The 141,921-nt window shown below is 39.0% G+C and overlaps 9 protein-coding genes and 1 long non-coding RNA gene across 37 annotated transcripts in view; 4 read left to right on the forward strand and 6 right to left on the reverse strand.

The window, feature by feature from the left end:
* Nucleotides 1–10,405: 10,405 nt before the first annotated feature.
* LOC103151159 (KAT8 regulatory NSL complex subunit 1) lies at nt 10,406–53,307 on the forward strand. 4 transcript variants are annotated; one of them, XM_007571059.2, is made up of 16 exons: nt 10,406–10,421; nt 13,489–13,558; nt 20,909–22,379; nt 37,616–37,757; nt 39,068–39,151; nt 41,628–41,737; nt 42,771–42,906; nt 44,364–44,529; nt 44,881–45,036; nt 45,752–45,970; nt 46,066–46,220; nt 47,863–47,987; nt 48,077–48,134; nt 49,025–49,137; nt 49,211–49,463; nt 50,195–53,307. In XM_007571059.2, exons 3-16 carry the CDS (start codon nt 20,977–20,979, stop codon nt 50,399–50,401), a joined length of 3,327 nt encoding a protein of 1,108 aa, XP_007571121.1. In that variant the 5' UTR covers nt 10,406–10,421; nt 13,489–13,558; nt 20,909–20,976; the 3' UTR covers nt 50,402–53,307. The 4 variants fall into 4 exon arrangements, with proteins under 4 accessions (XP_007571121.1, XP_007571113.1, XP_016536628.1 ...); XM_007571051.2 differs by lacking the exons at nt 10,406–10,421; nt 13,489–13,558 and adding an exon at nt 17,973–18,450; XM_016681142.1 differs by lacking the exons at nt 10,406–10,421; nt 13,489–13,558 and adding an exon at nt 17,973–18,450 and having other exon boundaries at nt 47,866–47,987.
* Nucleotides 26,301–29,685, reverse strand: LOC107838541 (uncharacterized). The gene is made up of 2 exons (XR_001664625.1): nt 27,245–29,685; nt 26,301–27,204 (listed from the first exon to the last, which is right to left on the reverse strand). It is a non-coding gene; the product is annotated as an uncharacterized LOC107838541 (long non-coding RNA).
* On the reverse strand, nt 52,695–86,432 carry mapta (microtubule-associated protein tau a). Of its 20 annotated transcripts, XM_016681157.1 has the most exons (17): nt 85,308–86,432; nt 74,189–74,324; nt 70,669–70,761; nt 68,780–68,800; nt 65,520–65,548; nt 64,834–64,977; nt 64,480–64,546; nt 64,351–64,389; nt 63,870–64,114; nt 61,897–61,989; nt 60,538–60,630; nt 60,187–60,279; nt 59,563–59,655; nt 58,024–58,105; nt 57,754–57,860; nt 56,813–56,963; nt 55,086–55,175 (listed from the first exon to the last, which is right to left on the reverse strand). In XM_016681157.1, the coding sequence occupies exons 2-17, from the start codon at nt 74,304–74,306 to the stop codon at nt 55,171–55,173; spliced, it is 1,473 nt and encodes a 490-aa protein (XP_016536643.1). In that variant the 5' UTR covers nt 74,307–74,324; nt 85,308–86,432; the 3' UTR covers nt 55,086–55,170. The 20 variants fall into 20 exon arrangements, with proteins under 20 accessions (XP_007571032.1, XP_007571024.1, XP_016536635.1 ...); XM_007570970.2 differs by lacking the exon at nt 56,813–56,963 and having other exon boundaries at nt 52,695–55,175; nt 68,780–68,797; nt 85,308–86,413; XM_007570962.2 differs by lacking the exon at nt 56,813–56,963 and having other exon boundaries at nt 52,695–55,175; nt 85,308–86,413.
* A 1,371-nt stretch (nt 86,433–87,803) lies between these two features.
* lrrc59 (leucine rich repeat containing 59) lies at nt 87,804–94,853 on the forward strand. 2 transcript variants are annotated; one of them, XM_007570941.2, is made up of 8 exons: nt 87,804–88,021; nt 88,137–88,243; nt 91,474–91,533; nt 92,114–92,272; nt 92,394–92,498; nt 92,904–92,976; nt 93,319–93,510; nt 93,608–94,853. In XM_007570941.2, the coding sequence occupies exons 1-8, from the start codon at nt 87,853–87,855 to the stop codon at nt 93,886–93,888; spliced, it is 1,146 nt and encodes a 381-aa protein (XP_007571003.1). In that variant the 5' UTR covers nt 87,804–87,852; the 3' UTR covers nt 93,889–94,853. The 2 variants fall into 2 exon arrangements, with proteins under 2 accessions (XP_007571003.1, XP_007571011.1); XM_007570949.2 differs by having other exon boundaries at nt 87,805–88,009.
* On the reverse strand, nt 94,018–96,871 carry nat9 (N-acetyltransferase 9). 2 transcript variants are annotated; one of them, XM_016681252.1, is made up of 7 exons: nt 96,677–96,871; nt 96,157–96,266; nt 95,922–96,062; nt 95,773–95,832; nt 95,333–95,427; nt 95,117–95,267; nt 94,018–94,304 (listed from the first exon to the last, which is right to left on the reverse strand). In XM_016681252.1, exons 1-6 carry the CDS (start codon nt 96,751–96,753, stop codon nt 95,118–95,120), a joined length of 633 nt encoding a protein of 210 aa, XP_016536738.1. In that variant the 5' UTR covers nt 96,754–96,871; the 3' UTR covers nt 94,018–94,304; nt 95,117. The 2 variants fall into 2 exon arrangements, with proteins under 2 accessions (XP_016536738.1, XP_007570990.1); XM_007570928.2 differs by having other exon boundaries at nt 94,969–95,267; nt 96,677–96,869.
* A 1,038-nt stretch (nt 96,872–97,909) lies between these two features.
* On the reverse strand, nt 97,910–101,565 carry syt15 (synaptotagmin XV). Its single transcript, XM_016661547.1, has 8 exons — nt 101,559–101,565; nt 101,281–101,494; nt 101,020–101,177; nt 100,322–100,614; nt 99,175–99,342; nt 98,985–99,093; nt 98,726–98,908; nt 97,910–98,099 (listed from the first exon to the last, which is right to left on the reverse strand). The coding sequence occupies exons 1-8, from the start codon at nt 101,563–101,565 to the stop codon at nt 97,960–97,962; spliced, it is 1,272 nt and encodes a 423-aa protein (XP_016517033.1). The 3' UTR covers nt 97,910–97,959.
* Nucleotides 101,403–106,965, forward strand: LOC103153051 (uncharacterized). Its single transcript, XM_007573835.2, has 2 exons — nt 101,403–103,062; nt 104,153–106,965. The coding sequence occupies exon 2, from the start codon at nt 104,168–104,170 to the stop codon at nt 106,112–106,114; it is 1,947 nt and encodes a 648-aa protein (XP_007573897.1). The 5' UTR covers nt 101,403–103,062; nt 104,153–104,167; the 3' UTR covers nt 106,115–106,965.
* Nucleotides 106,966–108,245: 1,280 nt separating this feature from the next.
* On the forward strand, nt 108,246–111,751 carry LOC103151173 (elastase-1). The gene is made up of 6 exons (XM_007571071.2): nt 108,246–108,629; nt 108,726–108,835; nt 109,795–109,889; nt 110,006–110,286; nt 111,160–111,323; nt 111,400–111,751. The coding sequence occupies exons 1-6, from the start codon at nt 108,494–108,496 to the stop codon at nt 111,577–111,579; spliced, it is 966 nt and encodes a 321-aa protein (XP_007571133.1). The 5' UTR covers nt 108,246–108,493; the 3' UTR covers nt 111,580–111,751.
* A 6-nt stretch (nt 111,752–111,757) lies between these two features.
* timm23a (translocase of inner mitochondrial membrane 23 homolog a (yeast)) lies at nt 111,758–115,725 on the reverse strand. Of its 2 annotated transcripts, none has more exons than XM_007571094.2 (8): nt 115,055–115,725; nt 114,833–114,975; nt 114,659–114,717; nt 114,479–114,572; nt 114,210–114,294; nt 113,711–113,769; nt 113,475–113,585; nt 111,758–112,429 (listed from the first exon to the last, which is right to left on the reverse strand). In XM_007571094.2, exons 2-8 carry the CDS (start codon nt 114,939–114,941, stop codon nt 112,311–112,313), a joined length of 636 nt encoding a protein of 211 aa, XP_007571156.1. In that variant the 5' UTR covers nt 114,942–114,975; nt 115,055–115,725; the 3' UTR covers nt 111,758–112,310. The 2 variants fall into 2 exon arrangements, with proteins under 2 accessions (XP_007571156.1, XP_007571147.1); XM_007571085.2 differs by having other exon boundaries at nt 114,833–114,982; nt 115,055–115,724.
* A 6,976-nt stretch (nt 115,726–122,701) lies between these two features.
* qki2 (QKI, KH domain containing, RNA binding 2) overlaps nt 122,702–141,921 on the reverse strand; it is a 21,773-nt gene continuing 2,553 nt past the window's right edge. Inside the window, exons 2-9 of one of the 3 annotated variants that reach the window (XM_016681257.1) lie at nt 138,854–139,002; nt 136,324–136,440; nt 131,953–132,096; nt 128,391–128,478; nt 127,894–128,178; nt 126,788–126,811; nt 126,017–126,094; nt 122,702–123,363 (exon numbers count right to left, since the gene is read on the reverse strand). In XM_016681257.1, the coding sequence (XP_016536743.1) occupies nt 123,341–123,363; nt 126,017–126,094; nt 126,788–126,811; nt 127,894–128,178; nt 128,391–128,478; nt 131,953–132,096; nt 136,324–136,440; nt 138,854–139,002 (908 nt within the window). In that variant the 3' untranslated portion in view covers nt 122,702–123,340. Of the gene's footprint in view, nt 123,364–125,330; nt 126,812–127,893; nt 128,179–128,390; nt 128,479–131,952; nt 132,097–136,323; nt 136,441–138,853; nt 139,003–141,921 lie in introns of those variants that run through there. The other 2 variants (XM_007571123.2, XM_016681266.1) reach the window with 2 other exon arrangements.

The raw sequence follows: 141,921 nt of genomic DNA on the forward strand, positions 1-141,921 counted from the left end.
GCAATGGGGGAAACAATTGTTTGTTTGATCTGCTGGTTTTATAATTTGGCTCACTGCCAAACAAATGGAGTTATTTGTTGTTATGTTGGTTGGCTTTTAATTTGGAAAGAGAGAATATCCACCCAGACATTGTGGGGATTGAAAACACATCTGACCTAATAGGTTCAGGTACCTTTGCTGCCAGTCTTAGCTGTAAGACATTTTAAATAGCTGGCCAACATGATCAGATACATCTCTTGAAGTATTTTTCACCAAATCCTCCTCTTGACGACTCAAAGCTTCGACTCCCCTCAAAGGTTTTCTGCAGAACTGAAGTGTGGAGACTATAGCTATAGGCCTCAAAATGCTTCTTTCTTAGTCACTGCTTTGTTGCCATGATAGTATCTTTTCAGTAATTTGCCATGCTCGAATGCCCACCCGTGACTCATCTTCATTGTTCTGGCTGATAGAGAAAAGTTACTCCTCCAAGATGCTGCGGTACAATTCATTGACTCCAGTGTGTCAATGTTAATTCTGACTGCACATTTAAACTGACTTAGAAATGGTCTTTTACCTAAAATCTATTAAAAATTTTAGTCATCTGTTGTTGTTTTTTTAATCATCTAAATTTCCTGTGACTTTAACTTACAAAAATATGAAATCATAGCACAAATACTGAACTTATATCTGATGGGGTTTTATTTCCCTAAAATATTTTAGTCCTGTTTTTATTAATTGATGAAAATATCAGTCATGTTTGTTGTAGGAAAAAAGGCAGCTGACAAAATATTTTTTGTCGTAGTCTTAGTTGACAAAAGTAACTTTGCAGTGCATTGAAAATGTCCTGTACTCTTACCAAAAAAAGCACCCTAAAGCATAATTTTTACAGCTTAAGTTAAAGTCTTATCTGACAACAGAACTTGCACATAATAAGCCCTTGTTGAGTCATTTTATGCCTCTCAAATTTTCAGATGATTGCATTTTCTTTCTGGAATATTTTCTTTCTTTTCTCGTCACATTACAATAAAGAGAATTACAAAATTTGAGTCCAGAAACCTATTGCAAGACAATTGTTTCTTCCATTGTGTGCGTTATTGATACATATGGGGAAATAGGCTGGTGAAAGACATAAAAAGTCTATTTTCTTTCACGTTCAGAAGTTTGAAATGACCAGGATTAAGCAACATGATTTGTGTTATTATTTATTGTTATTTATTTGAAATTGTGTTATTTTCATGCTTGGGGAAAAAAAATGTTGAGATAATAAACTGTGTCGGATCCAACTGAATGAGAAAATGTCGCTCAGATTTTTATTTATTTATTTCTCTTTCCGAGACGCAAAAGAAAAACACCAAACCGTGCTCAGGTTAACTCTCCCGTTTTGTCCCGTTTGTCTCCTTGGAAAAAAGCAAACAAGACGAACACTTTCAGTGTGTGGCTGTCTCCAGCTATGTGTGTGTCTGACTCTCTGAGGAGGAACATCGGCTTTTAGATAAGATCTTTCCGCCCAACTGCACAGTCACTATTTTTTTTTTCCCATAACCAAGAACAAGAGATGCTGCAACAGGGTCAGAGGAAAAAAACAAAAAAAATAAAACAAAAGGGAGGGGGGGGAAGGATTGGTGAGAAAAAAAATTGAATATGACAGTGTTCATGACTGTTTTCTATGGGATTTCAGGCTTGTGGCATTGTATAATGCTTAATTGGATGTGAACTTCCATGTGAACATTTTAGGAGAACAACAGGGTTAGTCACTGCTGATTGCAGCTTCAGGGCAGGCTGTTACTCTCTACTTACACATCTGTGTTTACCGTCAGGGTTTTCCACCATTGGGAGCTCATCAGCTTTACATTTTTTTTCCAGTCAGGATCATTTGGTTCCTCATCTTATTAGTGGTTTTGATGATTGCATAAAGACTGTTTATGAAGAGCACAGCATGATTTATTTTGTTTGTTTGTTTGTTTGTTTCTGTGATGAAGATGCTTTGTACCATTCATTTGTACAAACTCGTTCTTTAAAAATCACAGCTGTAACCTCATTTTTGTCTTTGTCACAAAAGACTGAAGCAGCCTCCTTGTTGTGAGGATGTTTGTCTGTGTATCTTGTGGTCAGAAATTACCCCCGGACAGAAATTAAGGATCATCAGTCTAAACTGATGATCTGCGAGAGTAAACTAAAACTAATTTAGTTATAATACAGCAGTACAGATTATGTGAGGGTAGTAAAAATACACCTAAATCTGTAAATAAATCATTAGTCCCTATGATGGAGCTCCAGACAACGAGGATAAAATGTTTACAGCCGCTCGAGATCAAGGATCAGAAGGAGACTGCATGAATCAGTCAAAAAATCTGAACTGTGACCTGGAAGCAAAGGAATGAAAAAAACTTCAACTCACAATCGAAGCTCTGAGCCGACCTGATAGGGATAACTATTACCGAGCAGAGAGGGGTGAAAATGTAGATCCATGAAAATTCTTTCTCATATGTACAGAGCAAAGACTTTATCATAACCAAACAAGGTATTTAAATTCGTACCTCTTTGAATGGATGTATGATTTATACCTTTTTTTTCCCCAAAGAAGACAGCCTTGATCTTTTACAGTGAGCTACAATTCTCCAGGATTTTCAGAGTTTTACTTTGGACAGCATGTAAATTGTTCCATTTTATGCAGTCACAGCTACATGACGGCTGCAGAATCTTTTCAGACATGTTTGGGATGTATGTATTATTGTGTGTGTGCACATGTGCAAGTGTGTGTGTGTGTTTAGGTATATATGAATAGAGGTGTGCACATTGGGTAAATATTTACTTTACAGATTTGTTTTGTGTACATTTAGCTAAAGTAGATGAACTGATTGATATAAATTTATTTTACAAGGTTTTTTTTGTATATGTTCAAATGTGTGTGCATGTGTATGCATGTATGTATGTACAATATGTTTTTATAGATGTGTGCTTGTGTTAATGTGGATATGCTCAACGCAATGGTTGTGACATGTCTGGGATGAATCCATAAATGAATGAATGAAGTGAGTGTAACTCTGTGCAAGTGGCTTCTCAAACAATTCAGTTTATTTCTGAATACTTCAGGGGAAAGATTATCTGCAGACTGATGCATCATCACTGCAGAAGCTGGAAGCACAGAATCTGCGGATGACGAGGCCTGTCTAAATGTTCTAAATGGTTCATATCAAATGTTACGCCGTTTAATATTGAAATTCATGGGATACGAGGTTTCTTTGGAAAGCCGTTGAGCTCCTGAGTGTGCAAATGCAACATTAAGGCAAGCTTTTGTTATCTTTACATAAGGAAATATGAAGAATTAAACCAAACGCTAGATCCGAATAAGATTCTGTGGAGAGACTTGTTGTTCCCAGATGCTCTCTACAATCTGAGTGAGTGTGAGATATTTTGCGAAGATGAATGGATAAACAATTCGGTCTCTTGATGTGTAAAGCCAGTAGAGGCAAACCGCAAAAGACCTGCAGACGTAATTGTGTGTAAAGGTAATTCAACATGGCATTCACCCAGAGGTGCTGATATGTGGAATAGCATGACATGACTTTCTTTGATCCTCATCTGTAAGAGAATTTGAAAACCATTTATCGCCATGGCAGCTGTTTTCAGGGCAGATTAGCACAGAAGCCCAACCATCCAAACATTGTGCTCCATAGAGTAAGTTTAATGCTAAACAACTTAATGTCTGTAAACACTGGGCCATATGGGAGTTAGACGGGTATTGTCTCATCACAGAATCTATTGTTTACTCCCCTCCTGTGCTGTGCTGACACATCAACTCACAGAGAGTTATTCTCCCACGACAAATTTAATATTAACAAGAAAATGCTTGTAACATGATTCCACATGTTCCTGTTGGCAGCACTTGTATCAGTTACCAGAGATTTCCCCCAATGAATGAGCTGAAATAAAAAAAACAACGATTGAAACAAATATAGTATTTTTAATTGATTGATTAAAAGTTGCAAATAAAAAATAAAAAATCTGAACAGCATTGCATGCCCTTTGGATTCAGCCCTTTCTATTCTGACACCGTGAATTAAAAGTGCAGAAAATATGTCTTACTGTTCTCTAAAGGAATTTTATAGAGTATTCAAATAATTTCAAAATAATTTATCACAAAAGTAATCTGTTGATAGTTGAATTTTAGAAAGTAGCTTCTCTCTCACACTTAGGATACCCTGAGAAAAACAATTTATGTGCGAGCCTTTTGTTTCATTTTTATTATTCCACACCTGGTGGAAGTTAGGGAGGCTTTGGAGATGCCAGGAGGTACCACAGGAAGATAAGAATGGAACTCACCCCTTGGTTCAAGGTTCGGTCTTTGTCAACATCATAACTGAAGATATACAAAGCTGCTGATGTGATTCAGAATGTTTTTTGTATTTTCTCTTAAGCCCCATATCTAAAGCAACCTCCAATTAAGTTGCAGAATAGAAACATGAAGGAAGGCAGTGATTGTATTGAACACCAAACAGAGAAAATTGGTTATTTTATTTGCTTGCACAAATAATTACAAAGTAAATGTAATCAAAACAAAACTAATTTCAGTTTTTGAAAACTGGACACGTGCAACTTTCTTGTACCAGTTAAGCTGTCCTCTGGTCATAATGTGTGTCATATCTCTGCACTACGAGCCTGATCTGAATCACATTGAAATGCATCCAAGCTGGCAAAGAGTAGCACCATAGTCATGCTTTGTAAAAACCTGACTTGAGGGTTCATTGTTACATAACTGTGAAAATTGTTTGGATTTTAATTATCTGATTTTGACTGTTTATCATTTTTTAAAAGCAGGTTTGTATTATAGTATTGAGGCCCGACATTGGCCTATAAGTGAAAATAAATATAAATAAAACAAAAAATATATATACATATCAGGCATTATATGTGTAGTTTTTAAAAACGTTTTTTTTTTTCAAAGGAAATAATTTTATAACATAATTGTAACATAATTTTATTATGTAAAGCTCCTTGAAATGCCTTGCTGCTGAAATGTGCTATACAAATAAAATTTGATTGATGATTGAATAAAACACTGTGGAAAGACATAATTCAGACAAAACGAAGCTCAGATGTGTAGTTAAAGGAACACTAGATGGCGCAAAAGCAACTGGACCTCATAAAGGACGCTTTCCGGTCAATCTTCACTCAGAGGTTTATTTTTAACCAGAAAAAGGATTGCTTTAAATCATTCATGCTCAGCTTTTAAAACAACACTTCAAACAAAAAAGCTATGCCCTTTATGATATTTTTATTTTGGTTTATGAAGACATAAATAATAAGTTCTAGTTTATTTTCATGCAACAGCTGCTGTATTTCTTCTGTGTCTAGTGCACAGATATATTAATTCACTGGAGAAGTAAGGTGGTGTACTACAGGTGTAGTGGTGTAGTTGGCTATAATGATTTCAGACTGTGGAAAAAAAATAAAACCAGTAAATTTTTGAATAGACCACAAACATTCCTGTAATGATTTAAGATATTTCTGTGGAAAAAAAAAATCAAAAATGTTATGTTGTTGGAAAGACTATAATAAGATGTCAGCCTAAAAAAGAAGCATTTCTGTGGATGTCAAGTGGTACTATCACTGTGTAATTTAATCTAATTGAAGATCATCAAGCTAGCTTTTAAATCTGTGATATGCCAGTAAAAATCAGTAAAATCAGAAAGTGAGTAAAATAATACCATACCATACCAACTTTATTTATAAAGCACTTTAAAACAACCACAGTTGATACAAAGTGCTGTACAATTTAAGAACACAACATAATTGTACATCAGCCTTTGAATATTTGAATCCTATAACTTCACTTGTTACATCACCAGACCATCTCATAAAATAATACATTTTAACATTAAATAACTAAAACTAAATATGACTGCTTGATTCTGTAAAATTTACCCGGGTTTCATTGTAAAACATATGAAATTCATTGAAAATATTCTATTGGTTTGCTTAGCTTTAATTAAGTCGGTGTCATGTCATTTTGGATATTGATAAGAACATAAATCTATTTGTAGAACTCTGTTAAAGATCAAATATCAGGTAGTCTGAAAAGACGTCTTAATCAATGGCAACATATCCATATCAGAAAGTAACATTTCTATAAGTATAATAAACTCAATCTGACCAACAGATGGCAACACATTTTGTTAGCCCAGGGAGTTCAGCATATTCATTGACAGATGCGACCTCTCCATGAACACATGAGAAAACTGCAGCAGCAGCAACAAAAGAACAAAGCAGATGTTCACATGTCTTCATGAATCCACAGAGCAATGCTATAATGTCAAGTCATGTAAGGATTTATTTAAACAGCACAGTTGTGCAAAGTAACACAATGTGCTTTTCATCAAGAACAAAACACTAAAAGCAAATGCAAAAACACAAAAACTAACAAGATTACTAAAGCTGTTGACAGTTTTATGAGATTGGTTTAGGTTAAATGACTCAAAGTGAAGCAGGTACAGGTACTGAGCGACTAAACAGTGAGTCGTTAACGGATCTTAAGTTCTCTTTAATGTTAATTATTTTAATGTTATATAAGGAAGCAAATTATATAGATAAAAAAGTCTGATGGAATAATCAGACTTTTATTTATAGAGAGCTGGTAAATCCAACAAATGGAGAAAATAACTTTACTGTTGTAAATATTTTTTATTTACAGTTTTAGTTTTAGAGAACAAGAGCTGTGTGGCACGTGTTATTTCTTTAATGCGTGGATGAAATTTGACTTTCTCCGCTTCCACTCGACATGACATAAAGTCTCTCTTCTTCTCTTGAATAGAGCTTTAATTCCAGAGTTGAGCCAGGAGTTGTTTTTGGAGAAACGCCGTATCTTATCTAGGGCCACAGTGTTGTTCACACAGAAGTTGTCAGTGATGCAGTCAGTGATGCTGTCAATGTCCTCCCCATGAGGAGGTTAGAGTTTCCCCAAACAGTCGAGCAGAAATAGTCCTCTTTACTCTATCTAGTGTTTATTAATTGCAACTACAACTATGTGCTTCGTTTCTCTGAGTTTGAATCTTGACTTCCTACAAATGAGTTCCTTCTGTCTCCTCAAACCATCTCTCTGCTGTTCACTGATGATCAACACCAACATGTTTTAACATACATACAAAGAAAGGACCATCAATGACATGAATAATTTGTTCGATATGCTGTTTTAAAAAAGGGGGCATGAAGCTTTTTCAGGATAAAAAATAAATCACTGTCCTTCCTTAAAACATGTGTGCTGTCTTTGCTCCATCTAGTGTTCATTAATTGCAACTACAACTATGTGCTTCGTTTCTCTGAGTTTGAATCTTGACTTCCTACAAAGAAGTTCCTAAAATGGGGATTTTATTTCTTTTGAAAAAAAATAATTTTGATAAAAATACAGACTAATAATGATGCTTGTTGTGTGTATACCCATGTACTAGTCTCTGTAGGGAAAGTTTTCCCTATTCATCACTTTCTGTTTGATGATTCAGGTGAGCTCTTGCATATACAGCCTTGTCTCATGTCACCAATCGCATCTCACTGAGATCAAGATCTGGACATTGGCTTGGGCCAGGACTTCTCAGCCAGTTCTTGTTAGATTTGTATGCACATTTCTGATTTCAAAATCATTCCCAACAGAACAATGAGATGATTCCCACTCTGAAGAAATTCCTTAACAAGAGCCCAAACTCAGGGAGACAAAGGATGATTAAGGAGTGTACAAGCAACTATATGTCAAGATTCAAGACAGCAAGGAGAAGAGCAGGACGAAACTGGAGAAGAAGCTACAGCAGGACAATATTAGAGATACATAATCGGGGATGAAGAATATCACAAGTTTCAAGTACAAGGAGGCCCAGACACATAGATTTTTGGACAGAGCCAATAAACTGAATAAACATTTTTCAGCAGGTTTGGATGAGAAACAAGCTCAGAATCCTTCTCTCCTGTCCACAGCAATGCAGACCTCCCATGCTCCTTTGACAGATAGGTTTACACCTTAATCTTTCACTGCAGTCATGGATCCTGCTGCTCTTCCAAATATGTCTTAGTAGATTTGGAGCCAGGGAGTTAAAAAAATAATGTCAAGACATATCACAAAAACATATGACGCTTATTAAACTCCACTGGTAGTTTAATTAGAACTGTGTGCTGTGGCCCAGATTAGACATCATTGAGCATTCAACAGCAAAGACTTCAGACGGTTCTGCTGTTAAATAAATTTGAAGTGAACCTCATACTCACTGCAAAGCAGATCTGTGATGCTGTGGGCTGGTTTCCATTTCAAATACCTGAGGAACCTTGTCTTAAAAGTGTGACGTTTTAAACTCTTGGTTCACTCCACAACTCACTTCAGAGCTGTGGAGTGAACTAAATTGAAAATAGCATGACAGAAGATCCATAACTCCGGATGAGAGATCCATCTAGATATGAAATTGCCTAAAAGAGATTTTAGGCAGTTACTGTTTGAAATTTCAAAAATTTTCAATCATATTTTTAATATATAGTGTAAATTAATGAGATGCCGGGGGAAGGGCTTTCTCTGGCATCTTGTTTCTCATTTCTGCCTTGAGGACTACAAATGGCTCTGAAGCAAGAAGTGGTTCTTAGTAACTTTGCCTAAAAATGATAAAGAATTTAGTGAATGTTTATAATATAAAGACAGTAAACAGGCTAGTTTTCAAATTTTTTTTTTACTAAAGGTTTTTATGGAGAATATGCATAGTACTTCAACAACAGAACTGACAATAATAATATAATTATTTTTAGTGAAAGAATGTTTTTTATCATTTGTTTGGAAATCATATGCATTATTGGTGTATGGTACTTAAAAGCTAAATGTTCCATTGAACAAAAATGTTTTTTCTTCCTTTTATAAAGACTTTGTATTTTATTTATTCATTTATTTTAAATGTATATGCAGGATGGTGGTTCTTTAACAAGCTAATTATAAAATAAAAACAAATTTCTAGAAGTAGATATTTCTGAACATAACAATTTTGTGTAAAAGGACCTTTGATTTGCAGAGGTTTCTGACCCTGGTAGAGAACAACATAGAAAAACCCCCTCCCCCACATGTTGCTTTACATTGACATTTAGCTGGCTGACTGAAAAGTACACCTTTCTCTTGATAAGAATGATAAATTTTACTGTATGGAAATATTCCTGCTTCACTAAAATCATGGAATGTCATGATGTGGTTACTGAAGGTGTATCAAATTTAAAATAAAAATTATTTTAACAAAAAATTGTTGATGTCTATTCGCATAGGCAATAACAGATGCACTGTGTTTTCAGTAAAAATATTTTAAACATATATATTTTGATTTTACATTTTTGTGCACACAAGGCAATATAATGAACCTGTGGTATTTTTACTGGAGGTCGTCTACTGTAAGAATTTCATTCCAGCCCATGGGTATCAAACTTGTTACATGCTGAAGGAGAAGTTTTGTTCAATAACTGTGATTTAGCCAGAAACAATAATCTCTTGATATGGGACCCTTCCTCACTTCTCCACTCAATAAGTAGTCTATAAAGTGTCAGATTATGGATCACACACACAGGATCACGCTTGGGTAATTTGAGTATTGTTGGTATATGATGTGAATCTTCTGCAAGTCAAAAACATGTTGAATGTTGTTTTGCTGATATGTTAGTTACAAAAATTCTTGTGAATACTCAAAGTGGATAAGTGAAGTGGAGCTGCATGTCAGCTATTTACATTCTCTGTGAAAATAAGTGAAATGATCATAACTTTAACGCCAGTGCTAAATTGTGGTGATAATGCATCACAGAAACACTAATCTGTATTTATGTTCATCCTATGTCACTTAGCTTTACATATGCATCACTAGCATTTGTTTGAACGGCACTCTGGTCAATAATTCGGCCGCTTTTATGTCTCCTGGCCTGCTTTTAGGGGGACAGATTACTCGACCAGTCAAATCTCACCCCAGCAGTGAGACAATGTGCTAAGCCTTCAGGTAAATGTTCTGAACAAACTCACACGCTGCTGTCGGCTTCGCCTGTTTTAATGTGAAAGGCGCAATGAAAAATAGACGGCACACTGCAGCGCCAAACCTAGGAAACAAAGCATTAAAATAGCAGCTTGTTTATCTGAGTGAAAACACATCAGGCTGGACAGAGAGCAGCTAGCATGCCTACGCTGTAAACAACACTCTTGCTACGCCGAAACGAAAGCAGGTTTTTATGAATGAAGGGGAAGTTGTGAGACTAAAGTGAACATTTTTAAATAAAAACAATATTTTTTGAAGATGAAGTTTCATGTTATGAACTTTCGTACACATTTCCGCTGTACGGGTATTTGCTAAAACTGACATCTGCGGCAGCCAATAGAAAGCCTGGATTTGAAGATGTGGCCAATGGCGATGCTGGGGGCGGATACAATCGGTGGTTTGTAACAGGACAAGCAGGTAAGTAAGATTTTGTCTTGTTATTTTCTTAAAAAATGAGTAACAGTCTATTTGTCAAGAATGACCCTTACTTTGGTTAAACCACTGGTTCTTCTGTTTGAGAAGGCTTCATTTCTATGTACTTTTTTCCTGCCGTATGTACAAATGAAACGGTGTTCATTGAGGAGTCTGTGAGATCGGGAAGCAAACAGCTAACGAATACTAGCATGTTAGCTTTCTAACGTTAGCTTCTGATAAAGTAATGTTAATGTGCCTTTTATAAAATAAAGAAACAGTTATAATTCAATTATTTACTCGCTGTTGTATTAATGTGCCTTTTATTTGATTTACTGTTCAACTCCACCTCAGTGGTGACCATATTCAACATTTAAAAAGTTTTTTTTCATCTTAAAATTTGCAACGGTAACGTTAATGTAGTTAGCCCGTTAGCTTTAGCTTGGCAGCTGGACGCGACAGACTCATCGATTCCACCACAGTCAAAAACTAAACTTTTATGAGATATTCTGTGTGTCTGAAGCCTCAAACCGAGGTGAGTAAAGGTTTCAAAACCACAACAACTTATTTAACTAATTAATATGTTCAGTTTTCAGCAAGGTTTATTTCAGCTGTTGAAATGAATGAATTAAAGCGGAAAGCTGCGGAATTATCGAGGCTAGTCATTAAGTTTCACTCGTGTAGTAAATTTAAAACAATAAAATGGTATCTAAGATGCGTCAGTAAGTACATAAAAACTCATCCAAAACCCATAATAAGTTGAATATATTTAAATTACCACAAGTAAAATAAATATATAATCAAGCTATTCTATTAAACTTTCTGAAGAGTCGTATGTCAAACATAAAATCATGTTTATAGTTTACTGGTATGTTGGTAAATCTGGGGTAATTTATGTCTTTCCAGCTAGTTAAATTTTGCGAAGCAATTGCCTAGCTTATTTTTTTGTAATTTAAATTGGCAATGAAAATTTTATGAGGGATTTTTATGTGGGTTTTATTTTGTCTTTTTAGTGGAAAAATGTCTATTAATTGACTTAGAATAGTCTCTTTATTCACCCAAACGGTCATGCTAATTACTACTACTATTATATGCTTATCATTATTAACAGCTGCAAAAATTTGTTGGCCTTAAATTAAAAATACATTCAGCTTGTGTAATTTTTCAAGTGCATTCTAAAATTAGGATATAATTTATTTCCTATTTTAATTTGAAAATCAGACCACTCATAAAATAATCAACAATACGCTAACATGAGTACTTTAAAATGTTCAATGAAAGGCTATTTAGTTGATATAAAAAAACGTGCTGAAGCTCATCTAAATCAAACCAAAAATTCAACAATAACTATAAAATATGTTAACATGGATGAAAAATAGGTAGGGAGTGATATTCTAGTTATTCTAGTCAGAAGTTCTTGAATCTACAACCCACAAATAAAAAATATTTTTTGAGGTGACATTGCAGCTAGAGGTAATCACCAACCAAGAGATTGGAACAAAAACAAACTTGTTGGTCGTAATATACATACTAAAAGACCGTATTATCAAGTTAATGTACTTAGATTCAAATTAAACATTCATCGTAAAACTGTGAAATATTTCTAAAATGTTTTTTTTGCATATTGGTCCAAAATTTAGGACAGTGTCCTTTAATACATTTTTTGCTGTTGCAATGATTGTGATAAATATTTAATTCTTTGACTTTTAATTGTCTAATTTTAATTAAGCTTAAAGGCCAGATCAGTTGTTTTTGATCTGTTGGTTGATGAAAACTTCAACAGCCCAATCAAGTTGTTGAAATTAGTAGGTTAATTTTAAAAAGTCTACTAATCTTGAGGACCAAATATTTGACATTGTGCCCAGATATTTGGCTTACAGAAATCCAACTTTGTGGGCATTTACTTTATCAGCTGGGATTTTTTGTAATTTCATCCTGTAATAAATTGCTCAAAAACAGAATTTAAGTAAAAGTTATTGTTTTTAACAATTATATTTTATCTTTTTGATGTTATAGTTAAAACATACTATATTGAGTTTCTCTTCAAAATATGAAAAATATGCACAACAACTTGATGGCTTGTGACAAGCTTTACAATCAAAATTGTGGGAGACACGGTGTTCTTTTCAGTAAGTACTGTAATGTGAATGGGCAAAACTTACTGACATCTTGTGGCCAACTTATAAAGTGCAGCTATTACAAACCTGTCTCACATATTACTCTGGAGGAAATTATATCTACATTACACTGGACCTTTGTTCTGTAATAATTAGTAGTGATATTCATCTCGTACAATTACACCAGTAGCTGTTTTTTTGGATAAGGTTCAATCATTTAGCTTTAGCTGCTCTTAAGTGACTAAATGACTAAGCTACCATCACCACAGCTTTTTTTTCCCCCTCCAATGTGCCTTTAGTGGAGGTAAAGTGAAAGTTCTCATTAATGGAACTGATCATTCCATGGTGCGGCTTAATTGCTAATAGTCATTGCAATAGTGAACATTGATTCCCAACATTGTGACGCTCTGTAGAAAATTATTTTCAGTATCGTGATTGTGTATATTTACCATAAATGTTTATTTTTATTATTAGTAGTAGTATTGGTAGAAATAGTTTTTTCATAAATTCATCAATCTTACAAAAATATTCAGATTATTTTGTTTTGTTGTATATTTGTCAGGGAGTGATTGCAGTGGCTCATTGTTTATTTTTGTAACACTTGATTGGGCTGTTGTCAAATTAACTGTCTTTAAGACTCTATTTTTGTGTCATTCAAAAATTGTTCACTTTAACTGTTTATAAAAAAGTTTACAAACTTGCTTTTGATTTTTGGAGTAAAACTACTACCTACAATTTATATGATTTGAAAAAAATATGAATTAAAAAAAAAGATAGTAACTTGTCTTTGTGGCCAAACCACTCAACCCTTTGGTATAACAATAAAGACCTTGAATCATAATATTTTTTTATTCAGTTGAACTGCTTTGTCCTGAAAATGTGTAAATATTAGTTGTTGCTTCATGCTTAACATCTGTATTTATTTCTAATATCTATTTGTTCATTTTATGTTTTAGGTGTAAACTAGTAACTGGATTTATGGTTCGTTGGATTACTACCTGGATTATATCAACAATGGAGTCGAAGGTAATCCTAAACTATTATTACATGTTGCTGTTTATTCTGGTTTGTGTTTCACTGAGACTATTAGGGATGTTATGTCATGGCCGTCAGTCAGTAATGCTCTGCGGATACTGTGAATGAAATGAACGTCCTCTTGGTAGCTTCAGAGCTTATCTCAAAGAAATGGCTTCTGGGGATGGAGCCACATCAGAATGTGTTGGTTCTGGGTATCTCTGTGGAAGTATTTCAGACGACTGAGACGGGAACAATATCTCAGGAAGTGTAGGCAACGCCTTGGAATCCATGAGGGGTCATCAAAGGAGCGTTTAAATCCACCATCTTTGCACGCACTGTTTTTGTAAACCCAAAACTAGGCATGAAGATCGAAGATATTGTTATATTTCTTGGTTAAAACCTACATAGAAGAGAACTGGCTCTAGAGACTGATAGTTTTAGTTCTTGCCCTGTTGGAGTCGAGGAGCTTTCCTTTGATTTTCAGATCTTTTTTTTGTGTATAAACCACTTGGTTTAAACATTAAGAATACATGAGATGTCCCAGATTAATCTTGTGCAACATGTTTTGCCTTGGATAACCTCCTCTGTGCACAGGAAGTCTTAAACAACTGTTTATTTAAAACGACCAAAGATAAACACAAGCAGCTTGTGCAGAAGTCTCCACAGCATGAGACAATTCAAATGAGCCAGGGACTTTAACATGTGTTAAAACTGGAAACCTTATCTCATTTGCAACAAATGTAATATTGATAATGTCTTACTATAGCTTACACGCATTGCATGGGTAGTATTAGTACATATATAAAAAAATAATCAGTCTCATTTAATAAAATATTATATTCATCAGACTAATTTCTATCACAATCTGTTTGCAGGCTTATTTCTCCTCCTCCCCATATCTTGAAAACTTTATGAAAGGAAAGAGAGAGTTATAGTATGATTTTTTAAAATTTTTTATTTCTTTTCACCGTTAATATTGACCATCCAAACATCTCAACGCGATACTCTGGGAATCTTTCTGTTGTTGTTTTTTTCCGTATGTGGACTGTTTGGTGACACGAATGTAGTCTTAGTGTTTTTTTTTTTATTTTTTATTTTGTTTTCAACATTCCAGCCTAGAGTAATGACGTGTTCATTTCTGTGTATGTTTCAGTATGTCCTAGGTCAGATTTTGTGTGTTTCTTCATACTACATTTGTTTATCTTAAAAACAAGATTAGGATTCACTCCCATAAAAATATTCAGCATAACTGTCCATTTGTTTTCAAATATTGTTTTCCTTTAGCAGGAGCTAAAACAACAAACAGTGGAAGCCGTGTTTTTGAAGTTGAGGTTAGCAATTACCTTTTTGAGTCTAAATGACTCCAAGTCTAAAACCAAATTGCTTGTGCAGACTTGATTTGAAAAAGCCAGCCTCAGTAAAGCTGGCAAAAACAGAAGTGATGGGGTGGTGAAACGTCCGCCCGCTAAGGATGAACTGTTGCCTGGTTGGTATAAAACATTGCCGCGGTAGTTGGCACAATTTTGTACGTGGTATGAGTCGGGCATGAAATGACCAAAACTGCAAAGACATGGTGAAGAGGAGAAATGACCAGCAGCTGCAAGATCAGTTTATTTGTGGAGGAATACTTTGAATTCAAGTACCCAGATGCATATAATTAACGCATGATGTGCTAGGTTTAATGCTCCATAGTGTCTGTACGACACTGCAGTTCAGCCACAACAAATCTGTTCAACCGTCTGAAATTTAAACACGGAGGGATCCATCAGTGACTAATACAGGAAGTGACTGGAATTTCCTGAAAACATTTAGTAAAAATTCAAATTCAGGTTAGTTATTGAATAGCTACTCAATATGCTGTTTTTTTTTTGTTTTTTTTTAATGAACTGATAGTCTCTTTTACATGATCATAATTTAAATATTTACGAAAGTAACTGTGTTGTTTATTGGCTATTTCTGATAGGCTGTCGAAGATATAGTTTGTTTGACAGTCTTTGTACGCTGAAAAACAAACATGTCACCCATATTTTGCCCATGATTTGGTAACAAAATCCAAATTTACATTAACTTTGTTGAATATATTTTAAGAGTAACTTTTGAAAATATTCTTTTGAGTTATTTTTTGTATACTGCTAGTGTGCACACCATTTATTTTGCATCACTGTTTAGAGAAATGCATTATAGAACAGAGTGGATGCCCACACATTTTTTTAATATATGTAATGTTATAGTTATTCTAGGTGTCGTCAGCCATTATGAATAAAATCGGAAAACAAATTTGTGTTTAAACACACTTAAAATATTGCTAAAACATTAAGAACAGAAACAAATAAATTAACTAAACAGTTTGGTGGCAGTGTTATGTAACAATAAATCAAATAATTTAAAATGTTGCCAATTCTAATGTCTACATTTATTAATTTAGATGGATGATTAAGATTTTCTTTTAAAATTTGTTCGGAGGATATGGTCAGCTGATGTCTTTTTTCATAATTCAACTCTTTGTAACTTCATTTCGATGAAACAGAGACATATTTTTGTAATGGCCAGTCATAAAGGGTCCAAGACAAACATTGAATTCTTTCAGGTTGAAATAAGTCCCATTTCTTTTTTTATTATTATTTATTTTTGCGTTATTTACCTGGGGAAAAAAAACTCCTTGGGATCTAATGTCGCTTTTTCAATAATGGTTGGCAAAATGGCATTACTATGAGGCACACTATTTATTAACTTTATCATATTTTATGTTTTACTCTGCATTACTCTTCTAACCGCCCAGCAAGAAGATCCTGGTTAAACACTGCAGAGACTAGGCACTAGCATTCACCCCACCACAAACATTAAGTGAGTATAGCGTATAGATATGCTCACTATACGCTGAGTATAGTGAGTACATCTCACTATACTCAGCGTATAGTGAGAATGTATACTTATATAAAAGCATATATTCATTTATATCAGTATAAATGAATATATACTTATTCATTTAGCTGTTTGTGTTTTAAATGCAGCAGTAGTGTTTACAGATATCTAAAAAGGCCTCTACATAAGTAACCACCTTATACAAAAAGTGAAACATGGGCATTTTGAAACAGAAGCTGTTTAGAGAAGTCCAGTGTTGTCTTGGCTCCCCTCTTACTTGGAAGAGAGTTATCTTTTTCTGGGGAGTTTCCTATAACTCTGAGTTATCTGTTGAAGGTTAGATATTAACTAGTCATAACGTCTCAACAGAACCTCGCCCCAAATAACCAAACTATCGCTTTAAAGATAATACTTGGCTTTAATGTTAAATAATTGAAAAGGAAACAGTTTTGGATGGTGCTGCTTTAAAATGAATTAGTTTTAATGTTATTACCAGAGTACAATGCACTTAATCTGTAAGCACAATTACCATTATTAACATACAATGAACTCTACAAATAACTAATTTCAGCCAGCAGGATTTTAAAAGCTGAAATGTTAAAGCAGCTACCAACACATTAAACAGAAAATATGAAAAAATGTATTATATATGTGTAGGCAAAACACATACATAGTACCCATTTAAATTCTTTATTTAAATATGTCAAAAGCCCATATGTAAGAAATATTCATGTTTGGGTTTAATACACATTGTTACAGGTAAATAAACAAAATACACAAAAGCTTTAGTATTTAATTTGAAATATGTTTTTTTTTTCTTGCGTCCTTTTTAATCTGGCACAATTTATTGCACAGGTTTTTCACAGGGAATTAGCAGATATGAAGCAGTTAAATTTGACAATGAAATGTGATTGATACTGTAATTACAGGGTTAATTCAAATCATTAGTCCAGGTGCAGTGGCTTTTATGTCAGAGCTGTTTGGTCCTGCTTGGTGCTGTTTCCTAGACACCATGTGGTGTTTTATTACACTGAAGGGAAAGAGCTCCTTCATGTGGCCACAGGCTACACCTCCACAGAAGGCTGCTGTAGTGGTGGGCGATTCAGATCCTGTTCAAAGTGACATGAGAAACGCGCAGCCTGAGCTTTAAAGGGAACCAGAGCCTTTACTATGGCAGTTTAACAGAAATAAGGATATATGATTGATTATTGAAGAGTATTAACTGCTTTGGTTTAAATTATGAATGAACAAGGTCATTTAACAAGAATAATCCCGTTTGTGTGAATGTTTTGTGGACAGAAGCTGAATATGCTTCAAACTGTTGTTCCGAGAGCATGCGGGATACACGTTAAGCAGAGACAGCGATATTTCCAGTTTAACCAGCAGCACCATCACAGCAGAATAATAAGTGTGAAAGTGACACTGCGCTGTGTTTTTGGGAAGACAATGCCCTCCTGTGGTATCTTCTTTGAGCTTTTCTGTCGGTTCTTATCTGCCTTTTACTCTAGTGGTGAGAATGAGTAGTGTCTCCCGCCTACAGCAGCGCACGCACACAAATACACGCGCGCGCAGAGCTCTTCTATGTTTGTCAGACTCAATCCGACGGAGAGGAGCTAGCCGCCATTTTCTAAGCGTCTCTCCCTAAAACGAGAGAAAAAGCCTCGCGTCAAACCGCCACCTGGATTACCTCTCTCTCGTCGGGAATCTGTTTTTTCGCTTCAGGATTGCCGTGGAATCGCCTACATTTGAAGTAATCGGGGATAGGACGGACTATTTCGCGGCCTAGGGTTATAATATTCGCTGTGGCGGCGAGGCGAGCTGTAGCTCGGTGATTCGCCCATTGCTGAATCCGGAACGAAGCCGAAAGGCTCCGATAAGCGGGCCCCTTTCCGCACCCTGGCTGTGTATTTTTGGAATAATTAATGGCAGAGTGATCGACAAAAGCCCCGTGTGTTGTATTGGTACTCTTGGTTTTTTTCCACCCAAACTGCAGGGGACTGTTGCCGAAATTCCCTCGGATAGTGCAACCTCGTCACGTGGTAGGTTCCTCCTTTTTCTTTGTTAGCGAGCTAACCAGACTGCCTGGGTCTACTCCCAACTTCTCTGCTTTTCAGAGACCAGCTTTAACTACACGCACCGCCCGATTCCCTTCCAGCTTCTGTACGAAAGTAAGGCCATGGACTGGCGCTGTAAATACAAAATAAAGCTACTTGTGTTTATTTCTATAGTCTGATTACAATGCAGACCGTGTCTCCACTGTGCAATCGGTCGTAAAACGTTGTTTAAAACATTTATCAGACACAAAGATGTCTGGTTACAAGGGTCATGTTAGTAGCTTAAATGCAACAGAAGCTTGTTTTATTTTAACTGTGTTTAGCGACGCTCTTATTAAACATTTCAACTCTACGCGTAATTTACTCTAAACTATTATCGCAAGTGCGCGCAGGTTACGCAGGCACTTTATATGTTTACTTGACTAACGAGGTTTACGTAAAACTCCGAAGTTGGTCTCTACCTCCACCAGAAAATAAAAATAGTTAAGTATTAAAGCGACATAACAGTGTGGTCAGGGCATGTGTCGTTTCACTGCAGCTGGCTTGAGAGAGAGACACGCCAGCTTGCCAGCAGGTTGTTTCTTGCATCAGCAGCTTTCTTGGGCTAACGTTAACCAGCAGTGGAGCGCATTAATTTCCACGCAGTTTACAGAGTGACCAAATATTTATCTGTCTTTTCTTGCGTTTGCGTGATCGTTTTTCTGTCTTCCTTTTTTTTGTCTGACACCTCCTCATGATACGAAGTGATCATGCGCTGCCTTTCCGCCTAAACTAATTGAAATTTAATGCAATGAAATGGTGCACACTTGGCGCTGAGGCGCAAAGCTGCCTTTTACGTGCACAAATGCTCTTGTAAACACCAGGAAGACATTTTGATGATTACGTTATGGTTGGCTAACGTTGGATGTGGACGTTTTTTTGTCGCATCTCGCCACACGTTTTTACATAAAAACAACACGGGGAGTTATAGTTGCATCTTTGACCATTTAAATTTCCCACCGTGTTCCCCGGACTCATTTGGCGTGTTTGGAGCCGAATGGGTGTTTTTAGATGGATGAATTGCATTGCATAATCTGCTTCGGAAACACCAACATGGCGTAGTGCGCGCCGACTAGAAACTGCGGTGAAATACTGAACCCCCATTCATCTGAGCATGCAGACGATGATGCGCGGAGATGCAGCTCTTATCTTTTACAATGTGAAGGCAGTCTGTTTGAAAGTTTCCCATGAATAAGCATGCAGCTGGCATGAAAGATATGTTAATCATTCAAACAATGCTCTGTGTCATTAACATTCTCCTAGCAATGCTGCATTTTTTAAAAAAGCATTTTTGCTTTTAATATTAGAGAAAGTGAGATTTAAACATTGAGTTAAGATGAAATGACAGAGCAACCCTGGCATGATGACATCATTTGCTCTGAGATAATGCTGGGCCTAAATCCACCTACTTACATGGCCTGCAAGGAACCCTGCTGTATGCAGACTTGCCAGGGCACATGTAGGGCAGTGGGGTTTGGGCAGTTTGCATTGGTTTCTCCTGTTTCTTTCCTTGCCAGGATTTTTTCTTTTTTTTTTTTCTCTTTTTTCCCACAACCTTATAAGTAAATGACATTGAGGGCTTGTTTACACGTGCATGCTTGTAGTGGAAATTATTTAGTGGCCTTAGCTCAGGTGACTTCTGTTATTCCAAACCTTCCTTTACATCTTATTTGCCCAAGGTCAGTGCGTAACGTTTTCCATTTATTTTTGTTTGAAGTTGGCCCTCTTTAGAATATATATATTTTTTGTTTTTATCAAAATTATTATTTGGTACAAATTATGTGAATAACTTGGAGAATTTATTGAAAGAGAATCTACCTTTTACTTCAGATATTTTGTTTTGACCATGTTTGCTTCACATTGCGTTGGAAAGAAGTAACATTCTTAATTTTTACAATTTAAGTGAAAGTAACCATGTTGGGCTCAGTAGTTTTATTACTTTTACTTTGATTATTGGTCCCATTTAAACAAAACAAAAAAAACAATAAAAAACTTTCTACTTTCTGATTGGGTGTTGGTTAGTAATTTTCCAGTCACAGTGTAGTCCTACCGAACCAGTTGTGCAAGTGTTTTATTTATGTTGTATATAGGTTCAGCTGTGTTCATATTGTTTCACAGTTCTGAAATTAGTATGGAATACATTAGTGTGAATTTGCAAATTTTGTGAATTTGCTTTTTAACTACTTAAAATCTTATTTGTCTTTCCTTTTTGTAATAGAAATTTTTAGCTTCCTTCACATATATTTTGAACTGATTATTGTAGCTGGTGACACTGAAATCAAAATTAAACAAGATGTTCTTGTTGTTTTTAACCTTCCATCCCCGTTTATCGTGTTTTTTTATTTTTTTTTTTATTTGGTATTTCTTTTGTTCTTGTCTTATTCTTCCTCCATGTCGTCTCCAGGCTGTCCTCAGGTGGGGCAGTAAGCGGGTGGAGTGGAGCAGGCCGAGGTGCCCGTCCCTCTGCACTGCATGGCTGCGATGGCGCCCGCTCTCACCGACGCCCCAGCCGAAGCTCACCACATCCGCTTCAAACTGGCTGCCCCATCCTCGAGTCTCTCACCGGCCAGTGCAGAGAACAACAGTAACGCCAACAACATCCTCATCCACAGCAGCGGCCCCGGCAAGTGCAAGGTCGCCTCCGAAGAGTGCCCTCTCGACTTCTGCGGCGGCAACCAGGAACCGCAGGAGCAGCAGCCCCAACCAGACTCCGTGTCCCAGGCCTCGGCCTTGGGCAAACTCCAGCCACTGGTGACTTCTTATTTATGCTCAGATGTGACATCTGTCCCCGCAAATAAGGAGTCAATCAAGCTGCAAGGAGTCCTCATCAAACAGTCTGTGCTGAAAAGCCACAGAATTCTGCCTAGTTCTCTGCTGAACGGTGGGGGAGAGTTCCTCCTGAGGAGGCAGGCAATTGAACTCTCTGGTGGTCAGCTTAAAAGCCTCATGAGTGGCAGCACCAACGGGAGTGGCCAGCCCATGGCACCTGTCAACGGCCTGGCCAAGAAGCTGGCCAGCATGTCAGGCTCAGGCTGCATGGTGGCGGTGAATGGTGACAAGCCTTCCGCCACCACAGACTCTCAGCCCCAGAACCTGCCGTTGGACTCGGAGACCTTCACTGCTACCATATCGGGCCACATCCCGGTGAAAGAAGCCCTCAGACAGAAGCATTCCTCCGGTGCTCCTCAGAACACAGACGGAAATAATGTGGAACCACCAGTGCTTCATTCTGCTGCCCTGTCCTCTCTTAACCATGACAACCCGAACTCAACGGAACAGGTTAATTCAAACGAAGCCGATTTGCAGACGCGTACTGGTCTGCCACCGGGTTCCGACGGGGAGAGGCCAGGCAGCAGCCAACAGGGATCCCCACAATGCACAGCCACACCAGAGCCGCCTCTGCCCTGCAGTTCATCCTCGGACAGCCTCGACGCTCACGTCAGGGAGCGCACGGCCCTCAACAGCAAGCGGCAGGCCGAAATCGAAAGCCGCCTGCAGCGCCTGCGCAAACGTCTTCAGGTGGTGCAGGCCAAGCAGGTAGAGCGGCACGTCCAGCAGCAACTAGGCGGCTTCTTGGACTCGGCTCTTAGCAGGCTACGAGCCGGGAGCCGCAAGTCGGAGGCGGCGCCGCATTCGGCCGCGTGGAGGACCGGGCGGCACTATTCGTCGAACAGCAGGGACGGCCTGGGCCGGTTCCTGAAGAGCGGTGCTGTGCCCTTGGAGCTGGAGAGGCTGTATCTGAGCGGCTCAGCCAACCTGCATTCAGCAGAAAGCGCCTTTGACTCTGATGTAACTGAAAGCAGCTCTGGTGGGGACTCTGACCTGGAAGAGGAGGAGCTGTCCAGAGTGGACATTGAGCAGCGACATGTCAAAATGTAAGTGCAGTGACCTCACACACTTTTTAATTTTTTTTAAATAGCAAAACCTCCTGCACTGCACATGATAAAGTCCAGAACTTACAGAAATATTTGAAGCCTTCATTTTTTTTTTTTTTATTTTTTTTTTAAATGTCTCAATTTTAACATTTTTCAGTCATTTAAAAGTTTTCAGTAACATCTCCCATTACTCATACCTGTCATGGTACTTGGAGCTGCTCAACTGTCAACAGAAAGTCCCTCCATTTCCAAACCTGCAATATGCTACTCCAGCATAGCAGGTGCTAATGGCAATTATAACTGCCTGCCTCAGTTGTGCTCTGGTCAAACTCCAGGGAGGGGTATAGATACAGTTCACCCATGCAGCATGTGTAACCATGTGGGTGGGATCCTGTAGAGAACACACAAGCTTGACTGGACTTAGGGGGGAAAAGAGCTTCCTTGTCATACGATTCTGCCTCCTGAAAAGACCCAGGCTGAAACTGAACGTTCTGTTTATCTTTAGAGCTAATAACTGAGCACCAATAGAACCAGTCTTTTAAATGTTTTTATTTTATTTTATTTATTTATTAAAATCTTGAGATAACTTCAAGGCAGGGGGTCATAGGTTCAAAGGTGTGGTTTTTGTTTTTTGCATGCTTCCTGTTGTAATGTCAGGTCTGTGTCAGCAGGGGCATGGAAATGTGTTGGATGGGAAGTTCACATCAGAGTGCACATCCATGTGTCATTGGAATCAAGAGAGGGAGTGGGCAGTATAGCAGGTGGTTTGGCAGTGTTAATGGAGTTACTGGCCTGAGTGGGATTGGGTAGATTATTAACAAAGTAGCTCTTTATTATCCCCGCTGTGTTGACTTTAAACCTTTGACCTAAATATCATATCCGAACAGGAAGTGCTTATGTGCCTAAACATGTAAGCAATGCAGAGAGGCTTCTGAGTCTTACACTTGATCATAATTTAAAAGATGAAATAAGAGGAAATAAAACTGGAGTAAATCATTTTGACAAATTTCAATATGGGTGGTGTTAGGGGAGAGATTTGTGTTCATTATAGATTTAATGCTGTAAATGTGTCTAACAAATGGGACTCTTTGCGTGACAAGTCACAACATGTTGCTCAGGACTTGACTAGAAAAAATCTAGCTTTGAAGCAGTTTTAAACCCTCTTTTAGCAAGTGTCATGAATTTGAATTACAAAAACTGAATTTAAGATCTGATTATGTATTTTGAAAATATGAAAAATGCTCAAGTATCTGACAAAGTTTATACTTTTTTAATTCAGTGATGTAAGTTTCTAAAAATGCATCTCGAAACGGGGAAAAAAAAAAACAACAAGGAGTTGTTTATTATTATTATTATTAAAGGTTTAATTAAAAAGTCAGTTTTGCAAGTCATTCCAATTCTGTTCTCCTACAGTGACCTTATATAGTTAGCTTTATTAATTTGGTTTTGTTATGATCTAAAAGTGGAAGTCATTACACTGTTTGTCTTCTATTCTTGTCCTGGATAGATTTACATAAGATTTTCCCCACAGAGGTTATCAATACGTATGTAAAGTTGTTGTTAAATAGCAATCAAATTTCTCCCCCTTTGGGAATTGGATTATTAAATGTGTGATTAGGACAGACCAAAGATGATGAACAATTGATGCTTCTATTTGATGTTACATTTTATTTGTGAAGATTGGCGACCAGAGTTGAGAACAGACGCATAGTTAATTGTAACATATTTTAAAAAAAGTAGTTATAACTGATTAATTGATCTAAAGTTACTTGCTAGGAGAAGCTTGGCTTTTAAGTTATTTTTAACACTTGTGTTGTCTTATGGTATGTTTTTTTTTTATTGCTCTCCTAGTAAAACATTTCTCATTACAGCAACCAGGTGGTAATAAAAGCATTGCATTATTTGCCAATCACCATGAAGCTGCAAAAGAACAATCTAACTTTTGCCAAAGGCTTTCAAATTAAAACTTACATCCTCCTGGGGAACAGATCATCAAAGTAAAGGAATTCTACAGCAGTAACATGTTCTGCGTTATCCCTCTTTTATGAAAAGTATTTCAGTGCAAACTGTAATTTATTTCCTTGAAAATAACTTCTTTTTCTGTTCAGTTTTTCAGTGGTCGTTTTTTTTTTTTTTTTAGAAAATGTCAGCTTTCAACAGATGTCATTTTGAGGCACATACTGATCAAATTCATTTACAGAACTATATAGACAAGTCAATATGATCGCATAGGCAGATTTAGATTTAATTACATATGTTTCATTTTCAATTACACATGTTTCAAGTCAGTCTTAGTTATCTGTACAATTTTAACTATACAAGTTTATAAATCTAAGGAGATCCTGGAATTGGCATCGTGCCATTGAATAAGCAGCTTACCCTCCTACTGAGAGTTGATTTTAAAAAAGTAAATTTTTATACTTCAGTTGGAAAAATGTTAATGGATCAACAGACAAGGCTATATGTCCATTAATACTGGTTGGTCTTTTACCATCCAGTATTAGCATTATTCATGTACTCATGCACATATTCAGTGGCTTGAAAGCTGAAAAGCTTGGGAATCAGTTGTAGCATCTCGCTCTTTATATACGTATATGCTGCTATTAAAAGTTTAGCCCCAGTGAGACAAATGCAGTTTTTAGAAAAGTCCAAAAAGAAGATGACTATTTCCCTAGCATACTTTCTAAACAAACTTATGAGAAGGAATATTACTAGTATGAAGGTTGTAGGTTTTTGTTGCTGTCTATAAATGTGACCACTCGCACTATGTCTTTTTTCATATTTATTGAAGTGGATCTTTTCCTTGTTGCTTCTATTTGCTCAGGAGTTTATTTCTCATCGCAGCGAGCATGTCATGGTTTCTTCCTGCTTTTTTTTTAACCATAATAACTTTCTAGTGTCCACCTTTTTATAACAGCTTTACTGTCGAGCAGCGAAAGCTTCCTGAAACTTGGTCTCCATTAACATGCAGTGACTCAGTTTTCCACTGATTCTGTTCCAAGAATTAGACGTTGGAGCAGTGAAGAGCTCTGCAGTTAGATGCAACGTTTGGCTATGGTTATCTGTATTGCAGTAGATCATGTGTGCTTGTGTAAGACGCTCTTTTGTTTGGGGAGGAAGTAAAATCGGTTATTAATCAGTGACTGGATGCTGATTCTGTTTTTTTTTGTTGTTTTTTTTAACTGTATTGTAATCAGCTACTTCCCCAAGTACTGTTAAACCCAGTCAGTTTTTCCGACCTAAAGATAATCTAAAGCTGCTCACGACTAGTTAAAACTTGCTCTTTGAGAGTATGGGAGTGTCACCGGTTGTTGGTATCTGTTATATAATACAACCTGCGCTTTAATAAAAACAAAGACAAATGAAATGTACTGAGTTTCTTAACGGAACTGAGCTTTATGTATGATGTAAACATTTGACATTTTCATTTGACATGGAAGATGTGAAGGTTTGAGTTTTATCGAGTGAAGTGAAAACTAAAGTTGATGTCCCTTCCTGGAGGTAGTGATTCAACAGGTTGGAAACTGGTTCTCGGCGCTGTTCAGCCATGACTCTTTGTTAACATATTTGTCTTCTAGGAAGTGAGGCGTTTGCTTTTCTGAGACTATTGTACCACATTTTTCTCATCTAACATTTGGTCTCTGTTAACAATTACCGGCTTAAAGGGGCTACACCACTAACTACTAACATTTTTATGTTTTCAAGCTGCAGCCTCCTAATTCTTTTAATGCCATTTGGGTTGACAGCCGTGTGGTAATGTAACCTGCTTGCTTGCTTGGCCGTGTTGCTTCCAAGTAATCCTGTTGGCCATGCTTTCTCTATAGATGTGCTTTCCCATATCTCAGGATTGGTGTTCACCCAACATCTGTTGCAAACTTAAGTTGCAAGCTTTTTTTCTTTTTCTCTCTCTCTCTCTCTTCTGATTGGTGTTTGTTGTAAATGAGAGATCCATAATGGGCCTGAACCAGTTGGTGGGTGCTGCTACTTTCAGAAATTTATGTTAATGGCATTCTTTGCTGGAACCGTAGAATAAGTTGTCCTCATTAGATTAAGCATGTTACAAGGAGCACGGTGCGTTCTGTGTTCAGAAACGAGTGGGCACAGTTTCTTGTTTCTGAGGCAACAAAAAAATGCTCATCAGGAAATATCAGATCTTACGTAATGGCTTATGGAACAATAAAAATATCAGAATTCCTGTAATCTGATCATTAAAAAACAAGAGTCCTCTCTTCAGTATTTAAAAACCCCCAGATGATCTGACGATCCGGCCAATGTGCTGCTTGTATGATCTGCAGGGTAATTGGGGCTACAGCGTGCCTTTCATGCTTATGGCTCAGCATTACTCTGCAGTCTGAGTCACTTAGCGGTGTTGTTCCTTCCCTTCATCGCTGCTGTCCATGTATGTATGCAGTCGAGCGCCTTTATAGGTTTTTGTTCCACTTGACACATCTGGATGTGTTTAGCTCGACCCAAGTTCCCCAACACAAACCCACAGGCGTTACATAACCCCTCTCTTTTATGTAATGACTGCTGCAGCTCTCCGGCTGAATTTGCCCTCTCTCGTTTTTCCTGCCCCACACCCTGTCCTGCTGGTTGGCCTCATCCGTAATCCCGGTTCCCGAACGGTTTCCTCCTCAAGATGACTTGAAGCAGCTGTCCTGTGAAAGTCCAGATGGAAATCCTGACATATCCATCTTGACCTGGAAAAAGACAATTTCCAGTCTTGTTAATGTTTCAGTTGAGATAATTTTTCAGCTGTGTAAACAAGTCTAAAATTAGTGACTGTGGAATAAAGAGAATAAGCTGATTTGTATTCATTTAGTTCCTCTTAATGAATACAATTGTAATAACCAATTAGTTATTACAATTTGGTAATAACTAAATTGTAAATATGCTTGCCCTGGTAACACGTTTTGTTGCACGATAAATTAGCCCAGAAATTATTGCGATAAACGATAATATTGTTTTGAGACAATTTTCAAGTAGTGTATTGATAATGGCATAATAACTGAAGTTTGCCTTATCAAAGCCTAATGAACCTCAATTTTCTACAGAACACTCCACACTGGTCCAGGAAGACATTTTCAGTTTCCAAAATAAAACACAAGTAAAAACAAAAAAGAAAAAAAAAAAAACTTTGTGTATAACCTTTGATGTGAGTTTATTTTTATTTTTTTTTTGTAAAGTTGGACCGAGCAGAGATTTTGTGGCAGATATTCAAGTGCTGATTTTGTAAAGCTTCCAACTGCTGGTGCTGATTTTAGCCTCTGATTTTTAAGATCTATAAATAACAGTAAATTACATTTTCACCAAGTGAGAGGCCAGTCAGCTAAGACTTCATTATTTCAAAACCAAGACAAAATGATTACAGTTGACCTTTGATACCAACTTAAGGATTTTGCATGAGCGTTTAGAACCATTAGTGGATTAAACTTTACTGACTTTCTGTGTCTTTCTTATTGAGTTAGCAGACCTCTGCCATAACTTTGAGATTTCCAAAAGGCTGCCAACATTTCCTCATCCAGTTTGTTCTGTTCTAGACTGAAGCGGAGTAAAAACTATGCAGCTTTTTCATACTACATTCTTATTGTCTTTTGAAGTCTGTATTGTAGCAGCCAACTTTTGCCTCCAAGAAAATAGTTTCCTTTCTTGTAGCTTCTTGCATATTTTATGCTTCCTCTGACATCATTTTTAAACAACCCACTGATATTTCAACACCGAAGATTGTTGGTGCCATGGCAACCTGGAGGAGTTTAAGCATAATGTATTCAACAATATGTTTTGGTTTTTTTTATCTTCCTTTGGCGTCAGAAATGTGCCACAACTTTTACATTTTCTGTAACCCTATTTTCTTCCAAGAGTCTGAAAGAAAACATCTCAGGCCTTCAGCTTAGTGTTTGCAAAGTTGAGATAAAAATGTAACCTCCTCGTTGCAAGCCTTGGCAAATGCATCAAACTCCTGTTAGATTGTCATGGAGCCAAAAGCAAAGCCTGCAGAAGTGACCTTCACAGTTGGTAGCACTTAAACCTTTAACAATGTGTTTGCGTCAAGCTGCAGTGAGACCCTCAAATTGCTGGTTTCTATCAGTTGTCTGACGTGTTTCTTTGTACTAACAGAAGTCACTTCATGTAAAGTTAGTTTTATTATGGTGTTTCGAAATAGTTGACCAACACTTGAAATCACTGCAACAGAGAAATGAGGTAAGAGGTCAAGGCAGAAGGTGCGTCTGCTGGTTGGGGAGCTTCACAAAAAAAAAAAAAAAAAAAAAGACTTTAAAGCTCCACTAGAAGAATGGCGATTGTGCTCAGTGCTATTAGATGTGAGCAGAGCAGTAAACAATTTATTTTGAGGGCACCAAAAACAGCTGTTGTGGTCAGCGTTCCTGCAGTGTGTAATTTCATTCAGGGAGCATTATTCTGCAGGGACGTGGTTGTGTTGTAGAGATTTTTTTTTAATCTGTTGAGGAAAAACAAAGCTTTTGCTAATTTGTAAGACTCTGATGAAAGAGATTATTCAAATAAAAAATGTGGCCAAAAACTCTTTTGACACAAGACGTTGGAGTTCAGTGGTCACAAGGAGAGCCGAGGAGCAGTAATATGAAAACATGCGACTGGTACGCACTTTTGTTCTCCTCAGGGAAGCATTGATGACAGTGAATTTTTACTCATAAAAGACGGCAAGGTTATAAGAGTGCCAGCTTGTTCCCCACCACCCAGCTGGACTGCTGGGACATGAAGTGAGTGAAGAAGGAGGCTTGTACACAAAGTCACAGCTAACGGGAGGAACCCTCTGACTCACATTTAACAGATGAGGGCTGAACATGTCAAGTGTAATTTAGGCAAACTACAAAAGGTAGAACTGTAAATGCAAGCTGCCCTTGAACTCAAATTTTAAAAACGTTTGTGACGTATGGTAGCTCCAATCTGTGAGGAGCAAAACCTTTCATGGTTATCACTGGATAGCTACATATTTAATCCATCTATATATGCAGCTGTGAAAACACTAGTAGATGAATTATACTGATGTATCTTATGTTTTCAAAGCACATGAATACCTGAGACTGATCCAGATCTTTTCTCATGGAGAGATTTTTGTTGTTATACTAATCTGAGTATCTGAGTAATCAATAAGAGTTTCAGTCTGACGTTTGAATTTACTCGCAACACAAGGCTGGAAAATTCCTTCACCCAGCTTAGACGTTTGAAGTAGGGCTGCAGCTAATTATTAAGCTGACAATCAGTTATCCTATCAATTATTCTGACAACTAGTTGGATTAAAAAAATTGACGCATTCCGTAAATTTTTAATTTTACTGCGCAAGTTTATTTTATACTATTGTAATATTAGAAATACATTAAGATACAAATTCCTGTATTTCTTTTTATAAATAAGAAATGGGGATGTCACAATCAGTTTTTTTTTTTTTTGCCTCTGTCATTTTATTTTGAGTATCGGCTGATGGCGTCCTAATCCGATATTTCAAAAATATTGTGGGGGAAAAAAAATAAATAAAAATAAACTTTAACTGTAATCTAGAGCGGGATCACTGGCAGTTTTTCACATTTGTGTTTCCATTCCATTATTGAAACAAAATGGGTCTCTCTGCTCTACTGCAGTCACAGTGACTGACTGCAAGTGCTCTCTGCAGCGTAACTGCAGTTCTGTTGGTGTTTTCTCACTTTATCTCCAAAGTATCCAATAAAACAGAGACTGTTGATAGATTTGTCACTAGTCACTTTTTTGATAAAAAGTTGCTGGAGGGTCTGGAAAGTTGCTAAACACAGTGACGTCGTCACTAAGTTGGGAAAAATGCTCCCACTCCAAGCTGCTGATGTGCTCTGCTTTACGGCAGCCACTGCTGCAAAGTGCTGAGATTGTGTTGTTTCGAGATGGTCTGACTCTGTACCACCTCATAACTGTAGATAGTGCTATTCTCGTTTTGTTTAGAGTAAATGCAAATGTTTATTTGATCCCTGACCGGGATGTGACGTCTGATTCTGATCCAGTGTGAAACTATGTGACCAGGCTGAATTTCAGGTCACATGGTCGGATCAGGACATCCGTAATTGTTGATGCCTAAAATTAAATAATATATTTTTCCTTTAGTGTACACTTGATCATTTGTAGCAAAGGATACATCCTCATCTAAAAAAAAAATACTTCTGACATACAAAATCTGAAAAGTGAAGTCCTTTCTGCTTGACTTGACATCAACACAGTTCAGGGCTAATCATTTTTTTTTTTTTACCATGAACTGATTAATAATTGGATATCACAAAGTGTTAGAGATTTTTTTTGTTTATTTATTTTAATGCCGCTTAAGTAAGGAGTTGTGGGCAGAACATATTTACAAAGGGCTTTTTTCTTTTTTTCTACCTTAATATACAATAACCTTAAAGCCAATGTAGTTTTTGTTTTACTATAAGTGTGTTGTTTTTTTCACCAATTGACTTTGTTTTATTCTGTATATTGTTTGAATCTGTACACTCAACAATTAACAATCGATTCCTAAATTAGTTCGCAATTATTTCAATAATCAAGTCATCACTGTTGATCAGAATAAGCGTTTCAACTCTACAATGAAGTAGTTAAAATAGCAGTGAGAGACTGAAGGCTTTTCAAGTCCAAATATATCAGGTTGCAGGCAAACTTAACTGATGACCTTCATGTAAATGTCCCACTTGAAAATTCAGCTTTGCATTTATAACGAAGCCTAAATAAATGCCAACTGTCTCATGATGCATGACAAGGCATGGGGCAGTATGTGATTCTGTATTGACACAAAGCAAATTTACTTTTTACACATAACCAAAGCATTAATAATTCCATTATTCCTGTTGCTGTAAAAAAAAAAAAAAGCTGCATATTTTGGCCATTTTGCTTTTTATAAATCAACACTGGAGGTACAGAAAGCTGATATTACTGGTTTAATTAGACTGTTTGATAGGGCAGCCAACCTGTAGTCGGTTGCTTATCAGATTTACTCCTCTTTGCTTGCAAAGTGTTGTTTTAAAACAGTGTTGCCTTCAAAATAGTGTTGGGTGGCACTCTGTTAGTCACCACAAATGACTGTTCGGTTTTTCTTGACTATAACTTTTTCCATAAAAGCCACATTTATTTGTCTTAATCTGCCTTACGCTGTCAGAGAACTTCAGTTCTTTCTCTAGTTCTAAAAACTCTTGCCTTTAAAAACCATTGCACGCCATGATCTCTGAATCTTGCCAATAACTTTACTTGTACATACTTTGAAGGAATGCCAAAATACAGTGATCTGTCTCTATCCTACTTTATCTGACATCAGAAAGTTTTTTTTTTTTTTTTTACACTTACAAAGCTTTAATGTGGGAATACTTTGAAACTTCATTCTTTGGGTATACATTTTGAACCTCTCAGTTATTTTGTTTTTAATTCAACAATTAATGAAACCACTTATACTACTTCACACATGCAACAACATGTAATGTTTGCAACATGTTGTTTTAGATAATGTTGCTCTGAATTTTGGCTTGTAAAGACTTGTCAGTTGATGCAACACTTTCCTTGCATAGCAACATACCATCATTTGTTTTTGTTTTTTTTTCTCTGTCAAAATGCAAAAACCTTAAATACAGGTACATCTACAAAAACGTAATATTGTACAAGAAAAGGTAAATATTTTTTTCCTACTCATTTCAGAAAGTTAAACTCATAGATTTATTACACATAAAGTGGAATATTTCAAAATTCGTTTTTTCATTTTGATTGTCTTGCTGACCATGGAAACCCAGCATTCAAAGTCTCCAAAAAAAAAAAAAATAGAATATTGTTTAAAAAAAAAAAAGGTAAATATCGGTGCCACACCCAAATATTTAGGGATTCATGAGCCTCTAAATGATTTTTATCTGGGTTGGTGATCACACAATCATGGGGAAAACTGCTGACTTGACAGATATCCAGAAAACTGTCATTGACACCTTCCGCAAGCCATGCTAAAGAAGCTGGTTTATGGCGCTAAGTCCAAGCATATTCATCGGAAGTTGATTGGAAGGAAAAACTGTGGTAAGAAAATGTGCAACAGCAATAACCACATCCTTGAGAGGATTGTCTGGCTAAATCCATTCAGGCTGAGGTCTGAATGGAAAGAGCCATTACGCACAGGTGAAGCCTTCACCTGGGACACAAATGTTGCCTCGTATCAAGTCACTCCTAAATCAGAGACTGCACTGTTGCTTTGTGGTTGAAGGTCATATTTTCATTTGGAAATCAAGGTCCATGAATCTGGAAGAAAACTGGAGGTGCAGAATCCTACATTTCCACGGTCTATGATTGGTTTTATTCTATGTACTGTGAATCTGAGTTTTGCTTTCTGAAATGAGCAAAACTTATTTCAGAAACGGCAGCTGTAGAGACTGCCATCAGTGCTTTGTGTGCTGGAGCTGGGGGAGGAGAGCACATCCCGTTTAGAGTGGTGGTAGGGGTGTTGAGCAATCCCTCCTCTTCCTCATTCTTCTCTGCGCCTCTGATGATTGAGGTGATTGGATGTGTGATGTCCTACAAGTGTTCATATTTCAAAACATTTTGAAATTCAGACTTTTTGAGATGTCCTTGTGTTTTTATGTATTCTGTGTATATTTGCTCTGTTTTGTGGTTATAGAGTGAAAATCGATCAGGGAAATGGCTTCAGGCCTAATGCATAAAGAAGTAATTCATGTATGGGAAAACTGAAACTTTACATCTGGAAACTTCTCCTGGATTGATGATTTGTGGATTATCAGTGATGTTTCTGTGAGCTGCTGTCACTCAGGAGACCTGCTGGGTTTTGGCTCAGATTTGGGCCACGTTTTTCAGGATCAGTATAGCGTACTGGTTCCCAGTGACGGACCACATGTGCGCTGCATCCAGAGAAGCGCCACGCTGCAGAATGTGCTGACAGCCAGGAAACGGCAGCTGTAGAGACTGCCATCGGTGCTTTGTGTGCTGGAGCTGGGGGAGGAGAACACATCCCATTTAGAGTGGTGGTAGGGGTGTTGAGCAATCCCTCCTCTTCCTCATTCTTCTCTGCGCCTCTGATGATTGAGGTAATTGGATGTGTGATGTCCTACAAGTGTTCATATTTGACCACATTCAAATCCAGACTCTGCTCCTTCCACTTTCATCCGTTTAACTCAGAGACGACTAATCACTCAGGTCTACTACTGTACTAAGACTCGAGGCCTTTTCACCAGCAGCTTTGTATTTTTGTCTTTTTGGGAAATAAATTATTCAACAACAGTTGAATTTCCAGGTGGAGGTGATAGAGCTGTAAACAACTGTGTACATCAGCTGGCAGGATATGCAGTAAAATGTATTTGAAATTGATGTGCTTTGAACTGAAAATTTAGTACAACGTTCAGTCACCTTCCTAAGGCTGTAGAGGGCTTGTGGTCTGATTTGTGAGTTAAAATGTAAAAGCAAAAATCAAAACTAAAAATATTTGTCTGACATTCATATTTCACTTCTAGACCATTTGCCTGGTCAGTGTGTGTGTGCGTGTGTGCGTGCGTGTGTGTGTGTGTGTGTGTAAAAGAACAAAGACAATACAAATGACTCATAAGTTTGCCAAAAGATATGAAGCCTGAACAGAAGCAATAAAACTGTCCATCCATACATGGTTATCTACTGAAATAGGTTTAGAATCTCACTGATCTAAACGCTATTTTTTCCAGGTAATTTCCCCTAAAACTTAGAAAGTCTATCTTACAAAGACGATTTCTTTTAGCATTAATTTAATTCAGTGGTGTTTCCAGTTAAGTTTTTCTTTGACAAACATTATGTACAGGATTGTCAAAATGATTAAATTATTGTCTGGCACGTTTGAGTTTCTGTGTTTAACCATGGCCTCCTACTTAAATTAGTGATAAAATAGGACCTTTTATTCAAAGCATTGTGTAGATTCTCATTAATTGCACCTTGACAGTAACAGGTTGGCCTTAATCCTCCTGGGCCTAAATTTAATAGGCTGTCCCTTGAGACTTTGGTCCATATTTGACATGATGGCTTATCACAGTTGTTGAAGGTTTGTCAGCTGCACAATGATGTGAATCTCCTGTTCCATCACGTCTCTAAGGTGCTCTATCTGTATGAGATCTGGTGACTGTGGAAGCCATTGTAGAACACTGAACTCATTGTAGTGTTCAAGAAACCAGTCCATGCCACTAAACATTGCTAACAAGGATGTTGCAGTTGAACTGTAGACTCATCGTACCAGGCAACGTTTCTTCCAATCTGTTGTCAGATTATGGTAAACCCGTGTGAACCTTAGCCCTGGCGTTCCTGTTCTTTTGTTGTAGCTAGTCTGCTTCAAAGTTTGCCTGCAGCCTTATAAGTCGCTGTTTCCACATGCATTTGTTGTAATGAGTAGATGTTTCAACTACTGTTGCCCATCTGCCAGATGAAAGGAGTGAGAAAACAAGAAGAAGCATTTTCAAAGAAAAAATGCTAAGTAAGTTCAATCCTTTACCTCCTTATCACCTCAACTCATGCTGAGTCTGTTACCATTTGGCTAGATGTTTCTTTTTTAACTTCTTAGCAGCTGGTCATTTTTAATGGACAAGTGGGATGTAGTTGAGGGTCTGCTTACATGTAAGTTTGTGGTTAGTCTGCTAATGAGCTTTCACAGCTGATTTTAAAAAAAAATAAATGTTTGGTCTTAGTCTAGGCTTGGTTTTGGCAGGTTTGACTAAAACTCTGCTAAATGCATTAAGTTGCTACCATACAATTTGATGGGTTTCTATTTGTGTTCACAAGTAAGTGTACCTTATGTAGTGGCCAGTAAGTGTTCTGGTATATTTGTATTGGCTATATAAACATGTTATGCAAAATGTAGAAAGACCTATACAAGGTTTCCCCCAGAAAACCTGCTAAGCCTGGTGGTTGGAGCGCTCGGGCAGTGATTCACCCAGCAGTCCATTGTGTTTTTGAGTTAAAAATGTTTAAAGTTAACAGGAAATTTGAAAATATCACTTGAAAATGATGTGTTGTTGAAAGATTAGAAGATTAATATCTGAACACCAAGTATAAAGTCTTAAAAAATGCAAACAGTTTTTAAAACTTAAATAAATAAGCAATGCTTAGCCTGGCAGGGACACAAGTAAAGTCTGGTGGCCCGCCAGGCTTATAATACACTGGGAAAAACCCAGTGTATTAATAACTATTACCCGATGACCAAGTGTGTTTGCAACCAAAGCTTTTTAACTAAACCCTGACCTTGTAGTAAAAAAATCTGTTTATCATTCCAAGCAGATTTGCTACCTCAGTTTATATTCAAATTCTTCATCTCTATATTCCTCATTATAAAATTACATTTTGCTGTCAATGTTAGACATTTGCCACTTTAGATTAAGAATGAGCAATGTCCTTTCACTACTTTGTCATTTTTCATCCTCACCAGTAACAGTACCAAGTACCAAGTTGTTTCCCAAATCACTTCAGTGCTTCTCAGGTCGGATACAGAAATCTCAATTAGCTATTTAGCTTTAAATGACATTTCCTGCCTTGGATTGTGATGGTTTCATGTGGTGGCCCTGGCTTTCACCAAATACAAACACACTCACCTATTTTAAGGTTAAACGATGAAAACTTTGATCATGGTGATTAAATCAAACTAAATTTCAAGTATTTTAACGTTCAACAATATCATAAATAATCCTGCTTTAATCAGCGGTTGCCAGGGATTTGTTTTTTCCCCCCAACGTATGAAATAAATCATGTCTTTGACCCTCTGACTGTTGATGACAACCCTGGTTTCTTTATAGGCAGGTCAATGCTGCTTTCTGTTCTCTCTTCAGAAGTTTAAGCTCACATTATTCTGTTTCAGTATGAATTTCTGTGATCATTTTCCAGTCCTCCCCCCCTCAGGGACTTTGCACCTGGCTCATTCTCCTTCTGTTGCCTCAGATGTCCACCCAGCTCTCACTGAATCACACCATAAAGCCAGCAGCTCCACAAACCCGAACACACTTCAGCCTATCGGTTTTGCTTTGGAAAAAGGCTCCATGATGACTTATGTATGTTAATAAACCACCTTTAATAGTGCACCTATCTGACGCGCCGTGTGGTTGCCTAGGATTGTCGCAGTGTCTGTCACCCTGTAGTTTGTGAAAGGAGAGCATGACTGTTTACCTCAGCAGAACAGGATTAAGTCTGTAGAAGAGCAAAAGGAAGTGGTGCTAGCAGGAAATACTGCAGCTGAATTGTTAGCTGTTCTCCTTGATGCTGTGTTGCAGTGAAACGAGTCATAGATGGGCAAATGTTGCAGTTGGAAAAGAAGGGAGGAATTAAGTGGTTCTTGATTAAACTGATTGGTGGCTGGCATCTGCTTTTAGGGGACAGAAACTGTCTCTGATCAGCTTCTCAATAAGGCAGGATCCCTGCTTGGATTATTGGTTATCCCAGTGTATGCTCCTCTGTTTCCTGACCCAGCCCCACCCCCTCCAGCACTCTGTGGCCTGTAGATTGCTTTTAAAGCCCGTCTGTTCCTCTGCAGACTGCCAGAGCTTCCCAGCCCCCGTTGTCCCCATTTTCCACCCCTCTTCTTTTGCCTCTCTGCTCTCGGCGGTGCATGCTCTCTGTAGATTCTAACCGGGTCCTTGTTGAAGACTTAAACAGAGATGAGCTCTGAAGAAAGAGAATGCACAGGGGTACGAGGTCTATCTTTGTCTGCCATCTGAGTCATTATTTTCATTGTTCAGCTAGTGTCACTGTGGCCTACATTTTGGAAGAACAGCTCCCCTTGTGGTTGCTGCCTTTTGGTGCAGCAGCAGACATTTTCCTCTCATGTCTGCCTTTGAAATGCCCATTCTGTGTGTCATACTGGTAAAATGGAGTACCCAGCTATGAGCTTTGCACACTGTTTACAATGGAAGATAACAGTGTTACAGAAACCGCCTTTCTTTGTTGTTTTTCTTCATCTATAAAGCAGTTGTAATGTTTTTGTTTTTGGCTTCAGTGCTCGTCCAGGCTCCCTGCAGCTGTCATTAGTGGGTGTTATCTGTAATGCTGATTCACTGACCTCTGCAGTCTGATGGGGGAAATGCTGCTTTAATGATCAGTGTGTATTACTAGTACTTTAAAAACAATGATCCTATCTGCCTCTTAACTACTGGAACCTGTTAATAAATCCACAGGTGTGAAAAATGACTTTAGGAAGTGTGAATTTTGTGTATTTGTGTCCCATGAAGTGGCTCAGCTGTAAACATTCCCCCTCTCTCCCCCTACAGATGGAAGCGGGCAGAGAGCCGCTACACCGTGGAGAGAGCTGGTATCATCAGCCACTGGAACTGGCTTCAGGCCCACATCTCGGACCTGGAATACCGCATCCGACAGCAGACAGACATCTACAGACAAATCCGCGCCAGCAAGGTTGGTTACTGCCATTTCCTTCCTAATCGTCTCTGCATGGCGCTGCTGGATAATTGGAAGAGGACTTTCATGTTTTTACAGAAAGTAAAACCGGCCTAAAGGGGGAAATTCAGATGCAACAGTAGCGTTGTGTATATAGGTTCACACTAAACAATAAATAAAAAAAAAAACAAGATTAGTAATGATAATAGTAACAATAATATCCAACTCATGATCCAAGAGATTTGCAGCTGAGAACACAGTGTTTCCAGCTGTAGTTTGTGGCTGTATAGTTAAATGTGTATTTCCCAGGTAAGTATTTGTAAGAGAAAACTGAGCTAGAATGATCTGGGTTGCATTTGTACATTTTTAAGCTAGTACTTCAGTCGTAAATATTTTTTATTTTTTTATTTTGGCATCTTGATCAGTAAACGCATACTAAGCACTATCGGCTAACATCAACAGAAATGCTCTTGGATGTTTAACCTATTGCTGAGGAAAGATGACTTGGCTATTTTTAGTATCGGTGAGGTATTAAAAGTTAGATTTGATTAAACAAGAAGCTAGACTTTTAGCAGGTAACAGAAAGCCTGATTGAATGTAACAGATTTGCTCTGCTTTATACTTTGGAGCTTTAACCTGCATCCACTGTGGATCATGTGCGATGTGAAAATGTTTGGGAATCTTGAGCGAGGGCAGGCTGTCCGCTTTCTATGGAATTTACATGGAGTCTGCTGTTTTTGGTGTTCACAAATGTTGATGACAAATGCAAAATGCTGAGCATATTTTGGTCTTTCTTAGACCCCTGTATTGTAGGGCTACATGATATTAGAAAATCATGCACTAGAGGAATAATTAAATATTTTAATGATAAATCTCCATTTGCATCACACATCAATTTCTCAAATCTTAGACGCTTTTAACTCTTGCTGTGTGTTTTTATCTCTGAGCTTAAGCATTATCATGTTAGGTTTGACTCCATCTTTTGACACTTTGAATATAATTTTCTACAAATAAAATGTCATTAAGTTCTTTGATATTAATATTGCATATAGTGATATGACTAAATTTGCCTTGAATATGATGAAATTTGGTTTGCATGGCAGTAGTATTTTGAGTCTGTTGTTCGGAGTCTCACTGTTCTCACCAGACACAGGTGAAGCTGCCGACTATTCTTGTCAGGAGTGACTTGAAGCACCTTAACAGTAAAGAACAGGGAGGAAATTGGAAGTGTATTTTAGCATGTATACTTTTATTGTGATATTTAACAGGAATATCCTAATGGGTATACTTTTTGTGGTTAAAGTTGAACACATCTGTTTGATCCATAGGGTTCTGTAGAGTTGGGAGGGCTTGCCCCCAGCGCTGTGCTCACAGCTGGCACCGAAGTGAAGACGGAGGCTGTAAATGCTCAGGTAACTAACAGGTTTTAGTGTTTATACTGCCGACCTTCTATCAGAGCAAAATCCTTTCCTACCAGTTCAAGGATTTGTGTTAAAATGGCAAACGTGTCTCTTTATTTTTCCTGGTTTTGCACGACTTTGTTACAAATGGCACATGAGGATTCACGACTTGATTGAAGAAGAAATTGGCTTCCGGTTGTTTCATTTAAGCTAACCCAGTATCGCCAGAAAATCATCTTTATTTAATATTTGTTCATTCAAAACAACCACAGTTTATCACTACGCATTTTCCTAATTTTAAAATAAACCAGAATTTTTATTATTTTTATTATGGATAAACAAAAATTATTTGGCTAACAATTTAGAGTGCATCATGTTATGTAGTATCATGTCTTAAAATTATATCTGGATACAGCACTCAGCAAAGCCTTGCCTTTGTTGGTTCACTTCCACAATATGTTTGCCATTACAGTGAATTTTGTCAAATTCAGCATTTGAGTCGACTTTTTCTGTTTGGTGTTTGGTTGAAATCATTGGGGCAACTGTGGTAGGAGTTTTTCCTGTCACTGATGCGTTGCCAGTTCAAATCCCTGCTCCGTCTGTCGTTGTCTTTTAGCAAAACTCTTCACCCACTTTGCCTGCTGCTATGGTTACTATGTAGCTCATCTCCAGCTGTGTGTGTGTGTGTGAATGACTGAATGTAGTGTAAAGGGCTTTTATCTAGTCTCTACACTAGATAAAGCTCTATACAAGTACAGGCCACTTCTGTCCTATCATTGTCATGAGAAATGAATTTCAGAAGTATTCATTCTCTGAGGTTGAGCTTACAGGTGCATTTCAATGCACTACAATGTTATTGAAATATGAGAAGACTTAAAAAAGGATTTTTAGCATAGATGTGAGCTGAAATGTGTCTGTACTGCACAGAATGCACACCCAGTACACCTTATGCATAAATAACTGCATCAGTGCAGTGTGGCATAGAGGTAATCAGCTTGAGGCTCTGCTGAGGTGTTGAGGAAGGCCAGGTTGCTCTAACGGCAGCATTCAGCTCATCTCTTTTAATTTATCTGGTGTTGCTCATTTTCATCTCTGCAATACTCCATAGATTGTCTTGGTTTAGATCCAGTCTTGGTACCTTTGGTAGGGTGGACAGGTGATGTCCTGATGGAAGAACTTTTTGTTATCTTTATAATTATTATTATTACAGCCAGTAGTGGTGATATGTAATGTTCCAATGTAGTGTAGATGTAATTATCCAAAATAAAATGATTGTTTAGATGTATCTTATAATAAAACTAATAACTTTTAGATTGAAATTTAATATGCACCTGCGATCTTCTAAGGTTCCTCTGAGAGGAGCTGCAGGCAAAGTGACTCATGTAGCATTCAGCAATAATCATAAAGTGCTGTCAATAAACCTTTGAACTCTGACCGTTATTGTTTTTGATTAAAACTGAAAGTCTTTCTTAAGGCCGACTGTGTTATCACAGATAGCTTCTCTTAAAACCCCATTCTAGTTTAATTAGGCTGTTTTGTTTTGCCTGGTGTTTTTTTAAATAATTTTTTTCATTTGGTGTGTCTTCCAATCTGTTTTATCTCGCCGAAACCCCAGCGAAGTTGTAAATCAGTTTAAACCAAGGTGCTTAAACTTAAAAAGTGTGCTAAATGTTAGGACTAATCAGATCAGATCTGCATCCTGCAGCTGTTGAGAATGTTTGTTTTACTGACGAGCTCGGTCATAATGCAAACTAGCTTTTTAAATATTTGAGTTGAGCAGCACCTCGTTCTGTGTTTTATTTTAGTATGTAAACCTAAGACTTCCTGCTGACTCCTCTCCACAAGTTTTTTTTTCCCCTGATGGTGAGAAACAATGAACCTGTTTGTTTCTCTAAATCAAAGAAAACATGGGAAGGAAATAAGCGTCTGAAGGAAAGGATTTTTCTTTCCCTTAGCTTCCAACCAATAAACTCAATTTAAAAAAAAAAAAAAAAAAGCTCTTTCAGCATTCTTACACAAGCAATTTTTGTCAATTTGTCTCAAAATGTGCTTCTCTTTGCCTCGACTGGAATTGTTTGAAAGAATGTGGCCCTGAAGTAGTGTGTGTGTGTGTGTGTGTGTTCCCATTCTCTCGGTTTAAAGTAGAGAACAGTTTGTTTTTCTTATTCTTGGTGCAGTTTCTCATTTTAAGCTCCCAACTGCATGCTTTTGGTGTCATTGTGAAGACATTTCTCATTTGAAAGACCATTAAAAGCTTGTGAGGCAGAGCAAGCCGCAAATTCTGATGGAGAGCAGATTTTTTAGCTTTGGGAGATTCCAGCCCTTTTAACAAATCTGTCTGAATAATTCAGGACGGGGATGGTTCGGTTCATCTGTTATGTCGTTTCCTTAAATATCCCGGCCCGGCTGGGCGCTGCGGGGTCAGGCTGTTCCAGTTAACGCGCCGAGGTGTAGTCACAACTGGTTTCTGTCTTATCTGTCGACGCAGGATGTTGGTGCAGAACGGCTGGACAACACGAGCCCCGCCCACGTCACCGGCACAGAGCAGGGCCCGTGGAAAGGTCAGAACGGGCAGCCAGTGAACGGCGTCCTCAGCAGGTACAGCTAATCATTACCTTCATGTTGAGATTTCTGAGAAATGGAAGAGCGGGTTGTCCGCAGTAATGGATGTGTAATTATCAGATGCTGATGTTACCGAGAGCCGCAGTGATTAGACTCTGAATCCGTTCATCAGCAGGAAGGTCTCGGGGCTTGTTTTACAGGCCACATCTTGACTTGTCATGACTAAAGAGCAGCGCTGTAATTAATAAAGAAAACGGCTGCTTTCATTTGGATGAGCTGATTAAACGGGGCTTCAGGCTGACGGTTCGGTCATTACAACACGGACCTGGAACCGAGGTGTTTAAAAATGCTCCTTTAAAATGTCTACTTTGAGGAAAACAAACATTATTCATAACTGCTTTCAACTGTTATATCATGAGGGAGTGGCACATAATAAGGCACATAAACAATAAAGTGGTGGAAGACTAAAATAGGTCAATTTTCACTCAATTTTCTTTGATAAATGAGGAGATTATGAAATGAAAACCAAAGGTTAGAGAAATGTGGTTTGATTCATAAAGTGGGATATTTTTTTGTAATGGTGCAAATTACTCTGATTCAAAGCTCAGTTTAAAAATTGGCAGCTCTTTTTTTTTTCTCCTCTGTCTTGGCATTAACGGCCTGCATGGTCGAAGTACCGACAGTCGGCTCTCATTGTTTCAGTAGCATGACAAAAATTGTGCGATTTTGTTCTCAGCCCGACGTCGTCCGCCTGTTCTTGTCACCATGGCGAACACTTTCCTGGGTGTTTTTTTGATTATGCAGAACAAAGCTCCAACGACTCAACCTCCAGAAGCTTGTTATAGGCCAGTTAAATCAAAATCTGTCAACCAAATCTTAAAACAAAACTAGAGATCAGTTCCAGTCAGGAAATTTCTAAGCTATTTTTATCCTAGTTGGAATGTTAACTGGATGTTGACTGGACCAGATGTAACTTCATGGCCAGATGTTGCGTTAAAGCAGAAAAAGTTTTAATAAAACCATGGTGTAGGCATTTCCGATGACCCGTCTCCCTTCTTTGTTGCGGCAGGATGGCGGACAGCGCAGACGGCAAGCTCCAGCCAGCCTACGACAGCACGTGTGTGGCGGCGCGTACGCGGCCGCTCATTGGCTGCCGGCGGCGGCGGCTCATTCAGCCGAACACGGTGACGAACCTCAATGGCAAAGTGAGTCGGTCTACCCGTCCCAGCCCTGTTTGATTTGTTGCTGTCGAACTTTAATGCAGGATAATTTTGATCCGTCATTTTTTTATTCAATATGTTTGCTTTAAAAACTCAGAGAATCGGCTTTTGTTGGCTAAAATCTTCTAGTATTTGATGCTCATTCAGCAGCAGTGAATGCACCATTGTTCTCAGAGCGTCTTGTGTTGTTCCACTGCACTTTGATGAGTGCCTTCTGGCCTGTAACCTAATAACTGAGTAAACAAGAAATGACTGACTTGTGTATGGAAAACTCTGCATTGTGAATCGAACAACAAAAGAGGGCGATCGCTCTCTCAGGTTTTAATTGAGAAGCGAGTTAATTGTGAACCTTTGTCACTGATTTAATGAGTTTAGTTTGTAAATGCATCTTTTTATACGGTTTTAAAGGTTGCAGGTTTTCTGCAGGGACTTTACAAAGTGAAACATAATCATGTCAAGTTCAATTACAGACGTATTGAAATTACAATATGTCTGTAATTTCAACCTTAGGTTTTTATTATGTTTAGGTACGTCTTAAATTTGTACATTTGTTCAGCATTTGATCAATTTGTAATTATTCAAATAATACAATGGCCAAATGTCAGGAGGATCTTACAATTGCACTTTTAAGTGTTTTCCTGAAAGTTTTCAGATCAATTCATGCATCAGCTTGTTTTCTTAATACGTTGGAAACATTCATTAGTTCAGTTGTTGCTAATGAATTAAAGTGTTACGTTGTGACAAAAGTCAAAATCTCATGAACCAGAGAAGCGATTATTGTCGAAAATTAATCTCTAGATATTTAACTTCACTGGGAAACTCGTTTGTAAAACTGACTTCATGTCTTAAAATTGCGTGTTTAGACAAACGACCCATGTTTTACTTGCGTCATCTTGTACCAGCGTCTTCGTTATGGGCAAATTTAATTTTAACAAGACTTGACTCAATAACAGTGATTTTCAGATGGTCATCAGTAACTGTAACCAAGCTTTTACTGTATGGGGTAAGAATGCAACAAAGCGAGTTGGCTACGATGTAAAACGTCTCCAGTGACTTGGCTCAGGAGGAAAACACAAATTGAAGTTGATGGTTCCATTAAATTAGTGAAAGCTATCATTTAAACATTGCCAGAGCTAAAAAATACCAACTTAACAACTTAACTTTTATCCTGACTGATTTTATTAATTTAAGCTACAAGCCTATTTTTGTCGTTCTTGCAGTTTAAAAAAAGATTGTGTTGAAAAGTTAGTTTGTAATGTTACAATGAAGTTACAGAAACTTGCAGGAATCCAGATTTTTAAAAAAAATCACCTTTCTATGCCTTTCTATGTTGCCAGGACAAAAATCAAATTAGCTGCTCTGACTGCATATATGATGTGTATGATGAATTGTGTGTATGAATAAAGCGGTCTTTAGCTAGCCCCTGTGTTGTTGCCTGGCAGACCCCGAGGAGCAGCTGTACGCAGTGTAGCTGCAGGGTGAACCCCAGCTGTGTGATGTGTGGTGGCTGGCCCACCCCCAGAGAGGAACCCCAGTACGAGCTTCCCACCCTGGAGCGCCTGTCAAGGCTGGATCTTGGCGTCCACCCTATCCTCTCCTTCCCTGACGGTCAGTGCAGCGCTGAAGTTTATGCAGTCATTTCCTACTTTACATCTTGGAGAGGAAGGCAGGCAGGGAGTGGCCGTAAAGAGGCAGACAGGCAGGAAATTCTTAGACAACATTTTCAGCTTTCTTTTTTTTTTTCTCCTCTCGTGAAATAGCTGAGTAACCAAGTAGTTACTACTGGAGCAAATCATGGGCTATTTATGAATAATTAAAGTTTTGTGATGGTTTGAGAACATATTTTTTCTCCTGTGGATAAAATATGACTCCTCCTATCGTGTGGGAGATGAATACGAGGAATCTTGCTGATAAAATAAAATCATCCCGGTTTGACCTCCTTCATTCGATCTTCCCCAGATGTTTCTGTGGGCCTTCATCTGCAGCAGGTGATGAAGAGCCAGTGGCAGTCGAAGTCGCTGGAGAGGAGCAAACCCCTGAAGAAGCTGTCGCTTAAACACAAGCTCTCCTCATCCAAAGAGAAGCACAAGTTCACCAGCTCCCTCATGGCAGTCAGTGAGTAGTACCAGGGTTTCCAATAAACCTGAATTAGTTTTTTTTTTTTTTTTTTTACCTTAATTTATAGCCAGGTCCTTTATGTTTAGACATTACACCATACACTAAATATTCTTTAAAATAACACTGTTGTTACTAGATGACATTATCTGATTTTCATTAAAATAACACTGTTATTAGATGACATTATCTGATTTTCATGACAAATGTAGATATTTAGGAGTCTCAGTATTTCCTGCAGGATGTTGATTCGTTTCTAACAATATAAATGATTTGATACACTAAAGTGTTGCTGATGATGTTACAGTTCAGGGAAGTTTGAATAAGTGATATGTTAATATTAGTATAGTTGCTCTCTTTTTTTAATGACTGTATGTCATAAAATCTCATCGGTTTTGTGTTGTAAATCCTTGATCTGCGAGGGAAAAAACCTCAAATATGAGTCTCAACAAAAAAAAAAATTAAACTTGTTCACATGTTGGATAATTTTAAAGCCCGTTTCTACAGTAACTTTATTTCTTAGAAAAAGCTTTCTAAGAAATGCTACCCAGGACATGATGTTACTCAGAACTGTTTGCTTCATACATTTCTGCTAACTGTTAGGGGGAAATGCTGCTTTCCCTACAACAGGACCAACAGGAAGTAGACCCAACAAATCAGGACTTTAAATACTTTAAAGTTTTTAAGATGCCCGTTTTCGTGGTTGGTGTCGCAGGACTGAGCCACTGTAAGAATCGCATTGACAAGCAGAGGACAGTTGATGGCAGCATGGGCAGTAACAGCAGCAGCAGCGCCATACTGACCATGCCCAGACTCGACAGCCAGGGTGGGTGCAAAACCGAGCGACTGCACACCCTCTCCACTCCGTTAGGACCCTACGACAAGAACTACAGCCGCAAGAGATTAAGAGAGCACTCGCTGGACAGGGCTGACAGTGAGTTCCCCCCCCCACCCCGACACACACGTCAATACAAACCAAAGGTTAAAACACCTCTCCATCTCCTACATCCGTGCGTCTTTTCCCCATAGCTTCCCCGAAGCTTTTCTTGGACACAAGCAGTCCCTGCACAACACTGGCCAACATGCACCCGTCGCTCCACAGCCCGCTGACGCGCCAGCTGTCCACGTCGTCAGATACGTCCACGCAGCTGGGCGCCGGCAGCCAGAGCGTCCCCAGCACACCGGTAAACACACACCTGAAGGAAAAGTTGATTAAAACGGTGGTTTGAAACAATATATCTAATAAGTCAAATAAACAAGAAAAAAAAAACTAGTAGCTGCAAAATTCATCTCTTTTTAATAATGAGTGCTAAATATACACCAATATTGATCATTTAGTTTCAGGACATGTAATGATAATCGGCGTACTGTGTACCACTCACAGTACGCTCCTAACCACACATTTATCTGTTTTAATTTTATTTGACTCGTTTGAAATTAACTTTGAACATGTTTTTTAAGGCCTGTACTTGGGTGAGTTTTTTTTTTTTTTTTTTCTGTGATACTTCAAGTTAAAGGATAAAAACACGACATAAATTCATGCTTCAAATTAGAAAGAAATGCATCAGTTTGAATGGTGTGACACTGCCATACTTTGCACTGAAAATATCACCCAATATTAAAAAGGTCATAGAGTTTTGGAAGCATTGTCATATCAGGACTGAGAAATATATAGATTTATTGAAGCCATCGCCTTTTAACCGTTTACAGCAGTGGACATCACAGGACTTCCTAAAGTCATGCAGTCATAACATATTTTCTATGCATTTTTTTTTATTTTGCAGATGACAAATAGGATCATAGAAATGAGGCAAAGAACCTTAATTTTGTTCAGATTCTGTCACTTATTCCACCAAAGGACATGGTGACATTTATAACTATTATGTTAAGAAATAAATTTTTATGAAAGTTGTCTACTGAATCATTAAGGAGTAAATCCACTTCAAAAGGCTCAGTGTAAAAACATGCAAATGAGGCTTAGTCTTGAATGTACAAGGTATTGAACAAACAGGAAGCAAACTTTGGTATAAATCTTTACCACCTCTATAGTTGACTAAAAGTTCTGCCCTCTGGTACTTGAACATGTGCTAGAGACAATAGTTTAACAAATTAAAAAAAACAACCTAATTATAGTTTCATAAACCAAATGTCTGTTTTGAATGTTTTGTAAATGTTTTTGTTCTTAGACTCGGTTAGTTTCAGAATCGCCCAAACATGTACTATTTATATCTGTTTTTGTCAACACTCAGCGCAGCTGTCCTGTTTTTAAGTCTGAATGTCGGAGGGATCTTGACCTTTCTTCAATTCTGCAGTAAAAGCCTAAAAATGTAGTTTCAGGATGCTGCAGATCAAGTGGTTCACCCCTGATTTAAAAGCTTCAGGCTGGATGGGGCGCAGCTTTACTGTAAATGTTTCAAACTGTACACAGATCACGAACGCGTAGAGACCGCCTGAAAGTTTCTGATAAAAGCAACCTGAGTTGAGACTGAGACTCAAACTGAAACTGCTTGTGGTTTTCACTTTTTTCTGGTGGTGGAGCGCAAGAAGAAAAACGTAAACATCCAGTTGATTTGGCTATAGGAGCCAAGCTGTTTCTAGTTTAACCTCAACACATTTTTTTTTTTTTCCTAATACATCTTTTTAAGTTTCTGTCTAAAGTTTTTACCACAATAATCGAAGTGTTCAGAGCTCCTTAAAAAAAAAATCACATTAAACATAATTAATGCCCCTTGAAGGCTTGAAATCAAACCAACTGACAGTTTAAAAATGTTCACTTTGTGTCAAGAACAACGCTGCTACATTTGTCGATGTTTTCCCATCTTTCAGCAGCAGCCAATCAAGAGGAGGCGTGGTGAGAGTTCCTTCGACATCAACAACATAGTGATCCCCATGTCTGTGGCGGCCACCACCCGGGTGGAGAAGCTGCAATATAAAGAGATCCTCACTCCGAGGTAACCGGCTCCTGCTGTCACTTCTGACTCTGCTTATCCTCACCAGCTGCCAGGTTTTCTGTGCTCAACATATCTCGTTGTTCCGCTAGTTGGCGATCGGTGGACATTTTCTCTCAGCCGATAACAGCAGAGGAGAACGAGCGAGAGGTAGGCACTCCTGCTCAGTTTTACGGTTCTCAGTTTGGTTGTAATCATTTAAATCTGAAGTTTATGGGAGAAAGTCTTTGTATTAAACTGAGCAAACAGTGACACCTGGTGGTCAAATATTTAACCGACTTGGATGAGATGAATGTTTCTAATAACCTTTAATAGCCTTTTTTTTCTCCAGGGATTTAAAATGTTTCTAGTTAATCACAGAAATATAAATCCAGGAAAAGTGCCAGCATTTTTTTTTTCTTCTTGTATTTAGAACAGATATAATTGAATTGAGAAAAACAATAAGGAGCCAATTTAACAGCAGATCTAATTTTCAGCAAAGTTTACCAACATCTTAATTTTAAAAAAATGGAATGTATTAACCAGCCTGCGATAAACTGTTCATCAGGAGAGACAAACATCTGCTTTTAGTCATAAATGATTCCTGAAGTGTTTTGAATTTATGTGTTAGTGCTTTAATTTAGGTTGAGTCATGATTTCTGACATTTCCTAATAAAATATTCTTCATTCCTGAGTTGGAGACAAAAGCATTGTTCTTTGTTTCCTTCAAGAGAACTGTAAAAGGATGAGCACAATCACTGCAGTTGTGTGATTCATTTCTGATAATCATATTCAAAGGACAATAAAACAGGGTTTCATTTTACATTTCATTTAAATCACAGAGAACATCTGAGAATCAGCCTCCTCACATATCCTCACAATCTGTCAAGTTCAAGTATCTGTTCCAAAAAAAATCATATTTCATATGAAAGTGAAATCACTTTTACAGATGTATAAAAAAAATACAAGCTACCACTGTAATAAAGAGCTAATCTAAAAAATGTGGAGGGCAGCTTTCTGAAGACGTAGCGGCGTTTTTATTGGCTGCTGTTGGCCTGCAGGTGGAGGACCTGACGGACGCCGCCTTCATCCAGCTCCACCAGCCCTATGAGGACCAGGAGCGCTCCCGCTGGACCTGGATGGCTCTGGCTCCGGCTAAACGCAGGGGCAGCAGGTGAGTCGGTCCCCCCGCCACCCGAAGCTTTCTCGTGTCCGAGTCACGTGACGCCAACACTCGTGTCTCTCAGGTCATACAAATCTGTGGATGGACGGACCACGCCTCTGCTGTGTGGGACCAACCCGCCCACCCCTCAGCCCGCATCGCCGGACCCCGGCCACTGCCCCTCGCTGCACGACTACAGCCACGTGCCGTCGCCCATGAGCCCCCCCAGCCCCGACGCCTCGTCCAACCCCCAGACTCCCTGTTCCCGCGACTCCCACCGGCTGCTGTCCAATGAGGACACTCGGTGCTCCACGCCCGACTTTACCTTTGAGGAACGGGTAAGACAAAAAAAAAAAAAAAAGAGGCTCAGCAAATTTACATCCATGTTTTTGTTTTGCTCATCAGAGTTAATTATAGTTAATATAATGAGATAGATGAACATAGCATTGATATTAAAACTAAATACTCTTTGCTAGACACATCATCACTATATGGTAGGGCAGCTATTCCATAGAACCAGGTCTATCCAGAGACTTTTACTGAAAAGTCGACTTTGCTGCACCCAGATCAGCTTTTATCCAATTAATTAAACTTGTCTAAATTCTGCAAGCGTTTTAAAAGAAAGTGACCCAAATCCTGCTCTGACACAGACAATAAATTTGTTCATTCGAGCCAAAAAGTTTTGGAAACCTGCTGCCGTCATTTTAATACAGCAAATGTCCGTTACTCTACAACAGTGGCATCTTAGTCATCCCATCCCTACAATAAAAAAAAACCAAACAATTGGACTACTTTATTTGCTTGATTTTTACCATCTTGTCTCTCGTGATAAAACAGAAAAAGGGACACCCTTGCTCTAAAGTCTGCGTGTCAGGAAAGTGTTTTAAAATTACAAAACGCCATGCTTGTGTTTTATTTAAATAAGGCACACCCTGCAAGTATATCTGAAAGAGCGACATGCTTGTACTATCTTACCAATTTACCCTAGTCTGACTGATTGACCCAAGTTTAATCAGCATTAGTAAAAACAATTCTGGTGCCATCGTTGACTTCTGTTTATATTTTCCAGACCGTAGCGCCGTGGGAACGCCGCAACTTCCCCCTGCCAGAAGACCCGGCCCCAGAGCCCGAAAGCGACCAACCAATCAGGCCGAGGGCCCGCAGCATCTCAGGGTGCCGATCGTCCGCCTACGGGCGTCTGGACTCGGACGACTCGGAGCTGCCTTGCGACGACGACGACGGCGGCCCCAAGCTCAGGGCCTCGTCCCACCGATGAGTGGCAGACAGGCGGAGGCGCCCCCTTCACTTCCCCCGCCCCACACGGCTCCTCTCTGGCATTAACAAGCAGAACCTCAAAGCTGAATAAGATGTTAAATGGGTTCCTGTTGTTTGATATTCAAACATCAGTCTGATACTTTCACAGTTTTTAGTGAACATTATGGAGATAGAAGCCTTTCCCTTCACTTGTTTTTGTCACAGGGAAAAAAAACGATAAATGTAAAAAACAAAAAAAAGTATAAAACAACACATTACAAAAAGTGAGTTCTGTAGTAGGCTAAACAATGTACATGGGGGCTTAGTGGTGTTCATGTCGCGTGTACACTTGTAGCGCACTATGTAGCGACTCCTCAACATATGGCCAAAGGGTGTTTTCTATTGACTAGTTTGCTTGTAAATCCCCATGTACATTTTTAGTGGAGTGACAAATATCAAAACAAAAAAAACAAAACAACAAAAAAAAAAACAACTCCCTACTTCCTTCCTCTTGCTCCTCATCCACATAAACAGGTACATTTAAGATGTGGTTCCCTCCTCCCCCACTAGAGGTCGCCTGAAATCACCAGAGCACTTCTCGTACTGCCAAGTCTAGTTCTGCTGGTTTGCTTTCTTTGTTTGTTTTTTTTTCCCATTCCTGATATGTTTTGTTGATCTCGTTCTGTCTGTTTCAGTGTAACACATTAATTTGTTTTTATTTGAAGAGTAAAATCATTCCTACAGTCTCTTCGGAGAGCTCCCGTCTCGCTGCACAGGTTCCCACCGCCGGTTCTGTTTTAGAAAAAAAAAAGAAAAAAGGAAGAAAAAAAAAAAAGGGTGACGGCACAGACCCGGGAGCTGCTTTCTATTTTTATGTTCAGGTTTGAGCAATTGCCCGGCAGAAAGTTGCCTGCATGCTAAAATAAAAACAAACTAAAAAAGATGTTAGTCTTATCACACCAGTAATCCTAAAAGCTAATCTCACTCCTTTGCAAACAGTTGTGGCTGTAAATGAAATTGTGGCGACATAAACACGATAACCTCTGTGCTTTTTTTTTTTTCTTCCCCCTTTATGGTTTCTGTTTCAGCTTAAACAAGATTTTAAACATTTAAAATGTAGCAGCTCTCAATTAGAAGCCACCCGAGCTCAGGTCTTTCTGGACAGTAATTTAATGACACTTTTCCTCAGAATGATCAGTTCAAAGCCAGATTTTGTTTTTTTCCACTTTCACATCCTTGTAATTATGCTCTCACCTCATCCCTCCTCCACTTTACGTAACCAATTGCTATGCAAAAAAAGAAAAAAAAATCTATGGTTGTTTTCATTTTCCGCCTCCTTTGTACACAACCGTTCTGTTTTTCTTTTTTTTTTTCTTTTTTTTGTAGTTAAGATGTCAATGTACCTGTTCGATTGTTGCAGCAGTTATAACCTAATCAAAAAGCAGAATTGTTTTCTTTCTTGTAAATAGTACCATTAAAACATTTATGTTTAACTTGGCACCGTTGTTCCCGTCTTGGTCATTCATTCGAGGTTCATTCAGACGCGAGTGTGACTTTGCAGCGTTTATTTCAAATACACATATACAGCAACAAGAATCATCATAAACCAGTTACTGATCAATGCACAATAATGAGAACAATCACATTTCCACGTCTGTACAGCGTTAGAAGTAACCAAAAACAAAACAAAAGGTGAGTGTTGTTACTGCAGGAACCTCTTCACGGCACGCTGGGGGATCAGGTCTCATCCCCTCCACCTCGTTTCTGACTGATCTCTGGAGACGGAACGTGGTCTACTGCAACTAAAGACGTCAGCATGCAGATAATGTTGCAAGCACACCTTGGAGTTCTACGCGTCTGCTGAGTTTTGACCCTTGTTATTCGCACGCCCTTCCAAAAAAGTCCGGAGCAGATACAAATGGGGTACACCAGGAGACCAATCTGTGAAAGGGAGGCAACAAGCAGACGGCTGTCTCTTACATTAAAAGCATGCAAGAATGTTTCATTAGTGCCAAAATGGATCACGGGAGAATTGGGGAGTCTAAAAGGATGTTTTCCTGGCAGAAAATAACAGCAGCTGAAGAACTGAGCCTTGGCATCAAACTATTCTGTGGCGTCATAAACCCTTAAATGTATCTTTGGAGCTTAAATATACCCACATTTTTCCATCTTATGAATTGGAGGTCTTTGTGATCACTGGTGATGCAATTCTAGCAGACCAATTGGAACATTTGACAAAACTAACATTTAATTTGATGAATCAAAACCAAAAGTTAAGCATTTTATCTCCAAAATTGGCCCTTTGTTTTTTTTTGTTTTTTTTTTAGGGAATTAAAAACAAAATGTTCTTCCTAGTTAACCACTACCAGCTTAGTCTTGAGTTTAAATTTCAGAAACCTTATAGGTGTTTAAATAACATTGGGAATGTGAATCATTTTGAGGATTTACGTCCATTTAAATGTATAAAATCAGCCGTTTTAAGGTTTAATGTGCTTGAAGTGTGTGTATGTGAATCTAAAAGGATGCAGACGATGTGCGTTTCCTGGTTAGTGGCGACGTGCAGAGGTATTGATAAAGTGCCTGAAGAGGTGAACTTGTTGCTTTACAGTTTGTTTTTGCTTACCTTAATGATGCAGTGCACACACAAACCCCTTCATCCACCCATCTACTTGGCAACAACAGATTATTTTTCCAATTTCATTTCATAAGAGTTTGAAATAATACCTTAAATTACTTCCAGTAAAGCCTTTATGGGCTCCTTATTACGTTGAGCTTTTTTAAATTAGTAATTATCCTTGTTCTGATTATTTTGGTGCTTACTGTGGTTTAAATACTGCACACAATAAAGTCCCTCCCTTTAATCCTGTATTAAGGTTTTCTTCCCATAAATCAAGCTGTAGCACACGTACAATAGGAGCAGTAAAAAAAGAAGAAAAAGAGAAACACTGACAGTAGCAGGCACAATACAAATGTCCGTTCATATCAAATACATGTCATATATGCACAGAATACGATTATAAAACTGGCCCAACGCGAACCAAACTTCCTAGCCATTCTTTTTTTTTTCTTCTTTTTTTTTTTTAAGTCCAGCAAACTTTCCAGTCGCCTTTGTTGAAGATGGTGTGCCAGGAATAAAACCACTGAGGATATTTTGTGTTGACAATATGAGACGCAGAAAGGTTGTTGTCACCCGCAGTTCGCTCAGTTAAAATATTCATTTTAACTGTCTGCTCGATGTAACATTTGGGTCAATATGGTAAGATTACGTGTTCAGTATTTATGGCAAGCCAAATTATCATAAAGTAGGCAGGATATTTCTTCTATGTCCCAAAATATCACATAGTTCACTGCCATACAATTCCAGCTACCTTTTCAAAATACGGAAGAGGCTTACGGACAAAAAACTAAACTTGTTTTTGTCAAACTTTTTAGAAAGTAGTAGTCAGTCTCTGAGATTAAAGACAGAATTCTGACTTTTCCCCCCGCTATTCTAAAATTAAAGTTTGCAATGCTCTTTTGTATAAAAAGAGTTTCGGATTTCTCCATTTATTTGACACCTTGTGTTTTCAAAACTCAAAATGGCTGCTGCAAAGACAAAAGATAGTAATAGCTGCAGTGATAAACTGTTTATCTGCACTCCCAAAGTCATCAAGTCTGCAAACATCGTAAAAACGCCAAATGCACAAAATGTAATTACACTTAAGGCCTCGAGCCATCAATTTATTTACTGTAATGTCGCGTTGTGAAGGAGTATAGACAAGCTGAGGAATCCTTTTGACTGGTGAACTGAGGTATGGGTGTCACATGTCTGGATGAACGTCTAAGTTCAGACAGTGGGTGAACTTAGTTTTTCCTTTTAGCTTCAAAGCTCAGGCAGCGTCTCCCTTTGCTCCTCAGTAGTCTTATTTTTGCCACACCACCGACCACGGTCACCTACTGTAGCTGGAGGCGCAGCACATGTCGGGACACAAAGCAAAGAAAGCAGAGAGGTCTGCAAGACATTTTTCTGTCTAGACAAGAAATTTGCTACTTTTTCTTTTGACATTTTTTCCTCCCAAACCTTCATCAGAGCCCGTCACTGTTCCTTTATATCAAACTGGAGCTAAAGAGTTGGATTTGCCCTCCTCTCTCAAGGCTCATGTTCTGTGTATCTAAAAAAAAAAAAAAATTAGTGAACACCCATCGAAGGGAAACTGGTAAAGGTTCACAGTCTGTGACAGGAAACCAAGTAATTTTTTTTCATCAGGACGCGTTGGGATGAAACAATTCGCTCGGATTCGCTGGGGAAATTTTGCTCAGCTGGATGCTTTAACTCCTAAATATTTACTACAAAAGGTTTAAGTATTTTTGCAAGAAGACCACAGAGAGAAATCAATACAGTTTGGCCTACCTGCTATTCAGATCTTTTTCTTTTTTTGTTCTTCACTAAAAAGAAACGCCTCAGTAAATTTAAGAGGTTAGTGGAGGACAAACAGTGATGGGTATCTTTAAAAAAAAAGTCCAGTGAAAGTAATGAGGAAGGCATTATACAACTCCTCTACGTGGTGGTGTGGTGCAGGTGGAGCAGGAAGCGGGAGCGGGGGCGGGACGGGGCACGTTCACAAGCCCTGCTTGGCCAGCGAGGCGGACACCTGGTCGGCCAGCGTGGAGAGCTGCGGGGAGTCGGTCATGTTGATGCTGCCGGAGGACGACACGGTGCTGAGCTGCTGGGGCGAGTCTTCCAGGGAGATGATCTCAGCGCCGTGGTCGGTGCGTGCCTTGGCCGTCTCACGGAAGCTCAGCTTGTGGCTCTCAATCTGCAACCGGCAGGAAAGGTCAGATTCATGACCCCCCGCCCTCCCACTGCTGAGGCAATTAGACTCTGAGAAGGTTTCAGATCACTGGAAGAGATCTGAGCGACTTCAGTGTGTTTTATATGAATAGACCAACACAAAGCAGTGTCTGAAATGAAACTCCTGACGTTTTTACGGCTGTGGGAATGAATGGGGCTAAAATACAGTAAAAACCGAGAAGAAAACCGGTTTGAAGAGCTTCATCGACCCTAAACATCCAACCAGGGTAACTCAAATCAAAGCATGTTAATATGTGTTAGAATGTCCTAGTCAAAGTCTAGAGCAGTGGTCTGCAACCTGTGGTTCTGGAGCCGCAAGTGGCTCTTTGGGTGTTCCACAGTGACTCATTAAAACTCTGACTAAAAATGAAGTAATGTTTTTAAATAAACAAATGCATGTTTTAGTTGCATTCAAACTGGAAGTATCAGTTACATTATTTAAATCTAGTTTTCTTGTCACAAGCTTGGAAACGATATGCTTTTATTTAGCTACGTCGACACCTGATGGAAGAAAATCTACCCATCCTCTTTTTGCAAAGGTTTTCAGATTTTTATTTGTTTTAAAATCTAAAAATAGAAATTACAACAATTTGCTACAGTAAATATTTATCAAAAATGAAAGTTTTCTTTTTTTCCCCCCCAAATATTAATTTAAACTTTAAATTTTAAAGTTTAAATGAATTGAACTTTAAATGAACTTATTTTGCATCTATAAATAAGTTTTGTTTGGCCAGACTGAAGACAGAAATGTCTCTTTGTATTGTTAAAGGTTGCAGACACCTGGTTTAGAGCTAAATAAAAATTGTGAATCTGTAGCAAGACTTGAAAACTGATGTTCACAGAGGTTCTGTGTCCAGTCTGACTCAGCTTAGGCTATTTTGGAAAGAGTAAGTAAACATGCAGAGCTGGTGGACCGCAGAAGACTGGAAACTAAGACAAAGGTGGGTTTTTCAAAGTATCAACTTAGTTTGGAAACAATGAATTATTTTCCTTCCACTTCTTCAGGTATGTGCCACTTTGTGTTGGTTCAGAAGATTAAATCCCAATAAAATACACTGAAGTTTGTGACTGTAGCAAGACAACCACAATACAAGGGGAGAGGGGGATAAATAATTTTTAACGTAATAATTATTACATTTTTTTTATTGAAAAATATGTTATTGTAAATTTACAAATTTCATTTTCAGAGTAAAGAAGGCCTGAAGAAGTGCGACAAGCTACAGCACTCCCTCTGCTGGACAACATGCACAAGTGCAGTCATCCCTCAAAAATTTGGACCTTATTTTTCCATGATAATAATTAAATAAATGTTTTTTTTTTCCTTTTCATTTAACTTAATTTTATGACTTATGTCATGTTTTCACATGTTGTAGTCCTAAATATTGTTCAACACTTTTTACATTTCTTGTTTTAACAACCTGGGAAGCATGTTGCTTTGCATGTGAAAGAATCTCTGGAAACATTTTTAACAACATAAAACCCTAAACTACAAAGTGCATTTACATCGACGCGGCGTGTCGACGACGTTGAAACCCAAACAGCTCGGGTTTCAGAAGAAACTCGTTTTCTCTGTGAAATCCTGCAGCTCGCGCACATACTTACGCGAGTCCTCAATCTTTATGAGAGGGTTCGTCAGGATGGGTGTGGTAGGTGCTGAAGGGACAGTCTGAGGTGACTGAGGGGGGGTGACAACAGGGGAGGGGATGGACATGCTGTCTGAGACACTCCCCTCCGCGTCCTTGCCCTTCTCCCGCTACACAGAAGGAGCCCCGGCGGGGAGGAATGACAACGCATGCAACAAAAACAAATGGGATGGTTTCAACAGAAACAATAAGAAGAAAAAGAAAAACAACACAATATTTGACCAATAATAATGCAAATAATGAGAACTTTGTTATGAAATTATATTTTAAAAAATGGAGGAAATACAATGAAAGAAGCTCTAATGGGGTGGAGGAGGGAAGTGGTGATGAGAAACAGATGTGCTGTCGATACGCTGCAGAAATCTGCTGGTTGGGTTTAAACCCATTAGAGGTTTCAATAAAGAAAGGGACTGAATACAACCAGAACCAGAACTTTATCTCCTTTTCAGTAATCTCCTCTTCATAGCTGATTTAAAAAAATAAAAAATTAAAAAACAGCTTTGCCAACATTCTACTAATCTATCCAAATGTATGTTATATTCTAGTCTGTATCTTCACCAATCAATAAATGTTGCTTAACTAATGGAAAATCTGTCATATTATTTAAAAAGGCAGAAAGGTAATACTAAATGTTATTTTTTTTAATCTATTTTAATGCACTGTAGTTTTGCTTTACACCATAGTTGTTGTTATCTTTTTAACTCTAATTTATGCTCACCTGAGAGACAAAACCCAGGGCAAAATTAGAAATCAATAATAAAGCAAAAGTTCGAACCACCAGCTGAAAAGTTGGCTCTGGGCCGTTTTACACACTAAACATGTTTTTGTTTTTTCTTAAATCTTGAAGAAGGAAGAGACACGCAGAGATCTTCAACTGCAGGAAGGATGAGACATTTCTACCTTCCTCTGTCCACCTCCGGGGACGTGACCGATGTTGTCCAGGGAGCCGACTTTGGACTGAACTTTAAACTCTAGCTTCTCGGTTTTGATCTCCACATTGCCACCACCTTAAAAGAAACCCAGTACAGTTAATGAATTACAGAAGTTCAACAGCAGACCTCACCAAACTGAAAGTAAAAAAAAAATCAAAGAAAAAGAAAATCCCCAAAACACCCATTCAAAGCAAGTCTTTCTGGAAATAATGAGCATTTTTCACTTTTAAACATTTACCTGGCTTGTGATGAATGTTGTCTTTCGATCCACATTTTGATGTAACGTTGCTCAAGTCAATCTTTTTGTGCACGATTTGAACCTACAGAAGAAACAAAACAGAGAGCAGAAGAACAGATTTAACCAAAACTGAAACATCACGTCACTTCAAACTGTAGCATTTTATGGGTCTGTTAGTTTGTTTCCAAGAAGGTAAAAACTGGTCAATAAAACAGTATATCAGAGAGCAGACTACTATTAAATCCAGTGTTAGTACTGAACTAAAAAAATGGCCAAGGTTAAAATGCATGTATCATCAGATTTCAGAGGCTGAAAACTGAAATATTTATAAAACACAAAGTAATTTTTCCACGGTTTTCAAAGCAGATAAGTATAACAGGAAGAGCTATGAAGTATAAATAATTTAAACATCAGCCTTTTACGCTATAATGTCCACCAAAACTGTCTCCTTTGGAAACATGTTTTGCTCCAAAACTATCGGAACATTTACAAACTTAGATTTGAGGGAAAGAACAAACTGTGTCAGTGGAAAGACGACGTTTACAGATTAGGTTTAATCAATAAATATGTTTTTTTTTCTCCCCTCAATATTCATATTATGATCTCACATCTGAACTGCAGACTTTGCAGATTGTTTCTTTGTCTTCAGTATTTACCCAAATGAACCAGCCTCCCTCTTGGGCAACTTTCAGCTGCACTATTGACTTTCTGATTCACTCTTTTTTTTTTTTACTTTAAAAATCTATCTAATACCACAAGAAGCTCTGTTTAAGTTTTTTTTTCTTTTTTACATATTCTTTTTTTTTCAGTCATGGAAATGACTACAAGTCATTGTAAAAACGATGATACATGGCCTTAATGTTTATGCTTAATTTAAACTCTGCGTTCACGTTGCACTTTTGTCATTTGAAGATAAAAGCCACGGTCCTCATCTGTGCATCACAGCGCCGGCCTGAAGTGACCTCATCTTACGGTCGATTGTGCGGCAACACAAAGCGCTCAGTCTTTCCTCCGTGAGGTCGAGGACAACAGGCTAAGCTTGGAGAGGAGAGTGAGGACAGAGGCTCTTTGTAGCTCCTGCTGCACAATTAGTTCATTTCATTCATATGTTTCCAACTCAATTTTAGTAAAAAAAAAAAGTTTGGAGGAAGAACCACCCAGGACACACTGGATTCACGCATGCAGGTTAAGGCCCCAGTTTGGATGGTTGGTCGCAGTCAAACGGACACATTCAACAGTTATCGAGCTTATGTTACACCATGAGCATTTTATTCACCAAACTGGTCTGCAAAACCGACAAAAATCACTTCGTAGCAACTGATTACAAGAGGAGGCATGGAGGAGGGAAGGTCTGCAGGGTAAAATGCTCATGACTGCTCATAAGTTCCGGGATCAAACTGTTATTTGCAGGAGTTAAGAGGTCAAAGTGGCAGGAGTGTCGAGGTCAGAACGGGTTGGACACAGACTGGAGGTTTCGTGCAATCCTTCTTCTTCTTCTTCGGGATGCATTTAGCACACCTGCAGCCGTGTTTTACTCACATTGCCACCGCCGGGTACATGTTTTATATTGTCTTTGGAGCCACAGCGGGACTGCACGCTGCTTAAGTCCAGCTTCTTATCAAGAATTTGCACCTGGATAGTTTTTTTTGTTTTTTTTTTTGTGGAGGGAAAAACATAATGTTATCTTGCAGAAAGAGAAATGACACTGAGGAGAGTTTCTGAGGAGAAAACTGTGGAGTTCAGGGGAGTTCAGGCTAATCCAGTTGACTAAGAAAATCATATCTAAAGGGCTTACAGCTATAAACGGTTAAATGACATGTGTTGGTGTTGGTGTTAGTTTGGCATTGGAGCCAAAGTTATCTTTTTAAAGATTTCAGAGGCTTTCAATTCACTAAGGAAAAAAAATAAAAAAATTTGTCAAACATCTGATGTTTTCAGGGAATGACCATAATGATACTGTTTTGAAGATACATTTTATCCTTTGAAAAAAATCATTCTGGTAAAACAAAGATATTAGAATTTTTTATTTTTTTTTAAAGTGAATAAAAATGCTGGTTAGTCACAGAGTTCCCTGTTTGTGTCCTGACTGGATCACTGAGAGGATTTGTTGGATCGATTTGTTGGAGAACTGCTGAGGACGGTGTTGGGTTCATCCCTACTCACGTTGCCTCCACCGGGAGCATGTTTTATATTGTCTTTGGAGCCACACTTAGACTGGACAGTACTAAAGTCCAACTTCTGATCAAGTATTTTAACCTGGAAAAGTGCAGAAGTGAGGGGAAGAGGCTGTTATTGTCAGAATCACTGAAAGTAGCTGCCTTGTATTTATTTCAAAATAATAATAATAATAATAATAATAAAAAACGACTCGACGTGATTGGTTTTGACACAGTAACGTCTCTGAAGTGTAAATACAGATAGACAGAATTTCAAAAGGAGCCACACGTGTGGCTGCAACACATCCTGAAACTCTTTACAGAAGCCAGAGATATAAAAGTGAAATGGTTTTCCTACCCTTCCTCCTCCAGGCTTGTGCTTTAAGTTGTCTTTAGAACCACAGCGAGCTTGGACGTTGGATAAGTCCAGCTTCTTATCGAGGATTTGGACCTGAAGAAGAACAACAAAGGGCAGGTAAGAGGATCTGCAGAGGAAGAATAGCTGAAGAGGAAGAGGAATCATTTTGAATTAGGAATAATTGGACTCCTTGTATTACAGCTGCCATTCATAGCTTTGCATTTTTGTTTTACTTACTCAAGTTGCCTTAGGAACTGTGTAACATTGTTATGGCAACTCGTGAAGGCGATTTGTTGCACTAGTCCAGGGGTCCCCAAACTTTTTCCTGCGAGGGCCACATAACTTTTCCCTTTTCTGGTTGGGGGCCGGTCTTAGTTTTTCGAGAAAGAAACCTTAGAAAACTTTTGTTGACGGGGGGGGCTGGATTACTGGCGACGACATATTCGCGTTTGTAGATAGATTTTTACCCAGAATGCAAATGGAAAAAAACCGTGAGCGAAACGGTGACTGGTACTGACTAGTATATATTCCATTGAGGGAAACTAAGTTTCATATCTGCTCAAGAGCCCCCCTGGTGGTTGAAGAAAAATCCACATATATATGAAAAAAAACACTGAATGCTCTCTGGCACTGCCCAGGGGGCCAGACCAAATGAGGAGGCAGGCCACAGCCTGGGGACCCCCACACCAGAGCAAAAAGGCCAAATGCATGCCACACTTTTCAGATTTTTTACTGATTTAAAAAAAAAAGCAAGTGTCATTTCCCTCCTATTTACAATTAAGCACCAAGTCTGTCTTCAAAATTATGTGGCAAAATTTAAACAAAATAAAAATATCACTCAATAGGTGTTAATACTTTTGAAGTCGTGCACGAATCAACCATTAACCTAAAATCAGCAAAAAATCAAAGTATCGTGAAAATGTAAAAATGTGGCATTCTTTAATATAATCTGGGATATAACTTCCAGCCATCTGGCACTTTACGACAGGGTTAACATCCGAGGTTCTAGATAAAATTTTACAGCCAAATTTACAGCATAATACACCAACAATATTTTACAGATGATATGATTTTAAAGCCAAAACGTTTTACTCTGTTTGGTTAAAGTAAAATGCTACAAAACAGTTACAAATGCCAGCTTTAATTTATTCTAATTCTCATTTTAGACCTCAAATTTTCTTGGTCCATAAACCTAAATGATAAATTTAATTTCACTCTACAAATTCCAGCTATTAGGATCTTAACCTTTCATTTTTAAATTTAGAATTTTTCAACTACTTAATCATCCAAAAGGTTGGATTTAATTGTCATAACTGCAGACAAACTCAAGGGCTTTGAGTTCATCTCCCAGTTACTCACATTTCCTCCCCCTGGCTTGTGTTTGACATTGTCTTTGGAGCCACACTTAGACTGCACACTACTAAAGTCCAACTTCTGCTCCACGATTTGCACCTGGAAAAATGAAAACGGCAGCTTTTAGATGGAGAGCAAAAGAAACCAACTTAAGATATGAGCCGAAACGGACGTCACATTGAGCAGCAGGAATCCGTGCAGCCGCATGCAGGCCGGAGAATCGGTTAGCTTTAAGTGCTACAAACGTCCAAAAGCAGAACTGAATTTAATGCTGAAAGATTTCCAAATGTTTTAAAACAGTAAGTTGTTCTATAGATTAAACTGATTAAATAAGATCTATTTTGGTTCTGCAAAAATAGAACCAAAATAGCTAACTAGAAACTAGCTTCTAGTTAGCTTCCAGTAGTGCTAACTACTGGAAGCTAGTTTCTAGTTAGCTTCCAGTAGTGCTAACTGCTGGCTAAAAGCTGTCCATGTAATGCTTTTAATTTCATCAGTGAGAACCTGACATGTGACTGAGCCAGCATAAAATTAGACCAAAGGCTTGGAGCACCTTTGTTTCCAAAATAAGCCTCCTTATCTATATCAATCTTACAAAGCAGACACATATTCATACACCAACTATCTGGGTGTGCTGAGTGTTAAAATGAGAAACGGAAATGTAAGCAAATTTCCACAAATATGTTTTAAAGCAGAAAAACAGACTGATTTTAATTTAAATCTGACAAACAAAATCCGATTTCAAAGAACCAAAACTATTCACAAGGACAAAACATTAAAGCAAAAGCCTTTGAATTAATACACGTAAAAAAAAAAAAAAAATCTGACACATACTGCATGAAAAATTACTATTGCTGCGGCAAGAGCTCATGCAAAATGCATTACTTCTTCCAAAATAGTATTTGCTACTAAAAGCAGAGTGAAATAGTGTTTTCACATGCAGCTGCAGTTGCTCTCTGTAAAGGCTTTATCAGTGTGTGTCACTGTCAAAATTGAATGTAAGTGAATGTACTTTGCCCTACTGATCACATTTCTTGTTGCCTGTTTAGTTCAACGCAGCTCTAATAAAATAACCCAAGGTTGCAAAACCTGCAATACACAAGAAACTGGCAGCTTTCCTTTGATGTCAGCTTATTTTTGATAGACCTGAAACCAGACATTTACTTGCGCAGCATAAAGAGACGCACGTCTTCCTCACTGACTGACATTAAATCTGATTTAACTTTTCCTAATTTAATTCAGCAAGAATTATTAAGGATATTGTTTCTATTTGCTTAATACCAGAATATATTGAGGGTTTTTTGTTATTTATTCATTACTTTAATACTAAATAATACATGGAAAAACTCTTGTATCAACATGTTCTTAGAAGCGACTCAAAGAAGAAGAAGGCAACACTCCAAAAGCAACATACCAACCGAGAGAGCAGTTAGCAAATCCTCTTGGGGACAAAAGTCTTAATTTTTGGAGATGTGCTCCAAAAACAGATTAAAACCAAAATTGTTTATTAAGGTTGAATATCAGATAGAGGGGGAGGAAAAAAAAATCTTTTTTTTTTAAACAGTGTACATAAATATCTTGTTTCAGCTGTAAATAACAAAACAAGGAGGAAACATTCTAAGTATGACTACCGAGTCAACTACAGTAACGTGTCCTAACCCTGGTCCTCTGTGTCTCCTTGCTGCCTCTCACCTGATTTAAATAACTGGGTGATTGAAATGCTTCAGCGGCGCTTCACGGCAATGCAGAGAAGGTCATGCAAACAGAAACACATCTAAAGCACGTAGGACAGAGAGGCCTGAGGACCGAGGTTGAGGACTACTACACTAGATGAGTACTGTTTATTTCTATCAACTTATTCAGAAAACAGCTGAAGCCATGTGTTAGCTAGGTGTAGAGAAAACCGCTAACCGAATCTTTAATTAAAAAAAGAAAGGTTGAGATGTCCCAACAGGTGTAGCGAGTTTGTTGTCAGTTACCTTCCCACCGCCAGGCTGGTGTTTCAAGTTGTCTGTGGAGCCGACCTTTGACCTGACGTTTTTCAGGTCAGGCAGCGGCGCCGCAGCAGCCAGAGGAGCCGGAGAACGGCTCTTCAGCGATCCCGGAGATTTCGGATTGGAACGTACAACCGCGACCTTTTTCACTTTGTTGGCCTCGGCGGCGGAAAGTGCCTGGCTGCCGGGGGACTTGGGCGTACCGGGGCTGCTCTGCCCACTCCTGGCATCTGAAACAACGAAGCAAATCAGACGTGAGTTGAGTTGGTTTTAAACAACCGTGGAGGATAAATGGTTGAGGGTAAACGAATCAAGTAAACACTAACTAGAAGCCACTACTGGCTAAAAGCTGACCAAGTTTGATCCATCAGATCAGACTGTGTTTTATTTTATTATTATTATTATTATTATTATTATTTGGGCCATGCAAAGAGGCAATCTCCAACCATTTGCTGATTTAGGTTACCTTTTTCATTTTTTGGAGTGGGGGGTTTCTTGGCACTAGCTGTGTCACAAATAATAACACATTCTTAAATCTTTAAACTTAAGTACAGAAAATGAAATAAAATGAACTGCGCTTTTCCCAGTTTCTTACCTGGTTGAGCTGCACTTCTGGCAGTAGTTTTGGCTCCTTGGACTTGAGGCTTTGCAGCACCAGCACCCTAAAAAAATAAAGAATCGGCATAACAGTAGGTTAGTTTCCACGAGGGAGAAAAGTTGAAGTGTTCTTTTAAAAAAAAAAATAAAAATAAAAAAGTCAACTTAAAGGAAAGACGGGTTTGTTTCGGCATGGCGTTCACATAAAATGTTAAAAATGATAAAGATAAAAAAAAAAAAACGATGACTTGTCATGATAGAAAACCTTCAGGCTGATGGAAGAATGTTTTTTTTTTTTTTCTTTCCATCCGGTTCAGAACCCTGACCCGTAATCTGTCAGACCGGTACTTACTCCGGGCTGCCGGGGCCCTGGGCTGGTGGTGGCTTTAATGGGGATGGAGCTGTGGCCGTTTCGGGAGGAACCGGGTGTTCTGTTGCCCTTGGCGACAACAGTGGGTCTTTTAAGGTAAGAGGGTGGTGTGGTGACAGTTTGACTCTTTGTCATGGGAAGGAAAGAAATGAATGAAAAACAAAAAAAAACCTCAAATGATACCAAACATAAAATGAAAGAATGATTTAACAACTCAAGGATGGCAAAAAAACAAAAGATGTATGGATTTCATTGTCTAAGAATAATTCTGGTGTACTAAACTGGTCACAGAACGTGACAGAATCTGGACCTGATAGAACAAAGCTTCTCGTCCAGCGTCAGTGTCTGACCTCGTGGAAAGTCTTCCTAAATGAGTTGAAGCTGTTTGGGTTGCAAAGTGACCCAACATCGGAATAAACCCAGTGGATTAAAAGTGGGATGGGTTATATTATGACTACTTAATGTAGTGCTGATAATGGATGTTACTGGGACAACAAAGTAATCAGTAAGACTTATTTGGGAAACCTCCAACAGGTGGCGCTCTGAAAGACGACTGAACACCTCAACTCAAAAGAAACAATAACTCTGAAAGGTTTTTATACACCAGAATTATCCTTTCATAATAATATTTTACATATTTCAAACAAATGACGCTCTTGGTCACATACCTTGTCTCCATTATTTGTCCTTACTTGAGCTACAAAAGAAGACAAAAGTCAAATTTATCCCATGGCTTTAGTTTCGGCTTCCTATTCTTCCAGGTGAAATAAGTCAACACATTTCCCTCCAAGTCTTCGTCAAAAACCACTGTTATGGCTAACGAATGAAAATGCACAACATGAAATAAGACGTGTTGGGTATGCAGCATGCAGAGTGAAATAAAACACGTGTTTACAAGCAGAACGTGTCTGTTTTGGGCTGCATGACCAGCTGGGTGGGCAGAGATGGAAACAGAAAGCAGAAGTGTGGGGTTGGTGGGACCTGGGGTGGGGACGGGGGACAACAAGCTCTTCAGCTTAAAGGTAACGTCCTTGGAAATAATTTGGAGAAACAGTGCTGCATAACAGAGAGGCGAAGCTGCATTTGTAAATCAAACATGTGGAAGGAGTCAACTGAAGCAGGGCTGGTTCTGAGCTGGTGAACGTGACAGCAAAACAGACCTTTGAAAACAGCGACCGGCACCAGAGACCTTCTGGCTGCGGGGCTTGGACAGGGACATTTCTGGAGCTGGGAGGAGGCTTGAGCAACACTGCTCTTCTGTAAGTCATTGGAAATGTCAGGCTTTGAATCGCTGGCCCTGTGTGGGGATGATGACTCACTGCTGTTTTCAGCCTCTGCGTCACATGGCGGTTTGGTGAAGGGACGACGCTTCCCAGAAACGCTCCCAGTGATGTGTGTTGGAGGGAGATCTTCTGAATGTGAATCAAAGCCAGATTCTGACAGCCTTTGTTTCTGGGGACTTTGCTTTGTTTCTGAAGGGATATTTTTGCTTCTAGAGGCACTGTGACACGTTGTTTCAGCTCTTTCGACAGGCAGTCCGTCTTTTATCTGTTCCTCCTCCTGGTTACCCCACAGGCTTCTGTCTTCGATGGCTGTCAGGTCCTCCAAAGCTGCGCTGCGGACTAAAAACATCGCAGGCGTGTCGTTCATTTTCACCAGGTGCTCGGATGCGTCAAGGCTTACTGTCCTCTGAGAATCAGCAGCTGCGGTCCACTCAGGGCTTCCCCTGCTGGCCTCTATGTCCTGCCTCATCTCTGACCTGCAGCTGAGATCTTCAGAGGCCCATAAAGACTCACTTAACCTCTTCCCACACTCTCCCACCGACTTTTTTCCTGGGTCTGGGGGAAGAGGAAGCGTCCGTGAAGTCAATGACTTTCTCAGCAGCTCCATGCTCAGCTGGAGAAAACTCACCATTAGCAGGCCTCAATAATTTGGCTTGAAAACCATGTAAAAAAAACCAAACAAACAAAAAACAACAACAAAAAAAAACATTTACAGCACTTGTTTTCCACCTCCCCATAAAACAAAAATGACATGTGGAAAAAGGGGAAAATATGAGATCAGAGAGGAAACACAACAAAAACTTAAAATGAGAACTGAAAGATGAAATTTAAAACAAAGTGAGGCAGTAACACACAACACTTGAATGACAAAAGATGTTGCATTCCAGAAAAAGGTCTGAAGCAGGAAAGCGCCACTACTGTCACTACTGCTTGCAAAATGGCATCACAAGTTGTCCATTAATGCAATCCAGTGGGGAAGTGAAGTGAAAAACAAATGATACAAGGTGTTTGAAGATACATAATGGGGTCTAAACACATGTGTGTGATGAAATATAAAGAAACAAAATTATTCAAGACATTTTAAATTCAATGTTGGAGCCTACATCGTTACTGTTAGCAGGTCAACTAACCGAGCTACTAAACTTGCAGACAGACATGCTAATCTTGTGCAAGGTCATGTGAAGATAAAGTCTCTTATATTTTGATTAGAAAAAAAACATTTTTTTTTTGCTTAAAACATACTAATGTTTGAATGTCATTAGACTGTAAAACAGTTTTTATTGAAAGTTGTTTTATCGTCTGACTCTTGCACTTGAATGCCGGTTAATGTGCATATTTTAGACCTGAAATACAACATAAAAAACAAATTCTAATCAGTTTTCTATTGTTTTTTTGTTAGCAGATAAGGACGTTTAAAATGTACTTTTCAAAAAGTGTCTTATGAGTCTTAACAGCTGAAATGGGATGATGAGCTCGTATTTTTAACGCAACATTTTGAAGCCAGTCAAAACTCCAGGTCTGTAAAAACTAACTTCTCCTGACAAATGAAAACACTTACAATGACAGTATGTGATGTAGATGTGTGGTTATTTCTTCTTTTGCACACACAAAAAAATTATGTTTTACTACAAAAATAATCCATACGGGAAACGTTGGTGAGCTTCACGAAAGTAAACACAGGCAGGGAGAGGGTGGATTTCTCCCGAGGCATCATGAAAAGTTTCTACTGCATTGTTGGACACATATTTGCATTAGGAAATGTGGATGCTGTTTGTGAGCATAAAGTTTGTTAAATAAGATAGAGAAAAAAAGTGAATAGTCAAATTAGCTTGAGCAACATCATTATTTCTGTGTTTCAGCACAGACAAATGAAGCAAAACCTCCAGCTATAGGTTCCATCTTGATACTTCCTGCTCAACCACCATGTGGGTCACATTAGCTTGAAGGCAAATGTCGTGTTATTCCTCAAATTTTGGACACAGTAATAGATAAGAACCACTGTGAGCTTCAAGGCTTAACACAGATAAAAAGGAAACATTATAAGCATTCTGATAACTTATATTGAAAAATTAACCATTTAACAATAAAATTTCAGTTGCCTAAAATTAATACAATCAATAAATACGCTTCTAAAATTCTGACACTGATGTAAAAAAAAAAAACAAACAAATAAAAAAAACTGTCCTCTTTGGTGGAAATGTGTACATGCAAATAAAATCCTCCCTTTTAATAGATTAAACATTTTTTTTATGGTTATACAAATAACCACAAATAAATGACAGTAATTTTAGCATTAAAAAACGAATCCTTATTGCTTTGACAAAAACATTTTTACAAATCCTTTCATCCAAAAACTGAAAATTAAAATATTAGAAAATACAAAATCAACAAAATCCAGAGCGCAAAAACATAAGCAGAATTATATTTAAAACTTAAAAACACTTATGTTTATTATGCATTCATTTTAATTTGTTGTGTTCAATAAACAACACAATCTTTACAACCTGCTTGAAAATCCCGCCAAGACCTTTCAATCCCTTCGGGCTGCTTTCTTGCGCAGCTGGTGTTGTAAGTGTACTTATATCTGTCTTCTGCAGTAACTAAATGACTTCTAAGTGGAATCAATGAGAGATGTAGCAGCCTACCTGTTGAAGAGGCTCCTCCTGCTGGTCGTTGACCGGCGTGAGACAAATGGAAAAGACACGAGAGCTCAGTCAGTAATGTGTTTTTCCTGTTCAAGACCGATTAACGCACTCACTCATCGCAAAGAAATCAATAAGCCTGCAAACAGCGCGTCTTCAATCAGTGCAGAAAGCCCGCAGCCAATACCTGTCAGTCACAGTAATGAAAAATTCAAAGGCATAAGGGGAAATAAGCAAGAGCACAACAGCAAAACAAGCACAGCGGGTTTCTACACACACATAGCTTGCATATGGACCATGTTAGCCAGAGTTTCAGCTGCTTAATGTTAGTGCGGCCTTTACCACAACGCAGAGCCGCGTAATCTGCGCAACAATTTACGCAAGTCTCCGGTCTGCACGTGGTCCGACCACTTCTTTCAGTCTAGAATAACCATCATGTGCAGCTAGATTAAAAAAAGGACTTCTTTGCTATTTCAGTGTGAGGATTGGGTTGCTGTTCTTTATAAAGCAGCGTCCGACAGCTAGCATCAGAGAGAAACCACGCCAAAGCAAGAAAGTGAAAAGCCAAAAGAATAAAAAATACATGTTTCGGTTATACAACTGAAATAAACCAGATTTTTTTATACATGTCACACACACACACACACACACACACACACAAAAAAAGAGCAGCCAGTAACTTTGGCCGTAGCAATTAAAATGTCTGATAACTTGTGAAATACAAGAATTCATTCAATCATGTTAAAGTAATCCCTCTTGTTTTGGAAAAAAAGAGAAAAAGAAATAAAGCCACTTTCTAGTTTGGTTGTGTGCCTGTATTTCTATTTGACTTTCTTTGACTATTTGACAATAGATGTACAACAATGTACATCTATTGTTGTAGATGTACATTGTTGTACATCTACAACAATGTAGATGTACAATTACATCTACATTGTTCTAGATGTAACTGTACATCTACAACAATAATTGTAGATGTACAATTATTGTTAAAAGTAAGTTTACCCAACTCAGGACAATAAAATAAACTGAGATTTAATGTTTAATTTCAGAGAAATGATTTTCATCATCTCCTTTTTAGGTGTCCTTCAAAAAAACACACAAAAATGTTATTTTGCAGCTAGCCGAAAAAGTGCTAATCACTGGCTGCTAACAGGCTAACATACATCTCGGTAAACCAGAATCATATTCTTATTAAAACTAAATTCTAGTTTTATCTAGAATTCAAACAACTTTTTGGCAAAGCTGTAAAAACCGATGGAAGCACGAGAAGCTGAAAAGCAGAAGAGGGGGCACACCAACTTGCTCCTTGTCCTCTCTCAAAGTGTTTTTATTGTCTGAGAGCTCAGAATCAACTTCTGCTCCTTTCTCTGCAGGAGTAGCTGATGCAAGATAAAATTAAAAGTCAGTTTTCAAATTAACAAAGCAGATTTATCTGGGATTTTCTGTAACAAGCGTAGAGTTGTCCTCTGTCTGCGCTAAGAGTCCTCTTCATAACCTTTCCAGTCTCTTTGTTTTGGGGAAGCTTTCGCTCTCTGTATTTGCGATCAAAGCATGCTGGCCCCAGGAAGGAATGACGTTTTAGCGCTTGTTTCTAACAAGCACAGAAAGCCCCTATTTTCTGTCACAGTGGCTCCTGACAGGGTGACTACATGCAATTACAACGTCTTACAGCAGCAGAACAGCAGAGCAGATTTAAAGCAGGAAAACAAAAAATGTCCATTAGTGTGGGTTGCATTTGGGAGACTGAAACGAAACACAGGTAGTGTCTCTCTGTAAAAGGAAAAAGGAGTTCAGGGATAAGTTGAGCACAAAGTAAACCAAGCAGAAATGGGAGTTGAAAGCAGCTTTTCAAACGTCAGGATCGGGGATTGTTTTTCGGGCGTTCGTACCAGGATGCAACTCGTCATCGTATTGGTTGCTCTCTGGCTGAGAAAGTTCACACACAGTTTTCAGCCCATTTTCAGTGACCACTGCTTCTTCATCTGGAAATCGAAATCAAAGTTTATTAAAAAAAAAAAAAAAAAGCACTCTCAGAACTATAGTTGTGAAGGAGAACTTCAGAAATATTAACACAAAGAGTCTAATATTTAGATCAAAGTTTATAAAGACACGACTTTTAGCTAAACTCAGCTGTTGTCTGTTTTTGATTTGTTTTCATGGGTAAAAAAGATAAAGAATATTGGCCTGACATCTTTTTCTTTATGTTATCAAGATAAGTTAAAATTACAGGACAGTAGATTACAGTTGACGCTATTAAATTAAGAAGATTTTCAGATAGTAAATGTAAACTGTCCATTTTCAGGATATCTGTAATAAACAAGTAATTAATGAGTTTTTTTTATATTAAAGTAAATTGGAAATGTAGGGGAAAAATATATTAAAGTCAGACATTTGCAATTATTTTTCAATAAATAAAGATAAAAAAAAATAAATCAGCATTCAACAGTAAGTGAAGATTAATCTAATGATGTTTGAAGTAAATAAATAAATAAGTAAAAAGACTTCCAAATCCTTTTCAATGTAAAGGTAGGATATAAGCTTGCTATAGTAATATGTTTAATATCTGGAGAAATTTCACAAGTTCTGAAAGGGGGAAAAGTAAAATGAAATTACTGGATGGTAAACTGGACAAAAAAAAAACAACTTTCAGATATTTGTAATTTACATTAAGAATTTATAATGAAGGTAATTCCACAAAAAAATTTAATAAAATTGAAGGTAAACAATTAATTTCTAAATCTTGGAACCAAATGATTTACAGCATCTTGGTCTTGAAATTAGTAAATTGTTATTTTGATATATTGTTTTGTTTAGTTTATTTGCCTCAAGACAAAAAGGTTGTAGTATTGATAGGGACTCTACAGACTAACCACTACAGCCTAACTTCACACTTTACACTGTACAGACTCTACATCTCCTACTTAAATGTGTTGATTAGATACTCACTTTGTGTTTCACTTCTTACTGATAAGCCGTTTAGCTTTGCAGACGAACGTGACTCTGTTGGCTGTGTCCTGTTAGTACACGGGATAATGGGAATTGGAAATGGATATAACGACTGCACTAGTGAGGGCTGTAAACTGGGAAAAGCTAGGCTACGTACTAAGTAGCCACGTGGTACAATGGGATAAAAACAGGTGGGGGAAAAAAAAAACACTTCTGATGGATTTAAAACTGATTATTATCAGCAATGTAAACAATCAACCCAAGATGGATAAAATAACAGACCGATATTTTTTTTTTCTGCGACTTTCGTTTTGCAAACTCAAGTCACACTTAGGAGGGAATTCAACACAAATAGTGACAACATGACAGCAACGCAATGAATTTTGCTATTTTGATTTGATGAAAAGAAATTATAACCATAATTACAATTTATCATACAAAGCAAGTCCGCTCCGCCAAGACAAGGTGGTAGTAAGACCGTTACACCCTGAGCTGAAAACTGAAAAATTTATTTTTGAAGTAATAAAATCTAGAGCTGAAATAGAAAATGGAATAATAAAAAAATAATAAATAATATAGTAAAAATAATTTAAAAAATGAAAAAAAAAAACATATTGCTGAGTATGAAACAGATTAATATTGGCTGAAATAAAATGCATGTAAGAATTAAAGATATAAATAATTATCAGCAGATTAAGATCTGAACATGAAAGAACATAAATCTTTTATTACAGAACCATCTAACAGAGAAAACCTTTTAAAATCTAACCATTAATTTGAGTCTGTTTATTCTGTGAGCCCACAGCATCACAGATCCATCACTATGCTTAACAATCAAAACAAGGTGCTGTTTCCACATTTCCTCTCCCCCCCCCAAACCCAACTGGAATATGTGTGTTACTAAAAATCTCATCTTTATTCTTATCATTCCGTCCTATTTAGACATTTGTGTCACCGCATATTTATATGCATGAAAACAGTCATGAAAAAGTAATTAGAAGTTCCACTTTGATTGCAATTAGTTGCAATTTTCTAAATATTTCAGTTTGAGGTAATGCTACTGCAACAGAAGACATGTTTAACAAATGTATTAGCATCTTTATGGTGTATCATCAAATAAGACAGCTGACAGAAAAAAAATCAAGAAATAGAAAAAAATGTTAGACATATTGAAATCCACCCTCAATAAATAGTCTTTAATGGCAGTTTTTGCATTCATACGTCCATAAAGAGATGCTGAAACGTTTTGTCTTAGAGCTGTGCTGTACATCACATCAGCACTTAAAAGAAGACAAGCTGTTGACATTAGGAAACAGTTTTCTCTGCAGCCCTAAATGCTTGATTGCTTGAGCAGCAACTTAAGCGACTAACACGGGTCTCGTTCAAGAACGTCTGACCCAGATACCCGGATTACAGAACCCAGTCCAGCTGAAGTCCATCATGTACTGAATCCATTGTGTAAAGATTAAGACGAAAATAGGGCAGAAAGTCGGGGAGTCGGGCCCTGCCCCTCCCTCACTGTACCCTCACACAAATCTACATTTACAGTCTTTACCAAAATAATCTGGGATCAAAGCTCCGACATGAAGAAAAAAATAGGAATTAATCTGCAACCTGTGGGCGTCAAAGTTGGAAAGCACAACAAAAACATGTAAAGGGATTAGTTAAAGCACATTAAAAGGGAATTAATTACTATTACTGTCGTGAATTTACAATAATGGAGATTTAAACACATTTTGCACCATTATTCACCTGCCTAACAAGAATGTGTTAATACCGTATAAAAGAAAAATCTAAAATCTTTATTACATTTGTTTATTATGGCTTTGCATGAAAAACTGTTTGTTGATAAACTATTCCCAGAAATATTTAGATTATATTAATCCAAAGATATTTAGATTTTATTACCACAGTTTGGATAATTTCATCAAATGATGATGGCTAAAATAAAATTAACATGAATTATGTTTAATGAATTCATGTAACTGAATAGTTTTAGTTAGTTTTAATGGTGTTCTAATAAATTAAGAATCTAAATTCATATAAACACCAACATAACTGGAGTCACAGGTTTCTTTCCCAAATATGCATACAGTCTGGAAAGTTGCTTGAACTTACATGATACTTTCCCGTTTCTTTTATATCACTTATCCCAAAATCATAAACAGTTCCTGTTTGTTTGCAGCCATTGCTTTTCTAACACAATTGTTCATTTAAGAAAGCGCATGTGATGTGTGTGTTATTTATCGGAGATTTCAAATGTGTGGCGGTGATGAAGAGTTCCTTGGTTTGTTGACTTCAGGCTAATTTCTAAACATACAAACTTACATATATACACCTTATATACAAATATACAAACATTAAAAAAAATGTTTTCAGGGTTAGCGACTTGTGTGTGTGTGTGTGTGTGTGTGTGTGTGTGTGTGTGTGTGTGTGTGTCATTGTCCGCTGCTGATGGCTGACCTTTCATTTTGACTCCGTTCTCCTGGTGATGCTGGTCATTGATGGTCATGTTCGTTAAGGAGGCACTGACGGTGTCTCCAGAACCGTAGCTGTTCGAGGCGTTGTTCATGTACTCCATTGCCAGTTACTGGTCAGGCTGCAAAAGAGGAAACGACAGGGAGTCAGGAGAACAGCCCAGAACGTGCCTCACGTCAAACAAGTCATAACCTTCACGTGCAGGGCAGCTTCGGTGAACGAAGGGCCTGGCTGGAGGGACTAAAGGTAATGATGACGCACTTGAGGTCCATCACCTCCGAATGTAAACAGACACTGCGCCTGTGCAAACCCAGGTTATTTATACATCCTGACGTGGGGTCGATGCTTCATGTTACAGTCCCACAGACAAAAATAGCGCCTCCCCTGCCCCCCTTCTACATCCCCAGGAGCCCATGTGAATGCTGTCCTCACTGCGACAAGCTGCACTTCCTGATCAACCTCTTTGAGTTTACAGAAGCCGAACTCCCAACAAGTCGTCACAGTGTAAATACTTCCTCCTGCGCCACGGTAAAACCCAGACGCTCCTTCATCCAGCCCACAACACATCAAAGCTCATGAAAAAAAAAAAGAGGATTACATATCAGATTAAGCCCAAGCCTCTGGTTACATCAGTTCAAATCATATTTGTTAATGCCCTCTCTCACACGAACTGTCAGACCCCGGCAGTGTGGAGAGCTTATGCCATAATCAGCCTCTCCATCCAAACTGTGATGCAGATTTGGCAACTTCTAAGCTTTAGTTCCTCTCTGATGCCCATGTTGGCAAAGCAACACGGCGGTTTAATCTCCCAGAGGTACGTTGTTGCTGAGATCCATCAGCTGTCAGTGGACAGGTCATACTGTAAGGACACACATTGGTCTGAGGGAGAAGTCTAAATAGTTTTTGGTTGGAAGTAAGTTTTAAAAATCATTTCACAGTTTTACATTTTGACGGCATTTTTATTCGGCATCCCCGATGTATACATCTTAAGATAAAATTCGGCTGATCTGTGTCTCCCATTGTAACTCTGGAGGAACTGGAGAGATCCACAGCTCAGTTGGAAATGCAAAATTCTACTTTTAGGAGAAAAACTCAGTGGTGTCATCATGCTTTGGGATTGCTTTATTTTTTCCCAGAAGGGACAGAAAGCAAGATAACAATCTTTAACATACAATCAGAGCTACAATTGAATGGTTTAGATTATATTATGTTGGTCCAGAGAAAATCCAGACCCAAATCCAACTTAAAATGCAAATCTGGCGCTAAGAGCTGCTTTTTGAAAGCATATTTTTGTTTATACGCCTACTGATGTGTAAAGCTACTAAAGATATACCTCCAAAGACTTGTAAAAGCAAAAAAAAGTTGGTGTACTCAGAGGAATAAAACTCATATGCACAATTACACAACTTTTTTTTATTATTTTAAATAAAAGTTTGAAAACCACTTCACAATTTCATAATAATTGATCCTTTTAAAATCCCAATAAAAAGTTTGTGGTTGTTATGTGACAAAATGCAAAAATCGTCTTGCAATGAAATGTACAAGTATTATTTTTTGCAAAATGCTTCGGGTGAATTACGGTGATCAAGACAGGAGCTGTTTTTGTGGTTCGATTTTGAAATTCAACCTACGCACTTTTAGAAGTTGAATATTATAGCGTGCAATCATAAAAATAAAAATAAAAAAAATTCAGTTCTCCACGGTTGCTCCAATTTGGAGGTAATTATGTCAACTTACTAACCAGAGAGGGCCATAGAAATTTGATTTGCAAGAAACTGGTCAAGAATGGGTCAGGTTGTTGTTTTCCATGAAGTTGGGGAGTCTTATTATGGAAAGAAATCTACAGTAGCAAACTATAGAAAACAAGAGAGGAACATCGGGGTGGACACAGAAGGCATGTCGTCCTCAAACCTACGTTTTAAAAAGGATGTAGGAGGGAAATCTGAACAGTGTGGCTTGCTCTTTGCATTCAGATGCATATTATCACTTATTCTTGTTTGAAAAGAGCCCAGCTGTTAACTCAGTCCAAACCAAAGTGAAAACATCAGAAAGATTATGAAACAGAAAACACACACAAATTTTTACAGGAATCCCACAGTAAAAACTCAACATTTTGGTTTCGAGTAAAAAACTCTCAAAACCCCAAATACTGGTTGAGTTGAGCCTACACATTGGGAACAAACTTGTATTCCATGTAAATATTTGCAAGAAACCCAATCTTGGATGAATATGTAAACAGAAAGTAGTTTCAACTTTTTCTTTTAGGATACTGCGTTTCATTAAATTTGCTTTTCAGTTCCTGAAGGTTGTAAAACTCAACATTTTTTGACACCTACCAAAGAAAAACAGGGAATATCTCTCCCACCTAGCACAACTGTTATTTACAAGCAGCAACACCTAAACTGTTGTCCTGGTTACTCTGCGAGTGTAAATACACCTGGCTCAGCTATGCAACCTTCACTCTGCCTCCCCTCTTATCTTATGACCTCATGGCTGTTTACACTTCCACTTTCGGCCCAGACGGCAGCAACGGGACAATCAGACCCAGAGACAAGATCATTTTTCTGTCTCTGACTCTTTAAAGTTTCAGATTTTTACTGTTCTGCTTTGGTTTGGGGTGGCATAACTATGGGAACAGATCAAATCAGGCAAAACTTTCAGGCAGTTTCTGCATGCTTTTGCCTGCCTTCCGTAACAGGAAGCCTTATAAGCAGGTCAAACTGGGAGAGAACGATATGATTTGAAAATAAAAATGAACCATTGTCATTAACGGTGGAAAACAGTTGAAAGTATCCCAGTTATTTAACTTCTCCAGAAAAAAAAAAGACATCCTAAGGACGTTCCACCTGCACCCACTCATTTAACTGGATAGATGCTGATCTGTTTATGTTGTAACTAATTTCTTCATTTTGGTTTCAGAAAGTTATGTCATAAATTATGAGGTAAAATTCAACTATTTCATCATTTATCTTACAGTTTTGAAATTTTTACTTTCATGTAAAGTTTTGTATATATGTATGTACAAAGTTCTTTTTTTAATAAAATTGATTATCAGTTACAATTTTACATGGAACATTTTGCAGGCTTAGTTTTTTCTTGAAATTACAATTAAAATAATCATAAATACCAAACAAAATGTTTTTAATATTTCAAGGTGCTATCATATTAAATTGTAAATTGTTCCTTTACATTTTTTACAACTATTTAGAGCCAACAACTGCATATTATATCTTTAAAATATTTTGTAATTTAGCAAACCATCCACAATATGGATAGAAAATACATGAAACTGGTTTGAAAAATCCTTAAAAGGAAATTGTATGAGCATATATACATTGTCCTCTAATGAGGAAATGTATTATATTGATTTGAAAACATTTTTTGACAAACATTTCACAGCTCGTTCTTGTCAAATGTGATGATTTACCTCATTTATGAGGTTTTTCTGCCATAATTAATGAGCCACATTAACATGTTTTGCCTCACTAATGTAGCTGTAATTACTTTAAAAAAAAATTTAAAACAAAAATTTACAAAATAAAAAATTTACAAGTTAGACTCTACTTGTTAACTGCTAATGAAAATGAGTCAATGCACAAAACAAAACAGTTGAAACTTTTCCATCCCGCTACGCTACACAGTGTAGTTGCGATCAAAATTGGGTAAACAAGGATTACTTTTACTGATTCAGTTTATCTGAATTACTTTGCCACAGCCAGCTGTTGGAGAGCTACAAAATAAAAGCAGCTCCTGTAACAAGAAAAAAAAAAAAGTCTGTAAAGTGAAAGAGGGAGACATCAGCTGAATATAAATGGCAGAGTGTGTGTTGCATTGAAAACCCAATGAATAGTGTACTCTCGCTGAGCTACGGGACAAAACTCGTATTGTGGCTTCACGCATGACAGAATCCGAACAAGAAAAAGAAGAAAGCTGCAACACTGCCAACGAAGACAATCCCTCCAAGAGGCCGTTCACGCTGCATCCGGGAGCTCCGACAGCTGGAGAGCAAACAAACTCAGCGCTGATAACAGAGCTGGCTCCTGCAGCTGCTCAACAGACATACACATATACTAACAGGGTTAAAACCCCATGAGAAAACACACTATTACTAAACATTGAATCAGTAAAAGAAGTAATCCACATCACTCTGGAATCCCTCTGCGCACATCTCGTCCCAAGTCAGACTGGGGATGTTAAAGTTTAAACAAAGCGTTGTCACAATTACACATCTGTGTTGCTGTAATTTGCTATAATTTAGCCATCTTCTCATAAAGAGTTCACGTTTTAGTGACAGGCTAGGACCACCACGTGGAGAGAGGCTGGTGGTAATTTAACCGCCAAACCCCTATCCGGACGCATCCGTTAATCTCAGGTTGATCTGATATGAGACTAAACACAAAGGCACACATTTCAACTCCTGCAGAAAAAGAGCATAACAGAAAGGTTTGTCGCAGCTTCATGAGGGGAAAAGGCTGAAAGGGTCTGCTGCTGCAGCCTGATCCTCTCAAGGGCGTGTGAAAATGAGACCTTGGCACGGATGTGGCCTCTGCAAGAAGCTCGGTCAACAGGGATGTTGACACAGCTCCAGGAGCTCTCAGCACAGCTCAGGGTGACAGAGTGGGTTGGACAGGTCTGCTGAGTAATAACTCTTAAAATTGCTTTATTCTTAATTGTGTTCTTGTCAAACAAAGGAGATGTATAGATGCATCTCAATAAATAAGAAATGTCAATGAAAGGTTCACTTATTTCAGCTCCTCATGGGGAATCCCAAAGCATTTCTGGGCCAAAACGAATTTACAATCTCTTCCATAGAGTTCTGGGTCTGCCCTGGATTCTCCTCTCGAATGAATACCGTATATGCAAGAATCCAAATGGTGACTTTTACTCAACACACCTTGTATGAAAAACTATAAAAAGATGGATTTTCTACTCCGGATGGAGCAATAAGTCTCAGTCTTAGGTGAAAAAGTTTTAGTCTTCTCCACTTTGTGTTTGGTTCATGTGTAAAAAATAAAAATGTTTGTTCATGTGTAAAAACATAAAAATGGATAGCAGAAGATAGACGATAGACTGGAGCTTGATCTGGATGTTGCTTCTGTCTAGAAAATGTATCCAAGATTAGGCCTCAGGGGATCAGGTCCAGAAAGGAAACCCAAACATTGCTCTCTTTCCAAAGAGGCCTGCAGGTCGAAGTAGGTAGGTAGTTTTATCACAATATTTTCTAGTATTATTCCGATAACAATAAATTGAGGCTGAGACTGGCTTCTGGTGTGATTGTATAAATCCACTTTTTGTGGTTGAGAACAATGGCCTGACTCTACAGCTTCAGCACACAAAGAAACAGAACCAACATCATCTGGAAAAAGCAAAGTTGTCGAATCAGACACCGTCGTCTCTATGCTCACAGTCAAAATAGTTGGTGACGAGTTTGACAAATCCTGTAGTCCATAGGAACCAATGGTCCTTAAAGCAACCTAGCATCCCATAATCTCACATCACCTTCACAAAAAGCCCCAGCAGACTTGTTTGTTAGCCTTTTTCAGCTCCTCAAAATACATGTGGACTGAATAAGCAAAGAGTCATGAAACAGGAAGCTACACAAATCAGGAAAACCTTGTTTGTGAAGGCTGTATTGGATAAAAGACGCTGTCCAGAGAGTAAACTGAGGTTTATTTACTCTTTCTACTGACACCTCACGGTTAGTCAGAACGCATAAAACCCGTCATATTTTGTCAGTCTATAACATTAGCTATAAACTAGGAAAACAAAGAAGATGTTTCGTGCTTCTGCTTGATGCAAAATTAAAACCTGACAGGTTATGTTGCATAATTTCACTAATTGCTTACTTGTGTAATTCCTCAGTGCTACGTCAGGTCAAACCTAAAAAAACAAAGGAGACTCAGATGCCGTGTGTGTGTGTGTGTGCGTGTGTGCGTGCATGTGTCCGTCTCCTCACCAGTGCAGCTCTTGGCTCAGCTGAAGGACGACGATGCAGCACTGCTCTCATGCTTGATTGCTTCTGTATCTCTGACCTACTTTCCTCATCGTTTGCCTCTCGGCCGGCTCACTCAGCCTCCCAGCCTGCAGCTTCTGCGGGGTTAGCTCTCTACTTTTGCAGTGTGGGCTGAAGGTGGGGCACTTTTTCATTTTCCATCTATAGCGTCTTGCAAGACCGGCCAGCATGCATTGTTTTTTTTCTTTCTTTTTTTGCTCATAAGTGATGAACGCAAACACGCTGCAGTTTTGTGTCTAATGACGCCAACCGCACCCACTCTCCACATGCTTTGTTCTCCTTCAAAGTTACATCGCCCTTCTTAAAAAAAAACAACAAAAAAACAAAAAGAAAAACAAACGAGACATAATCGACTTTCCCTTCCAGTTTGAAGAGGAGCTTGAGACACGCCAAATATCTTTAAACCACAGTCTTTCAATGAGGAATTCAAAACATGAGGAACTCTCGAGGTTTAATTGTGCAAATCGTTTAACTGCCGAATGCTCGGAGACAAGAACACATCTAAGCGCACAGTTCTGCGAGAGCAATGAGCCACAGACTTCAATCAGCATGCTGCTAATTAACCGAGCAGAACAGCAGAGCTTTAAGGCCTGCTGTGCCTTTTCGTCTTCTGTCTGACGAGGAGAAGCTTTTTCTGACGGATGTTAGAGCTCTGTCAGCTTTTCCTCTCTGTTTTCAGCTTGGAGTAAATGCAAACATACAGGAGGGAAAATACAGTTTTCACAGAGAATCAATTTAAAATGTAAACCCTAAAAGTTAATCAATGCAAAGCATAACTTGGGTGTCGCACCATCGTCTGCTTAGGATAAATTAATTGGTAAATGATCAGAGTGACACGGCCATGCTGTATCACTTCCTACAATACAAAGAGAGGGGCAGGAAGATAACATGTTTAGGAAGCTAAAACAAAATAACTGTTTTTTGTATTTGGAATATGAATAATAAATCCATATAAATCCAAAAGTTGCTTGAATGTTCCAGCTTTGTGGTCAAACGCAGGATAAAGACATACCAGATACAATCCAAAGAAGTAATTTGAATGACGTTGGCTGTTCTGCCAGCCTAAGCTCTCAGGGCAGAGCCGTCCAACGTGAGGCCGGCTGCTGGATGTGGTCACTTTTGGACTAAAGCCTAAAAGGGCCTCTCAGTGTTTCGCTGAGTGAGTCTCGACAAACAAGGAAAGTCTCTTGATTCGAATTTTTAATCATCTTTAAATATGTATAAACTCTCTATCTTGCTTAAATGTATATTTTCAGTTACAATGTTATTCTGCTCACTTTTTACTCACTAATATAGTGTTACACAAATGCAAATGAGGAAATGAGAGGGATTTTGTTGAACATCAAGTCCTACGAAATCTCTGAAGTGTGTGTGAGGCTTCCGATGCGCCCCGTACTGAAAACTTGAAAATGTATATTGGGATCAGGGTGTGGTATTTGTTCCTTATTTAAGAGTCAAAATACTGTTTTGGGTATGAAGTATTAGTGCTCTGTCACCGTCCCAAAGAGTCAAATAATTATTATATAAACTAATCAGAAGGTAGGTTAAGCTCTCAGTTTCTCCTTTAGATTCAGCAGCGATTGGATGGAAAAGTGTGAGATTAGTTAATGCTATTATTGGATCATTTCTGCGACATTTGAGTTTCAGTTCATTTTTAAATATACGTAGTGATGCATCACTCATGCAGGACAAGTTTTTGACATGTCCACAGTTCATATAGTGTGACAGAGTTACTAGGCTGAATGATCCTAAGTGTTCAGAAACTAAAACAAAAGTATTTTATTCACTTTATATTATACCTTGGCACTAAATCACTTTGTTAGCTTTTAAACCATTCAAGCTCTAATATGTTTATTAGTTTATCAGCTCATATTATAGTCTAGTTTTCTATTTCTGTTTCAATATTCAATATATCATTGATATCCATTGGTGTTTGTATACTGTGTGTCTGGATTTCATTTATTTTGAATTAGATTTCGTTTTTATTTCTGCAGTGATGTCATATTGTAACTATTTCATTTGAAATGTGAATTTCCTTCAAACAAAAGATCATGTTAGAGCAACACCAACGTGCAGCAACATAACTAAACTTTGTGATCCCAAATTCTACATGAATATTTTGAGAAGCATGACTTGTTCAAAGCTCAAGCAGCAGTTTTCAAAAATATATATTACAATATGTAGCGTTACCCCTGGAGACAAGCAGCAGGTCTCCTGTGTGGCCCTCCAAGAACACATGGACATAGACAACTGAGGAAAATTTAGAATGTGGTTTTCTTCACATTAACCATCAGATGAACCACAATGCAAAACTGTAAATATTAAAGCTCTCTTGCACTATTTATTTTGTGATTTATTTTTTGATTTATGATTTATCAAACAGTCGCTCAACTAAAAACATGAGCTTAGACAAAAAGAAAAGAAAAGAAATTTGAATTATAAAAGTGAATTAGACCCTTGTTCAGTGCACAAAAATCTTCCACTTTAGAGCCTGAGAGCTCTGCTCCTTTAAGGGTCCTGAATAAAAAAACATTTCAAACAATTACATAACAGCACAAACGATGATTGCATGACACATGTGCTGCAGCTCCTCCCAAAAGGGTGGAGGGGGAGCAGGAATGCACTGGATTATCAACGAGGAGGAGCATCTGGTAATGGCATCCTCATAATGGTTTTACTCCACAAGCAGCACATGGAGTGAAGCTGCAGCGAAACCTGACATGTGTCCAACAGATGCTTAACATGAGGGGGAGTAAAAGAAAAAAAAAAGTTATTCATTTTGTGACAAACAAGGACATGTTTGGAAATGTAATTAAATATATTCTGAATGTTTTCTTAGCACATTAATTAAATAAACATCCAACAAAAAAAGCCTCACATAACTGATGTTTTGTTGAAAAGTGGTTAAAACTAAACTAAGAGTATTACTTCCAAAATATTTGTCTTATTATAGTTTATGCACATGTTGAAATTTGTAAGAAGTATATGGGAACAAAAGCTTGAACTGAACTATATTGAAATATGCTGCATATGAGCACAGAAAACAATAGAACAGCTACTAAAGGAAACTGTAAATACTACAAAGATGCCAAATGAGACAAAATATATTAGAAATTTACATTTTTGTTTGTTTTTATACCTCTTTTTTTTACAATATCTTATTGTAAATTTGTGATTGTTGATTAAATGTTATTATATTTAAACTGTTAGTAACATTATCTGTTGGATTAAATGTAAGAAGGCATGACCAGAAACAATAACTGTTGGTTGCCCCTTTGCAGTAAAGGAACTCTAATTTGGACAAATATAGAAGTGGAGTTCAGCACAGAGGAGAAAACTCATGAAAAGATTTGTTCTTTGCTAAATGTGTGCAAACCTGAGTTTGTACGTGCTTCTTATATTGAAACTAGACACAAAGGAAAATCTTGAACTTAAAATAGCCACGCTGAGCAAACATACTCTCTGACAAAACGTATCCATATTTGTGCCAATGAGAAGCTAAAACAAAGAGAGAATAAATTCAGTTAATTTCTGCCTCTGTAAATTGCATCTGTCCAGAAGAGTCACTGTTTTCACTAAAGTTTAGAGGGGAGGAGTTGTCCGTGTCTGTGTGAGCATTCCTGAGCGTCACTAGAGTAACAATCCCAGCCAAAGTGCTGCAGAAACTTGCAGAAATAAGAGTATATCGGAGCGTTAACAAGATGGCACCGAAGCGTCTTTTTTTTCTTCTTCTTCTTCCACTGGATCACCTGGCAAGTTGGAGCGGCTCCAAGCTGCGGTTACAGACTACAACATGCCCGCTCCGTGCAGAAGAAGAAAAAATAAAACATCAATGCTTTGCAAGTATGAGATGGAGAGGATGGAGGACAAGGTGTGTCCGACGCCAAATCCATGCAGCTCAACAAACCCGCAGGTGTTATTGCATTAAAAACAGCCAATTAAAGCACACAAAGGGGTCACGTTTAAAGGCTCTCCGGCTCAGATTGTGTCCACTGACCTCAGGTGGATTACCGTGGAGTCCATATGTGACAGTTAAGCAAGCTGGCTCGCTGCACTGTTGAGCAAATGAAAAATGGGCTTGGCACAGGCGCACAGGCTGCTGACGGCCCACGCTGTCTGCGCTCTTAAATAAATGTCATTATATAAAAACACAAAAGACACACATAATCAGTGCAGTCAGGTGGGGAACCGGGGGATAAGGGGGTGTCGTGTTTTGCAATGATTAAGATGCAGAATTTAATGCATGTTTAAAGGTGAGGGAGGAAAAAAGAAAAAAAAATGCATGAGAAACCATTCGGGCCCCGAGGTGCAAGAAAGAAGCGAAAGATCCAGAATAACGGGCAGCAAGGAAAGCAACGTGAACGGCTTCACTGCCTAAAATTCACACTAACGCGCTGAGCTCAAAGCAGACAACGGAGACAACAAAAGCACCGCGCACAGACACCAAACAGGAGTAAATAACACCGAAAAACATGACATCACTGTCCTCCTGAGACCTCGCAATAACAAGATTATAAATATTCCGGCGGATTAGCGCCGTTAGAGCGTTCAAGGACGGGGGACCTGCGCCGAGAAGGATGGTGGAGACGTTTTTATTTGATCCCTGCGGGGAACGAGGAGAAAACACGCGAAATGCCGAGGCCACGGGGAGGCGACTGCTGCTCCGGGGCTGGAGCGATGATGGCTGCAACACAAACACGTCTGCCTTTATTGTGGGAGAGGATCGATGAGGAGGATGGAGACGGCGCATGGTGCACAAAAATAAAAACAACTGAAAACGTGTGAGACAAAAAAAAAAAGAAAAAGAAAAAGAAAGAAAGAAAACGCGGCTGCAGGAGGAGATGCGCGGACAGACGATGCAAGAAAAGGCGTTTTTTTAGTCCTGAGCGGGATGTTTCTGGCCGTAGAAACGCATGGAGGCCAAACCTCTCCCACCTCACACAAATATATTAAGTGACAAGACAAGGAATGCCGATGGAGAAAAGACGACGCTGCGTCCAGCTCGCGTCTGTGCCTCGGTCTTCGATCACCAAGTGATGACTCGCTGATTAATTCGGTGAAATGAAGGAAATGTGTCGGCGGTTTTCTTACCTGACAGCAGACAGCGGTGTTGTCTCTTCAGCGGCAGTCGCTCACCGGGCACACACGCATACACACGCACACTCACACACGCACAGCTTCTCCGCGCAGTGCAGCGGCAGGCCGGACGGGGGCGCTGCGGAGCGGAGCCCAGTCCTGAAATGCAACCTGTCTGCTCACAGCAGCCATCTGCTGTCATGTAAATAAACACTAGCAAAGACATGACCTGTTTTTATAGACAAAAATTAACTGCAGAACACAGGAGGAAAAAAAAGTGTTAACAGAACATCTTATTTTGATTATAGGGTTAATGATGACTCCTACACGCAAACTAATAGGCAATTTAAAAAAAAAATAAAAAATTTAGGATAGAGCGGCAGTTTTATGTAAATAAAAACATGAGGAGTTTGGAAAACTGTCAACAGATGGTGGTTCTCCAAAGCATGAACGCGTCACAGGCCTCAGATTTTCATTTTGAAAAGCTGTCGGTTTTCCGACTGAATATTCCAGGCGTAAGACGTCATAAAATTCAACAACTTGAAATAGGAAGGTAGAAAGCATTTGTTTCCAAAAGAAAAAGAGTGAATATGTAGGACAGTAACAGTAGAGAGAAGCTGTAATCACAGACCGTCCTGCGTACAAAGGTCATGGCACATAAAACAATGCCTCCCTGTGTCAGCCTTCTTTTACTGCCCTCTCACAGCCTCACACAACTTTTACCACCAAGGAGAGAAAGCAACCATCTCCAGGGAAACAGTGTTGGAATTACTGACAGTCACATCTTTGATGCGTTGGCAGGATGCGACTCTTTTGTGCCATCCTTCTCCTCCTCTTTTGGACATGTGCCCAGGCAACAGCTGCCACTGGCAGTGGGGCTGCAGATTATTTGGTTTTACCCTGTGGTGGGAGTTCACTGTGAGCCCGGTGCTGCGGCGAAATAATTGGCTTGGCTTTAAAATCCCTAAGTGGTCTGGAGCCGCACAGAGGAGCTGATTCATTTTCACTGGCTTCACAACGATTTGACTGAAGCTAAGATGGAAATGTGGTTCTGCATGACATGGTGGTCTGTTTTTTTTTTGTTTGTTTGTTTGGGTTTTTTTTTAGGTTGGATCCATGGTTGACCTTGTTCACACCAAGGTCTGATTCTACATCATGAGATTATTGCAGCTGAAATAAAGATTAATTGGATCAGGCAATATTTTTGCAATCTGTTTCTGTTCAATGTTGGTGAGTCTTTGTGAATTATGATCCCAGTTGTCTGTTTTTTTTGCAGCTGTAGCTCATCTTCTTTAAAGTTCAAAATGTTGTAAATTCAGAGATTATATTTTGCATCCCTTGATTTTATTGAGTGGTTTGATTAAGTTACTGCTGCCTTTCTATCACCTTGATCCTCTCTGCCAATTCTCCTCTAACAAACAAGGGAATTTTGAACTGCACATATTAAAATAGTCAACATAAAGTTATTCCATTAGGAGTTTTTGATATCTCCTCTCAACAAAAATACTCTCTTTAGACAACAGCAGAACATTTCTGCCTCTCTGACAATGTTGGATGATTTTTTTCTTGCACCATGCTTTTCACATTTGAAGCTTACAGAGGTTTTTCTTTAAAGCCTCTGTGGAAGACTTATGAATGGAAGAGACTCAGACATGTCTCCAGGCATGTAAACTGACTGCCCATCTGGCCCCATCACTCTGAAGGAGATGTTGTGTAACATCATTTATTTGGCTTAGACAGATGAGAAGTTGTGCTAAATCCTTTGGATTACTTTGAAATAACCACTTTTATTTTGAGGAAGCCAAAAACTTCTATTGTTTATCATCCATGACTGGATGCCATGATTTTCTGGATATTCACTAAAAGAGACAACCCTAAAGCAAGAAACGCTCATGGGAGGATTAGATTAATCATTTTCTGGTTTAATTTGCAGCTTCTTCCATTATTGTGATAGTTAAAGATATGTACAAATATCTTGACGAAGAGGATGAAATTATTACAAGTATAGCTGCAATTTTCCATGTTGTTGTGACGGTGTAGCACTTGGTTGACTAAAAAAAAATCATAGATAGGAAAATATTATTCAATCCCTTTTAAATACATCAAAAAATACATTTGTTTGATACATTTTGTGTTAAAAGTTATTTTACAAAAAATAATTGTGTAATCGTTTTCTACAAAAGGCAGCCATACTTTTGTTTTTATATGGAAAATAAATATATATGGAAATTATTAGATACTGTAAATGGTCAGGTAAGCAACCAGCCTACTTCAACGTTAAAATTATCATTCATTTAGGTGCATGACATGCTTTAAAGACTAAGTCTTTCTGTGCCAGTGAAGTCTCTCTTTAAATTATGCAGACATTCTTATTGGTGCTTATTTTTAAATGCATGCGCTTGTTGTACATTACTTATGATTTTATTTTTATAAAAAGAAAAATATATATTTAAAATATATATATATAAAGCTTTGAGGAAAAACTAAAGAAAAGCCGCTGCTGTGTCCTCCGCCACGATAGAGGGCGCTGTCTCGTTAGCGTTGCCACGTTGCTCAACCAATGACGTGGATTTTCATTGAGAGGCAGTCAGAGCTCCAAATATACAACTCTAACAGAGATTATTCTTCGATTGGCTTATATTTACACCCCGAAACGCTCGATTTCTGTCTCCTTTTTGTCATTATTGGACTTAGTTCTTCTCCGGCTGTTGTACCAGGTGAGCAGTCAGGTAAAGCGTTAAGATTTACTGTGTTTCCTGTTGTCTGCTTGTCAGGAGTGTGTGCAGTAAAACAGTTTGACTCGGTTCTGAATCTGGTGAACTCTGTTGCCGTGTTCCCTTCAAGACTGCAGGATGAGTAAACCCAAAGTATTAAACCTGAAGGATAAAATCAGCGGGAATGAGGCGGACCTGAGCCTGTGCAACCTGAGTGAAGTGCCAGTCAGAGAGCTCGTAAGTCACCCAGCAGCTTTTATTTAATCGTTTATCTGCGAATAAAACCTCAATTTATGGATTTACAGACTTAAATCCAGTACTCTCTTCCTGTGTTTTCCGATTATCTTATTATTTTGTGCATTCTTTGTAACCAAATCATCCATCAGTGCAACACACATCCACCAACAGTCATAACATTATAACCATCTTCCTAATATGTCAATTGATTCTATTTTTGTTTGTATAGCCTTAGCCGTATGGAGTAATTGCTGAAACTGCAGATTTTTCTATTGGATTTAAGGGGTGCACTAATATTAGCCTTTTCTCTAAAATAATAATTTTAGCTATTTCCTTCTAGCTAACTAACCTGCCTCCCAGGTTAATGCATTTTTTTATTGATTAACAATGATTAGTATACTGAATGGAGCAAGTCAAAGTAAGAGAACATGCTAGTGATACCCCACATGCCACTAATGTTAGCTTATACACTAATTTTAGCATATTGAATAGAATAAGTCCATGTTAGTCCACATGGTTGTAATTCTCCACAGGTACAGGTTAGCAAAGCTTAGCATTGTTGCTAAGTTTTAGCATCAGAACACCTGATTTGGGTCCAAATGACAGGCACACTTTGACAGGCCCCATTTAAATTTCTTCAGAAATTTTTTAGTATTACTTGTTATTAATTTAGTGTTGAGGGTTTTTCTGGTAATGAACTGCCACGAAGCATAAATCAGATTTTTTATAATATATTTACCACCAATAACAAAAAAAAACAAAAAAACTTTTTCACTTTTCTGCAAAATTCACCATCTGAACAATTCTTGTTAAGTAGTGTAAGATAAGTAGTATTTTAAAAGAGCAGAAGAAATCTTATGTTTTTTTAACAATAACAGTATTTGTTGTTAATTTCTTTTCTAAGGAGATAAGGTAAGATAAGGTAATTTTATTTATATAGCACATTTTCAGCAACAAGGCAATTCAAAGGAGGCAGGTCTTTACTCGGAGCATGGTCCTAACTCGGAGGCAGGTCCTAACTCGGAGAAAGGGCCTCACTCGGAGGCAGGTCCTCCAGTTCAAGCAAATTCAAAAAGACCAAATCTTGGTATTTTTGTCATGCTTTCAGCACTAAGGTTTGTCTGCATTGGGAATATTTTTGTGTTCCCACATATGGTGCGTTGTGCATCCTCTCTGCTGGAGAGCGTCCCTTCAACACGACACATCCTGTTTCTGTTGACATCAGGTTTTATCTCAACAGCAGGCTTCACCTCAATAGCAGGCTTTATCTCAGGCTCTTCATTCTTGTTTAGGTCTTCGAAGTCTATTGATTCGATGTCTTCCAAAACTAGATCACCTTCGTTCATATATGGATAGTATTTGTTTATGTCCTGGTCGTCAAAGACTACTGCGTCTTGGCTTTCAATGTTTTTTAGTCCATACTCAGAGGCCGTTCGCGACTCAGAGGCTGGTCCCGACTCAGAAGTCGGTCCGGACTCAAGTCGGTTAGTTTGGTTGAAAAACTGTGCCAAGTTCTTTGTGTTGTGTTTGGTTTGCTGCCATAATTCTAATATCATTACATTTTATTTTCAGTCCCTTAATTCTATTTATATCTTACATTGCTGACAGCCTATCTCATAATCTAAAAAGCTTAAAGACATATTAGAAAAACAAATAACAGTGAAACTTACAAATGTTCAGAAAGAGAAATAGTAAACACTCCATGAAAGACATAAACAGGCTGCAGACAATCAATTACATTAAGTAGTAAGTAGTAGTAATATTTCAAAAGAGAAGAAATCTTATGTGTTTTGAACAATAACAATATTAGTTGTTAATCTGTTGCTAAGNAAGGTTTGTCTGCATTGGGAATATTTTTGTGTTCCCACATATGGTGCGTTGTGCATCCTCTCTGCTGGAGAGCGTCCCTTCAACACGACACATCCTGTTTCTGTTGACATCAGGCTTTATCTCAACAGCAGGCTTCACCTCAATAGCAGGTTTTATCTCAGGCTCTTCATTCTTGTCTAGGTCTTCGAAGTCTATTGATTCGATGTCTTCCAAAACTAGATCACCTTTATTCACATATGGATAGTATTTGTTTATGTCCTGGTCGTCAAAGACTACTGCGTCTTGGCTTTCAATGTTTTTTAGTCCATACTCAGAGGCCGTTCGCGACTCAGAGGCCGTTCGTGACTCAGAGGCCGTTCCATACTCAGAGGCCGGTCCCGACTCAGAGGCCGTTCCATACTCGGAGGCCGTTCGCGACTCAGAAGCCGGTCCCGACTCAGAAGTCGGTCCGGACTCAAGTCGGTTAGTTTGGTTGAAAAACTGTGCCAAGTTCTTTGTGTTGTGTTTGGTTTGCTGCCATAATTCTAATATCATTACATTTTATTTTCAGCCCCTTAATTCTATTTATACCTTACATTGCTGACAGCCTATCTCATAATCTAAAAAGCTTGAAGACGTATCATTAGAAAAACAAATAACAGTGAAACTTACAAATGTTCAGAAAGAGAAATAGTAAACACTCCATGAAAGACGTAAACAGGCTGCAGACAATCAATTACATTAAGTAGTAAGTAGTAGTAATATTTCAAAAGAGAAGAAATCTTATGTGTTTTGAACAATAACAATATTAGTTGTTAATCTGTTGCTAAGAGATGAGCGCGTTTTCTGGTAACGAACTCCCACGAAGTATAAATCAGATTTTTACTTTTATAATATACTTGCCACCAATAAGAAAAAAAAAAAGACTTTTCTTCCAAATTCACCAACTGCACAATTCTTGTTAATCTAGTAAGTACTATAAAATAAGTAGTATTTTAAAAGAGCAGAAGAAATCTTATGTCTTTTGAACAATAACAATATTTGTTGTTAGTCTGTTGCTAAGAGATGAGTGCGTTTTCTGGTAACGAAGTGCCACAAAGTAAACATCTGACTTTTACAAAAGTAAAAATCAGAAGGCAGTGCATTAACATTAGCAGTGCACTGTCCCCCACTATTAGCATTAGCCTTTTCCCTAAATAAGCTTTTTAGCATTTTTCTTTTTATTATTAGCCATGTTTAGCACACTGAATGGAGGAAGTCAATGTAAGACAACATGCTAGTCATCTTGTGAAATAATAAACTGAAAAAGTAACACTGTTAAATCCTTTGGAATTAAGATATTTAAGCAGTTTAATAAGTTACCATGATTAGGAATATAATTGTTTGTATTCATCTAAATCTTACTTTGTTTTCTCCTACAGTCTTTATTTCCTAAAGCCACAGTCGTGGACCTTTCTTGTAACAACATCATCTCCCTTCCTGTAAGTATCAAACACACACATTGCTAAATTTTTGACCTGAATGACTTTAATCGCTAGAAAGGGCAGACAGATCTTTGCATAGGTGCCTGCTCCTCTAGATAGCACCACTAAGAATAAAACCATTGTTGAAAGAAATCCATAGGCGCTCTGAAGAAGATGCTTTGGTCAGATGAGACATAAACTGATCTTTAAATCCTCCATGAAAAACACTGTGCATGGAGGAAACCTTATGCTACAGCCTGACCAAACCATCTTCATGGTGAATGTGGTGGTGACTTACACATTAATAACACTGAATATTTTTCTGGTCAGTGCTGATGGGAAGATGTGTGTATGTTCACCTTCTAGCAGCAGGAGAAAGACCCTAAATACACATCAAGAGCCACAGTTAAATTATTGGTTTAAATTCAGTCATATTAAGATATTAGAATTGTCTAGTCAAATCCTTGACTTAAGCTCAGTTGTAGCGGAACTTGAAAATGTATACTTGCAGCTGCTCGCCATCCAATATAGTTTTTCTTCTGCTTACACAGTTCAGATACGTGATTGTTGTCTGTTTTACCCCATTTCTCTTACGCAGCCAGAGTTTTGCAGCCTCATCCATTTAGTGAAGCTTGACCTGAGTAAAAACCAGCTTACCTGTTTGCCAGATGACCTGGGGAACCTGGTGAACCTACAACACCTGGACCTTTACAACAACAAGCTGATGGTCCTGCCTGTCAGCTTCTCTCAGCTCAGGGTGGGTAGGATCATATTTTATATGTACAGTTGTGCCAAAAAGCCTGAAATACAGCTAATATGTGTCATATTAGCAGTATTGTTGACTTATTTTATTTATTTATTTTTTTCCTTTTGTTTAGAGTCTGAAGTGGCTCGATCTGAAGGATAATCCTCTGGAGCCTGGTTTGGCCAAAGCGGCAGGAGACTGTCTGGATGAGAAGCAGTGCAAACAGTGTGCCTCTAAGGTGGCTGCAACACATTCAGCTGCTTTACACACAAGAACTAAAAGATTTCTTCTTTTCCCCATTTTTTTTAAAATATCATCAGAAAACGTTAATAGATCAAGATTTAATTTCACTACAATTCAGGGTTCCAATCAATTAGAGCAAATCGCCCAGGTAGTGAGGAAACAAAGCAGCCACAAACCATTACACTACTACCTCCATGTTTGAATGCTGACATAATGATACACGCCTTTTATGCAATTAGACCTTTCTCTCATCGGCCCTTTGATAATATTTTCCCTGACGTCTTGGGAATCTTTAAGATGTGTCTTTTGGAAAATATGATACCAGTCTTTGTGGAACCAGTTTCTCTGACCTTAACTGAGGCTAGCTCAAAAATAAAAACTCAATGTCGGTGTGTTTCAGGTCCTACAGCACATGAGAGCCATACAGGAAGACTATGATCGTGCACGAGAGAAACGCCTGTTGAAAGAAAAAGGTAGATAATTGAATGTTTGTTTGTTTCCCCCGCCCCCAAAGAGGAAAGATTTTATTATTGGAGATATTTTGAAATCCATAAAGCTACATATGACCGCCACTGTTCTTGAGTCAAGAAAAATGGCTTTAATCACAATTTTTTCCGATGATTAGTTTGTCCATCCCTCTCTATTTTCTTTGAACTCTGTGGTTTGTCATATTTAAAGCCTGAAACCATAAAACAGACAAACTCACTCTATTTGCATTGTCTAAATGGATCGAAATGTCTCGGAGCCCCGTTTATCTGCACAGTGACGATGAATCGGGAACAGGGAGATGACCTTATGTCGTTTTTGCACTTAAGAGCTGGAGAGGAAGAAGGAAGCGAAGCAGAAAGAGCGGGAGGCCAGAGAAAGGGAAGCTCGCAAACGGGAGAAAGCAGAGGAAAAGGAGAGGAGAAGGAAGGAGTACAACGCTCAGGTGGCGGCTCAGGCTGTGCAGGAGCAGCAGAAGAAGAAGAGCGAGGAGAAGAAGAAAAAGAATGGGCAAGCAAAAAGTGGGGGCTAAAATTTGTTTTATTCTGATTGTTGCATCTTTCCAAAAACAAAGCTGAGGCTTCAGAAGCTTCAACATCACTTTTCATGTCTTCACAGATAAAAAGGTCGACGTGAAACCAGCAGCTAAATCACAGCGTTCTCTCGTTGGCTGGATTTTTAAGCTCCTCCTCCTGCTGACGCTGGGAATAGCCGGAGTTGCTGCCGCATGTCGGCTGACCGACCTGAGGAGGGAAGAGGTCTGCGTGCCGATCAACGCGGCCGTGGACGACTGTTTATCCTGGGCCAAAGTGCAGGAGGGCGTGGTCAGACAGCTGCTACGCAATCTGTCATCTGCTGCTAAGGACCTCCTGGAGTCCACACAAACATCGAAGAACTAAACGCTGCCATCAGAGACGAGAGCTGCAGGCTTTTCCTGGTGTCTCTGGGATGTTTTTTTAACATGTGGAAATTGTCGTTTGCGATGCCGGGATGTGGAAGTTCCTGCACAGAGGCTTATTCCTATGGAATTACTGTCAAAATCTTTATATGGCCTGTTTTCTTTACATCAGCTAAATATCTCCCTGTGGACGGCGTTTTGCACTTTACATTAATCGAAGCGGAGGCTGCCCTTGAGGTGTTCAGCTAAATGTGAAGCGGACACGTCTGTGCTGCTCTGGAGTGTCGTCAGACGTGTGTGCGCGTGCCAAAGCTTGTCGGAGCATGTGCAGTGCCTTCTCCATCTAGGCCGCTGTTCCTGTCGAATCTCGCAGGTGAACGCTGTAAATGCTTGCAGCTGGTAATTGAGTCATTTTTGCTACATGACAAATAAAAAAACAGGCACATTTTTGCCAAAGATGCAAGAAAGTGAGTTTTCATGTCATTTCTGAGGAGCAAACTATTGTTTTCACTAGAGCTTAAAGGTTACCTGCCCTAATTTAACATGGATTCATATTAAAAATTGAATGGTTAAAACATTTCAGACGGATTAAAAAAGCTGAAGATTTTTATTATTTTTTTAAAGATGTTTCTGCAGCCAGTACATTTGTCTGTGTGAAAATATGTTTTTACATTAAAATTTCGGAACTGAATGAGAGAACCAGTGTATATAAAGGTAAAATAAAAATGTAAATTTTTATTAATTTGGGAGGGACAATGCACAGTAACAATTCTACAAATGCCACAATTAGCGAAAAATCTATTATTCTGTCATCCCTGGACAATGAGTAATTTATATTGCTAAAAATAAAATAAAAACTTTAATATTTACATTATGCCGGCCTCTGAACACGTTCAATAAATTTTTCCAAATCTTTCTATGTTCTTGGGAATTTGCATCAGGAAACAATCAAATGGCAGTAAAAAAGGATCCAATGTGTCCAAACTTTCTTTTCATAAACATCTGAAGAGTGTGGCGTGTTCCTACACTCAGCCTCTTCAACTCTAATAGAATACAGCAAACGATGACCTTCAAAAGCCACCTGTTTAGTACATGGAGGCATTTTGTTGAGGTTGCCGGGGAGCAATCGGGACCAAAACGAGAGCTCTCTTCCTCAAGGGAAGGAGGTAAAGCCTCTGTGTTTCTGTTTCACAAATAATGGTTGGACGATGGAGCTCACGGTAGATCACCTCACTGCTGAACCAGCTCATGTCTGCTGCTGCATGTTTGCTTGTAGTCCCTTTCCTTCATGTAAGCCACGTCTTCCTGCAGCTTGGTCCGAACGGAGTCGTCCACCATCAGCTCGAGGGTCGCCTCTTTGAAGACGCTGCACACAGACGCCTGCAGAGATGGCGATTACCGTCTGATCTTCCTGCGCAGTGACCTAAAGTCTCCCTCCTCCTTACCTCCTGAAACTGCAGCTTCTTGAACATGGAGATGCTGACTTGGTTGTCCAGACCAATTTTTGCTTGAAACTTTTTGACTCCGAGTTTGGTGATTCCTGATGAAGAACACACAATTCCCAAATCAATGCAAATGTATTTATTTGAACGGGATAACGTGAAATTTCTGAGCCATTTTGTTTTGATCGCATTTTTTTAAATTTTGAAAAGCAGGACATATTTCATTTAACTGTTGATGCTAATACAAATCGATAAACATTTTCCTCTCTGTTCTCTTTCTTGGCTATGATTAATGTCCTTAATATGACACCTGGAATGTTATATCCAACCAAATACTGCTGCATTCATAGCAGTCATTTGCCTTTTGATACACTAAAAATTTGTTTTAAAAAAATACATGGAAGGTTTAGGTTTTAATGTGACAAACAGCAACAGCTTCTCACCGTAGCTCATCATCATGCGAGTCACCTCCTTCCCGATGCCTCTTCCTCTGTAACTGGGCTCTAATCAGGGAGGGAGGAACAAAATCATTCAAAATGTTTAAAACTATTTTTGGAATAAGGCTCTGAACAAAAAACAGAATGCGCATCACCTGCTATCATGACCTCCAGCTCCGCCAAGAATGGATCTGAGGGGTCGGTCAGGAAGATGTTGACATCTCCCACCATGCACTGCTCCTCGTCGACACCTGGGTCCACCCAGCGCTGCTTGTCCAAGATAATAAATGTGCATTCTGGAAAGTTGCAGCTTGAAAATTAAAACAAATGTGAAACATTTGTTAAACGTTGACTGGTTCATAGTTATTGTTTGCGTTTGTGGCACCGTACTGTCATTGTCTTCCCTCCAGCTCTTCTGCATGTCGTACTCCTGCTGCAGGCTCAGCGGCTCTGAGGCAGTCAGCTGCTGCAGCTCAGGAGATTTCATCCACTCATGATATCTGTGGAAAGCAAGAGGACGTACCGGTGTTGATTTGAACTATTTATGATTAATAACAATAATCTTTAAAAATAAATATTTGTTTCATTTATTGCAGTTAAAATAAGTCATTTATGAAAAAACTAATAGTAGTAGTCGGTTTGTAAAACAAGTAGGTTACTGTTAAAACTTATTTAAAATGAGTAGTTTGATTTATTTTTAATTTAAGTTGAAGTGCATTTTAAACACACTTTGATTTGTGCAAGTGGTTCCGTTTCATTTTGAGTTCATCTTTGTCTCAAAAATCACGAATATTGGAACCAAATTAAATATGTTTAGCTAAAAAATTAGTTAAACGTATCGTTTCTACGGGGTAACCAAAGCAGTCCTGCACGGAGCAAAAGAACCCGAACCATAACAGCTGGTACTGACCTGGGGACATGCTCTTCATTATATGGAACCAGTAGCACTCTGTGTCCCTCCAGTAATGTGTTTTCATTTATTTTCATGATGAATCGACAGCTACAAACAAAATCATAGCAACTGAGGATGGCTTCCTTATTCTCTCGCAACGGTTCCTACTGCGACTGCGCACAGTGGACCAAGTTAGCCAGGCGCCGCCTGCTGGACAGCAGGAGTACTTTCACGTCTGAGTGCTCCTTTTATGTCTCCTTTTATGTCTCGCCTTTTATTAGACAGCCAAACGTCAAGAAGAAGCATAAATCTATTGACATGTCAACAACAGTTTAAGTTTAAACTTTAATTGTAGTTCATTTCACTTTATTTATTTAGTGTCAAATCAAAACAAAAGGCTTATTGTGCTCAGTTAAAATCCATTTAGTGGCAAGGATTAGTGTACAAGATTATTCTGTGCTTTACAGAAAAATGAAGAATGAGAGTTTACAAACAGAAGCATAAATTGTACAAGATAAAACAAATGAAATACAAATAGCGGGAGTCACATTTAAAAAATACTTTATTTCCAAACGGAAACTAAATACATAAACGCAAGAAGTATAAATGCAAAGGCCTCCAGACAATCAATTAAGGTCTTTCTTTTCACCTCCAACTCTAATTAATGTCAACTTTTGATGATATTATTGGTGTGGTTGGGAAAGAAGGCCAAATGGAGGGACAAACTAGAGCAGTGAAACTACAGGGTCTGGTAATTTATCTAAAAAAACAAACAAAAACAAAAAACAACAAGAAATTGGCAAATCCTTACATATTTTTCAGCCCAGTTGCTGACATCTGCTATCCTGATACATTTAGATACAAACCCTTTGAACAGCTTGCTAACAAATTATGCTTTCTGAAGATTGTATTGAATAAAGATCAATTACTCAAAGCTTTTCACCTCTTCAGTGGCATCTGGTGGCGAAAAGTATGAAGAGAAGCTTTAATTTACACCAAATCTCCAGAATACGTAGTCCGAACGATGATTCACTTCCTTTTGACGTGTTGAACCAAGTGTCAAACTACCAATACCATGATTCTTCTGAAACCTCACTGAGTGGCCGACCATATCAAGCTTTGACACAACACTTACAAAGCACCATGTTGCTTTTCGCGACATATGCCCCGGAGCTTCTGCTTTAAGCACACCATCACTAATAGTAGTTCTTGGAGACTGGACTTGAGCCAAAGATAAACAAATATTTGAAGTTTTTTTTTTTTTTTTACTCCCATTTAGCCTCTGAATGCTATGTTGGGATTTATATTGCCCGGCCCAGTCTGTGCCACATTCTGACCGGCTCTTGTGCCTTGTTGATCATGTCCATCCAGTGCTGCAGCTGAAGACCCCTGGCGTACATGAAGGGACCCAACACCAGCACTCCCAGCAGGGCTGGAGGTTCTGAAAGCAACAACAGCTGATCTTTGACAAAGGTCTTACTTTAAAGCAATCATGCGAGGTTCTGATAAAACGTCATAATTAGTTAATGCCTCCAGTACCTGAAGTAGATTGGTTTAGAATAAATGCCCATTATTTGGTCCTGGAAGCTAAAGCTAACAGCTAATCTGTGAGGAGGCAAGAACATGCTGAAATCTCAAAAATGTCAGCAATTTACTTGTAATTTTTAACATTAGTTTCAAATTTAACATGACACACTTGTTTGTGTTGCCTACTCCTTATAGAGAGGGGAGGCTTTGTGTTTTAATAATGCTTAATCTCTGTCTGGTTGTCGTGAACTTTAACATGTGCAGCAGCCTGCCTGTTAAGTCCAAAATGCAGGGCCAGCATATTTTTTTGTCATTTTCTGAGCCTTGTGGACTAATCTCAAGGAGAATTTGCAGACATTCATGATTTGATTGTCTATGGTGAACGCTGAAGTATGCTGATGGTGGGCAGCTAAATTGTTTACTTAGCTCTTCTCATATTGGCAATCCTAAAAATGTTCTTTTTAACCATGAATGCAGATGATCTAAGAAGTTCTGATAGAAAGATGTATGTTTTTTGACTCATTAAAAAGTTTTTTTCACCTGAGCGGTTGTCGTTCGGATGCTGGAGCTCAAATCTTAAACAGGCATCATCCAGGTGCTGCGGTCGCAGTTTAAAAGTCATCCTGTAGTTGAAGATGGGGTCCTGTTCGCCTTTCACCACACAGCTACGCTTCGTCTTCACCATCTGAGTGTGTATCTGCAAGCTCACCTGGACACACACACCTGCGGGAGCGTAGCCGCACGCTGTGGTGCACTGAGCAGGTAAAAGCCTCGATTTTATTGATGAAACTCTTCAAACCTGCGTCTGTGAGCAGCTGAAGGCCTCGAGCTCCTAGGACCACCAGCGAGAGTCGCTGCAGGGACGAACTGTAGCTAAGGGATATCTGCACATCGCCCAGCTCCGAACACTGGCGAAGGTTAGACAGCAGAACCATTCTGAGCATGTTGATCACCCCTTTGTGGATGTGTGTGGACGAGTTGGTGTTTACCTGCGTCTCCTCCTCAGGGTCAAGGTCTCTCCACAGAACTCTGCCGGCCTGACCGAGCTCCCCTTCCAGGGGAAACAACACTCTGCCCACGGCGTGCCGTTTACCGTCTTTCTCCACACTCAGCACACACACACTCAGCGTGCTCCGCAACACACACACTGCTGATACCTGTAAGGCACACACACACACACACACTGAGCAGACGTGTCTTTTTAAACGATGAGTGTGTATTATTGCGGTTACATAGATTTGTAACACATGGATCAAGTGTTTATTTCTCCTACATTTGGTAATTATGGTTTACAGTTAATGAGAATTTAACATTCAGTTTCACAGAAGGTTTGAATATTACTTCCTGGTAGACGGCTCCTCCGACTTTGGACTTGATAAAACACAATGGACCAACACCAGCAGATTACAAATCATCCCTGACTGTGGAAACTTCACACTGAACTTCCAGTAAGTTGGAACTTACTCAAGCCTTATAAGCCTGTTACCATCTATCCATTCCAGGAACTGAAGATAGAGCTGAAATCTCTTCAAGAAACAATAGAAGATGTTCTGTTTAAGCACTTAGGATTATAAATGGCCCGGATGACTGAGAATCGACACTATGATGTTCGCCTGTGTACCGCAGACTCTTAAACCTTACTTCCTGAATTAAATCCAAAATGAACGTTTTGTTAGAAGATTTTGAAGTCTTGAAGATCAGTTTAGTCTTGCTCATCCTTAGCCTGAGCTTGAAATAAGGAATGCTGTTGTTTTAGAATCCTTGTTTGGATGCAATTATCTATTTTTGTATTGGCTTTTTTCCTTCCACTTAACTTTCCATTATTATACCTGGATAAAGCTCTGTGTGAACAGCTTCATTGTTTGATATTGATCCTTTGTGGCTTACCCTCCTTGTGAAGCAGTGTCTACTGAACAGCTGTTAAGTCATCACTATGATTGTGACTCTGAGGTTTGTTATTTTTTTTTTAATTATTTTTAGCTTAGTCATTTCTCACTCAGAGTTCAATGAGTTTAAAATGTATGTCTCAGCTTTAAAACTCAATTACTAAAGTAAATTCACTTTTCAATAATGCTCATATATGTATATAGATGCTCCTGTGAGCTCAAAGTTGCAAATTCAACCACATGCCCTTGCCTGGAAAATCAAGCAGTCGTTAAACTCTGGGTCGGGCCCCGTCCCCCGGGCCTTAGCCTGCCGGGGCCTCCGGTCATCAGGAAGAAGCCGCAGTTCCACCAGCGTCATGTTGCTGTGGAAACGGGGAAGGAGGTTGCTGAGGCGGAGTAAGGAGACCACGAGCTGCTCGCTGCTGTGACGATACTCTACAGAGAAGCAGAGGCGAGTGGCCATGCCAAGAGGAGGGGCCACCACCTCGCTCAGAGGGGTCATAGAGTACAGACCTGTCAGCACCGACCCCACTGGGTACCAGCCTAAAGAAAACCAGGGATGCAGAAAAATAAATCAGGATACAAACAGTTTTTGGATACTACCAACTCTTTGCTTAGCCTGATCTACTGGAGAATCTCTCTGTTGTTCACTGTAGAGGCAAAAAATACCAATCAAGGAAATTCAGAAACAAGAATTACAAATTAAATTGCTGGAAATTTGAACACCTAACATTAACATAAACACATTATACTTCACATCTTAATTATTCGCTGCGTTGGGCTAGGTTGCATCAGTATTAGTTGTCGGAAACATATTACAGTTATTACGTCAACCAGAAGGTTAATAATGAAGGTTTAAATTTTAAATGTAAGTTTTGAAAGTCTAGATTGCAGATTTCAAATTGAAAGCATTTCTTTAGTGCAACAACTGCAGCACTTATGACCTACTTCCCACTGACAGTGACCCACGGTGAGCCAGAATGTCTCGCTGAGCATCCACCTTCAACGCTCCCTCCTTTTCTTTCTCCTGGCTCTCAGCATCTCTCAGAACCGCGGTATTTTGTGGAACACAGCGAGGAGGTAAAGAGAAAGGGATTTCACCATGCCTTGCATAAACAACAACAAAATGAAAGCATTTAGGTCCTCTGGTTTGGCATTTTTCTGGGGTTACTCTCAATAAATCCACTAATATTTGCTTCTGGTACTTGCCTGGCACAAAAGCCTTGAGACACAGGGATCACCGGAGCAGAGTGGGCCGGCACCGATGGCACCGCGCTGATCAGCTCCTGATACTGACCCTGTTTGTTCTTCTTCCTCCTCAGGCAGCACATTGTCAGAATCAGCAGCAGCACTAGCAATAGCAGGCCGACGGACAGACAAACAGCAAGCAGCAGCGCCTGGTCTGCACAATCAGACACCCAAACTTATTCTCACTTCAGTTATAAACGTATCTTTAATGCATTAATGCTTTACTGCGTCATTCTCACCAGTCATGACAAATGTTCTTCTCGTCAGCTTTAACTGAGACAGAATGGCCGTCCAAACATGAAGCAGCAACTTAGCATTCTACCTGAACTGTAAGTAACGATGAAGAGCAGTGAGACTTTGGACGCAGCTGGCCGTTTCTCACCATGTTATGCTGCTATCTAAAAGGCTGGATTAACAGGCCTCCGGGCAGAAATACACGTTGGTTCATTTTGTTGACTTTGGAATTAAATGCTAGCCTTATTTATAGTAATATTAAGCATGTTCATTTAAACGCTGCATTTTGTGTTAATTTGTGTTGTGTTTGACTGACATTTACATTGGCTAACGTCAGAAACATGCCAAAAAAAAAAGAAAAAAAGAAAAAGAAAATTGTGAACTCGGTTAAAACTTTTCCACACCACGGTATTTGTATGTACAAAACATAATTTAATTAATAATGTATTTATTTATGTAGTGGCAACTCAAAGAAATGTATTCTCAAAAAGATATTCACTGAATGAATCACTCTAAAAAAAAAAAGTTGAATTTAATAATTTATATTCTAATATAATCATTTTACAGTGCAGACTAATGTAGTTCATAATACCGGTTAGTAGTTTTCTAAGGAAGCTCAGTCACTGACTGTTGCATTAGCTCCTGTTGAGGAAGCATATGGTGACAGAGGAAAGGAACAACTCCCTTTTAACAGCAAGAGACCAGAACCAGAACCAGGCTCAGTAAAGGCAGCCATGTTTTGAAACAGAACAACCTAGTCCCTTTTAGAAACAAAGAAAACCTTAAATATTTCACTCAACAAGTTCTGTTTGAGGTTACTTCAGACTAAGACGGTAAGTAAATGCTGTTGTTTGATACTTGTTACTAGCCAAATAGTTTTTGTTTGTACTTTGTGCATAAATTGAGCATAACACCGTCACCATTGTTATTTGACCCAAATACAGATTTAATGTAACGAACAATAAGCTTAGTTCAGACAGGGATGCCTTTAACACTCAACTATAATCATGCGTAATGACAGTCCTGACAGATGACCTTATCCTGAATTTGAATCAAAGTGCTTATAAGCCACCCGCTGTTCGCTTCCACACACAAAGACCGGATTGGACAGTAGCTAATAAGATGACTGGTAATCCTCAGAGCTAAAGGCATAGAGTAATGGCTCTTTCTTTGTCTCTCACACAGAACACACACACATACACACACACACACACAAACGCACCGAACAATGCACCTTTAAAAAGAAAAAACAAAAACAGTTTCACCTTCGTTGACATCACATGCGGCCCAACAGAGGTAGAGGAAGCGGATCAACCTTAAGGAGGGTCACAGCGAAGGAAACCTGGCCGCGAGGCTTTTTATGTGATTGACATCGACAGAGGGAAGCCATTTAAGAAGGACGTGAGGAAGAGTGGAAGACATGAGGGGAGGAAGGAGAGGCACCAATTAGAGCGACCAGCACTGTGGCCGGGCATAGGGCAAAACAGGACACAACTTGTGAACTTTCAGGTAAGAGGTTAATTTTCATTGTCAAACATTATTCCGTGGTGGCATGTGTGTATGGAAATACACTTTGATTTGATTATTTGTGTTTACAAACTGTGCAGATCAGCTGCTTTTGAGAATTTCTGCGGTGTGAATTCATTATTGTACTTTTAATGAAATGCAAGATTTCCTGATTTTTTTCCCCCCTGCTCATGAATACAACAGTATTTCATTTATTTGCAAACAGAATCTGCTGACACTTGTCTGTAGTGCAAGGAGAAATAAAATAATAACCACGTTGTCCCAAAAGTTTCATGTGACATATCTCCATTTGACTTGATATCATTTTATCTGTTTTCTGGTGGCAAAATGCACATTTAAATCTGTCTGTATTAATCTTGATTTTGTCTCAATAATCGAGTAATCTGGGCTGCGTAATCTCATTTGGTTAATCTGGATTTTGTGTGTTTGTGTATGTGTGTTTGAATGCTCTCATTCAAATCCCTGAGAAATGTGTCATCCAAAAATTGTTTGGAAATCACTTTGAAGGAGCATCCATTGCTCAAATTTTAGAGCAGTGTGCACGTGGGCAACGTGAGACATGCCACTCGTTGAAAGGGACCTGCAGAGAATTAAGATCTGATCCTGCTGCCTCTATTGGCTTTACGGGGCTTTGAACTGGGTGACAAAGAGAGTTAGCACCAAGCTAATGAGCACAGCATAGGTTAGCAGTTGAGGAGATAGCCAAGGTGGCTAAGAAGAAACCGGTATTGAACCAACCGGAGTTACAAATCTGGTTTGCTTTCTCTACAAGTTGATAAAAATTCTCCGGGTTTAAGGCTAGCCCCCAAGCAAAAGTTACAGAAATTCCCACAGAAGTTCATAACGGTGCCTCTGAATATTTTAGAATATTTTTACACCTGATAATTTGATCAATATTAACCTGATAATAACACATCAATTCAGAGTGGCATGGTCAATGTTTGGACTTTTACTCTTATTGATTCTAATTTGTTTGAGGATCGGAAATATTTAACTGTGGCAAAACGGCAAGAGGGATTTCTTAGTTCCATACTTTGAAGAGTTGATTATTTAAATGTGTTTGTCCTTACAGGTCTGGGCTGTTGCCATGGCAAGGTCTGGTCGCCCTGCGTCTGAGAGCTACCAGTCTGCCTGCTGTTCGGTCGGACAGTCACTGTCCTCGTCCAGTGAAGTTGGCATTTTGGAGGACGAAGACGACCGGACTCCTATTTTCTCCCTTTCTAAAAGCTCAGTAGACGTCGTCACAGCAACAGGCCCTCCTCACAAGCGAGACCTAGCCTGGATGCGACTGGATCTGAAGCGCAGCTCCAGCACCAACACGCACTCGGACCAGAATCAAGTGACGCTGCAGCAGCTGCACCATCACAAGTGGCACCACAACAGCCACCAGTTCTCTGTCACAACTCAGAATGAAGACTTGCACAGCCCTCCACCTCTCAGTGAGCGCTGGATTTCCAACATGCATCGCTGGAGTGGCTGCAGCAGCAGCACGCACAGCCGTAGCAGCACTCCGGACACGGTTGTAGGGAAGGAAGGGTCCTCGCGCTCCTGTTGTCTCAGCCAGGAAGCACCCGGCTGCTTCACCCCAGATTCTCCAATGTCTAGAGTAACCTCTCCTCCAACCACACCCTCACCATTGATTTCCCCCTTCCACACACCTACTTTACCACCTCAAGATCATTTGGCTTCTTCACCACTAACACCAAGCACACACCGGGAGTCTGAGTACTCGCCTCGTCCTCGGATAACCCGTAGAGACGACAGCAACTCCCCTGAGAAACTTTTATTTCAGTTTCCTTCCCCAGTCCAATCGCATGGGAGCTTAACAGATGAAGGACAGTGTGCAGATTCCGCATGCCTTGTTAATGATGAGAGTAAAGAGTCACCCAGCCCCATAGGCACCCAAGTAATGGAAGATAAAGGAGAGGAAAGTCCACTGCCAGCTGATTGCAAGCCAGAGCCAAGTCCTTCTGCAGAAAAAACTGATTTCAAGGCCAAACTCTCAGGTTGCCATTACCTTCTGTCATTGGAGCAAAGTTGCCAGACGGGCAAAAGTTGGAGAACACCACTTGTTACTTCTTTGAGTGACTCACGGTTGGGTGACCTCATGATGCAGTTGGAGGCTACCGCCAATAACCTGAAATCAGAGCCGCTTAGGGAGGAAGGAACAATGACCTCACAGCTGGAGATGATGGATGCTGCGGTGCAGACAGGCTCCCCTTTGGGCTCCTGCTGCGACTTTCAGAAGAACATGTCCAACTCCAACAGTGGCTCACACTCGCTCTTGGGCTCTCCACCTGGATCCAGACTAAACCTGAAGGCAGCTGTGGGATCCCACTCCAACCTGGTCTCGGCATCTTCAAGCATGTTCCCAGTGAGCAGCGGTGAGGAAGAGGAGGAGAAGCAACAAAACACCCCAGAATGGGACGCCACCGCCGCTTCTGCACGGTATCTGGAAAGAAAAAGATCATGTCTGAAGGCCCAGTCTGAAGACTGTGATGAGCTTGGCAGAAGGGGCAGCATGAAGCAGGTGCTGTGGGACGAGGATGGGCTGACGTGGGACATTCATGGAGCATCCTTGGACCCCGAGGAGCTCAGCACCGCCATACAGAAACATCTGGATCTCAAGAACAGCCCCCAACCACAGAGGCGCTCCTCTAAGAAGAAGAAAGCACCAATGCCTCCACTCATATCAAACATGGTAACAACAATGGCCCCCGACACAAGCCCACCAGCAATGAGCATTAAGTGCATGGTGGAGGGCGAGAGTGAGGAGACGCTGGAGACTGAAGCAGCAAGCGAGGTGCAGCTGGAAACAGGGGGCAGAAAGCAGGAAAAGGAGGAGGCCAACTGTAGCAGAAGCAGAGAAGAGCAAGGCAAAATACAGGAAATAGAAGAGGAGGAAGGTGGAGAGAAGACAGCCAATAGCGTAAAGTCACTAACACAGGGGAGTGGACACAGCAAGAAAAAAATAGTGATCAGATCCCTGAGGAGGCCTGGATGGTGCGGAGGATCCAAAAAGACGGACGACTGAGACTCCATGACTCTTGCATAGCATTAAAATTGATTTTTGAAGAGACGTTCAGTGAGGATGGGGTCAAAGCCTTCCTACAACATACATTCGTTTAGTTCCTATAAATCTGGTAGTGTCTGCCACTGGAGTCAAACTGTCCTGATTCATCATGTAGTGTCTAAATAAAGACTTTTCAGAATAGACGCTCAGTGAGGTTTTATGCTTTTCCTTTTCAACTGTGTAAAAGCCTTTTAGCTCAAGATAGCTGTATACAATTGCATTTCTGTAACTGAAAAATATATGCAAACTCAAAAAGTGTGACAAAAACATCAAGTGCTAATAATATGTTAGAAACCTCAAACAGGTGAAGCCAATTATTGTGACTGAACATGCAGGAAGGTGGACTGGTGACAGCTTATTTATTTAAGATGATCTACCAACGTCAGTAGATCTTTTGTACGGAAGGAGGAGAAAATTGCAGTAAAGGAAAATCATTTTATGTGGCAAAATTTATCCTCACAAACAACAGCAGTGGTGGACTGTTAATCCTGGGAAAAGAACTGTAATACTTCAAACACTACTGATCCAGGCTATATGTCATCATCTATATATGGTACTCACTATTTTTAAGGGAGACAAGAGTACAACTATTTAAAGACTATTAAAAAAAGACAATTAGGATTTACTTATCATCCATACTTTCGGTATTTATATATTTAATGTTTTTAATATAGGTTAAGATTTGCCCTTTTATCACTTTCAGTTGATGAAGTAAGCACAGTAGAAGTCTGTATGTATTTTTAGATACCTATAAACTTAATTTCCTGTCATTCATATTAAAGTCTGGTCATTAACAGATTTTTTAAGCAGTAGGAATACCGGTTGTTTTGTTGTCCCTGTGTGTGTGTGTGTGTGTGTGTGTGTGTGGTTGTGTGTTTCTTTTTTTTTTCTTTTTTTTTGGTTTGTTTATTTTTGTTATTTTAAAAAACAGGGGACAGAATAATAATAAAAAAAAAACAAAGCAGAACTTTATTCAAAGCCGTGACTTGATTATATTTCAGGGATGTATCACTACATTCTGTTTGTAGAAAAAAGAATTTCCAAGTTTCAAGTCGGAATACTTGAACAAGTTTTAAAAGTTTGAATTGTAACTTGGAAATTTTGAGAAAAATTTTTTTCCTCTTAACTCTTAAAATTCTCTTAACTCTTAAAATTTCATTTTAAGAGTTTAAAGCTCTGTTCAGAAGAGTGAACAAATCATCAGATCAGAAACTTTTGATACCTTCAAAAGATATGAAATTTAACTAAATATTAGTAGTGTTGTGTGAATATATTTTTTAACCTGGTATTGGTAAAGGCAGGTGAAAACTACATAAACTATGAATTGGAAAATAGTCGCAAAATTAAGATCCCCATTTCTAATCATTATGTCCTCTATGAGTTGTATGTGTGATACTTGTTTCTGGGCTGTAAAGCTAAATTATCCGTATGGTGCTTGTTTTTCTGCCTGTGCCACATTGTACCTCATTCACCCGGTAAACACAAAGTAGAGTTGTACGCAAACTTGGTGAACCCCAGTGGTGAGATCTGACCATTCAAGCTCTGTCATACAGATGAGCGGGCACATTCTCTTTTATTCGCTGCAGCAAGTACAGCTCTGCTCACCAGGGGCTTCGACTGCAGCTACTGTTGTCATACTTTTACAGATGTATGCTTGTGTGTAGATATTTTTTGTAAAGTCGAGCTAATTACTTGGAATATGTCGACTATAGTGCTATTAAAATGAATGTAAATTAGTAATGTCAAGAAACAAACCTACTGTCTGAAGTCTCCCGATGACCATTTGGATAATCCAGAGGAGGTCATGTGGTCAGGTGAGACCAAAATAGGGAGAGGGCATAAAGTGATTGGCCCTCCAGGAACGCCAGAACCACACGTAGCTTCTACTGTTGACTTTTGGTGCTGTACTGTGATGAAATTTAGAAAGAAACCGGACTGCAGTTTTTGTGCTCCACTTGTCCTGCATCGGACATGACAAAGGTTACATTCAGGCCGCTGTGTCACTCCAATCAGTCACGTGACAAATACACTTGCTTGTGTCGCGATGTCTTTGTCTTGCACGCATGTCCGTGTGCTGGGAGAATTCTGTATGGATGTGAAAGTGCTGATGGGCCTCCCCTGAAAAAAAAAATCCCCTTTTACTCAGCTGCAGTAAAGCTCAAAGCTACAGGAGAACTATCCAGCGCTCTGCTTTTGTTGTAACACTAACTCATTGTCGCTGGAGGATTGCTGTTGTGTGTGTGTGTGTGTGTGTGAACTGTACCTGTTTGCGTACATTTGGGTGCTGCTTGCTATAAATAGTGCCCGCTTGTGGCCCGGTCGGTGATTCTGTGGGAGACCATGGCTGCATCAGGACCTCCTCTGCTCTGGTTTCTGTCCCTTTTGCTGCTGCTGCTTTTGAGCAAGGCGTCCCTGCCTGCGGCTGCATACACGCTCATCCCAGCACAACAGCCACAACACAAAGTCCTCCAGCTGGGTGAGAACCAGTAAACTCCACCAACACCAAAGGAAGGCTTGTGTTACTCATGCAGTGGCTCTGTGGTGTCTGAATGTGTTGGTTCTGTTCTCTTAGACTGGCCACAGGATTGCGGCATGCCCCACTTCAAGCCAAACATGATTGAGAGGATTGTCTCCGGAAATGAGGCCAGACCTCACTCCTGGCCCTGGCAGGTCTCTCTGCAGGTAAAACACACCGACAGGATCCTTTATTTTTAGGAAAACGCCATGGTTTCTGCTTATTTACAGACAATTTCATCCAGTATTTTTTTTATTATCAAATCAGATCAGTACATTGCAATGAATTAAAGTTAATTTATTTCAGAAATAAAATTGATCAATATGACATAACACCAATAATAGCAATTTAACAGAGCTGTAGGGCTATGTGACTGACACCCAGCAAAGGACGGATAAGTTTTAAAATGTGATCGTTAAGGAAGCTGTCTATTCACAAGAGTTCTGTATCCAAATTTATTGGAAAGTTAAGTGAAAGGGAAAAAATGTAAACAATCAAAAGGCATTACTCGATGGTTCAAAATCCTCTTTTCAGGTGAAATTTAATTTGACACTTTTGTTTGGAAATCAAGGTTTTGTTAAGTAGCTAAAATGGTGTAGAATGTAAATAAAATATAAATAATTGCAGAGTTAAATGTCCTACAAAATGTACAACTAGGGAAACATATGAGAAAATCCTAGAGATAGATAGATACGAGCTATTTATAAACGTTAAGGTATTTAATGTTTATAAAGCTCAGTCAATTTGAAAAAAAAAATATGCCTGAATCACATCAGAAATAAAATATAGAAAGGCATTTTAATTTTTTATAAAATCTAACATAGTTGTTAAAACAAGCATTAAGATCAAACTAAAATTGCATGACACGCAAACAAATAACTGTTTTTAAATGTTTTTAAAAACAGTTTTTAAACTAATTTAAATGTGGTAAATTTAAATAGAGTTACATTAAATTAAATCCAAGTGAGACACATTTATACCTGAACTCTAAACGCTGTTAATGTAAAACCTAAAAAAATTCAGGAGTTGATTATTGTTTTTTACTGCTCCCCTTTTCAGCACTCAAAATACAAAAATGGATACATTTACAAAAAATTTGACCGCACTGTCTGGTTGTCTGTCACAGGTTCGACCCAGAGGAAGTAAACACTACATCCATGTCTGTGGAGGAACTCTCATCCATAAGAACTGGGTGCTCACTGCAGCTCACTGCTTCCAGAAGTAAAAAAAACCCAAAACATTCCATAAATCTCACACCTTAAAGAAACTGCAAGTTTGTATGAATTAAATACAACATCTGATAAAAAAAAAAAAAAAAAATTGTCAAACACTCTCAGGGGTAAAGCGGAGGATCCTGGGAGCTGGAGGATTGTCCTTGGGAAGCACCAGCTGAAGCGCTCAGAGTCTGCAGAGAGGATTTTCCCCATCAAGAGGATCTACCGGCACGAGAACTTCCGCTATCCTGCTCACAGCGAGCTGGACTACGATATCGCGCTGGTGAAGGCCGGCACGGACATCCTGCCTTCAAACTTCATCCGCTATGCCTGCCTGCCGCGCAAGCAGAGCCCCCTCAAACCGGGGCACTACTGCTGGGTGACGGGCTGGGGAGACACCAGAGGTGAGTCGGGGACGAGGGACTCAGACACTGAGAAAAGGTAGGGCACCAACAATAGTAACACTGAAACAGGCAAATTGGATATTGCTGTTTGACATTACTAGGGATGAACGATATACATCGACATTAATATCAGTGTTGGCAGATGTTAATCATTTTTAAGGATATCGGTATTGGCTGATGTTATTAAGTGATTCCATCTTGTTAACCTTTGTATGAGTCTCAGGAGAAGGGATTCAGTCATAAGATAGTGATGCAGCACGTTTAACTGAAGCAAAGAAGCGATGTGGTGATTTCTTTCTTTTTAAACGGTGCTAAAAGAGTAGAGAAATGTATACAATATTGGTCATCAGTCATAACAGCAATATCAGTATCTGGTGTCAATATCGGCCCAAAATGCTAACATCGGTACATCCCTAAATTTTACAATGATGAAATTCCAACTAAATCTACATTTTCTGCAGCTTATTATCTCTTTGGCATCATCCCAAAGCCCCTACTGCACTACTGAAGATTGACTCACTGAAATCCTCAGTTTCAGTGACGAGTCCATCCAGTTTGCAAATTATCCTTCTGACGTTCAGAACACGGATTTGAAGAATCTTTCCTCCACACTCTGAGACCTTGATTATTGGCTGGATAATTGTCGAGTTGGCAGTCTTCCCATGATGACTTTTCCCTATTAAAAAAAAAATCCCTCTCTTAACAGCATCCTTGTAGCAGTTTCTTTCAAGATGAACCCCATCTAATCATAAAATTTACCCGACTCAGAGTGTGTGAATGTATAGGAGTTTCACTCCGAAGTGAATTACTAAGAAAGTTTGTAGATTTTATTACTGTCATTAAAATTTTACTCGCTCTATAAACACATTTCAGGTGGGAAGGAGAACGTCTCGCTGGCGGAAGCGCTGAATCAAGCCCGTCTGCCCATCATCGACTTCAAAACTTGCCGGCAGAAGAAGTTCTGGGGCGACCGTGTCCGGGACTCCATGATCTGTGCCGGGTTCAGGGACACCGAGGGCCCGCCTGCGGCGTGTCAGGTAAGGACTCCCCATCGCTTACAGGAACATTGTGTCTGTCGGGTGGCGTTTTTTTTCACGGCTTTCTTCCCTTCAGGGCGACTCGGGTGGTCCTCTGCTGTGCCAGCTCGGCCGTGATCGCTGGGAGGTGCACGGGGTGGTGAGCTTTGGCCCCATCGGCTGCACCGTGGAGAACAAACCCAGCGTCTTCACCCGCACCACCGCCTACATCCCCTGGATAGAGGCGACCCGCATCAGGGACTTCTTCCTGCACTGAGAGGGCCCTGCTGACTCAGCAAAACCTGAACCTCGGCTCCCTCACACCGTTCCTTTTTCCACTGAGCAAACACTTCACAATATAAATATGAACTCTAAACGTGCAGCTAGTTTTCGTTTGCGTACATTGGCATTTACAAGTTACTTTCTGCAATAAAAGCGATAAAAAAGCTGAATGTCTGTGAACATTTCCGTTTCATTTTATTCCACTTTATCAAACAGCGTACTTGATGGAGAAACACGAAAAGTAAGCAGTTCCGGTACAGCTTTACGGTGACTTCCACTCTCACAGAGCGGAAACCACTAACATACGTTTTAATAATAAATACAAGTCATCAGACCATCAGGATTTGTTCCATTTTTACAGGTGGCGAGTCTTTCAGTCTGAAAACACCTCGTCTGGACCACACTCCGGGTGCTGTCCCATAAATTGGCTCATTTAACCTAAATGTCTCTCAGCATGGCATCACTGGAGACGGACAACTCATTCATAAACAATACAACTTAAGTGTCAGGATTTCATACCATGTCCTCACTGATCGGGACTAACACAAATGATCTGGATTTCCAGAGGAATTAACTTTTTCTCTCAATTCCCAGAATGCTTCAGGGCGAGTGACAGGAGTCGGGAAAAGAACACCGAATTTAACTCAAACCTAGCAGTTTGTGGTTAAAGGCTGTGTCCTCCAGATACTTGGACCTAACGACGAAGTAGCTACGGCGTGGAAGAGGCTAGTAGAGGCGGGACGAGGGCGAGGAGCCGGTGAGATGATCCCAGTTGTTGTAAAGAGCGTAGGCACCGGATACGGCTAAACCAACCAGACCTCCACGGGCTGCGCTCTTTAATCCCCCTGAGAGAAAAAAATGAATGGAATCATCATCATCATCATCTCTGAAAACGATCATTAGACATAATATGAGGTGTTTGGCGAATAAGACCTAACCTCAGGATGGGAACTCAAAGAAATCTGCTCAGTTTGAGCTTTAGAAGGCTTTCTAAAGATCATCTTAGAATCTGCATAATTATTACTCTGTCAACTGTTTGTTACAACATGCCCAACCTGTTATTTTCGTCGTATATATAAATTTACTATCTTCTTGATGCCTACCACAGGTTTCCATTTAAATAGTGAATAATAAATTCATCTTTTAGATGAGATGTCAAAAAAGAGCACTGTTTGAGAACATTTACTAAGCAGGGAGAAAACCCCTCAAGAAATACATTTTTAATATAAAACAAATATTTTTATATTAATAATTAGCACGCCAGCAATTCAATCCCACTTACAACCGAGTTCGAATGTGCTGTGTGAAAACTCTTAACAATCCAGATAAAATAAATCTAACTGAAGCTTTTTTATTTATTATGTGAACATGAATGTTGAAGCAAAGTTTATGCAAAATTTGAAGTCACTCATGACTTCCTGTTGCCCTGGGATGTAAATACGATATGATCCAGAGGCTAATTTCTCTTGGACAATTCAAAAGGAGGAAGAAAAGAGAGCATATTCTGTTTCAAAATTACTGGTATCTGTACATGATGACTCTGTTAAACTCAAGTATCGGTTCCATCATAATCAGGAAAGCTTTTTTTTTTTGTATGTTGAAATTAAATAAATAGTAAGTTGACATACAAAAACTGCATAAAATCGAAGTTTGCACCCAAAAAAATTCACAAATAAAATCCAAACTCCTTCATTTGGCTCCACATTTAATCAAGAAAAACTGTATAAACGCTTTCAGGTTTCCAATTAAAAAAAACATTACTTTTCAATTTTATTTTGAGAATGATTATATCTTTATAATGTAGATTACGTTGATGAAAAATGGTAAAAAGCATACTATTTTAAACATGATGACCAAATTGATGCCCAATGCCCAAGCAGAGACACCTACCGCTGGATTTGAAGAGCATTCCTGTTAACGTGCCAGCAGCCACTGTGTTAATGTCATCTTCTGCCCCTCTGGCTTTCTCTATCGCCACACCAAAAGCACTATACAACAGAGCTGCAAGGACATAATAAAAAAAAAGCACCAGAGTTAAAAAGACAAGACTTTGCAAAGGCGATTTAAAATAAACAACCCTTAAAACGTTTGGTTTGGTAACAGTTAAGTTTTCATTCTAATCTTACCGACAGAGCCTAGAGAGTTGGCCCACGAAGCCCCCTGCCTGGTCACCATGTTCAGAATTCTGGTGAAGAAAAAGTAAAAACATTTAGAGGGGAAGTGATTTAAGAGGAAATAAACATACAGTACTTTGCAACAGTTTCCACACCCTTCACGTTTTTCAGCATTTCATCATGTTACAAGCACAAACTATTGCGTATTTTACAGGTATTTTATGTTATAGACCAACACAATGCAGTTCATAACCATGAAATAGAAGCAAAGGGACACATAAAAACAGAAAAATCCAAAAACTGTGGCATACACGAGTAATCATCCCAATTCTCTTCAGAAGTAACCTTACACATTTCATCTGCGAGCCACAATTCGTGTAGGAAAATCTGTCCAGGGACGATTCCCTGTGAAGTTACTTGTGAACGTCACAAATCTCGTTTTTATGGAAAAAGTATGAATACTTTTGCAAGGCAGTACAATTGACATAGAGTGGACTGTGTCCATGCTTACTGTACGTTGCGAGGTTTGGACCATGCCATGTCTCTCGTCTCCTTCAAGCCCATCCTCAGACCATTTAAAGCTCCCAGTGAGGCTCCTGTGTTAAGAGTGAGGCAAAACATTAACTCCAGTGTGAGTACACTGAAAATTTTGAGTATAATATTCTCAGCATTGGAAGTATTACTTCTGCTAAACCTGGAAAGAAATTTTACAGACTTCACCAGCAATTTGTTCCCACTTAAATAGATAAGGTTTACAGATGAACAGGAGTGGTTACTCACCTGTCATACACGAGCCTCCAATGGTGAAAAAAGCCAGTTCAAATCTCCCTCTTGTCTTGTTGGCCCCTGTTGGTAAAATGAACTCATCTGTGTCCTGCAACACAACCATTTTAGATTAGCACAGACAGGAGGAAAATAAAACTCAACAGTTTTGCGTGGTGATAGTGAGATGAAATCTACCTGAACCAGGAAACGAGGGTCGACGTTGAGATAAGGTGAAAGAGGACTCATGCCTGTCACTGGAATACAGAAGCAATCCGAAGTTTTAAAACCATCTGCACCACACTGCATGTGAGCAATGTGACAGCAGCTAACATTACTGTGTTGCTACAGCTAGCATCACAGGATACTTACGTGGGACACCGGCGAGCTCTGAGTTGGAGTATTCAGGAGCACCACCGCCACCAAAGAGACCCCCGAGTCCCCCTTTAAGTCCCCCCGAGCCCTGAGAGTTGTTGTCCATTGCTGTAACCCTCTCTGGAGACTCAGACTAGAGCCTGTAAACTAAAAGAAGCTAGCTGAGCCGAGGCGGCTAACCTTAGCAAGAGATGTCGTAACACAAAGTAAATTACAAACCTTCTAAAAACGTGCCGCTGGATGTTTCCAACACCAGCAGAAAAAATCCAATCCGAGAATATTCTGTATTCCAGTATAATCTTTCTTACGAAAGCAACGTTTACTGCTAAGAAACTACTGAGATTCTCGTGTGATCATGTCCCTGACCTCCAGCAGCACGCTCTGCCGTAAAGCGATCACCGGTAACAAACTGTTACGTCAACAACCAAGAAGTTCAAACTTAAAATTAAAACTCCCATTCCCCAAAAATATTTCACTATGTATAATGTAATGCCTAAATATTAAAAGTCGCAGTGAATTTTAAGCGTCAAATTTTTGTTTTTTTCCCCCTCTTCAATAAATTCATGAACAAATTTACGACAACTCAATGACTTTTGGAAACGGAAGAGTAGATCTCATTGCCCTGTAAAAATGATACGACAGCGCATCCGCCCTGTTACGAGTGGCAAATCCATTTTGGATACCTATATATAGGATTTTCTGAATAAAACGAGCACTAAAGTTTACCTTCTGCCAATATATTTAGCACTCGTTTATACCTAAAATTATTTATGTTGATTTTGTAAGCAAACAATTCCTCATATTCAAATTAAGAAAGAGAAACCACTACGAAACTCAATGTGCTTAAATTGTTACTTTAATTTTGCTATCGGAATATTACAAATAAATTAGTTTCACTCAGTTTGAGTAATCTTGATTAAAATATTTATTTAATTTTTTTGTTTTTCCAAAAATGTTTTTCCGTGGATATGAAATCTTAATATAATTGTTGTTGTCATTGTTTTTTTTTGTTGTTTTTTTTTATACAAAATTATCCATGACTTGTCAAGTCATATTTATAGCGTGTTGCGAATGGCAATTTTTAATAAGATCTATTGTCACAATGAAAGAATAGACTCCTAGACATAACTGTAAGTCATACTAATGCTAATTATTAAAAAAATTATTAAATATTTCATAACTTATTTATGAAATATATATATATATATATATATATATATATATCAGGGGGAGTTACGGGGAGTTGGCCTTATTTACATGGGAAGAGGACAAGGGAGAGAAAGCGGAGAAAGACGGGTTTGAAATACAACTTTAGAAGTCTATCATTTATGAGCTTCAGTATTATTTTTGAAAATGTGATGAAATTGGGTAAACATGAAATAGTCCTTTAATTTAAAAACAAGATAGAGTCTGATAATATCACAACTAAATTCTTATCTTGACATAATGAGCGTAAATCACATTTTTACTTGTTGCATGAAATAGCTGACATGCTGTCTTATAATTTTAACTTAGATTATTAAAACATGCTTTTTTCAAAAAGGACAACTATTCATTTTGAATCCATTTGTACAGAAATGAAAACTTTAGGAACTCGACAGATCATCCAAAAGTCTGTGTAGGCATTTTCCTTAGGGGATACAGGTTTGTAGTCCTTCATTTTCCTTATCTTACCTGTTTCAGCTTTTAAACGCATCCCGAAAGCAGCTGTAGTTCCTGACATGCTACACAGGGAAGCAGCAAAGAGCCAGCAGTCCAGATGAGACCAGAAACATTGAGTCAGGCTTGTTTATCCTGGTCCTCCTCAGTCTCCTTTCTAATTAGGCCTGATTTGATTAAGTGATTTAGTTTAATGGGGCCCAGAACATGCAGATACAAGATAAGATAGCGTGACGTTATGAGAAATTGAGGTAGAAATGCTCAATTGATTTAAAGGCATCTTCCATGTGATTCATATCAGTCTTTATGATGCAACCCTCATTCAGAACATCCTTCTTGCATGTGCATATGCGAAGACGCAGGTTCACCGCGGCTCTGCCCAGGCGGACATCTGCTGCCGGTCAAAGGGGACAGAGACTCTGAAGGAATGCAGTGTGTTGAATTTCACAAATAACAGAGCGTCTTATTTGGATGCGGCCATTGTGTGTGTGTATTCAGAAGGGGCCAAACGAAGCGATGAAGTTTGCCATTGTCGCCCAGTGTGGGTGTTTTCAGACTCTCTGGCATGATGTGTGAGTTAGTGTTCTGTGTTACTGCCCAGTGTGCCCACTGTCTTTCCCACAATGCGCCATTCAGCTGTGGGCCTCTCTCTCTCCGCTCTCAGATGGAGCTAGCACACATTTTGTGCTTCTGGCTAATCATCATCACTGGGGTACAAACCACATTTTTACTTGTTGGATGAAATAGCTGTGATGTCATCTCTGTTATCTTTTTTCAGGAACTTTTCATCCTCTCCCTCCTTGCTTTCTACTTTCTCTCTCTCTCTCTCCAGCTCTCCCTCTCTCTCTCTTTCATTCTGTCTCTCTGAGCTCCCAAACACAAAAGACAGAGAGGCCACGACAGGACCCCAGTGTAAGCCGGTTGACAAGGAGACAGTGTTGGGTCTTTAAACTGCCTCCGAGGGGTGTGTGGAGTTAGGGGGAGTTGGCCTTATTTACATGGGAAGAGGACAAGGGAGAGAAAGCGGAGGAAGACGGGTTTGAAATACAACTTTTGAGCAGCTTACAGGCCTAAAATCACTCCTCCTCTGCTCAGTCATCAAATATTTACCAGGCAGAAGAAATCTGGAGCTTTTCATTATGTGAATTCATAGTGCTGTGAAAATATTGATGTCCCCTAACAGATTTCTCATTTTTTGGTTTTGTTTTGTCAAAAACTAAGTATATCAGATCATCTAGTAACTTTCTATGCCATACAAAGATAACCAGAGTCAAAATAAAACTGGGTTTTAAGTTGTGATTAGTCACATGTTGTTGTCAAGCAGAGTACAGTTTCACTCGTCACATCCAAGCCGATTAACTGTCTCATCAATTGACTGAAGAAATCACTTCAGTTACTGACATAAACCTGCTGCAGAGGAAATTAGTCCAGAAGCACACCTGCGACTCATCCATGAGGTCATAGAAGAACCCAGGACAACATCTGAAGCACCGCAAGCCTCCTTCACCTCGGTTAAGGTCAGAGTTTATGATTTAAAAAAGCAGCAGCAGACTGGGCATAAAATGGCACCCAAAGGAGAGCTTAAAGGTTAAAACCACCGCTAACCAAAAAAGAACACAGAGTTCTGGCCCACATTTGCCAAAAACATCCTCCCACAAGCTCATGAAAATGCTGTGTGGATTGAAGAGACAGTTAAGTTGAAGCTATGTTTCATTATTATCACAGTCAAACATGGTGGTGGTCTGAAATTACTGTGTTTTGTAGTTGATGTAACCATTGAATTCGGCTCGGTATCAGAAAACCCTGTGGGAGAATGTCCAGACATCAGTTGGTGATCTTAACCTCAACAAAACACTAAGTGAAGATTTTCAAGTGGCCTAGTCCAAGGCTGGGCCTAAATCCAATTGAGATGCTGTGATATGAGGCTAAACAGACCTTGTCACACAAGGGAACCCCAAATCAACTCTGCAAGAAAAGGATGTGGCTAAATTCCTTAAAATGTAAAAGGCTTATTACCAGTAATCCCACTTAATAAGTGGAACAACTAGCTTTTCAGTTTAGCTGCAATCTTTAATAGGATACTTAGAATTAACTCTGTTTTGCCATTTGTACTTTTTGAGATATTTTAGCCTACTTCATGTTGTCGGCAACAAGTGTGCTGATGATGAGGCCAAGGTTTGGCTATAGTGAAATTGAATTTAACTTTCTAAAGAAAATGTAAATGACAGGTAAATGATTTAAAAATCACTGAGAATTTTTTTCTCCACTTAGGGCTCAGTTCAATAACTTTCCCCCCCCTAAATAAATAAAGTTTACAAGATGCTTTTGGTATATACTCAGGCTTTTTTTTTTTTTTTTGTCTGACATCAAAACTGGATTTGGTAGATTTAAGTTTGACAAACAAAATAGCCAAACCAGAAGAAATCTGCGAAGGGCACATGTTGAACAAACCTGTCTTCCCCTTTCGCTCTCTTCTATTATTTGCCTCACGCAGACACTGACACACACATGCGCACAATCACACTTCAATTGTGAGCTGTGGGAGCTGTGGGAACGCTGGGCCCCCGGTGCTGGCCGTGCTGAGAGCTGACTGCAGAATACATTACCAGCTGCTTTTAAGAGGGTCTCATTCCAAGAGAATTGGGGGGGTGAGGGGAGAGGTATGAAAAACAGCACAAAACTGGAGAGAAAACAGGAAAAGCAAAGACGAGAGCACATAGACACACACACACAGCCCAACACTCGTGGAGACCCCACCCATTTTAATCCACACATGCACACAAACAAACACACACAGTCACACTTTAATACCCCCACCCCTCTTCTCCTCTCTCGCTATCTCCACTTGTGCTTCTTCCTGTCCAGAGGATTGTCAGCAGCGGTCACATTATGTCCTTTCTCTGTCCGTGATCAGGGGGTTGGGGTTGTAGCCACAGAGCAGGATCAACTCCAAACATGAAGTTCAATATCAGACCTCCCCCCTCCTCTTTCTCCCCTCTCCCACTCCCCAACTTTACAATGAAAGCAGGAAGGGCAGGGAGAGGACGAATGAGCCACCCACTGCTGCATTCACCACTGAAAACCCCCACGTGATTCTACTTTTTTTTTTCTCCTTTTTTCTGCGTGTGAAACTTTTTACATGAGACTTTAAAGGGAATTTTCGCTCTCAAACTCAAAAGCATGAGGATTGAACTGTACAAAAAAAAGGGGGCTTTAAAGATGAGCTCAAGCAAATGTAAGTCATCAAGACATGTGTAGGGTGTTAAAGCTTAGTTTTTCCCGAGGCTTTAGGGACAGACTCTGATCCCGTCTAATATTTACTTTTGCAGATGTTCGAGGGCGAGCTTGCACTATCAATTTTCCTTCAATTCCCCGGTCAGCTCGGCCTTCAAACCTGCATCTCCCCTCCCCTTCGTTTTTCTGTTAAACATGTGCATGCCTGTGAGAAACCATGGTGAGTTGGGTGTTTTCTTCTCTCTTATTACCCACTTGGATGTGTGTGTGTGTATATGATGTCCACTTGAATTGCACAGGAAGAAAAAAAAAAAAAAACAGAAAAGGAGAAGTGGGAAAAAACACAGTTTGGCCTTTTCCCTGCATTTTGGCTAAAGAGTCCACTTGGTGTTTTTTGTTGTTTTTTTTTTAATCCTCTGTGAATCTAAAGAGTTTTTGGCGATTAGTATGCAGAAAGGAAGCTGTTTTGCATAATTAAGTGCTACAGAGAAGAAGCAACAAAGTTTGTTAGTTTTACATCTAAGAGTTTAATACTTGAACAAATAGTTATTCCTCAGATAAAAGTTAAAAGATCACCATTCAGCACATGTGTTTTTTTTAAACCATCTTAGACACACTTTTTATTCTTTAAAAAGGAGGCAGAGACAGATACCATTAAAGTGGTTAATAATCACAGAAGTGGTAACAGTTAGTAACCTAAACTTGGCACCAAAGAGTAGATTAATGTTGTACTACACTGTTAATTGTCACACTCGTTGTCGTATACAAAAAAAAAGGCACAAAGGGCAAGCAATGCTGATCTCATAGGCTCAAAAAAGTTAAAACAGAGAACTCCAGTTTATCAGGAAATAAGTATTACTGATGGCACATGAAGGATAGTTTGACCTTAAACTGATTCTTTATCCATAATAAGGCATAATTTCTCTTATCTAAAAATGTCATTTAATGTTTTTTGTTTTTTTGGTGTACAAAATAGAATATAAAAATACAATATCAACTTGGTACAGAAGATATGACTGCATGGTTTTCTTTCATTTGAAGGCATCACTTGGTTTGAATGTGTGAAAGTAAAATTTCGCTTCTGGACAAAAGGCAGATACACATGAAAAACAAGAAGATAAAAATAACAAGCAACACAAAAACAAAGATAAATTTAACACTGTTCTTGTTTTAAAGATGTTTTTTAGTTGCTGCATCATTACTTTAGCTCATACTTCAGACTGCAAACAAAAGTATTGGCACCCCTACTGAAAAACAGATGTAAAATATATTTTAAAGTAAATCATTTGCATTGCAGAAGCATTATCTCTTAATGGAAATTGCAGAAAGCTCCACTCTTTATCTTCAGTATATTCAGTCAGTGGGAAAAAGTCTAATGTTAAAAAAAATGTGGCCTCCACTTTTTTTTTTTTTTTTTTTTTTGCAGATACACAAAGAGGAGCCCATTGCAGATACAGTTTAGTTTCTAAATTGAAACTTTTAATTCATAACCCCATTTAATGTTCTAATAGAGTTCAAACCTGACATGACCCAGACTTAATTCTCTTCAGAATGAGAGAGAAAAAAGAACAAGCTGTTCAAATGAATCAGATGAGCCATTTTGAGGTTTACCAAGTCTCCATAAAAAAAGAAAAGATTAAAGATGTGTGAGACTTTAAATGGAGCTGTGATCAGACAAGGCTCAGGACAAACTTTTCGTAACAAACTGGGTGCAAGGCATTGCAAAATTTTTTAAATAAAGATTTGATAGATTATATATGCTGCATATAATCCAAAGCATATCGTCAGATCAACACACTGGACCATAGAAGCAAATAAAAAGTATTAAGAATGCAGTAAGAATAGATTACTTTTTCTCCCTCTGAAAAAATTTACTCAACTTAAATGATGAAACAATCAAACATGTTCACTGTTATGATACTGCAATACTGATAAATATATTCAAAAGGTTCATATGCATCTTTGCAAAGGGTGCAAACAAATTTGTACGCTTCTGTATTTTGGCACAAAAAAAGGGAAACAATAAAAATGCAGATTCATATTCCCTACATTCGTAACTCACCAAAATGAACCCCAAATGATATAATTTGGGGTTGGGCACAGAGCTGGTATGGGGGGCCAAAAGTGGCAAAATCAAATAGGTTGATAGAGAACTGTGAAAATTTCAATAAAATTGGAAATTATTACATGTAGTAAGTATATGAATGATTAAAATTACGTAAATGTGTCAATCTAACTCAAAACTCATAGATAAAATTATTTTCATTATTCATTAAAGTATTTTATAAGAGCTGTACTACATTTCATCACTGAATAAGTGCGGCCCAACAAGTAGCCACTAACATCAGCAGATTGGCTAAACAGTAGCGTAACTCCAAATCAGTTGCCTTGTTTTTAGCTGCATTAGATTTTTATGGGTGAGGATGCCAGAGTAAGATTAATCATGTATTTCATCATTTGTGAATTTAAGATATAACAAATTAAAATTTTATTAAATTTTTTCCATATTTTTATTTCAATTCTATACTTTTTAAAGTTACAGTTTATTTCCTGGATTTCAAATTTTATTGAAATAATCACATCTATGACTGGTTTTATATATTTTTAACTATTATTCATTATTATTATTATTATTATTATTATTAGTATTATTATTATGCATTATGACAGTTTTGGCCCTCTGTACTGCATCAAGACGTTTCAATTCAAATAAAAGAAGAGATTTATGTGTAACATTGTTCCTTCACTCTCAATAAATAAAGGCACTGTTGTTCAAGGTCGTACAATACTGTAGTGTGGAAAAAAGGCGAAGGCATCATTGTGAAAGGGACTCGGACAGAACTTTCCTTTTCTGTTTGTGGGTGTGGGTTTGTGTCTGGACCGCAGGATCTGGCATTTAGGAGACCATTTTTCCTTGCAGGGCACCTGTCACTTTACAGTGGAAAGGGTCCTGTGCTGGCATTTTCCTTTCCTGAATGATGGCTTTGTCGGGTGTCAAGATAGATTTTTGTTTTGTTAACATATGCGTGTTTTAACACCGTTGTAAATGTTACGTTGCAGTTAAAACTTGCTGAAAAGAAGCACTCACTAAGGGGAGAAACGCAATAAAATCTTAACACATGTCCCACAGTTTAGTGTGTATGGAGGGTTTTTTTTGTGCTGATAAGTAACACCGGTATCAGTATAGTTACCATGTTATTAATAGTCATTATTGCATGGCATGGCAGCACAGCGGGGATAGGAATCAGTTTAGAAAGCCCTTCTCCAGTTTGGGGCCCACCCCCCTTGTAAAGTCAAACAGCTGTCACAGATTGTAATTTTGATATTCAGAGAAGATTCTTAGACTGGCTTTGGGATTTTAGAAGGAAGGCACGTTTGGTAAAGTGATGGGAAAGGGGCAGTGGGGTGGGGTCCTGAGGTTTATTCCCGGGATCGCTGTCATCTGGTTGGCTGGTTTAGATAGAGGCAGCAGCAGCAGCCGGCTTGTTCCCAATGTTCTGGTCTCTTGTTGGCTGAGCCACGGGCCAATGAGCACGCCAGCGAGCAGAGATGGGTGGGTCATCAGTGGGCGGAAAGGTCAGAAGGTCAAGGGGCGGGGCGGAGGGGGTGGGGTCATGGGTTAGTTGCCGTGGCAGCTAGAGTTAGACGGACAGAGACGGACAGACGAGGAAAGGAAACAAAAAGGGCACATAAAAGGGGGGGACATAAAAAGAAAAAAAGATAGAAGAGAGATTAGTGTCAGCTAGTGGCGTCGGGATGACAACAAGGCAGATCTAGTGCAGTCCGCGCAGCGTGAGGGTCGTTACAAAACGCCTTCATGAGCACCGCAGAACCATTCACAAAGACTCGCATCAACCCTGGCGTGTTGACACAAGGAATGGCTGGTTAGAGACGCTCCCATGTGCTCATGGAGGCATCTGCAGGGTTTCCCCTCCTGCTGGCCAGACTGCTGCTATAGTGACACTACTCATGCTAGCTGGGCTACGTCTAGCACAGACAGACAGTGAAACCATGGACAAGAGAGGGAGGCAGCATGGTTTCATGTGGGTGAGAGAGTGACCTTTATGTCCAAAGAAAAGTTCTCCAGGCCTTTCACTCACTGACAAGTAGAGCTATTGTTTAGAGCAGCAGGAGTCAGATTTGGATGATTAAGAGTTGTGATTAACTGATTATTGGTTTACAGGTCCATCTCAATAAATTAGAATATCAATGAAAGGGTAGTTTATTTCAGTAATTTAGTTCAAAATAGGTTTAATGCACACACACAGAGAGAGAGAGATATTTCAAGCATTTGGTTAATTTTGATGATGATTATGGCTTACAGTTAATGAAAACCCAAAAGTTCATTTTCTCAGAATATTATATTGTCCAAATAATCATGGACTTGATAGTTGTCCAGCAGACAGTCACTGAAATCACAAAAAACTCTTTGAGTGTTGTTTCCAAGTGTACTGGTGGAAAGTTTAGTGGAAGGGAAAAGTATGGGGGTAGGGGGGGAGAAAAATACAGAAGCAACAACGGCAGCCTTTAGAAGATTGTGAACTGCAGTTGGAGTCTATGCTTCAAGACCCGGCATTGCATTCCTAATGTTAAAACCACATTTGCACCAAGTAAAAAGCTTCAGATGAAAGTCAGTCTTGTAATTTAATTTGGAAATCTATTTCCCGAAGTCTGGAGGAAGAGTAGAAAGGCAAAGAATCCAAACTGCATGAAGTCCAGCACGACGTTCCCACAGTCAGTGGGAAAACGTGATCAGTGGTTCATGCAAAAGGAGCCCCATGTTGAGACACAGTATGCTGCAGGCTTTTCAGCAGACTAACATTTCTGTATTAAAAATCATCTTTTAATTGGCTTTATGCTATGCCTCCTTCTTTTCAGAGGGAGCGCGTTTTTGGTTTTCATTAGCTGTAAGCCATAATCATTCCAACACCTGAAATATATCACTCTGTATGTAACGAATCTATAAAACAATGCATGAGTTTCACTTTTTGAATTGAATTACTGAAATAAATCAAATTATCAGGGACACTCTACTGTACTGAGGTGTACCTGTATTGACTATGAAGTATTAGAGCAGCACCTAGTGCAGTAAAGACAGTGATGAGAGGTTAACAGATGACTTTAGAAGGACTTGAGGAACAATTTAACAATAAACAGGCTAAACTACAAGAATTTCCAGGCTTTGGTTTGCTTTGGAGATTTATTTCAATACTCATCTTTATTGCCTTTTAGTGTTTTTTTTTGTCCATCGTATACAATAGGAGCACCACTGCTCGCACACACACACACACACACATATATATATATATATCTATATATATATAAATATATATATATCGTAGCTAGCTAATCCATTTCTCCATTTCTATTGCATATAACAGTCTGGAGGCCTGCGAAATCAAGAAGGTCACCTCATCTTAAATACACAGAGAAAAACACTGCCTTCATTGCCACCTTCGCGGTGACTAAAACAGTAGTAGCTACACACTTTGAATACAGTTTACATGGAGACACTTCATCTATAAAAAGCATATCATAAAACAAAACGAAAAAAAAAAATTTACAAACTAAAAAAAACTACAGGTATTTCCAGGCAATCTTGTTCCGTAAGCTTCATATAAGCACTTAAATCCTTAAAATCCCTATATACAAATTTATTTTTGCAGCTAAATACATGGTAACAGCACCACTCTGGCTAGGAAATAAATGAAAGATGTAAACAGTCCCAATGATAAAGTCCAGTGGGCGACTGATAAGACCACAAGCAACAGTATTTCATACAAAAGAGCTCGTAACACAGACTTCAGTAGTTATCACACGCTGTGTTTTCTCATATTTTACTTTAACCGTCATGTAAGAATTGGGAATTACACAGGATTTAATTCATTATATATAGATATAAAAACAACAAAAATCTGTGGAAATCTAGTGGAATGAAGTTGAGTATAAATAAAAGTTTCCACAGTGTTTACTTGATCAGAAGTAGTACTTAGGAGGAGAAATGTAACGTTTTCAGAGAGACGACTCAGAGGAGTCACAAGGGCCGAGTCACATGAGCGGGCCCCGGCCCTGCGAGCTGTCCGGTTTGGGCAGACAGGCGAGCAGTTGTCACCTCCGCAATCCCATCACACATTTCACTTTCACACTTTACGCCTGCTGCGATTTCATCTTTTTCTTTTAAGGCATGCCGTATTAAAGACTCATGTAAACTCGAATTGGTCCATTGGTCTGCATGCACACACACTAACACACACATATACACATAGAGTGGCTGGTGAGCTAACTAACCTCTGTCTGTGGTCACTACCCTTTGGTAAGGATGGATTCTCTTGTCGTGGCGTCGTACCTTAGTGGTCATGGCACCTGCTAACAGCCATTGATATTTCCCCCAAAAACAAAACACAGAAGGGTTACTCATCAGAAAGACAACAGACAGTCCCACCCAAGGCACCAACGTCAGTGACACCAAGAATTTACAAGTTCTTGAGTCTGAGGGTGAAAAAGGGTGAAAAAAAAAAATATATATATATATATATTGCCTCTAAAAGAGAATCTTTTGTTGTTTTGTGGTCTTCTGCTCCCTAAAGAAAATATTAATCCAAACTGCTAGTTTTCAACTAACCTTAACTAGTAGATTCAAAATCAGCTTTAAGCAAAAGTCACATTTATAGCTCTGTGATCAAAACAAGCTTTTACCATATGTTAAATCGCAAACAGCAGCTCTAAAACATCTACAGGTTCACTAAAATGTGTTAAGAATTACAAGCGGAAGCTGAATTATTATAAAAAGGTAAGTAGTTGTCACACCACAATGCTAGATTGCTAATACAAACATAGGGAAATTAACAGGAATCTCTCATCCTAAAGTAGAAACAAACTGACTGTCTGTTCTGCGGGATAACTATATGTGTTTGTGTGGGGTGAATGGTGGTGAAGGGTGTGTGTGTGTGTGAGGGGGAGGGGGGGGCGGGGAAGGATGGGGGGGGTCTCTGCAAGCCAGTCCAGGTGTGTGCTAGGAAGGGATTGCTATCGCTTAGCCTTTGGTTGGGAATGCCATACCTGCAAAAACACAGGGAGAAGGGACTGTTAGCCCAGCAATGAGCTTCAGCAGGTTTCTGTGTGTGATGTGGATGTATTACAAGAACTGGACATGGCAGCCAATCGGTGCCAGAGGCGAAAATGTTCAGTTCCCAATTCTGATACAAAACCAAGACCAAGAGGAAAGAAATAAGAGAAAGATAAAGTAATTTGTTTGATGCTCTTGAGTGCCCAACACAAAGTTTTTTGGCATCCATGGTAAAGATGTCAAAAGGTTTAAAATTAATTTCAGAATTTTTTTTTTTTAATATCCAATTACTAATATGAGAACTTTGCTCCCCAAACATTTAAAATAAACATATTTTATGTTGGCTTTAGGGCAACTGACCTGCGGTACACAGCAACAGGTTGGGGAGGGTGTGCGTGGCACTGCAGCTAGAGATAATTTTGGTTTATCTCTGGTGTATTGGATAAAACATTGGAATGTTTTATCATAGAAATGAGCATCTATTCTGTCATTAATTTGGGAAAAAATTATGAACATAATAAGGGCTGTGTTTTAACACAATAACATTAAACTCTTATTGATGATGTGTGCAAACCTGAAAAACCGTAAGTATGGCTGGAATTGTTTCTTTTACTGTTTTTAACTTTTTAACTTAGTTTAGTGAGAGCGTGAATATTATCAATATGACTCCAGGCAGTTATTGTGCAGCTATAGCTATCGTGGTACACCTGCATTTATTAATGTAACTGGTGTGCTAAGGTAGCATGTCTGATAATGTGTGAATAGATTTTTAAAAGCAGTATTTGTGTTTGTACGGGTATAAACTCTGCCGTTTATTCAGGTCATGGCTTACAGAATGTTTCGTATTTATGTAATACATGAGAAGCAAAAGGAAAAAGAAGCAACAGAAAGATTTTACTATATTTCTATTGAGCGGAGAGTTTAGTAAGAAGCTTAAAGCTACAAGTGCTCCATCCTCTCTATATTCTGAGTAACTCTACGTAGTTGGAGCTCTGACTATCTGTTAATACAAACTGCTTTCATTGGAGTCCAGTGTCCAGTTCTCGTAATACATCCATTGACTATGTATGAAAGTGACAGACTGTTGATTGGTATATACCTAATACTCCAGATGAGTCAATCGGGTATTCCAATATGGAGGGCGTGAGTGTGTAGGGATACTCGTAAGGCGTGTAGATGATTCCAGATTCGGGTCCTTGCTGCACCAGTGCTGGATGCGGATTGGCTCCCGGCACGAGGGCGGAGCTTTGGATCTGACGGATCAGAGGCATGATGGTGGGCGTGGTCACCGGGGCAGGGTTCCGCAGGGTGGGAGGCAGGACGGGTGTTGGGCCTGTGATGATCCGAGGCGCCTGAGGGGTCGCTAGCGGGAAGGCGGCAGTGGCTGCGCGGCGAAGCAAACGTACAATAATGCAAGTGTGCACACACCCACATGAGCGCACATACAATAGACAGGGAAGAAGAGGAGAGCACAAACAGTCTATTTAACAAGGGGAACAGAGGCATTGTTCATATTACAGTCAAGTCCTGTACTGAGACCCTTCCTTTGTCACCCACTCACCCTCCTCCACATGTTAACTATGAGGTCATGCTTACGTGTCTTGACATTGGCGTCTCTGTAGGTCCCATTGAGAATGGCCAGCTCCATCAGCTGCATTTTCTTCAGGTTGTCCTCCCCCTCAGCCTGCAGCGGCACAGGCAAACAGAAAAGCACAATCAGATCACAGTGACGACTGACGCTCAAAGGCAAATGAAGAAAATGTTGTCAGAAAAAGTCTGGAAGTTATACAGGGTGCTGGGATTTGGACTAGTATTTTGAGGTATATCAAAGTTTCAAAAGTTTTGAGATCAAAGTTCAAAGTGCAAAAAGTAGAGCATTAAAAATTAGCTTGTAAAACGATCCCAGCATTTCTTGTCAGAGCAACTATTATATTTATAAGTTGTGATATATAGGTACATTTAAATAAATTTCATTAAAAAGTCAATTGATGGACTGTACAGTTGTCATTGCTGTCGTTTGCAACAATAAAGTCCTAAATTTCTACCGGGGGCTACACATCCTCTCCCGTAGTATTTCTAAACCCCCTCTAATGAAAGAAACTAAATTATTCAAAAAATGTTGAATACAGATCTACAGCACAAATATTGTCATATGTTATTTGGTTACTTTGGTTAATTTGGACAATTATGGCTTACTTGGAATAAAAGTCCAATATTTGTACATGAAAACAACAAAAAATCATTTTCAAGACACCATCATGGAGAAGACCATTGACTTCACAGGTATCCAGCAGACAGTCCAATGAACCCTCCATAAGGAAGGCGGGACACAAATGTCATTGCTGAAGAAGCTGCCTGTTCATGAAGTTCTATATCCAAGGATGTTAAAAGAAAGTTGAGTGGAAGGAAAAAGTGAGGTTAAAACAAGGGGACAAAGGATTATCACAGGTTTGAGAGGATTATGGAGAGCACATTTAAGATTTTGAGATTTATTCACAAGGTATGGACAGCAGTGTTTAGAGACACCACAGACAATATCCAGGACATGGGCTACTGCTGATGGATTCCTTGCGTTAAGCCACCCTTCAAACCACAACAACGTCAAACGCATCGTACATGGACGAGAGAAAACAGAAACTGGACTGCTGTCCAGTAGCCAAAACTCTCCTTTTGAGATAAAATTAAATGTATCATTTCATTTGAAAATCACGGTGCGAGAGACTGTAGGAAGAATAAAGAGGACAATGAGGAAAAAATGAGGTACAGTAATAAGTTTCCAGTACTGCTCACCGTGTCTATCCCTGTTAGAACCGTAGTACCCTTCTTCTGATGCCTACGTCCAAGCAGGATAATACCCCATGCCGCAAAGCTCATATCATCTCAACCTATTTTTTTTTAACATCACGAGTTTAGTCTAGCCCAAAGTCCTCCAAAGTCAATGGATGTCAGTCCAGCAGTTTAAAATAATGTTTGAGTATAATGACATCTACAATACCGCATTAAACCTAATAAAGATACAAATATGAAAATCAAGTAAATCAGTCAAAACTCTCCACTGCTTCTTACAGTGGAGAGAAGAATTTGGCTGAATGAGCAAATGACAACCCAAATCAATTGGACTTTGCCCTTTGCAGCCAGTATCTCCAACTAGATGGGTAAAGAACAAAAATCCCTCCCCCAAGGATGATTACCACAGGATGCTATCATATTATCTGCAAAACTAAACTATGTTGTCAACAAACCATTTTTATCTATGTTAAAATCATCAAGTCGTCTTATAAAGTACACTGCAGTTTGTTCTTGTAGATTGCAGTTGAGTTAAGGTAGAAGCTAAAACGCTTGTTCACCACAGTACACAACCAATTATAGTGCTGCTTGATTCAGTCAGATCCAGCTAGAAACCCAGAAATCCTAATGCCCAAAATGCCCCAAAACACTCTCTTGATGATTCTGAAGATCCCAGATGAGACAACATATATTCTCATCATTAAGTTATAGATTTGCCAAATATTTTCTCCCTCTGGGACATGCAACACCCAGTCACCCAGGAGCTATCCTGGCCTTGATGCCTGAACCCCTCAGCTGTTTGCTGGCTCTACTCTATGAGGAGGAAGCTCTATACAGGAAGTTGATTTTACAGGCTTGTGTTGGGACTTTATCTTTTCAGTTATGATCTATATCTCATAAACATAGACAAGGAATGGGTACTCTTCAGAGACTATTTTTGGCTGCGCTCTTTCTTCAGCACCACAGACCAATGCAGTGCCAATATTACTACAGACAGAGCCCCGATACATCTATCCATCTCCCCCTCCATCCTGACATCCCATGTAAAAAAGTCACAAGGACACTTGAATTCTTTCACTTGAGGCAGAAATGGATCCTCAACTTGTATGGAGCAGTTCACTCTTTTCTGGTTGACAGTCATGGCCTCAGAGGAACAGACTTCCATGTTAATAGACAGAACTCTCTGAGGAACATTTTGACACCTTGTTGAATCTATGCCAAGGAGGATCAGGGCAGTTCAAAAGCAATGAAGGGTTCTGGCAAAGTGTATTGAACAAAGTAATTGTTTCTTGTAGGTTACTTTATAAGGCTTTGAGTAAAAACTCTGATTCTGTGAAAGTGCGTTTTTTGTTGAAGGTCACCACACCATGAGGTTCTCCTACCCGCACTAAAGCCAGTCACAAAACAAATCGCAGATCATTTGAAGCGGACTTGCCCGGAGCTCGAATCCAACCACCTCACCACACAGGACATATTCAGTGTCAAACACGCTTGCTTCTTAGCTCTAGTTACAGTCCAGTGAAAAGCTTGACTGATTTACATTCTGAGCGAAAGGTCAGCTGGGTTAAACTAACACATATCATTGACTTTGCTCACTGCTCATACAGACACACACATGCACAAACACGGATTAACAGGTGCTCAGCTCCTGACGGCCTATAGACTGTGAGGGTTGCCTATCCTGCGAGGGAACTGGAAGTGACAGCTAATTGTTGCAACAGAAGCCCACCCCACTGGTCCTTTCAGCCTCTCTCTATTGTCGTGAATAATGAAGAGACGAAAAAGGAAGGAGTCTTGTGATTACGAAATATCTGTTTTTCTTCGTGTGAGTCAAACTGCGGATAATGAAGAGTGTGTGTCCGTATCCTCTGATGTGCTTCTTTTTAGTCCTCACATCAGTGAATGTGCATGTGTGTCTGTGGGGAGGCGGTAGGTGGGCCGGAGAATGTCAGAAATGTTGAGGAGTGCCATCAAAATGTTCTCTTGTGAGGACCCGAAAAACCCAAGAAAGAAAACCCAGGGAGCAGAAGGAATACTGTAGCCGGTAGTTGGGAACGAAGTAAGTTGTGAACGAGTGAAAGGAGTGATGGAGTGGGGAGAAGGAGTGAACAGACTCTCCATTCATTCCCTCAGCCTTTCAAACAACCCGGGGCTGCCATGGCAACCCCTTTATGCGTGTTCCCTAATTACCCTAACCCCTTACACATACCCTCATACACACAAGGACACACACACACACTCTTCTTAGACTGACAATCCCCTTCCCCCTTCCATGCATACCAACACAGTGAGCTCTCATCCAGTCACAGAGTGTTTTTCTGCAATGTTGCGAGTAAAACTTTGTGCTCCGTGATTTTGCTCCGGTACTCACAGCGGGCACGAGAAGTTTCTTGACCTCGTTGATGGCTCGCTGGAGCTTGATCTTGGCGCGGTTGTGCGTGTCCTCCACAGTGATCAGGACGTGGAGGTCCTCGCTGAGGTGCTCCCAGTTGGGCTTCCCTCGGTTCATCTCCTCCTGAAAAGCACACAAATGTTTTAAACACCTTTGATTTGAATGCGCCACAGCCAGTCTCAGAACAGGATTTCTCTTCTCCTCTTCTTCTCACTTGGCTTGGTTTTTGGATCGCGCACAAACAAACACACAAAACACTCAAGGTTGTCTAACGCGGCTTTGGGGGGACACACTTGTCTCATGAAACGACCATGTTGTTCCTGAGTGGTTACACAAGATTGATGTTGCATTTTAGTGGACGTTCAGTACTCTGATTCTCTGTGTATTACTTCCCGAAACCTCCCATCTATGTAGTAGGCTGTGTACTCCAACAAGGTTCTAATGACCATTAGAAGAGACTCAAGCTCTCAGCTTCCCCGTGTAAATTAACAGTAGGCATGGGCTATTTTTCTGTATATTTAAGACATGTCTTAGTTCTGTTTTGCCAAAAAGCTCAATTAGGCTGCATTCACACCAACCTTGTTTATTCTGCTTTAATGAAACTCCAGATCATTTGCAGAGAAAGTCTAGTTCATTTGGGTAGGTGTGAATGCACAATCAAACTGATGTGGACAAAAAGCAAACTCTGGCCCACCTGAAAACCCAAACCTTGGTTCTGTTGAATGACTATGTGAATTCAAGCGGACCAGAGACCGTTCCAAAAGCAGGGAGCGAACTAATGTGTAGTACATTTTGGGTAAATACAAGCAAAACAAATGTGCAAGTCTCAGGAGAAATGTCCCATGGTCTTTTGTCAAAGACAGAAGGTAAATCCTGCAAATACTAAAATCTCATGCCATTCCACTTTGGTTTACATTTCGTAAAGAAGGAAGATGAGCTCAGTGTCTTCTTCAGAGGTTTTTGTGCTGTTTCCTTCAGTGGTTCTTGGTCCAGGCCTCCACAAGCAAGAGGGGGGACACGTTTCTCAAAGGGTTTGGTTTGTTTGGCATAATGCACTGTGAAAGTGAACTGTATTAGCTGAAAATGTAACAAATGTTGCAATTTTAGTCCCCAATCAAACCGAGTCCACTTGAGTTTCACAAGGTCCTCGCTTATCTGACCAACTCTAGGAAAATTATGCAATCCCAGAATGCTAGCTGATTGGAGGGATAGAGATACAGACATTTTTTATATTCTATTTTCATCCTCCCAACTTCTTATCCAGCTCTATTCCCTACCTTCCAGTCTTTTAAAGAGAGTTAGAGTCCTCCATTATCCGTGCTTATTTCCAGTGAAAAACAACTAATAATTTGGCACATATCCGCACAAATGAACGATGACTTTCATGTGTCCAAGCGAGCAAGAAAAGATTAAACCACTTTAAAGTAAGCAAACACTTAGCATATCAGTTCAGATATGTTTCAGCTTTGTGGGACTTGTACCCAAAGTTTGGAAAGGATCCAGATGATAACAGCAGAAATAGGTCAACTGCCTCTGGTCGTTCGCAGATCCTGGTTAGTCGATGCTCTTTGGGAAATAAAGTGTATTTACATTCACAGCAGGGAGTTGAGGATTGCATCACAAATGGTGACTGAAGACATATGTGGAGACACATTCCAGCGCCAGGTGTAAACCTATGTACTCATAGCTGTCCACTTGTGATTGGATGACGAGAGATGATCAAAACCATCACCTCTGAACCTCTGAAGATCACTCCACCCTCTATGAGGTTTATTTTTTATCGACTGGAAGATAGTGAAGAATGCAAGTGGGTCATAGCAGCCAGTTGTAGTTTAAAGCAACGGCTGAAAATTGTGAATCTTGTATCTTTGCTTGGCCTTCTTGCAAACGGTTTCCTCTGAGGCTGTTTTGTCAAGTGAGATGTATCATTCTGAGGAACACTGAAAGTCAACATCTTTTTCTCCTCTTCCCCAGTTGCCTCCCACTGTGTCTCTGTTTTCCTTCCTCTCTCTCTCTGCATGTTTCTCTGTGTGTCTCCCTCTGAGGGGCGTGCAGGGTAGGGAATGTTCTGGAGAGAAGAAGAGAGAGAGAGAGCGAGAGAGACAGGGAGGGGGGCGGAGGTGGTGGAGGAATGCTGGACTTGCTCCACCTGCCGTTTGGAAGAGCTGGAGCTGACTCCGTCCAACAGCAGACACCAGGGGAGAGGAAGGGAGGACAGATGGACTGAACACCAGGACAGGAAAGCAAAACTCAGCCCAGAAGGAAAAACAAAGGGTCTTGCAAAAGTATTCACACCCTTTGAAGTCTTTTACATTTTGGTATGCTACAACCCCAACCATTATTGTGATTTTAAGTGTTAGGTAACTAACTGTATTATATAATTTCAAGGTGAAAATAAATGTTTTCCAAATAGAAATCTGAAAATTATGACATGCTGGGATGATGCATTCATCCCGTCTGAGGCAATACTTGCAGAGACGCTTATGTTGCATTTACAGCTTCTAGGGTTTGTCTCTTCCAGCTTTACACGTGTAGAAGCTGAGATTTCACCCTTCCTTTTTTGCAATCAGGTTGAACGGAAAGCATCTATAAAAATAAATGTTCAAGTTCTGTCGCAGATTCCCAATTGGCTCTAGATGTAGACTTAGACTCGACCATTCTGCCAAGTGGAAATAATTTGATTTGACCCCTCAAAGACTTAAAACTTGACCAAAACTTGACACTTAAAGGCTAAAGACTTGACTTCAGCTGACCATGACAGACTAAGGCACTTTACCTGACCCTCAAAGAATTGAGAGCCGCCTTGGACTTGAACTGAAAAACTTGAGACTCAACTTGGACTTGCCACTCAAAAACTTTAAACTTGGCCTGGTCTTGATGTGAAAGACCTGAAATTTGGTGGAGTTGTCCCTTGATAACTTGTGAAGTTACTTAAACATAAGGCAAAACACTTGAGATCTGATTAACTTGAAACTTAACATGGTCTTTTCTATTAAAGACTAAAGGCTTGAAGTAAAGTTGCCCCTTTGAGAATTGAAACATGACTTTAACTTGTCAAAAAAAAGATGTAAAACTTCACTTGGTCATGCTGCTTGTAGAGAAAAGACACAATCTTGCTCCTCACAATTTGAAACTTGACATTGATTTGCTTTTCTCACAAGGATTGAGAGCTGGCTTTGATTTACCCCTTAAACTTGAGACTTCACTTGGACTTTTAACATATGGACCTGAGACTTAACGTGGGGTAAAAAACATGAGATAGGAACAGTTGGTCAACAAAGACTTGGGACCAGGCTTTGGCTTTCTCTTTATCGGCTTGACTTGGGGTGAAAGGTAAGTGACTTAATTTGGACGTCTCCCTTAAAGACTTAAATCTGACTTGAACTTTACCTTCGAAGACTTGACTTAGAAAAATGATCTTGTGAACATTGCTGTTCAACACTGATAGCTGTACACAGAAGGCTGGTAGCATGGTCAATCCCTAGCTTCATTGGTCCACTCTCTATTAGAACCAAAGTGTAAAAAATGTTTACACTGTGGTTCTATTAAAAATCTCTTCTCTTTCAACATTTCAATATTTGCCAAAAGAATCCCTAAACATTATTGAGGCAAAGAAATCTGTCCTGTACAGTGGACCCCCAAGTATTCACGGTTCAGTTTTTGAGGATTTATCTGTGGAACATAACTACAAATTCCTTGTTGAAAATTGTGCCTATTAGTGAAAGTTTTGTCATAGAGGAAAATATTCAAAATATTCAAAAGAAAATGCATCTATGGAAGTAAAAATACCAAGGCACATTGCTACTTCTCACAAGCAGCCAGTCCAGGAAATTTGTTAATTTTCCTTGATTAGCTGCCCATACAAGAGCGGAATATGGAAGACTGTAGATATTAGTCTTTGTAGCATAAAGTTGTTACGCAAACAGTTTTTCCACCTGCTGATGATTCATTGGTACAGCATTAAAGATGAAGATTATTTTCTTTAAACTCAAGTCAGCAACATGCAGAATAGAGTACCAATTGCCTAAATGTGACATACATAAAGAAAATATAGGTACAGGTTTGCTAACATAACTGTTTTAGATCCAACATATAATGATTTTCAAAATTACCTCCATTTATGCATACATGCACATGTCTATAACCTTTCACTTCTTTTAGTAAAAATATCTAATTTAATAGTCAATCAGATGCGATACCTTTAATGCAAGTAAAAAACTATATTCCTGTATTTAAGCTACTCGTTGGTCAGAGCTGACTGACCAACGAGTCAGCTCGTTGGTCTGTCCAATGACTGTATGTAGGAGGAAGGAGAAAATGTAGACCTTCTGTGTTTTTTAAAATGCTTACCTTCTTCTTGTCTCTCATGGAGCCCTTTCCTCGCACCATAATCTTGCAGCCGGTCTCCGCCTCTAGCTGCTTGGCTGTCAGGCCACGTGGGCCCAGGATCCTTCCTACAAAATTGAACTACACAAAAAGAGTTTTAAAAAAAATTACAAAATGAACAAGACTGCATGAGAAAAGTAGAGCTACGTTAATAATACCCCTCAGAGCAAAATTGTTTGTTTTTTAATGCATGAATTAGTACAATGATATCTTTTAAGTTTGTGAAGCTGTAAAGTGTTTGTGTTAGTAGGAGAGACAAAAATAGCTCATTATATGTGTGCTGGCTGGTGTTGGAGGCCTGACAGGACACCGTCGTTCTCTTACCCTTATCTGTCACTATGGCTGAGTGATTAACTTGACAGGTGCCCCTCCGTGTGTGTGTGTTACTTCTTTCCCAATAACCCTATGTCTCTGTTGGCTTCTTTCATAACAATTGGTCGGCCTTGTCCCGCTTTAATTTTTCTGTCATATTCTCTCAATGTGTTCTGAGGTTTACTTAGGTACTCATTCCGACCCATTCTGACCCCGTCTGCTCACCGCAATACACTGATCCAGACAGAGGAACTGCTCACTAAATTTAACCTTGATGTCAACGTTTTTCCAAAGCACTCCTGCGTGCGTCCTGTTAGCCTGCCGTCATGTGAATCAGGACAGCCCGGCATTGTGGCGGGTGATTGGCGAGCTGATGCGTGGAGAAAATCATGTGAGCCACGCAATGTGGATCAACCAGCTCATACTGAAATCCCTACAGTGCTGTGAAAAAGTATTTGCCCCTTCACAGGTTTCTTCTGATTTTGCCTTTTATACATTACAATTAGATGTTTCAGATCATCAAAATAATTGTATTATCAGAGAAATATAACAAGATTTATTAGAACAAAAAAAAAAACATTTTCTGATGATTATTTAATTTTTGAAGGAAGAAAAAGCTATCCTAACTAATCTGGTAAAAAAAAAAGTAATTGCACCTAAATGTCAGCAGCAACAGCTACCATTAATTATAATAACTTGCAATGAGTCTTTTACATTGCTGTAGAAGAATTTTGTTCCATTCTTCTTGACATTATTGTTTTAATTCAGCCCCAATATGACTGTTTTGATCAAGTCATATTCAATCAGTTATTAGAATATACATCCAAATGAGTCTCATTTGTCAGATTAACCAAACAATTTAAAAACAGCAGCCCATAAGCAGGTGTTATACATACTTTTCATTAAGCCCACATTTCTGTTTTTGTACAATGATTTTTTTTATTGGTCTGAAATAATTTTCTAATTTTAGATATCATGTTTTCATTAGCGGTAGGAGGAAAATTAGAACGATGAACAGAAATAAAAGTTTTCAAACATCCACATGTGTGCAATTAATCAATACAATCTGTTTCACTTGGTAATAAAGTTCCTAAAATAAATGGGCTTTTCAATAATATTCTAAATTATTGAATGGGTCTGTAAATTAAATCCAGGCTTTGACTGGGCCACTCCCAAAGTAAATTTCGTTCAGTCTGAGCGTTACTAATTACCACTAGTTTATTTTAAAAAAAACAAAAAAAACACTATAAAACAACAGTAGCTGTGAGAAAGTGCTGTACAGATAAAAATCAATAAACATTCAAAATATAAAAAATATAAGTACAGCTGATGGCTTCATCAAATACAGCAAGTGATCCATGTCCAAAAGATGCAAATGTACCCACAGTCATACAATCATCATCATCTTTGACTTTTGGGTTGATGTTTTCTTTTCGTTGAAAAGCTGAGTGAGATGTTTTTACCTACTTCATGATGTCAAACAGGTTCTATCTACGTAATTTCTCAACTCTACAGGCCTGGCAATAATCAGGCAAAATTTCATTGGAGAAACTGAACCAAATGTGGTTAATAACACATTCATGATTTAATAAGGTGGCAACTACTTTTTCACATAGGGCCAGGTCCATTCAAATTGGTTTTCCCCTTAATAAATAAAATCATTGTTTAAAACTTGGTTTTTATATTTACCTGAGGTTGAATTTTACATTAAAATTAGTTTGATGATCCCAAATATTTAAGTGTGATAAATAACCAAAATCAGAATGAAACTGTAAGGGGGCAAATAAAATACTCTTTTAAAGCACTTATACGTTGTTGCATTGCAGTTTAAAGTAACACAATTCAGATTACTTTTTTTTTTTCAATAAAACACCTTGTGTTAACCTTAATCTCACAAATTATTTTATTTTATGAAGTCTAATCCCAGTAGAGTCACTGGTCCTGATGCATTATTGACCCATTTAGCTCTAGATTACATCACTGGGTGTGAGCACAGATGATCTCAGAATGAAATCAGCTTTTAGATAAAATTTAAAGTAAAACGTCCCCATGATTAACAGCCTCGCTGGCTGTCTGGCACTCTTTCTGTAGCTTAGAAAGGATAAAGAGACAACAGACCAAAGTAAACAGAAGCTCTTCTAAAAAAAAATGGGGCAAAGGTCTCAGATTTTTGTCCACTCACATCGGGGTACTCTTTGACAGGCACGTAGAGCTTCTCCTGCAGCTGAGCAACAGGTCCGATGGCCTCAGGGAGCTCCTCCATGTCCCGCCCGTTGAACATGCCACCATTTAGCGTGTCGTTGTACATGTCTTTGCGCACCCTGCCGATCTCTTTGAGACAAAAGGTCAGAAAAAAAAAGAGGTTACGTTGAGTGAACTGAAGAGGTTTCACATTTCTTTCATCAGACTGTCCGCTGCTGAGGACGATGACTCACTGTCACCAGTATTAAAGGAAGCGCTGAGTATGACAGCTGAAAGACATACAGGAAGACAATCATAAGTACTCTGCACCACCATGTAGAATCTGACTGCTTTATGCTTCACAATTAACCCTGCAGCATTGCAGCTAATTTCCCTCCTGTTCCGTTTTTTTTTCTCTCTTTAACTCTAACACACAGGATATTAACCCTGATACTCTGTAAACAATGTGAGAAAAAAAAAAACATTAACTGCAATTTTTTTTCATTTTCTTTACTGTTTATTCACTGTTTATTCATAGAACTTCATGGTGACATGTAGGTGTTAGGTACTTGACATATTTTGTGGTATTTATATTTCAATACCACAAGAAAAAGTATTCAAAGCTGTCGCTGCAAACAGTCAGAGCCACACAAAACAAACACAGTTCTAAAAATACAACATACTCACTAGAAAGCCTACTGCTCTACCACAGTTACCCCATTGGTGCTGCTGAACAGTACAAAGTAACAGCATTTAATCTTACTTTTAAATGTAAACACAACATTTGCTGATAGATATGAACCAATCAGGTTTTTGTCAAGCCAATACCAATACAATTTTTCCTTTGCAGCCTGACCTGCTGCTCCCGACTTTGATCGATTCTGTGAAATATTTTAAAAAGAGAGCTGCAGGTTAGTATTTGCAGATTTGTCTGTGGGACATAATGGCAAATTACTTGTGGCAAATTCTCCAATTGCTAATGTATGATTTACTTTAATCGTAGTAAATCATACAGAAAATTAAGGAGTTACTGGATTGGTCCACCAACTGACTTTCACTGAACTAAAAAAAAAAAATGCAACCAAGTATATAAGTTACCACAAATTAAGGTTTTAAAACCTATTTTTCCATTAGTTCAAATATCCTTTTAATGAAATGCTACAAGTAGAAAGGTTTTTATTTTTCATGCTGTTTGGAAAGCATCACAATAACCGAGTATCCTATATTTTAAACACAGTGCATCGATCAAAATAAAAAAATATTATAGGTAACATTTCTCATAACTATACAGTGTACAGTGACCACAGGCCTGTTTGTGGTTCAGTATTTGCAGATTTGTCTGTGGGACATAATGGCAAATTACTTGTGGCAAATTCTCCAATTGCTAATTTCTTTTCAAAAATATTTGAAAGAAAATATTTGAGAAGCTGAAACACCAAGGTGCGATACACCAGGAGCACCATTAATTTCCCTTGGTGCTGACTGTCTGTATCCCCAAATAAGTAAATACTTTAGCTATTGTCTTCCACCTGTATCGTTTATTAGGGCATAACTGAAGTTTGAATAATAAAAATAGGCAGTTATTTGTGTTTTCAGATGGGGGTTTAAGTATTTGGCTATAGTCCGAATAATAAATAACAAACAAACAAAAACAAAAATCAATGCCTATCTATCACCAAACTGATTTGATCTCTGGTTGACTGATCAGTGCATTGTGCATTTCAATGCCTTGATAATCTCACAGAGCTGAGAACGTATTAACCGTTCAAAAAGTAACAACTGAAACAATTGTAACTGTTTTTCTGGTTTGCAGACATCATAAAATACTGATAAGTGTAGCTGTTTTCACAAAACGTGCCTCCTGTTAATGCTAAACGACATGGTTATTGCAATCCTTACTGAATGTCTATACAGGTATCTGCTCACAAACAGGAGTATGCCTACCTTGAAGAATACTACCAAGGTTTCACAGCATTGCTGTATAAGGTGGATATAATTCCTGCATGCAGCTAAAATAACACACAATAGAATAGTAATATTTTTGTCTTTATGCAACAATATTACTAGATTAGACTTAGGAATATTACATGCTTATATCAACTGGTTAAGTAGCCGGACTAGCCACTATGCCTGAGAGAAAAGTGTAGTAGACTTCTTTTACTCAGCTGATAAGCAGTTCAGCAACATGTGGGGGAGGAGCAGTATCACTCCACACTGAGAGCAACTCTGGTCACTTCTTCTTATATGTTGTCAAGCAAATTTTAATCCATATGAAGGTTATGACTGAAATTTGCACCTTCCAACTTTAAGGCTAATATTTTGGTTTTTTTTATTTCAATGAAACTTAATTGTAATTTGCTCTAAATTTCAAAGTAAAACCTATTTTAACGTAAAACCGTGCTTCCTCAGCGATCAAGTCGGTGGCTCGAGTTTGCGGCAGTTGCACCAGCCTAAACGAGACTTATTTTTGTCCGTCTGTGCGTTTTGTTTACGGTCGTCTCAATGACCGATGCTTGCCCCTGATACCTTTCTAATGACACTCCAGCGCAATAATAACTGACTACAGCACCGCACAAACACACACAGCAGAATAGCTGCCTTGGGTCGCAAATATCATCTGACCTAAGCAGGCTGACACCAGGCATGTCTCCCGCCTCTCTGAGTGATAAGCCTGACCATAATAACTATGGTATGACACTATAATTAAAGCCAGAGCCACAGTCACAACGATGATCCTCTAATAACCTATTCAGACCTGTCCCTAGTGAAAAAAAAGCAAACAAGAAAAAACAGCTATTAAAACACAACCTCAGGCCTAAAAATCTGCACAGGAAAGCAAGGTCTGCTGTCACCCTTGAGTTAAAAGTAGCTACAGGAAAACAAGAAGTGAAAGAAGAACAAGAGAGTCGGTCGAAGGAGCGAACAATAAAGGAGTAGCAGAGGGGCCAACAGCAACAAACTTTATCTCTACACTTAACCTGTCCGTGGATTAAATATTGAAGCGAAAAGTGCTCTATTATTAACAACACCATATATAAACTTTTGTCTTTTTGCGCACAGATCTCATCC

The sequence above is a fragment of the Poecilia formosa genome, unplaced genomic scaffold (assembly GCF_000485575.1).
Source record: "Poecilia formosa unplaced genomic scaffold, Poecilia_formosa-5.1.2 Scaffold7, whole genome shotgun sequence".
NCBI lineage: Eukaryota > Metazoa > Chordata > Actinopteri > Cyprinodontiformes > Poeciliidae > Poecilia > Poecilia formosa.

Coding starts and splice junctions, on each gene's coding strand:
- LOC103151159 (XM_007571059.2), top strand. CDS start 20,977: ATGGCTGCGATGGCGCCCGCTCTCACCGACGCCCCAGCCGAAGCTCAC. Junction 45,971..46,065: donor CTCGCTGGACAGGGCTGACA/GTGAGTTCCCCC, acceptor TTTTCCCCATAG/CTTCCCCGAAGCTTTTCTTG. Junction 49,138..49,210: donor GCTAAACGCAGGGGCAGCAG/GTGAGTCGGTCC, acceptor CGTGTCTCTCAG/GTCATACAAATCTGTGGATG.
- mapta (XM_007570962.2), bottom strand. CDS start 74,306: ATGGAGTACATGAACAACGCCTCGAACAGCTACGGTTCTGGAGACACC. Junction 65,549..68,779: donor AGGAGGAGCCTCTTCAACAG/GTAGGCTGCTAC, acceptor CTTCTTTTGTAG/CTCAAGTAAGGACAAATAAT. Junction 60,280..60,537: donor ACAAGCCTGGAGGAGGAAGG/GTAGGAAAACCA, acceptor GCACTTTTCCAG/GTTAAAATACTTGATCAGAA.
- lrrc59 (XM_007570941.2), top strand. CDS start 87,853: ATGACGTGGATTTTCATTGAGAGGCAGTCAGAGCTCCAAATATACAAC. Junction 91,534..92,113: donor ACAACATCATCTCCCTTCCT/GTAAGTATCAAA, acceptor TCTCTTACGCAG/CCAGAGTTTTGCAGCCTCAT. Junction 92,273..92,393: donor TCAGCTTCTCTCAGCTCAGG/GTGGGTAGGATC, acceptor CCTTTTGTTTAG/AGTCTGAAGTGGCTCGATCT.
- nat9 (XM_016681252.1), bottom strand. CDS start 96,753: ATGAAAATAAATGAAAACACATTACTGGAGGGACACAGAGTGCTACTG. Junction 96,267..96,676: donor AATGAAGAGCATGTCCCCAG/GTCAGTACCAGC, acceptor TGCTTTCCACAG/ATATCATGAGTGGATGAAAT. Junction 95,833..95,921: donor GCTGGAGGTCATGATAGCAG/GTGATGCGCATT, acceptor CTCCCTGATTAG/AGCCCAGTTACAGAGGAAGA.
- syt15 (XM_016661547.1), bottom strand. Junction 101,178..101,280: donor TCTCAAGGCTTTTGTGCCAG/GCAAGTACCAGA, acceptor TGTTTATGCAAG/GCATGGTGAAATCCCTTTCT. Junction 98,909..98,984: donor TCAGCTGCTCACAGACGCAG/GTTTGAAGAGTT, acceptor ACGCTCCCGCAG/GTGTGTGTGTCCAGGTGAGC.
- LOC103153051 (XM_007573835.2), top strand. CDS start 104,168: ATGGCAAGGTCTGGTCGCCCTGCGTCTGAGAGCTACCAGTCTGCCTGC.
- LOC103151173 (XM_007571071.2), top strand. CDS start 108,494: ATGGCTGCATCAGGACCTCCTCTGCTCTGGTTTCTGTCCCTTTTGCTG. Junction 108,630..108,725: donor ACACAAAGTCCTCCAGCTGG/GTGAGAACCAGT, acceptor CTGTTCTCTTAG/ACTGGCCACAGGATTGCGGC. Junction 110,287..111,159: donor GGGCTGGGGAGACACCAGAG/GTGAGTCGGGGA, acceptor AACACATTTCAG/GTGGGAAGGAGAACGTCTCG.
- timm23a (XM_007571094.2), bottom strand. CDS start 114,941: ATGGACAACAACTCTCAGGGCTCGGGGGGACTTAAAGGGGGACTCGGG. Junction 114,573..114,658: donor ACCCTCGTTTCCTGGTTCAG/GTAGATTTCATC, acceptor GTTGTGTTGCAG/GACACAGATGAGTTCATTTT. Junction 114,295..114,478: donor TGGAGGCTCGTGTATGACAG/GTGAGTAACCAC, acceptor CTCTTAACACAG/GAGCCTCACTGGGAGCTTTA.